Genomic DNA, 144,179 nt, shown 5'->3' with positions numbered 1-144,179 from the left:
GGACATGCCTGAGACTGGGCAATTTATAAAGAAAAAGGGGTTCAGTGGACTCACATTTCCACATGGCTGGGGATCCCTCACAACTATGGCAGAAGGCAAAAGAGGAGTAAAGTCACATCTTACAAAGTGACAGGCAAAGGATAAGAGCCAAATGAAAGGGGTTTCCCATTGTAAAACCATCAGATCTCATGAGAGTTATTCACTACCATGAGAACAGAATGGAAGAAAGCACCCCATGATTCAGTTATCTCCCGCTGGGTTCCTCCCACAACATGTGGGAATTATGGGAGCTACAATTCAAGATGAGATTTGGATGAGGACATAGCCAAACCATTTCATGGGGACCCAACCGTTCTCCAGTCAGTGGGTTTTAGATCTGAGAACTGACTTAGGTCTAGACACTGGGCAAGGGATCTTGTTTTCTGCCGGGATGGCTGACCTCAGCCGCCTTCTGTTCACCTATTCTTAATCTCACTTGATTTCACACTTTAAGTGAATATTATTAGCTACAATCTATCTTGCCCCTAGGAATAATATGACCCATTAGACATTATCATTGATACCTGTAGGTCAGACCTTCTTGGGTGTCATTTCAATATTGCTGCCTGTTACAGTAATTACATCCACCCTGCTTCTGATGGTTAAAAGTTACCACCTGGTTCTGCTATGCCAAGGCCCAGTCATTCTCATTGACTCCAGGGAGTCTGGTTCTGGAATAGCACCTTGTACTGTCACAGCCAGCCTAAAGATAAAACCTCTGTAGGCCAGGCGCAATGGCTCATGTCTGTAATCCCAGCACTTTGGAAGGCCAAGGCCAGTGGATCGTGAGGTCAAGAGATCAAGACCATCCTGGCCAACATGGTGAAACACTGTGTGTACTAAAAATACAACAACAACAAAAAATAGCTGGGTGTGGTGGTGCACACCTGAGGTTCCAGCTACTCAGGAGACCTGAGGCAGGAGAATTGCTTGAACCTGGGAAGTACAGATTGCAGTGAGCTGAGATTGTGTCACTGCACTCCAGCCTGGTGATAGTAGGAGACTCTGGGAGGAAAAAGCCTCTGTAGAGCTTCTCAGTAGTCCTTGTATTCACCCTCAGCTGCTCCCAGGGCATTCCTTTTCACCTTGGTTAATGGTGGAACATAGCTGGTGAGTTTTCTAGGATTATATAATTGACCCATTCTAGCATGCTTCATTCTCTGAGATTTTTAATCCCTTCCTTCTTAGTCTTCCAGGCAATCTGGCATCTTTGTCTCATTTATTGCAACCAGTCACTTTTTCTAAGCTGCTAACACGCACCCCATCAGTATATTAGGCATGTTTTCTGAGGTCCTTAGCCCTACCTTGACAAATGTTCCCTTATCTTCCCACCTTCATCCAGCATCCTCATGATCCACTTCTAGGCATACTCATCCAGTTCCTGCTGGTATATATTAACCCATTCCTGCACCTCCTTTGGCATATAATTTCTCTCCTCCCCTTGCAGGCCTGGTACTACTCTAGTATTTGGTGAGATTTGACCTTAATCAAAAGTTGTGTGTCCGGAAGAGAATGTGATGGCTGATCCTAAGAAGATAAGACATTATAAAGCTCCTGCCTTATTTGAGGTCTTCGTATTATCTAGAAACTGGAGAAGGGCTTTATCTTCATTTTTCCATGCCAAGAAGGTTGAGGGGAATTTGAAATCTGGGGGTTCCAAGGTTCTCAAGTGCACCACTCCCAATATCTGTATCCTAGTCTTTGGGCTCCACTTTTTTCCTATCAAAGGTTTCTAACATTCACATAGGGTATTTGCCTAAGCTGATAATTCAACCTGTTTTGAAGTTCTACTTTTCTTACCATTAGAAAAGCAATCTGCTTGCCCTTCAGCTCTGTCCATTGTCTGGCTGCAGGAGATGAGTGTCTCTAAGTGCCGTCAAAGAAGCGCTCTGTTTGAAATTGCTGAATAATACAACTGAGCCTTGCATTTTCTCCTTTCAATGAATCAATGGCACTTAACAGCAGTCTCCCAGTTCTTCATCCTAGGTTTTCTATTTGCTCCATAACTCTCAAATGCCAGAGGCATTGTACTAAGCAGTGCATTCTCTTCTGCCTGCATCGTGTCCCAGATTGCCACAGTGAGATTCTCAGCCAAGGTACAGTATGCCAGGGAGTATCAATACTCCACCTACTGCCAGGAGGAGTCCTCATTGCCATCCAGCCAGTGAGTGATCCACCCCCAGGTTCCCATACCTTAGAGTCTGTTTCCTTTGACCACTATTGGCACCAACTGTCTTAGGTAGATTTCCCTAAAAGCAGAGCCTGAGTTGGAGATTCTTGTCAGATTTGTGGAAAAGGTGTTCTCAGCAGATGCAAAGTAAGGGAAGCAGAACAGAGCAAGGGGAAAAAAAGCTCAGTCAGGATGCAGACTCAGCTGAAGACCTGCACCAGTCTGGTCCCATAGAAAGCTCTAGAGTACAAATTGCAGCACATAGTTGAGCCCCCTTGAGGCAAGGGTGTCAGCCTTTCGTATCCCTGTGTCAGTCACTGGCTACTGGCTGCTCTTGGGTGGTACATAACCTAGTGGGCAGGCACCCTTGTCCAGTAGAGAAGTCTATGAAGAAGAACAACTGTAGGTCATTAGTGGACTTTACTAATAGCTGCTGGGGGATGAGTGAACCAGCTAGGTGCAGGGCAGCCATAATGTCCACTACAGATAACTTCTGTAATGATAACTCCTAGCCCCTTAAGAGTAGTCCTGATACTAGCAGAAACCAAAAAGTTATTTGGATCCAACCTGGCAAATAAGATTAATGAACAATATAGTATTGTGTGTTTTTCTTAAATACAAATCACATTATTTAAAGATGATAACAATGCTTTATACAAAGACTATTTTTTTTTTTTTGGTTCTTATGTAGTTTTAAACTACTTTGTATGTAAGTCCCATAAAGGAGTTCCACATACTTTTATCAGATGATATTATCATTATAATAAGTGTCAGAATGATCACTCTGATGTTTCATAACTCACTTTTAGGCATAAGCTCGTGAATGTGTACAGCACAAATCAGATCAATCTCATTAAAGAAAGTCATAAAAAGGAGCAAACAATTTACACCAAGAGAAATATAAATGGTTTAGAAATATTTGTAAATGGTATTTGACTTCCCCAGAGATTTTCAAAATGCCTAGAAGACATTTTTCTATTTTCTTCATGTTTGCAAAAATACCTCTGAGGATTAAGTGACACATGCATCAAGCATTTGGGGTGGAAGTATGCATGGGAATAGACATTTAGGAAGAAAATTTGGCAATGTGTATCAAAATTCGGAAAAGACTTAATATGTTCTCAACCCAATAAATCCATTTCCAAGAACTGATTACAAAGAAATAATCCATGAGTCCAACAAAGCTGTATATTTAAGGACATTCAGATAGTGTTATTTTATATTGGTGAAAAATTAAAAACTTAAATGTCCAAAAAGTATAGAATGAGTACATAAATTCTGGAACATTCAGATGTTGAAATACTATGCCTTGAAGTTGCCTTGGCTTAAATTCCAATTCCGTCTTTCCCTAATTGTGTAACCCTGAACAAGGCAATTAACATTGATTAATTTTTAAAAATGGAAATTACAATAATTTCTATCTCAAGGAGTTGCTATGAGAAAGTACTTGAAGCAGTGCCTGGCTCATAGAAATGCTATCACATTTGTTTAGACAAAGTATACCTATAATCTGATCTCAAAATTTCAGGATTAAGCATAGTATTATGCCAAAGACTGGAAAAAAATTTACTGTACACTAAATGTCTTAGTCTGTTTTGTGTTGCTATAAAGGAATGCCTGAGGCAGAGTAATTTATAAAGAAAAAGGGTTTATTTGGCTCATGATTTGGATGGCTGAAAAATTCAAGAGTGGGCATCTGTATCTGGCAGAGGTATCAGGACGCTTCCATTCATAGCGGAACGTGAAGGGGAGCCAGCCTGTTCAGAGATCACCTGGGGAGAGAAGAAGCAAGACAGAGAAAAGCAGGAGGTTCCAGGCTGTTTATAACAACCTGCTCTCCCGGGAACTGACAGAGTGAGAAGTCACTTACCCACAAGGGAGGACATCAATCTATTCATGAGGGGTTGAGTGGACTCCTATAACCCAAACATCTCCCACTAGGCTCCATTTTCCAATATTGCCACAGAGATTTGGTGAAAACAAACCATAACCAAACCACAGCATTAAACCAAAGCTTCTCAGATATTTTGCTCTTAGGGATCCCTTTATGTTCTTGAAAATTACTGAGGATCTCAAAGAGTTTTTGTTTGTGTGAGTTGTATCTACCAATATTTGCTGTCAAAATTAAAAGAAGGAAATATAAAACATAGGAATGCAGAAGTACACACGCTGTTAGAGCAATGATGTCATCATATATCACGTAGTTTCTAGAAGACTTCGCTGTTTTCTCATGACATAATAAGAGTAAACAAAACAGATAATGGCTTGCTGTTATGAAAAGACTTCTGACCATGTAGACCCCTTGAAAGAGTTTTAGGGACCTCCAGAGAATCTTTTGGCCACACTTGGAGAATGGTGCATTAAACCACTAATGATTAGTAGACATCATTTATATATTTTTTCCTTACTGTCTTTTATATTTTTCAACATTTCTGCAATGAACATGTATGACTTTATAATCACAAAATGTGAGGACAATTTTTAAATGTTTTTATTTTTCATAGTCATACCATAGGTACATCCATTCAGTTGGATCAGAGTTTCTTCTACTTAAATGATGGTCCTGCATTTTTCCTGAGCTCCAAGAACTGTGTTCTTGTAATGATTTTGTGAGACCTCCACGAATGTAGGAATGAGTGGTTCTCTATCATTGAATTTATTTTGGATGCTTTTTCATAGGCCAACCAATTAAAGAAAATCCTCAGAAACTGTCTGGAAGAAGTCATGTAATAGATTGGGAGGGCAATCTATAGACAAGCCAATGGGTAGCCTTTTCTAATGTGTTTGTTCACATGGCAAGAGTGTTGACCCTTTTAAGTAACTTAGCCATAAATGCAAAGAAACCCTCTCTTGAGGTCTTCACTCATTGTGAAGCAATAGCATAATCACAGCCCATGACCACCTTTGTTTCATTCGTGCCTGTGTTCCCAGGGGCTGTACAGCATCTGACACACAGTAGCTAGTCAATATTTGTCTAATGGGCTCAGCTCTTGAGGGTGTCTCCCAGGGACTCCGCCCTGCATAGCCACTGCTCCAACCTAGGCTTTGACCCGAGCCAGTCAGTCTGGAGCATCCCCATTGCCTGAATTTGAAGGCTAACAGCAGGACTTTGTGGTGCTCACTGCAGAGATCACCAGAAAGATTGAGAGGGTCCCCTGACTCCTGCCTGGGATATTTGCTTGAAGCCACTATCTCTGAACTTATGCCCCACTTATCTCCTGAAGTCCCAGTTACTTTTAGAGGAGGCAGATGATGTCTTAAAGAGGTTTAGGAGTCCACCTAAAGGAACAATAGAACAGAACCAAGGGAGCATATATATGCCACTGAGCTCTCCTGCCTCAGAGATGTTTGTGGAGAGTGGCTTATGATGGCCTCATCACTTTATGGTACATCAGTTCTGCTTCATTCCGTTACCCAAGGTGGTCTTGATTTTTATTGTCATTGTTGGAGAATACTTCCTTTGAATTATCTCAGAGCCTCAGAGCATCAGGACTTACAGTTTTACTGGATTTTTGCTCATTTGTCATTTTAACCATTTTAGCAGTAGAAACATTTCATTGTTTGGGCTAATTGCTTTTGTACTGAAAAACTGTTTCATAAAGTAACAAAGTCATCACTTTGCAAAGTTGTAAAAACTGTTTCCAAGAAAACAGATTTTGTTACAATTGAGGGTACTTTTTCCCTTTATATTTTAATGTAACAATTCCTACCACATAGAAGAAAACATTGAACTAGGTGCCCTAACAATAAAGCCAGAGGTCTACTTAGCTGAAGTATAATGAGAGGGGGAACACAGCAGCTACAGTACAATCAGCAACTACATTACAATAGAGAGGAGGTTGCGTTGCTGGCACTGGAAAAATGCTACTGACTAGAAAAATTGAATAATTGTAATTCTTAAAAATGCAGTGGTTTCCCTCTTAATAATAACTTGTGCTTGCCCCCTTTGTAATCGATTTCTAGTTGATAAATAGAAAAAGATGGAAAAAAATCCATGGAGTTATGAATTTCAGGTGTGAGTCTGGGGACTACCGGAAGTTAGTATGTACAACCGTGGCAAAAACAATATGATTTGAAGTAATTACAATAGCTCTCTCTGGGAATCATTAGCGGTTGTAGCTCTCAACTAAAATTGACCCAGAGGAGAGGAACTATGTTTGTTTGAGGAAAGCAGGTTACAAATTGAATGAAACTTTCCAGCCAAAGCAATTAGTCCCGCAACATATTAACTAATTGAAGTGGAGTGGGCAGATAAAATAGAATAAATCTACTGCCCTCTGGGGCTACATGCTAGCATTGTGGGCCTCCCTAACATCATGTGCTCTACCCAGAAGGAGCCCTTCCTGGTCCATGAAGGGGAAGAGGGGAATCTGTCCTAGGACACAACCCACTACTACCTCCTTCTGGGGCTGGCACACAGCCAGCCAGCCTAGAGAAGTAGTTTTGGTAAAAAAAAAAAAAAAAAAAAAAAAAAGAACCTCAAAGTGGCAAAGACACTGAGATGGCCTTGAATAACAGGAGTGGCTATAGGAAGCGACCCCCTATGCAGTGAACACGTCTGTCTGTTCCCTCCTCTCCTGAAACACAGCCATCTAAGGCCTCTCCATCTTAAGCCAGGAAAAATGACCAAAACACCGAAAATGGGATGAAAAGTCATGGTTGAAGTCAGCTTAAAGGCTAAGGCCGGGCGCGGTGGCTCAAGCCTGTAATCCCAGCACTTTGGGAGGCCGAGGCGGGTGGATCACGAGGTCCAGAGATCGAGACCATCCTGGTCAACAAGGTGAAACCCCGTCTCTACTAAAAATACAAAAAGTTAGCTGGGCATGGTGGTGTGTGCCTGTAATCCCAGCTACTCAGGAGGCTGAGGCAGGAGAATTGCCTGAGCCCAGGAGGCGGAGGTTGCGGTGAGCCGAGATCGCACCATTGCACTCCAGCCTGGGTAACAAGAGCGAAACTCCGTCTCAAAAAAAAAAAAAAAAAAAAAAAAAAAAAAAAAAAAAGGCTAAGAAAAGGAAATGGTCAGGTGAGGGTGAATAAGTAGAAGAACTTAGGAGACTCAGAGGCCTATAGGGGTTGTGTGATTAGAGAGCTCCCACAGAGGAAAGAGGGTCCCTGAGGGAACAAGTGAGGAGAAGGCCTTCAACTGGTGGTTTAGTTAGAATCTGTTCCAGGTGCCATGCCAAAGGTGAGCTCCAAGGGATCACAGTGTTCAGCTCCAGACAAAAGGAGAGAACAGTCCTAGATGTTCTGGATTCAATGTTAGTTATCAGTGAAGCATTTTTGGTAATGGGCCGTGCCTTCCTGTCCTTCTGATGTTAAGAGCAAAGTCATGACGTTTGGCAGACTGCTAACTGTTCTCTGGTACCTCCTCTGTCCTTCTTTCTGAGGTATAGGCTGCTCTCAAATTTTAGCTAAACATGTGACTGCCTGGAGCAAAGACTCCATTTTCCAGACTCAGTTACAGCTAGGCTTGGCCATAAGATTAAGTTCTTGTCCATAAGATAAATGCAGAAACAGTTGTGCAACTTCCGGGAAATGTTCTTAAAGGTATGGGGCATGCCCTCCTTCTTCCAGCTGCCTTGGAATGCAGATGTGATGTCGGAGGCTGGAACAGCTGTAATGGACCGTGAGGTAGGATCTTTATAAGTTAGCAGGATTCTTGGTATTTCAAGACTATGGGGTTGTCATCTCAGCTGGCAACACCTACCCTGAAAGGGAAATAAACTTCTACCTCTTGCTTTGACTTTTCTGTCACTCATAGTCAAGCCTACTCTTAACGGATACAGGTGGCTCCATAATAGTTTCAAAAGCCCCAAACTTCCATTTCTCTGGGAAAAAATCATGTTGCCTAATGATGCTGAGTAACATCTATCGAGTGCTTACTATGCCTCAGTCATTGTCCTGAGCACTTTAAATGTATGAGTTCATTTAATCCTCATTATAATCCCATGAAATCAGGGCATTGTTATCCTTGTTTTATAGATGAAGAAACAGACATGAGGCATATTAACTAGTTTGCTCAAGTTCACATAATACGTAGTAGAACTGGTACCTAAACCCAGATCACCAGGCTTTAAACCCAGACACCTAACCACTGTGCTAACAAAAATACAATCCAATCAGAATTCCAAATCAAATTAGTTTTGGTTGTTCTCTCTCTTGTTTTCTATCACCTGCTGTTGTTTTGTCTTTTATTATTTTCAAAATGGGGGAATAAATGCATTGTTTATTACAGCAGTTTGTGAGGATCTTTTTTGAAATGATGCCCATAATGATAATAGGATAGTGGGGGCAGACTGATAAAAAGAAGTCCTTTTATCAATTGGGTACCCCTACTCTAAATTGGTGGTCATCAAATTATCTATATGCAATGCCCCTACCAGCATAACATTTTGGGGCATACACACACAATTTTTGAAGTGTATATGCATGTGTGTGCATGCACGTGTGAAATTCACATGTATTGCTGTGGAAATAGACTCTTGTGGTGGACACTGTGGTGCTCTGTCCAGACCCTCTCTTTAGAGTTAATGCCACCATCTCCCAGCAACTGGAAATAGTTGTTGCCAAAGCCTCACAGCTGCATTTCTGATTGGAAACTGTCCTTGGCTATAACAAACAGCTCACCCATGGCCATGTACTCCCAGAGGGTGGCTTGTAGCCAGTGACTGACTGATGGGGATATAAAGAGCCCACTCCACTGCCTCAATGTAAGACCACTCTCAAGGGCTATCACAGCCCCAGAGCTCCCTGTGGGTTGGTTGAGACCGCTGTTGCATGTGCATTTTAGGTCAGCTTTCTCCTACACCCAGTCCTGTCCTCCTTGCTTCCATGTAGTGGAAAGTTGATACAGTCCCCGTGTACCAACTGGGATTACTTCCCCACAAACCTGCCTGTAACTCTATGTTTCAGAGTCTGCTTCTCTGGTCCCAATTTGGAAATTATAAAACATACTCCCAAATAAAAATTCAAACAAGGATGACATAAAAATAAATATAAAAAGATCTAATATTTTCTATTTATATCCCAGTGGTTGCCTTGTACATCCTTGGGTTGTGCATATCTGCTTTGGAGACGGTTCCCAAAGATAATTTAGAACATAGGTCATATTAATCCCAGCCCTGAGATGGGAGGTAGAGGCCAAAGGCGAGGACCACCAAAAAGAGGAAGAAGGAAAGAGAGCCCTTCTTTCATTCTTCCCACCTAGGCAAGTTTAGATTTTCTCAGCATGGTTGTCCACAGCCCCATTTCCTTTCCCTTTGAAACATTCATCACTCATTTGATGACTGCCTTCCCAAAAGACTGAAGATTGATGAGCTCAAGATCGTGTCCATCTTGTGCATTTTTATGCAATTAATATCCAACAGTTCCTGGCATATAATGGGTGTCTCAATAAATATTTGCTAACAGAGGGATGAGGAAGTTTATCCAGATGTGTTTAACCCTCACTCTCAGCTCCCAGTGGTAGACACAGGCTCACCCTTTCCCAATTTCAATCCAGCAGGTCAAAGAAACTGCCCGGAATCTGGTGGGCCCTTCAAAGAGGACATAGGAGAATTCATTGATTGCTTCAATTGTTTGTTGAGAACCTACTGTGCATCAAGCAAGCTGCTCTGCCCGGGGGATCCAGCGGTGATCACAGACACAGACACTTGATCATAGACACAGATGCAGGATCAGCACGAAGTTCCCAATGTTGGGCAGCTTTCAGTATGGGGTAGATACACATCACACAGAGCACAGAAATGCAACAGGGGACAAACTAAGTTAAGTACCCTAAAGGAAAAAAAGGAGTATGCCCTGAAAATGGCATAGTTTGCTGTGCATTTGGGTAGTGTTGGGATGAGGATGGCATGAGAGTACTCTCAGAGCCAGCTTCCCCAGGAGAGAAAGAGATCCTTGAGTTTCAGCTGATGGATTTGCTTAGCTGGAGGAGGGTTTCTCAATCTTGCCCCTAATTGATGCTTTGGACTGGGTCATTCTTTGGGGACAGGGGAGGCTGTCATGTGCATTGTAGAATCTTGAGCAGTAGACTTGACCTCTACCAACTAGATGCCAGTAGCATCACCCCCAGCATCAGTTGCGACAGTCAAAATGTCTGCAGACATTGTCAAATGTTCCCTGCAGGGCAACATCACCCCCAGTGGAGACTCACCGACCTGGGGGAAGAGGCTGGAGAATGGAGAAGGGTGGGAAAGGGAGAGGTATACAAGAAGAAAGGAGAAGCATTGCAAAGGTTATGGGGTCAGCTGAGCTTCTGGAGACTGGAGAAGGCCAGGGGAGGGGCTGGCAGTGCACTCTGAGAGGCAGACAGGGCCAGACCCTGCAGGCTGAGAAAGAAGGAAATGAGTTGTCTGCTCCTTGGTAAAGAAAACAGAAACATTTGGAGAGAGGGTGGGAGCCTACAGGACTATGACAGGATCTCATAACTCTAATCATCGGAATCCAAAAATTAAGAAATAAGCCTCCATAAATCCAGAGCCCTGAGACAATATTAATGGAACTCGGTTAGCACATGTAGCCCATCTAGCCCACTCCCAGGGCTGACAGGGGATGACAGATGAACCCGAGTAGGGTGCAAGGACATGCCAAAGATGCTGTTTAATAAATCAGCTGACACTCCCCTGAATTTGCATTGTTAATGGCAGTACCTAAACCCGGGTGTTGCTGCAGAGACTTGTCTCGCTGCTGCCTCCCATCTGAAACGTCCCAAGTGAGTTGGCTAAGGGCAGCAGGGTGTTGAGTGATTAGGTCTGAAACACATTTTATTTTGAGACAGGGTTTCATTCTGTCACCCCAGCTGAAGTGCAGTGGTGTGACCACAGCTCACTACAGCCTTGACCTTTCAGGCTCAAGCAACCCTTCCATCTCAGCCTCCATAGCAGCTGGGACTACAAGTGCATACCACCTGCCTTGGTAAATTTGTAATTTTCTTTAGAGATCAGGTCTTGTTATGTTGCTAGGGCTGGTCTCAATCTCCTGGGCTCAAGCAATCCTCCTATTTCAGCCTCCCAAAGTGCTGGGATTGCAAGTGTGAGCCACTGTGCCTGCCCTGAAATACATTTCAGAATCAGCCTGGAGCTGGAAGGTGGGTAAAATGTGCAAAAGATCTGATAGGTGTTATGCATGTTTGCTGTCCTAATGACCACCTCACAGCCTGGGTCACAGGGCCCCTAAGGCAGAACTGCCCTGAAATGAAACACCAGGGTCTCCCCACCCCACCATTGAGCTCCCAGCCATTCCACCGTGAATTCTTTGCTAAGTGCTGGTGACCTCCTGTAAGTTAGTTACCCTCTTTGGATCTCAGTTTGCTCCAAAACATGTTAAAGTAAGTCTTTTCTTTGGCAGAAGGTGGGAAATACTGAATAACAGAATCATCAAGGGAGTTTTTTATTGTACCCCTTAAGTCCCATCCACTGCTAAATTTCCCGTATGCTCTTGAAGCACATGGGAATGGCTGTGTTCTTCAGGATCGATATTGAAGAACACAGGCTCCAATGTAGTTTGAAAGTGCACCATCCCTAAGCTTGTCTTTATTTAAAAATTTGATATTTTTGTCCTCGTGATTTGTTTTGCTGTTGTTGTTTGAGATGGGAGCTCACTCTGTTGCCTAGGCTTCAGCACAGTGGTGCAATCAAAGCTTACCACAGACTCAAACTCCTGGGCTCAAGTGATCCCCCTGCCTCAGCCTCCCCAGTAGCTGGGACTCCAGGTGCATGCCACTGCACTCAGCTAATTTTTTCCCCATTTTTTGTAGGAATGGGGTCTCACTTTATTGCCCAGGCTGGTGCATTAGTTTTGATCTCATAAAATATTGCGCTAAAATATTATTTATCTTGATGACTGTCTTTAGTGCAGCCTATTTTACTTTATTTTAAATTGTGATAAAATATTCCTAATATAAAACTTGCCATCTTAATCACTTTTAAATGTACAGCTCTTGGCAGTAAGTACACTCACATCGTTGTGCAAACATCACCACCATCTATTTCTAGAACTCTTTATCTTCCCAAACTGAAACTCTGTGCTCATTAAACAATAACTCCCCACTTCCTCCTCCCCTAAGTCCCTGGAAACCACCATTCTACTTTCTGTCTCTATGACAGTGATAACTCTAGGTGCCTCATTTAAGTGGAATCATACAGTGTTTGTCTTTTTGTGATGGACTTGTCTCACTTAGCATAATATCTTCAAGCTTCATCCACGTTGTAGCATGCGCCAGAATTTCCTTTTAAAGGCTGAATAAATGAAAAAGTAAAATGTATATACATATATGCAATGTATGTATGTATATCCATGTAAATATACAGAATAATATTCCATTTATGTATTTACATTTTATTCATCCATTTATGTGCTAAAGGACACTTGAGTTGCTTACATCTTCTGACTCCTATGAATGATGCTACCATGAACATCGGTGTAAAAATATCTGAGATCCTACTTTCAGTTCTTTTTGGTATATATACAGATATGAAATTGCTAAATTATACGGTTATTCTATTTTTAATTTTTGAGGAACAGCCATATTGTGTTTCGCAGTGGCAGAAACATTTTACATTCCCAGTTTCTTTGCATCTCAAATGCTGTTATTTTCTATTTCCTTTTTTAAAAAATAGCCATCAGCCTGAATGCCCATCAGTGATAAACTGGATAAAGAAAATCTGGTACATATACACCATGGAATACTATGCAGCCACAAAAAGGAATGAGATCATGCCCTTTGCAGGGACCTGGATGGAGCTGGAAGTCATTGTCCTCCACAAACTTAGCACGGGAACAGAAAACAAAACACTGCATGCTCTCACTTGTAAGTGGGAGCTGAACAATGAGAACACATGGACACAAGGAGGGGAACAAGACACACTGGGTCCTGTCTAAGGGGCAGAGGGGAAGGAGAGCATTAGGATAAATAGCTAATGCATGCAGGGCTTAATACCTAGGTGATGGGTTGGTAGGTGCAGCAAACCACCATGGCACATGTTTCCCTGTGTAACAAACCTGCACGTCCTGCATTTGTATTGCTAACCAGTGGTGATCTCTGATTAAGAAAAAGTTAACCTCTTTGGATCTCAGTTTGCCCCAAAACATGTTAAAGCAAGTATTTTCTTTGGCAGGGGTTGGGGAATGCAAAAAGAAATCTTAAAGTAATATTCAATTAAAAAAATAGTAGCCATCTTAATAAGTGTGAGATGGTAGTGCCTCCTTACATTTTATAGCCAAGGAGGGGGACCTTACTTGACTCCCTGCAGTTCTGGCCCTGCCCCTTAGGTATAAGTCATCACCCAGTTGAGCCTCTGATCCTGACAGACATGTTTTTACATCCCTCACTTGAGCTGATGTAGGAAAAAATACTGTGCATTTGGATTACAAGCTTGGCTCCACCACTCACTAGCTGTGTGAGTCTGGCCAAATATTTTACCTGCCTGTGTTTGCTTACCCATAAATGGGGAATAATTTTATTTTTCTGATAAAATTATTGCGAGGAGCAAATGGAATCTATATAAAGCCCTTAGACATAGCAAGCACCGTATCTGTTTAAGTGATAGCTACTATTATCATAGATCTCTCCAGCTAGGTAGTTGTTTTTATTTTTTTAAACAACAACACAGTCGGAGAGATATTATTAAATAATAAACATATTATAATAAAAAATATTTTTGCAAATTTTTAATAAATCCACATTATTTCAAAAACATTATTTTGAGATAATGTGGATTTATTAATAAATTTGTAAAAATAGTACAATAAGTTTCCATAGACCCTTAACTCAACTTCATCTAAAGTGGTGTCTTACACAAGTGTGGTGCATTTTTCAACACTGGAACTTCACTATTATCTAGACTACAGGCTTTATTCACATTTCATTGGTTGTTTCACTAATGTTATTTTTCTGTCCCAGGATCCAAACCACACTGCATATAGGGTATAGCTGTTTTTGCTCATTTTTCTTTCTGTCTGTGTTGTTTTTTCCTGAAGAATGGTTTGAGAAGCTGGTCCCTAAAGGCCCTCAGATGCGGCATGGTTTTCTATTCTGCTGCAATCTTCCACCAGGCCCTATTGCCATGAGCCTGTGAATCTGTAATCCCTGGATTAGCTGATGGCTCAGTGCTTTCCCTCCGAGAGGCTGTAATTTGATGATTAATTCTGGGTCTCCAAAAATCCTTTATTAAAATTCAAACACTCTCTCGTAGCTAGTCCATGTAAGCCAATCCACAGCTACACGTCTGAGTAGCAAATAGTTGATGGTGGTGAAGGTCTAACCGGAATAGCTGATGAAGAAGTGCCTGGAGGTGAGGAGTTAACAGGGGGATGGAGAGGTACCTGCAAAGGAAGGCTGCTGGGCCTTGATGCTAGACTTACCTATCTCACGTTTTGGAGTGGGCCCTCCTTGAGATAGGCCCTGACTCATACCCCTCCGCTCTGTGACCCCATACCCAAAAGTGCTGCCTGGCTCCATGGGTCTGTGAGCCCAGTGGAACCCACCATGCTGCTGCTCGTGGGTCATTCCCAGCCTCTGCCTCCCCTCTTCCTGGAACATGGGAAACTCAAATTTTTGGTGGTAGATGGAAAAGAAAGGCTAGAAAACAAACAAACAAACAAAAACCCAGCCACTCTAAACCATTTATTAAGGACCTTCTCTCTGCCCAGGCCAATGCAAAGTGCTAAGCGGGGTGAAGACCTGACCTCTAAATGACAGCAGCAGCGGGTCTTTTCAATCTTGTGTTTGACTTAGATCAATTGGCTGCGAGCCATCAAAGTTTATTTTCTTCTCTTTATCTTTACATATCTGGGTTTGTACATCTAGAACTACATGTCAGAGTGGCTTCTCTTATATCTGAATCTTAATAGTGGAGAAGCCCACTATTAACCAATAGTATGAATGATGAGACAAAGATGAGAGGGATGATTTTTAAAAAGTAAGTGTGAATGTTCCGCTAACTTAGATTCTTGCTATTGCTTGTGGGTGAAGCTTACAAGCTGCCTCCAAACTTAGCCACATAATTTCTCCCTGCCCTCACCCTAGTTCCTTTCTTGGTGCGATAGCAGTTAGGTAACAGAATGGGTCACAGAGACCTCACTTTGAGTACCGACTCCACCGCTAACTGGCAGCGTGATCTGGGGCAAGTTACCCAGCCTCTGGGTGCCTCACCCTCACCTGCAAAATGGGGATAATTGTTGCACCTGCCTCCTAGGGTCTTGAGAGGTTAAACAAAAGGCAGACAAGGCAAAGCAAGCCAAGAGCTAAGTGCAATACCTGGTATGTAATGAGTTTCCCCAAGTTTAGCTCTCGTTATTTAGAATATTCAGGGAAAGGCAGCACAATCATCTCCTAAATGGCAGCCAACATAAAAGCAAAGGAAGAGAACAAGTGAGAATTAAAAGAAGAGTTTTTGTGGAGGGGGGACATCTATGTGGACTCAGTGGCTTTCACACAGAGCACCTTGCTACTTCTGACATGAACCGTGTGACTGCCTCCATCTGCCCAATGAGGAAAGTTAAACTGCCTCCCCTCTTCCTGGAACATGGGAAACTCAAATTTTTGGTGGTAGATGGAAAGCCCAAATGATGTGCCAGCAACCACACAGCAAAGATGTGAGCTGGCCTTGAAATACTGGAGTGGAGTAGTTAGAAGCATGAGCACCGGCATCAGGAAGCCTGGAATCTAACCCTGCCTGCCACCTTGGACTAGCTACGTGACGTGAGAGACATCTGTTAAGTTCTGTGCCTCAGTTGCCTCACGGGTGACCGTATGCAGTTTGTGGTACTTCGTTATGGCAGCCCTAGGGAAGGAATATCACACGTGAGAATAATAATCATACCCACAGCATTATTGTGAAAATGAAATGAGTATGGGTGAGTGTGAGCGTGTGTGTAATGCACGGTAGTTACCAGTAGTCTTTATAAGTGTGTGAGAAAAAAAAAACTTAGAAATTCAGACTGTCTGAGTCTAAACTACTGTTTGAATATAGAACTAAAAGAAACATCCGTCTTTTATCCCCATGGTACAGAGCAGAAAACTAAGCCTGAGAATATAGAAGGGTTTTTGTTTCCATTTAGGAAACAAATTAGGGGGTGGAGTTGTGTGTGCGTGTATTTTTTTAAGTACCTGAAATAAAAACACAAAGAGACAGAAGAGCAAGGCCTGATGGAATAGAAGCTAGACGGAGCATCCACAGACATGCAGAGGCTGAGAAGGTTAACAAAACAGTGATGTCATTTCTGACAGATAACCGGAAAGGATGGAGGTGGTGCTGTCAAGCGTCTCAGAGGCCTCCTGGCAGCCCGCCCGGTGCCAACAGCAGCCTGGCCTAGCGTGCGGCCATGTGGCTTCACATGCCTTCAAACCCAACTCGGCAACATCTAGGGACATTCTGATCCAGCCCCTTGAAGGAATTAAGCTGTGTGCCCCTTTCTTTCCAACTGACTCGCCATTCAGTTCCCAGTCTCAGCCGCCCCACTCTCGTGCAGACTGACCAAGAAGGGGCTGTCTACTAATAGAATACCTTTCCTGGAAGTGGAGGGCCGGCTTTAAGGTGCTGTCACAAACCTTGGATCTGCTTCCACTGCTGGTCAGGTGGTTCTGTTTGGCCTGAGCAGGTACATAGTAAGTAACCTGAGGAATGGCTCCATGTCAGGTGGTGGCAGGAAAAGACAGAGGGAAATGCACAGGCCGGGGAAGCTGCCAGGGATGGGGAGAAGTGGGGACTCCAAGGGTTATCTTTGACCCCTTCCAATGCTTTTCCTGCCTTGTGACAATGTCTATATCTAACAGCCATGTAGTACACCCCCAGCTTCTGCTTCACATTCCCTTCCCATGAAGATATGAGGTCCCCTGCTGGGCTCTTTCCTGTGTATCTGAGTAGAGCTGGCAGGTCATTTGATATCCTGACTCCCTCTGCTGCAGGTGACCTCTGAATGGCCTCAGGTGGGAGCTGAGACTACAGGGGCTTGTGGGCAATGTGCAGCTTCTACCTGCAGTGGGTGGAGAGCAGCTCCAGCTCACCTTTGCAGGCCCCGAACCGGATTTTCCCAGCTGGTCCTCACTTTGTGTTACTTCATGCCTCTCAAGAAAAGCAATTCATGAAATCTTTGTGCTTTGGTGGAATGTTGCTTACAGAGGCATTCACAGAGCAACAAAACAGCCTTTTTTTTTTTTTTTGATGAAACCACGACCTACTTCAGGGTTCTGGGAAACAATCCCTTACCTTCGTGAATGCTGAGAACCTACAGTGTAGACAGGACAGTGCAATAGATCAGAATGAGTAATAATCTTTTGAGAAAAAATTTGGGAGACGTGCTCTATTTTTTATTTTAAAAAATCAAGTTACATTACAAGTGGCAAAGTTCACCCTTTTTTATGTACAGTTTTATGACTTTTCACAAATACATACATACATACATGGGGCCATCATCACAATTAAGATAGAATAGTAAAGTTCTGGCTCCAAAATGTTCTCTTGTGCTCCTGTCATGGGTTGAATTATGTCCCCCAAAATTCCTATGTTAGAGTCCTAGCCCCTAGTACCTCAGAATGTCTTTTTATTTGGAAATAGAGTCTTTGCAGAGGTAATCAAGTTAAAATGAGTTCATTAAGGTGAGCCCTAACCCAAAACGACAGATGGACATCTGGACACATACAGGGAGAACACAATGTGAACATGGAGGCAACCATCCTCATGGCTGGAGAGGAGAGACGCCAAGGAGAGGAGCCTGGACAGATCCTTCCCTCGCAGCTCTCAGAAGGAGCCAGCTCTGCCAACATCTGGACTTCAGACTTCCAGCCTCCAGGACTCTGAGACAGTACATTTCTGTTGTTGAAGTCACATAGCTTGGGGTACTTTGTGAAGGTGGTCCTAGGAAATGAATACAACACCTTCATAGTCGATCACTTCCTCCAGACTCTCTCCCTGGCAGCCACTGATCAGATTTTTGCCTCCATAGTTTTGCTTTTCCCAGAAGTTATATAAATGGAATCACACACAAAATGTATGCAGCCTTTTGAATCTAGCTTCCTTCATTCAGCACAAAGCTTTTGAGACTGACACATTTTTCTTCTCTGTTTCATTCTTTTTTAAAATTGCTGAGTAGTATTCCATTGTATGGATGCACAGTTTATCTACTCACCAGTTGAAGGACATTTGTATTATTTCCAGGGTTTGGTTGCTGTGACTAAAGCATCTCTAAATGCTCACATTTCAACTTTTTTGTGTGAATGCAAGTTTTCATTTCTCTTGCATAAATATTTAAGGGTTGGGTTTCCTGGGTCATATGATAAACAGGCTTAAATTTGTAAGAAACTACCAAATCATTTCCAGAGTGGTTGTTCCATTTTTGCATTCTCTTCAACAGTGTGTGAAAATTTAAGTGCTTCGCACCCTCGTTGTACTTCATATTATCTGCTTTTTGTTTTTGCCAACCTGCTAAGTATATACAGGCATTTCATTTTGGCTTTAATTTTCACTTTCTTAATAACTAAAGATATTGAACCTCTTTTTATGTGGTTATTTGCCCCCCCATATAACTTCTCTTGTAAGGTATTGATTTAAATTTTTTCCTTATTTCTAACTGGGTTGTTTGTTTTCTGATTCTTCAATTTAGACAGGACAAACATCCTTTATCAAATATGTATTTGGTAAACATTTTCTACCAATCTGTACCTTAACTTGTTATTTTCCCAATAGCATCTTTTAAAAAGCAGATGTTTTAAAGTTTGATGTAGTCATTTATTGATTTTTTTTCTTTTATGGATAATGCTTTTGTTGCCATATTTTAAAAACTCTTTGCCTAACCCAAGGCCACAAAGATTTTCAGAATATCTTTTCATCCTGACTCAGCGGCTGATTCTGCTGCTGGACAAGTCATTTATTCTTTCTCAGCCTTAGTTTACCCCTTTGCGAAATGTGAAGACTGAAGTAGATCAGTGTTTTTCAAACTTTTTGAAAGCAAGGATTGCACTTTTAACTGAGATCATGCATGGTTCCCCAGGATACAAAACAAACATAAGTGTACCTAGGGCCCTGACCTCCTGCAGCCTCTTGAAGGTGGTTCCCTGCTATTCATATTACATAAATCACCTGAAGACCTTGTGAAGGTAGATTTGGAATAAGGCTGAAGTTCTTCAGTTTAACAAACTACCAAGTTCTAGGTGATGCCTATCGCTGGTCCAGGGACCTCACTTTGAGTGGCAAAGCCCCAGAGTACTTTCAAAGCCACAGGCGGAAGTCTGCTTTTGTTGACCTAACACTTGGGAGTTTTACAACGTGTTTCTTCCAAGAAGGGCAAAATTCTTCCATATCAGTAATTCTGTTTTCCTCCCTACTATCTATCCTACTATCATCCAAGTCACTGAGGGGTACACTGAGCTCAGGTTTGAGCCAAGTTCACTGGAACTGGCAGAATCAGGCAGAAAAGAATACTACCAGCAGCTGGGGACCCGCACCACTGTGAATGGTATGATAAAGTCATTGCAACACCAAGAACTTCTGTTGTATCAGAAACAGGGAAAGGGCAAAGAAAGTTTTTGGCTGTAACTAGAAAGTTCATGTTAATGGCAGGTATAGTCAGCTCTAGGTGTTTGGATGATATCATCAGGAATATGGCTCTCTGAAAGTTTTAGTTTATGCTTCTCTGAATTGGTTTCACTTCCAAGAAGGCTCTTCAAATGCCATGGTAAAGAGTCCATTAGCAGATCTAACCCTGCATTCCATCAGTTTAGCACCACCAACAGAAAGCTCTTTTTTTTCTCCCCAATAGTTTCTACAAAATCCCTACATTTGAGTTGCATTGACTTAGTTCAGGCCACATGGCTATTCATGTAACAATGACTTCAGCCGGTGGGACTATGGGATGCAGTGATTTGATGGACTAGGCCTAGATGATGCCTGAAGCCTGGGGATGAGGTCAGCTTCACCGGAACTGCATTCAAGTATGGAAGAAAATGTTCCTGAAAGAAAGGGGAATGATGTTTGCTTAGTGGGCAAACAACAGTGTCCACTATAGCCATTATAATTTTATGTGTATGAAAGGCTATGACTTTGTTGTTATCGTTTTCCTGATTTTATTTATTTATTCACTTTTTATTTTTTAAGAGGAAAGGGAAAACAAGATGTAACTCAGGCCACTGGGAAACACTCTCATTGCGCCTTTGATGCCACAATTCTTTCTTAGCACTCTGCTGATTTCCCTTCTCCCGTTCTCAGTGCAGCTCTCTTACCTCCAACACCCGAGGTTTTCGTGCCACCTTTCCCAGTCAGATGAATGCATTTGCATTTCAATGCTGGAGATGTATATTACTACCCATCCCAGAGTTCTCTGGGCTTTGAGTGAGAATTGCAACAGAGAACAATGCTTGACACAAAGCAATGGTGAAACTAAGGATGGAATTTCCAGTATTAGGTTTGTTTTTTTTTTTTTTGAGAAGAGGGTCTCTGTGGTTCTCCCAAATCATGCAGCTGGTTTCAGTGACCCAGGAATATGACCAAGGTCATAGCCTTCTAGCCCTAGAGCAATCCCCTCTGGCTGAAGATGGCAATAAAAACAGGTGGAGTCAAGGCTGGGCTGATTAAAGGCGATGTCAAGACTGTCTCAGGAGGAACCTCTAAATAGAAGTGCAGGTGGCAAACCTTGCTTAATTATCAATGTCAAATGCCTGTAAATTGAGACCTCAGGAGGGGAACATTCTTGCTTTGTTTCTGGCAGACAGAAAGGGCTGGCTCAGGCCTGATAGCCATCAGCTTCAGTCATTCAGGTGATTAGAAACACCCGCAACTGTCAGCCTGTAGGCAGGCGTACACAATGTCCCAGCACCCCAGCGGGAGTAGAATGTTTCTGGCTACAAAAGAACTGGTTCTGGCCTGAGATAGGCAAGTTTCTTGTGGGATCTAGTCGATGCTCTGTAATGTCAGGTTAGGCTGATAGGGTATTTTATTGAATGACACAAATTCCAGCTTCAGTAACAGTACCTCCGTGTCAACAGTCAATGTAAATAGATTGTCTTATAAAATGAGAAAATATGTGCACAGTGTCCCCCCTCTGGTGAACCTCTGCCCTTCTGAACCTATGAGCTATGAGACCACACTTGGCACCTGTAGGCACCTCTCACTCCTTTACCCAGCACACACAATGACCCCCTTTATATGCTGCCTGCCAGGCTGCATGGGAAGGGCCCTTGGTGCGTGCAGTTTGACTACAGTAATACTGTACGTGGTAATCATTAACCTGAAATGGCATTTACGATGATGAGATGGTGCTCTGTGCTGCTCTCCTTCATCCCTCCAGCAAACACAATGTACTGACTCTAAAACAGGTATGACCTGTTGCTGCCAGGCCCTCAAAGACACAGTGTTCTACTGCAGAATTAGCCATGCATAATAGGCCCATTGAATCAGGCAGCAGGCACTTTCCTCTCTGGGCTGCACAAATATAGGAGTTGGGCCTAGACCCCAGGGACTGGTGGGCAGGTTTGGGTTTCTAAATGGGCTTTGTTCACTCACTGGAAGAGAAAACTCCAAGGGTGAGCACAAAACTCATGGAACGGAGCTTAAAGCTTCCAACGGATTCTCTCAGTGGGAGTCAGGGGCTGAGTAATACCTTTGGTGACTTTGTAACCAAAACAAGGTTTTCTCACCTGAAGGCCTTTCTGCATAATGGCTTGGTTAGGTAGGGACAAGTCAGGCTTTAAGAATAGCTGGGGTTGAGGTGAGAGAAAAGGCACAGAGTAATTAGGCAGTTTACTCAAAAGCATACAGCCAGAGTGGCCTGGGACACAAAGCAAGACAGTTTTCCTGATTCTTGTATTTTGGCCTCTTTGGAGGCCCAAGAAGGAATTACCTTTGCTTGGGAAGTTCGATTCCAAGCAAGGCTCCTTCCTTATACTAGGAGTCCAAGCATTGCTGTTCCTTCCTTGTGCCCCTGGTTGTCACTTGGATGGAGGAGGATAAGCAGTGGCTATGGCAAACTTGAAATAGAAGGTGGGTTCTAGTCTGGGCCCAACGACCTCTAACTGTGTGAGAACCTCGGTTTCCTTATCTTCTGGAAGAGAAAGCCAGGACAGACGACCTCCAGAGTCAGCCCCAGCACTCACATTCTGTAGATAGCATTCCACCAAGAGCAGGAGAACTCATACCGGAAGCTGCTGAGAAAGCATCGTGGGAAGGGTAGGGTAGGGGTGAAGATACGAAAAAGGAAAAGGAAGCACTTGAAAGGTACCCCACTAATTTGGGGCTTTTACCTTCTTCCCAGTGACTCATGAGAGCACTCCTGAAAAATGATTACGTGCTAATCAGGATCTTGGAATTTGTTTTACTTCTTTTCTTTTTCAGACCCTGGATTTTCAGGTCAAGTGACTTGCCCATGGCCACAGAAAGAACTGGTGGCAGGTCTGCTTCCTATCTGTAGCTCTTTCCATTATTCACGTAGCCACTTGTGCTCAGTAGCTGGTGGCTAGACCAACTGTCAAATGGCTGCAGCACAGGAAATACAGATTCCTGTGGACATCTAGTAATGCTGTGATAAGGATGATTGAGCTCACTCTGTACTATGCGCATTACCTACATCAGCTCAGTAATTTTTTAATTCAAAGCCTATGACAGGTGTGTTTTCCTAGATTCAATATAAATATGTGGAAAGAATGGAGAGGATGATTTGCTTGAAGTTACAGTTTTAAAATTTGACAAGACATCTGGGACTAGCATCAAAGACCCTTAGGTTCAAGTCATTCATCAAGGGGGATTACCTTTAGTTTCTGCTCTTTGCTCAAACTATGTGAGATATTAGTTCCTCTACAGTCTCCCCATCTATCTGCCTCCAGATATAGCTGAACCTCCAGATATAGCTAGCAAGGCAGTATTAGGCAATCTATTTACCTAAGCATTCCAACATACTGCCTTGCTAGCCGGGGAGGATGTGGGGCCATGGACTCTGACTCAGAATTATGGAAACATTCCATAAAGATAGTGTTTTTTAAATGATCTCAGCATTCCTGATTATAAAACCAATTGGCCAACAGGGTACCCTTTTAGGGAGCCGTTGCTGTTTTTAGTACACTGGGACAGGGCCCGGAGAAAGCGCAGTTTTCCTCTATGATGCCCTCCAGCTTCTGAGAAAGGGGTTTCTTCTCCTTCTGCAGTGTTTCTTTTTTTTTTTTTTTTTTTTTGAGACGGAGTTTCACTCTTGTTACCCAGGAGTGCAATGGCGCGATCCTGGCTCATTGCAACCTCTGCCTCTTGGGTTCAGGCAGTTCTCCTGTCTCAGCCTCCTGAGTAGCTGGGATTATAGGCACGTGCCACCATGCCCAGCTAATGTTTTGTATTTTTAGTAGAGACGGGGTTTCACCATGTTGACCAGGATGGTCTCAATCTCTTGACCTCGTGATCCACCCACCTCGGCCTCCCAAAGTGCTGGGATTACAGGCTTGAGCCACCGCGGTGTTTCTAAGGAGGCTATACCCTTGGTCTGGCCAGTGGGTGACCTCTCTCACAGTGAGAGTTTGTCTAGAAGCTTCCAAAGAGGAAAAAACATTGTAATTACCCTCGGGCTCCAGCTGCTAAAGCAGACAAGACAGCCCCAAGATCCTGGAAACTCTTGCCCAAAGGAGATCCTGTTTCAGTGTGTTTGTGTGACAGTTGGTGTTGAAGGTTGTAGGGGACAGGGAAGATGGAAATGCTGAAGTGATTAGTGCTAGGCAATTCTTATGTAGGTGCAAGTGTCACCTACAAAATGGCCAGAGCAACTTCAAGTACCTTTTGCGATCTTGTATGGAAGAGATTAATTCCTGAGATAATCCTCAGAATTGATAATTGGGGAGTGTGCCTATTTTCCATATGAATAGGCCAAATCTGGCCCTAGGAGACTTAGCAACTGGCATTCTGTCCCAGAACCCTGGGGTGGAGGCAGAGAAAGAGGCCAAGTTGCCTGACGTGTTGCCAAGTGCCTCCCTCACTCTGGGTATCATGACATTGGGTCATCTAATGTGCCTCCTGTGACATGCCATTCTAGGAAAAATGCCTGGCTTTGTCAAAGGGAACTAGCTGATCTCAGGAGAGAATGTACCCAGAACCACATGGCCCCTTGTGGCAGGCCTGAGGTAGAGTCTCTTCAGTTTCACAAGCAACTGACTCTAACTTAAAGTCACTGGTGCTTGTGGACCCAAAGCTCATCAAAGAAACATGGTCTATGAGGTTTTTGATTTGTCTTAAACAGATTCTGCCCTCACCAAATACCACTGCTAAAATGCCTCTTCTTCAGGGAAGCCTTCCCATGATCCCCTGTCAAGACAAGAGCCCCTGTGATTTTTTTTCCTGGGGTTCTCCCTAGCAGTCCTAGTCCCAATAGTAATTTAAATAATTATTTGCACAATTATTTGTTTAATGTCAGTCACCTCTTCCAAGCTGATGATTGCACAGAGAAGGTTTAGTGTCTGGCTGATTCATCAGGACCTAATATAGTCCTTAGTAGCCACTTAAGAAACATTTGTGGAATAAAGAAAGAAGAGCTGTAGAGACTATCATGTTTACCAATAGATGAGAAAATGTTGGAACTAGAAATTTCCAGGAGTGATAAACTGTCTTGTCCAAGGTTACATAGCTGGGCAAGAAGACATCTAGGAATAGCATCTAAGGTTCAAGTCATTCATCAAGGGAATTATCTTTAATTTTTGCTCTTGGCTCAAACTCTGTAAGATATTAGTTCCTCTACATAGCCTCCCCATCTCTCTGCCTCTAGATTTAGCTGGATTTGATTCACTTTTCTGCATTTCCATTTCCATAAACCACTATTATCTCTTGGCTGGAATTCAAGAGTTTCCTAAGTTTTTCAAATGCTCCCCTGCCCCATCTTTACCTTCTTCTAGAGACAAAGATTGGAGTGAGTTTTAAAAACACGCAGCATATTGTGCCATTCTCCAGCTTAAAGTCTATCAGCGGTGTCCCTAATGTAACCACAGTCACTCCTTACCAAGGCCACAACCTTTATGTCATCTGAACCTTGTCTCCTTCTCCAAATTTCTTTACACTCTTGCATTCACTAGCTATATACTCCACCCATGCTGACCTTTCTTTCTTCTGTTGCTCAAACATTTTAAGTGTGCAGTTTCTTCTGCCTGGAACACTTTCTGGCAGATCTGCACACCCTTTTCACACAGTGTCATCTCCTCTGACCATCCTGTATAAACTAGCTCTCCTATGCCCCCATACTGCTCTCTGTCACATTTTTTCCTTTTCAGTTACTTGAAAGCATATATCACTCTTCGAAGTCATCTTCTTTACTTGTTTTCTTGTATATGATCTGCCAAATCATACATTAATGTGACTGCCAAGAATGTGGGGGCTTTGTCTTGTACACTGTTGTGTGGCCAGCACCTAAACCATCACTCCATATGCATTTATGAAATTGATTGAGTAAATTAGAGTTTGTAATCACATCTATATAATTGGAGATACTGCAATTGATTTTTTTTCTGAAGGGGATGACAAACGCTAATGCATATAAAATCTTAGAATATATGCTTGGACAGGGAGGGCACTTGGGTAGGTCACCTGTTCCCCAAATGGGTCAGCACCAGTATCACCAGGAGAGCTGGTAAAACATAAAGCTTCCTGGGAAGCCCTCAGCACCTACTGGATCAGAATATACAGGGCTGGGTCACAAAGTTGCTGCCTATTGACAGAGAGTGGGCCAGTTTGGAAAGTCACTGAGTGGTAGGATCCAATGCCAAGGACATGTTCCTGCCTTTGACTCTGTATCTGCACTTCTGGGAAATAATCTTAACCACAGAGAAGACTTTGTGTACAAAGATATTTATCTCACTTTGTTTATAGAAGTAGAAATTAAAAAATAAATGCCCCAAAAGAGGAGAAGTGATTAAGGAAATAATGCATGATATACTGGCTTGATGGATATTAAAATGAATGCTTACGAATATGTTTCTGCATGGAAAAGTAGAGTTTCTGATCATGCTAGAATGTAGAATGGTTTGTTGGCTATGACAGTGATGAAATGTACAACACGTACTGGAAGTTGACTAAATGGATTGAAATTCTAGCTCTGACCAAGAATGTGACCATGGGCAGGTCACTAAACCTCTCTGTGCTTCTGTTTTCTTGCCTTTAAAATTGGGATAATTAAAACATCTGGCTGAAAGTGGTATTGTAAGGATTAAATGAGTTAATATAAGTCACATATAAGGCCCTCTAGAAACATTAGGTGTTCTTATTACATATGTGGGGGAGGAGACTAGAAGGAGTTATATTAAAAGGCGTAGCAATAATACTGAGCTTGTCGAATAGAGTAATTTTTCTTTTCTTTTCTCCAGTGTCCGAGAGGTGGTTCTATTATCTCTATAATACATTAGGTATAATGACAGTCAAGTCTCCAGCATTGGCATGGGGAGTGTGGACAGAAGACGACAAATGCACCAAAGACTCTTGGCAAATACAAAATTTTATATTAAAATATAACATATGAAGTTAATAAATATTATAGCAACTACTTAAAAAAAAAGACCAAGGGAAAGCACAAACACAGTCCCCCACTACCACAAATTATGCAGTCGAGTTTCCCACATTTGGGGAAATCACAGGGGTCAGCACATCCGGAGTGCAATGGATAAGCCTCGCCCTGGGAAAACCACCTTCGTGATCATGGTATCTCCCCTGCCAGGTAAGTATAGCAACTACTTTTACAGCACCTATTTGCCTAAGTTGATCCAGCCACTAAGTAGCCAAGCTGCATTTACAAACTGGTGCAATCTGATTCTAGACCATATGCTCCTTGCTCTGAACTACATTGTTTCTGCACAAAAGTGAATTTATATCTCCTCTTCTCTTTCTCCGTAGGTCAATCTAACTGGGGGACTTTTAGCTATGCATGTATTCATTTACTCATTGCATGCCTACTTGCAGGGTCAGCTCTGCCCTGGCACCCTGAAACTTCATGCATATCCACATATGCCACACAGGCAAAGACTTAAACTGCAGCTTTCCTGAGTCTCGGGAAAACATCTTAGGGTCCTCTTGGTACTCCAGAGTACCAAGGCTTATGAAGAGACTTATGAAGAGCTGCTCTGAGGTCATCAGCTATTCACCTTTCTATCTTCATAGGGAGGCTATCCCAAAGCCATCTCTCATCACTTCCTATAAATTTCCCAGTCTTGAAATGTCTTTATCAGCGGCATGAAAACAGACTAATATACTCCTCAACTACAAGGTATTCCACAACTCATGTAGCCATCAGGCCCTTTTGGTTCCAATGTCATCCTCTTTGGCATGTGGGAAAAGGATCATAGCGGGTTGGTGCCTTTGGTTCATTCTTCTCTTCCCTGTCTACGTAGGTAATACACTGTTTAAATCCAAAAGTGGCTCATTGTACCTTTACCTGTCAAATCACTCAGGCTTTGGCCTTGGTTTTACCTTTTCCTGTAGGATGCATCAGTGAGTAAAACATAAAGTCTCTGTTCTCATGAAGCTCCCATTCTAGTGGGATCAAAAACCACACACACAAAAAAATGCAAAATAGGTAAGTGAAGTCTACATGATAGAAGGTTATAAGGGAAACAGAAGTAGAGACAGGTAAGGGGGTCTGCAACTTAAGGTAGGAGGCAGTGGCTATATGAAATAGTCAACAATGTCCACCTCATTGAGGGTATGAAATCTCAGAGAAGATTTGGAAGAGTTGAGGGGTTTAGCCAAGGGGATGTTTGGGCAAAGTAAAGAGACAGAGCAAATGTGCTGGAATATGCAAGAAAAAGCAGACAGTCCACTGTGGCTGAAACAGTGAGGAAAGGCAGGCATAGTAGGAGCAAATGAGCAAGGAAAGGACCCATCCAAAAGGTCACAGTGGACCAGATCCCTCCAGGCCTTGGGAAGGGTTTTAAGGACTTTGGTTTTTAATTGAAGAGATATGGGGAGCAGTTGCAGAGATTGTTTTTAACCTATTTATTGAAAAATAAAAGATACAAATACAGAAGACCACACAAAACAAATGTAGAACTTAGTGATTTATGATGGGGCTGTGCTCTTCGAGCCACTTCCCAGATCAAGAATCAGATTTGACATTCCCCCCAGAGGCCTTTCCATGGGCTGTGTCCCAATCAGAGTTCATTGCCTCTGTCCAAATGTGACCACTATTCTGACTTCCATACTAACCATTTCCCTGGTTTCTTTATGTTTTATCACCCAAGTTTGCATCTCTTCTCTAGTAACTATAGTTCAAGCTTGTCTTTTAAGTCTCTTTTAACTCACAGGTATTTCTCCATCCCTTTCTTTTCCCTACCATTTGTCTGTTGAATTACTCAGTCAATTTGACCTATAGTTTTTCCCATGCTTGCTTTTCTTAATCATTGTATGGTTTGAAGCAGAGGAGTGATATGATCTGAGTTAGAGTTGAAAAGAATCATGGTGCCTATTGTGTTGAGATCGAAGGGCAATAAGGGTGCAAAGAGATCACTTAATGGGTACTGCGGAAATTCAGAGACAGATGACGATGTGGCTTAGACCAGGGTGGTAGAGATGGAAGACACAAGAGGTAGTTAGATTTAGATTATATATATAGAGAACCAGCCTGCACATGTACCCTGGAAACTAAAATAAAAGTATATATTAGTTTGGTGCAAATGTAATTGCAGTTTTTGCATTGTTGAAATTTGCCGTTTGACATTGGAATACATATCTTGAGGTATGTTCCTCCTCTACCCAGTTTGTTGAAGGTTTGCATCATAACAGGTGGTTGAATTTTATCAAATGCTTTTTTAGCATTTGTTGAAATAAGTATATGGTTTTTATACTTAGATCTGTTAATGCGATATATCATGTTTGTTGATTTGTATATGTTGAACCATTCTTGTATCCCTGGGATGAATTTCACTTGAATGATCCTTTTAATGTGTTGTTGGATTTGATTCTTTAGTATTTTGTTGAAGGTTTTTGCATCAACGTTCATCAGTGCTATTGGCCTGTAGTTGTCTTTTTTTGTTCTGTCCTCTGGTTTTGGTATCAGGGTAATGCTGGTCTTGTAGAATGAGTTTGGAAGTATTCCCTACTCTACAATTTCTTTTGGAAGAGTTTGAATGAATTGGTATTAGGTCTTTAAATGTTTGGTAGAATTCAGCAGTGTAGACATCAGGTCTTGGGAATTTTAATACTTCTTTGATCTTATTCTCACTGTAAGTTTGCTGAGGTTTTGTATTTCTTCATGGTTCAATCTTGGCAGATTGTATGTGTCCAAGAATTCATCTATTTCTAGGTTTTACAGCTGTTGGCCTGCAGTTTTCAGAATAGTCTAACAAGTCCATTTCTCTGGTTTCAGTTGTTATGTCTCCTTTTTTATTTCTGATTTTATCTGAGCCTTCTCTTTTTCTTAATCTTGCAAAAGGTTTGTCAGTTTTATCTTTTTCAAAAAAAAACAACTTTTCATTTCATTGATATTCTGTAATTATTTAGTCTTAGGCTATTTCTTTCTTTCTACTAATTTTGGGTTCGTTTTGATTTTGTTATTCTTTTTTGAGGAGTATTATTAGATTGTTTATTGGAAGTCTTTCTACTTTTTTGATATGAGCATTTATTGCTATAAACTTCACTCTCAAAACTGCTTTTGTTGTATCTCATAGATTTTTAGTATGTTTTATTTCCATTTTCATTTGTTTCAAGAAATTTTAAAATTTCCTTCTTAATTTTTCATTAATCTGTTGATCATTCAGTAACACGTTCTTGAATTTCCATGTGTTTGTGTATTTTCTGAGGTTCTTCTTGTTATTGACTTTTAGTTTTATTACATTGTGGTTAGAAAAGATACTTGGTATGATTTCTACATTTTTGAATTTGTTGAGACTTGTTTTGTGTCCTAAGATATGGGCTATTTTGGAGAATGTTCCATTTGGGTATGAAAATAATGTGTGTGTTTTTTTGTTTTTGTTTTTGTTTTTGTTTTTGTTTTGGCAACAGTTGAGTCAAATGTTCTGTAAATGTCAGCTAAACCTATTGGTGTAATATGTAGTTAACTTTGATGTTTCTCTGTTGATTTTCTGCCTGGACGACCCATCCGTTACTGAGAGTGGGGTGTTAAAGTCCCTGCTATTATTGTATTGCAGCCTATCTCTCCCTTTATATCTGTTAGTCTTTGTTTTATATATTAGGGGCTTAGTTTTGGGTGCACAGATATTTATAATTGTTATATCATTTTGCTGAATTGATCCCTTTTTTATTATATAGTGACCTTCTTTGTCCTTTTTTATAGCCTTTGATTTGTAGTCTCTTTTATATGATATCAGTGTAGCTAGTCCTGTTTTTGTTTGTTTCTAATAGGACAAAATATCTTTTCCAACACCTTGACTTTCAGTCTCTGTGTGTCTTTATAAGTGAAGTGGATTTCTTGAAGGCAGAATATAGTTGGACCTTGGTCCTCTGTCCTTGTAGCTAAGTTATGCCTTTTAACTGAAGAATTGAGTCAAATTTACATTTAGTGTTATTGATAAGTAGGACTTATTATTGCCGTTTGTTGTTTGCTTTCTGATTATTTTGTGACTTCTCTTGCTGACTTCTCTTTCTTCCCTTGCTGACTTCCTTTATGATTAAGTGATTTTTTTCTGGTGATATATTTTGATTTACTGCTTTTTTACTTTTAGCTAATGTACAGTAGATTCTTGCATTGTGGTTACCATGAGGCTTACAAAAAATATCTTATATCAAGTAACTTAGTAAGAAGACACTTATATTATATAACAAAGAAAACAATAGAAATAACCAAACAAGAAAAAAAAAAGAGAAAAAACACTATACTTTAACTTCATCCCCCTCACATTTTGATTATTTGTTGTTTCAGTTTACATATTTTTATATAGCCTATCTCTTACCAGGTTGCTTTAGCTATTACTGTTTTTGGTAGATTTGTCTTTGGGGCTATATACTAGACTTATAAGTGGACTGCAAAACACAATTACAGCATTAGAGCATTCTGGGTTTGTCCATGTACTTAATTTCATCACTGGGTTTTATACTTTCAAATGTTTTATTTTTGCATGTTATTTTTTTTTTCTTTTAGACTAAAGAACTGTCTTTAGCATTTCTTATAAGAAAGGGCTACTGGTGGTGAATTCTCTCAGCTTTTGTTTGTCTGGGAAAGACCCTGTCTGTTCTTCATATTTGAAAGATACCTTTGCTGAATACAGTGTTCTTGGATGATAGGTTGTTTTCTTTTTTTAATCACTTTGAAAATGGCATTGTCCTCACTTCTGGGATGTATGGTTTTCATTGAGAAGTTTGTGGCCAGGTGAATTCAAACTTCCTTATATGGTCTTGGCTTATTTTCTCTTGCTGCTTTTAGGATCTTCTCTTTGTTTTTGACCTTTGAGAATTTGATTATTATGTGGCTTAGGGTAGTCCTTTTTGGGTCAAATCTGTTTGATGTTCTTTGATGTTCCTCTAACTGAACATTTATCTCTTTCTCCAGTTTTGGAAAGTTTTCAATATCCTTTCTTTGAATAAGCTTTCTACTCCTTCCTCTTGCTCAACTCTCTCTTGAGTAATGAAAATTCTTAAATTGGGTCTTTTAACTTAATTTTCTAAATCTTGTAGGTGATCTTTGTCCATTGTTATTTTTTATTTATTTTTTATTTCGTATGCTCTATATATTTTCATACAGCCTATCTTTGAGCTCCCTGATTCTTTCCTCTGCTTGATTAATTCTGCTGTTGAGATCCTCTAACAAATTTTTCTGTTCAGTAAATGTATTTCTCAGTTTCAAGATTACTGTTTTATTTCTTTTTATTATTTCAATCTCTTTGTTAAATTTCTCTGATACATTTCTGAATTGCCCTTCTGTGTTGTCTTGGAGATCACTGAGTTTCCTTAAAACTGCTATTTTGAGTTCTTAGAGAGTTCATATGTCATCAGCTAGTTAGAGTCAGTCACTGGTTCTTTGCTTTTTGTATTTGGGAGATCATGATTCCCTGTTTGTTGTTGTTTCTTGTTGATGTATGTCTGTGTCTTTGCACTGAAGGATTATTTATTTATTCTAGTCTTATTTGTCTTGCTTGTTTTGGTTTTTATTGGATACACTTGCTTAGAAATTCTTCATAATTTACCTGTTAATTTATTTTCCCCTTCTTGGTTCTGTCTCCTTTTAGATACTAGACAGTATCTTAAGCCCTGCTTTGTCTTGGTTGTAGTAAACAATTAGAATGCTGCCCATCCTGAATGAAGAAGGTCCCAAAGGTTATATTCTAGTAGTATGGAAAGGTAGGCTAGGAGCTCATGCCCAGGGGTCCTGTGGAACAAACCTCCTACAATGTGGTGCTGCCGAACAACCATTCTGATTTGGTGTTTCATTTGGCTGAGTTACAGAGCAGGCTTTCTAAGCCTGGGAATCGTAGTCCCTCTCCGTTTCCGTTGGCAATTCCAAGGCTAGTTTTTCCTTTAGGAACTTGCAGTGCTTCCTATGGATTGAGGCAGGGGGAGGTCCACTACCAAGAAACCCAAGATAATGAAGAAGCTGGTTGGTTTTCTGCATGCTTGATGCTGAGCAGATTGAGGAAAATGGACATCATGGACATGGAAGTATGATTTTCTTACCATCTGCTTAGATTTTTTTTTTTCACTCTCCTATGGCTGCAGAAACTGTCTCATTCTGATATTTAAGTTCTGGTATATTGCTGGTGATAATCTTTGCACTCTATATTTGTTTTTGGTTTTCTTTGGGGAGTTGGGGAGGAGGAGGAGTGAAGATGGCTTGCTTCTATTCCATCATTTTGGAACCCGAATCCAAGGGAACTTTTTGAAGTGATACGTATGTTATATATTTTGATTATAGTGATGGCTACATGACCAATATATTTTTTAAAACTTATGAAAATGTATTCTTTAAAAAGGTGAACTTTATTTCATGTTAATTATACTGCAGTATAGCTGAGCAAAGGAAAAATTTAAAAAGTGGTAGGAAAGGAATTGCAGTCATCAAAAAGAGGCAACTGCAACTCTCTCAAGTAGTTTCCTGAAATGAGTGCCATGAAATGGGACATTTGCTGGTAGGAGAAGCCAAGTCAGAATGAAGTAAAGGTTGTAAAATTTGTTTTGTAGTTATTATTATTTTCTTGATGATGGAAGCATGAGCAGTGAATTCGCTGGTTGATGGAAATTATATGAAAAAAGAGAGAAGAGAATTGCAGGAGAGATGTCCCTGAATTGATGAGAAAGGATGGGATCTAGAGTGAAGGTATTGGCTTCATAATTACGCATGAACAATTTTCCAGTTGTAACAGGAGGGAGGGTACAACATGAGGGTCTAGGTGCTAGCAATTGATAGATGTTGTGGGAATCTAGATGTTCTCTTCTTAGTGCTTTTATTTTCTCCATGAAGTAGAAAGCAAGGTCAACAGCTAAGATAGGCTTTTCTCTTTTAAATGACTAGTAGCTGACCTGAACTTGACACTTCTCTCCCACTCTTTAGACTATGAGCAAGAATGGAAAATTTATTGTCTGATTGTATCACCAATGGATACTTCAAGTGCAACAAATAGACTAGGTATTTGGGTCACACACTGTTAAACAATTCTATTTTCTTGTTGTCAATTCTTTTTCTTTCTTTCTTTCTTCTTCTTCTTCCTTTTCTTTTCTTTTCTTTTTTTTTTTTTTTTTTTTTTTGAGACAGAGTCTTGTTCTGTTGCCAAGGCTGGAGTATAGTGGTGCAATCTTGGCATGGTGCAATCTTGGCAGGTTGCAATCTCGGCTCACTGCAACCTCTGCTTCCCGGGTTCAAGCAATTCTCTAGCATCAGCTTCCTGAGTAGCTGGGACTACAGGCACACATCGCCATGCCTGGCTAATTTTAGAAAGTACATATATTTTAGTAGAGACAGGGTTTCACCGTGTTGCCCAGGGTGGTCTCAAACTCTTGAGCTTAAACAATCTGCCTGCCTTAGCTTCCCAAAGCACTGGGATTTTAGGTGTGAGCCACTGTTTTCAATTTTTTAAAAGCTGAACTGACCAGTAACTTTGGGGCCAAGTGTTCCTAGCTAAATATCTCTAGTTTTTTTTTTTTTTTTTTTTTTCCTGCAGCTTTTGTCGCTCTTGCTTGTTCCTTATTTGATTGTCTATTTTCTCATCTAAAAGGGTGTGAACTGTCAATGTAGGCTAAGGTCAAGAGGTCTCTGACTTTTGAATCTATCCTGCCTCTTATCTTCAGATGACTGTTTTATACTAATGGCCTTCACAATACCTAAGATAAACTTGGTTTTTCACCCCCATACCTTATTTTTCTCTGTGTCTTGTATCCCCATCTCAGTAAATGCTATAATCATTTACACAGTTGCTCAAGCCAATAAGTTTGGAGTTATTTAATTTCCTTCCTTTTGCTGCCATTCCCCATTTCCTCCATAGTCAGGCTACTGGATGGTGCTCTTTGTTCTTTCTTCAAGATGTCTCAAGGAATGGGTGCACTGTTCCCTTCATCTCTACTTCCCATAATCTTAAGCCAGACCATTACCATCATCTTTCTGCCTGAACTGCTAAAAGCATCTGTAATAGGCTCTCTACTTAAGCTCCCTGCTCTCACGAAATCTATTCTCCACTTTGACACACAGAGTTCTGTCTTACCTGAATCTTAATTACTTCTCAAACCTCATATCATGCTGTTCCTCCTTGCTTATTCCTAACTGCACTAATCTGTCATTTATTTAAACCCACCACACTTTTTCTAGCTTAAAATATTTTCTCTGCCCCTTGACCTGAAATGTTCTTCCCTATGCTCCTAAAATGGCTGGCCTCTTCTCATTTTCAAGGTCTCTGCATAATTGTCACCTCCTCAGAAAGGTCTTTTCTGACTATTTCATCCAAAGTAGGTTTTCCCAGCCCAACTTCGTTGTCCCTATAATACTCTTAACATATTTGTTTTGCTCCTGTCCTCCACAACCTTTTTTAGTCTTTTTCTCCACTAGACTGAGAAACTGAATATGCAAACAGAAAACGACCAGACCACATATAAAAGTAGAACTCTGACTCAGAACTTGCAGCAACCTGCCCAGGAAACCAGCCTCTTTATCTGCAATAAACAATTCAGGAAGCCAGCCTGCTCTAAGTCAGACTAACAGGAAATCAGATTGCTATCTTTAATGACAATTCAGAAGCTACAAATAAAAAAAAAACTCATTAAATAATTGGCCCAAAATGGCCAGGACTTCATTAAAAACTGAAAGCTTCCCCAAGTTTTGTTCCTACTTCCAATTTACCTGACCAGAGAAAACCAAATATGCCGCCCCCAACCAATAACACAGGAAGCCCATTTCTAGTTATCCTGCCTACAGCTTCCCATCTCAGTAATCTCCAGTTAGGGCACACTGGAAGCCTTCTGTTTTTCCCACTACAAGACTTTCCCACTTCCACTCCTCAACTTCCCTTTGCATTTCTGCCAAAATACAAGTGACAGTGTCTGATTCTCTTGTTCAGAATAAATTATTTCTCAAGCTCAGGATAAATATCCTTTGCTTTTCTCATTTGGTTGGTATTAGTTTATTTCCATAGGAATAGACCATGCCTTTCTAATGCATGAGACCATAATATTCACTCAATAAATGCTCGTTGAATAAATGAATGAATGAAAGTCAAAAATCATTAGTTGAATAGTCAATCCCTTTTCAGCCTGGCTTCAAATGTATTCCTCACTGCATCCACTCTTAAGTTCTCCAAGCACACTTTTCTTGACCAAACGTTCATGGTGTATCGTTCTCATGGTGTATTCTTTTCTAATAATACAACTGAAGCCCCTCCTTCTCTATAAAACCTTATTGATCACCCTAACCTTCACTGACTTTTCCCTCTGAATTTATATAGCACATATTTCTTTCAATTCATAGGGTGCCTATTCTCCTGGAATTAATGGTTGTACTTTTGTATCATTTGTTGTGTCTAGCACATGTTACAATGATAAGAATAATGATAGTAACAATAGTTTACTCTTGTAACAACCCTGTAGGATATACACTATTACTATTCTCATTTTATAGATGAAGAAATTATAAAACTGAGGTACAGAGAAACCAATTACCTTGCTTAAAGTAATGCATAAGACGTACAATTGAGATTTGAATTCAGTTCTGCCTGACTTCTATAGTATATATGCTCAAGACTATATATTATATAAACTACCTTCTATGTGCTGTGCCCATATTAGTTCTTCAATAAATTTTTCTGAAATTAATGAAATAACCCAGTTCGAAAGTTGCATAAACAAAAGAGAGAGGGAAGTAGAATACCTTAGGTTAGTTTCAAAGGGTTAAAAGGAGCAAGGGACATGGGGACTACATGACTTAAAATACTGACCCCCACATTCTAAGTTCTAACCTTTGTCTCCTATTGTGACCCTAAGACAATTGATTTTGTCTCCAAGGCTTTATCTACCTCATGTCATATTGTTACTTTGACCTGCCTTGAGTCTGGTTCTCTAGATGGACCCCAAACATGGCTGAGGGATATTTAGTGACAAAACTCAGCCATTCTTTTCATGGTGATATACATCACCAATATACATCAATTCAGCCATGCGTTTTGAGCTGTGATGCTCAGTGCTAATGAGGATGCCAACATCAACAACAACAACAAAAACACGACCTCTAGCAGTTTGAAATAAAGAACCATGAAATTCAATGAAAACATAGACCTTCCCTACCTCTTCTGTATCACAGCTAAGATTGCTATTTTATGTGGCATAGATTTCCATATAATTTTGAATATACACTAGGTCGAAAGGCTGCAAAAATCCTTTGGACCAGCTAAACATGAGATGTTCTAATGCCCCATGTAACTACAAAATTCTCATGAACCTATCTCAGAAAACACTTGAAACTACTTGGAAAAGAGGTTGTTGGATTAAACAAATATGAATGTAGTCTGTGTTTGGGAAATTCCTTGAAGAGATCTAGGTAACATATCTGCCCTGGAAGCATGGAAAATTATTATGTATGGTGATTATAATCCCATTAACTGCTTCAGTGAAATCCATGAGATTACCAACAGCACATCCAATTCATTAAGTTTTGTCTCTGCAAATTGATAAATAACCCATTTGAAATTCAAATTTACAAACTGTTAATTTCATCATCATCAGAAACAGGTTTGATACAAGTTTAGAGTTTGGGGGAACAGAGTTGCTCTTTTATTTGGCATGAAATTAAGAGAGTTGGAGAGATTTGTTGTTGTCTTTGGCAGAAATTAAGAGACAGTATCTTTTTCCATAATGATGACAACATACTGAATTATCTCCCATGCCTTAGGGTCTCATCTGAATAAAATTTTAAAGCTTCTCAGTGTTTTTAGTTTGACCTTGCTGAGATTAATACTCATATAACTACTCATTGGCCAAACTGGGAAAAGTGGTGAAGGCAGCAGTGTTTGTTTGTGGGGTGGGCAGTGGTGGGGTGGGTTGGATGAGGACAGTGACTTCAGGTTTATTGACTTCTCCTTTCAATCATGTCCCTTCTGTTTGGCAGCACTGTGGTCACATGCCAAGTCAGGTTTGGCAGTTTTTCTTTCATTCTTTTGATAGGCTGGGAATAGAAAAAGTCATTTCCTGTTGGTTTGGCTCTGAAAACCTAAACGGTCCTGGTGAAAGCTTGGTACACTTCTTGGAATCTTGGGCATCAAAAACTTACTAAATGCCTTTGCCCTTCCCTTGTGGTTACTGATTAGATTTGGAAGAGTGGAAGGAAGTGAGAAAGTCGAATCTGTTAGTAAAAGCCTTTGTTGCCTGGCTGGTCTCACACCTCTCAATCACATAGTGTGTTGGGTAGCCTATGTTTAAAAAAAAGTCTCCACCTTTCTACTTGTCTGAACTCAAAGGTAATCCTAGAATGTATTAATATGAGGAAAATAAATATAGCCTTTATTATAACCCAGTGTAGATCAAAAAATGTGCTTGCTTACCAGACAACAAGTATATACATAGTTTTCCTGGCTGTGTACTCTCCCTATTTCTCTTTCTTTTAATATTTAATATCTGTGAGGGTACAGCAGTCTAGTCCATCAGTAACATACAAAGTCAAGCCCCACGGGTGGGAGTTTCCAGGCAACTGGTACATTTTTAGAAATCAAATGCAAGAATCACAGAATATTAGTCTTAATAGGAAACTGATGGCTAATAGACTCTAATGGAAAAAAAGCCAGACTGAAGCAAGTGCTGATGAATGGTGCTATCAAGGTCACATGACGTTTCAAGACAAACTGAGAATTCAGCGAGACTCCTGGAGCTTCTTGGTTGATGCTTGAATGACACGTAGATTTGGAGAAAAGACACACACCTTTTGTGTAAAATCTAATGTTTTTTCAATATTTCCAGGTTGTCTGGAACCCTGCCCTGCTCTCCTGACTTGTATGTGAATGTATGTATATGAATCAGGGCACTCAGTGAACCAGTTTAACTTGGAAGTGTTAAAATCTTTCTGCAGAAGTAGAAAAATATTAAACGATCCAAGCCTCCATTGCAAATTTCAACATGTCATCCTTTTCTGTGTTTCCCTGTTGAAAATGTCCTATCTCCAAAGACAGCCTTCTCTTGGTTGGAGACCTAGTCAGGGCCACTTGGGTCAATTAGCTGTAAAGGAAGAGCTCATGTGAGATATGAGATATGATGCCAGGGAAATCTCTCTTTTAGCCTCTTAATGTACTATTGCAACTCTAGGACAGGGAGTAGTTCTTCAATCACCGAGTCCTCAGCGGCTGGCAGAGTAGGTTCTCAGTAAACACTAGTTGTGGGAATGAACAAACCACTGACTTTACTACATTCTTTACATATAGTAGCCAAGCAAACGGCAACAGAGTTAAGGAGAAAGAACGAATTTAAAGAAAGGTAATCTCCTTTGACCCAGAACAGAGATAAGCTGAAAAGTGTTCTATAAGAATGTCACTAGTTCAAGTGAGCTGCTCTTCAAACTAATTCTTCAGACTTAATGATGAGCCTTGTTGTCTTCATTTGAAAATATAATTGATATCATATTTCCCTCATGGGTTTGCCATAAGGATTAAATGAGGGAACGTGGGTAAAGCACCAAGATTGTCTCAGGTTTTTACTAGTATTTTGTTAAGAATTTTTGCATCTATGTTCATTAGGGATATTGGTTTGCATTTTTCCTTTTGCTGTTGTACTCTCCCCTAATTTTGGTATAAGGTGATACTGGTTTCATAGAATGAGTTAGAAAGGAATCCTTATCTTTGATTTTTGGCAACAATAACAAAATAATCAGTAAACACTAACTAAACATTATTATATAAACTTTCTGTCCTGACACAGTATTCTGTAAAATGTAAGTAAAGCGCTTAGCATTGTGTCTGGAATATATTACATGCTGATTTATTGTAATCAATTATAAGCAATGCATATTACCCAATAAATGATCATGGATATGGCTTTTTATTTGTGTTTACATGGTTGGATAGATTCTTTGTTTATTTATGTTTTTAATTGTGACTGTAATGGCATACAGCAAACGCAGTACTTAGAGGAAAGTTTATAGTGTTAAATGCCTACATCAAAAGATAGAAAGATCTCAAATTAACAACTTAATGTTGTGCCTCAAGGAATCAGAAGAACAAAAACAAATCAAACCCAAAGCTAGCAGAAGACAAGAAATGACAACAATCAGAGCAGAACTCAATGAGTTAAGACAAAGACAAAAAGTATCAATGAAATGAAAAGTTGTTTTTTTTTTTTTTTTGAGACGGAGTTTCGCTCTTTTTACCCAGGCTGGAGTGCAATGACACGATCTCGCTCACCGCAATATCCGCCTCCTGGTCTCAGGCAATTCTCCTGCCTCAGCCTCCTAAGTAGCTGGGATTACAGGCATGCGCCACCACGCCCAGCTAGTTTTATTGTATTTTTAGTAGAGACGAGGTTTCACCATGTTGACCAGGATGGTCTCGATCTTTCGACCTCGTGATCCACCCGCCTCGGCCTCCCAAAGTGCTGGGATTACAGGCTTGAGCCACCGCACCTGGCGAAAAGTTGCTTTTTTGAAAGGATAAACAAAATTGATAGACCACTAGCAAGATTAACCAAAAAAAAAAAAAAGCTATAAACAAGCACAACCAGAAATGTTTAAGGTAACATTACAACTGATACCACAGAAACAGAAATACAAAAGATCATCAGAGACTACTCTGAGCATTTCTATGCACACAAACTAGAAAATCCTACAGGAAGTGATAAATTCCATGAAACATACAACTATCCAAGATTGAGCCAGGAGGAAACAGAAACCCTGAACAGATCAATAATGAGTGATCAAATTGAATCAATAATTAAAAATTTCACAACAACAAGACCAGGACCAGACAAATTCATAGCCAAGTTTTACTAGACATATAAAATTATAAGAGCTGGTTAGCAATTTTACTAAAATTGTTGCCAAAAGTCAATGGTAAGGATTGCTTTCTAACTCATTCTATCAAACCAGTATCACCCTATACCAAAATTAGGGAAGAGTACAACAACAAAAGGAAAAATACAAACCAATATCCCTAGTGAACATAGATTCAAAAATTCTTAACAAAATACCAGCAAACTGAATCTAGCAGCACCTTAACCATCATTTTCAGCAAACTGACACAAGAACAGAAAATAAAACACTGCATGTTCTCACTGATATGAGGATGTTGAACAATGAGAACATGTGGACACAGAGACAGGAGCATCACACACCAGGGTCCGTTGTAGGGGGATAGGGGAGGGATAGTGGCAGGAAGGGTAGAGAGGGATAATGTGGGGAGAAATGTCAGGTATAGGTAATGGAGGGATGGAGGCAGCAAACCACCTTGCCATGAATGTGCCTATGCAACCATCTTGCATGATTTGCACATGTATCCTAGAACCTAAAGTACAATAAAAAAAAATAAAATAAAATAAAAATTTTAAAAAGCTAATCCTCCATGATCAAGTAGGTTTTATCTCTGGAAGCAAGGTGTATAAACAGAACTAAAAACAAAAACCACATGATCATTTCAATTGATGCAGAAGAGGCATTCAATAAAGTTTAATATCCCTTCATGTTCAAAACCCTCAATAAACTAGGCACTGAAGGAACACACTTCAAAATAATAAGAGCCATCTATGACTAATGCACAGCCAATGACACACTGAATGGAGAAAAGTTGACAGCATTCCCCCCCAGAACCACAATGGACAAGGATGCCTACTTTCATCACTTCTATTCAATATAGTACTGGAAGTCTTAGCCAGAGCTATCAGGCAAGAGAAAGAAATAAAAGTAATTCAAATTCAGATTATTCCTGTTCACTAATGATATGCTCTTTATTCTAGAAAACCCTAAAGATGCTGCCAAAGAATCCTAGACTTGATAAATAACTTCAGTAAATTCGCAGGATATGAAAAGAATGTGCAAAAATTAGTAGCTTTTCTATGAATCAGTAACATTCAAGCTGAGAAACAAAAAGAAGTCAATTCCATTTTGGTAGCCATAAAAAATACCTAGGAATATATTTAAGCAAAGAGGTAAAAGATCTGTACAAGGAGAACTACAAAACACTGATGAAAGAAATCAGACATGATACAAACAAGTGGAAAAACGTCTCAGAAGCATGGATTGGAAGAATTAATGTTAAAATGACCTTACTTCCCAAGGAAATCTACAGATTCAATGCAATACCTAGCAAATTATCATTGCTATTTTCACACAGTTAGGAAAAACAATTCTAAAGTTCATATGGAACCAAAACAGAGCCCAAACAGCCAAAGCAATTCAAAGCAAAAAGAACAAAACTGGAGACATCATATTACCTAACTTTAAATTTTAGTACAAGGATAGAGAGTAAATGAAATAGCATGATACTTATACAAAAGTAGACACATAGATCTATGGAACAGAATAGACAACCCCAAAATAAAGCCACACACCTACAATTAACTGATCTTTGACAAAGTCAACAAAAATAAATAATGGGGAAAGGACACCCTATTCAATAAATATTCTGGGATAACTGGCTAGCCACACGCAGAAGAATGAAACCAGATCCCTATCTCATACCATCTACAAAAGTTAACTCAAGATAGATTAAAGACTTAAGTGTAAGATCGAAGCTATAAAAATCCTAGAAGAAACCTTAGGAAAAAATTTTCAGGACATTGGCCTAAGCAAATAAATTATAAGTATGAGCAATTGCAACCAAAACAAAAATGGACAAATGGGACTTAACTAAAAAGCTTCTGCACGGCAAAAGAAATAGTCAGTAAACCACCTACAGAATGAGAGAAAATATTTGCAAACTATACATCTGACAAATGACTAATATTCAGAATCTATAAGGAACTCAACTGAACAAGAAAAACTAAATAGCCTCATTAAAAGATAGGCAAAGGGCACAAACAGACATTTCTCAAAAGAAGACACACAGGTGGCCAAGAAACATATGAAAAAGTGCTCAATATTACTAATCATCAAATAAATGCAAATTAAAACCACAATGAGATGCCAGCTCACTCCAGTCAGAATGGCCATTATTAAAAAATCAAACACACACACATACACACACACGCATCACACACACACACACACACACACACACACACACAGCCCTCCACATTTGTTCTTTTTGCTTAGTCTTGCTTTTGGCTATGCAGGCATTTTTTGGGTTCCATAGGAATTTAAGGATTTTTTTTTCTAGTTTGTGAAGAATGATGGTGGTATTTTGATGGGAATTGCATTGAATTTGTAGATTGAATTTGGCAGTATGGTCATTTTCACAATACTGATCCTACACATCCATGAACGTGGGATGTGTTTCCATTTGTTTGTGTCACTTATGATTTCTTTCAGCAGTGTTTTGTAGTTTTCCTTGTAGACATCTTTTACCTCCTTGGTTAAATATATTCCTAAGTATTTCATTTTTGCAGCTATTGCAAAAGGAGTGGATTTCTTGATTTGATTCTGTTTAGTCACTATTGGTGTATAGAAGGGCTACTGATTTATGCACATTAATTTTGTATCCTGAAACTTTGCTAAATTTATTTACTAGTTCTAGGAGCTGTTTGGAAAGAACAAATCTGGAGGCCTTACATTACTCAACTTCAAGCTGTACTGTAAGGCCATAGTCATCAAAACAGCATGGTACTGCTATAAAAATAGGCATATAGACCAATGGAACAGAATAGAGAACACAGAGATGAAGCCAAATACTTAAAGTCGACTGATCTTTGACAAAGCAAACAAAAACCCGAAGTGGGGAAAGGACACCCTATTCAACAAATAGTGCTGGGATAATTGGCAAGCCACGTGTAGGAGAATAAAACTGGATCCTCATCTCTTACCTTATACAAAAATCAACTCAGTATGGATCAAACACTTAAATCTAAGACCTGAAACAATAACAGTTCTAGAAGATAACACTGGAGAAAACCCGTCTAGACATTGGCTTAGGCAAAGACTTCATGACCAAGAACCCAAAAGCAAATGCAACAAAAACAAAGATAAATCGATTGGACTTAATTAAACTAAAAAGCTTCTGCACAGGAAAAGAAATAGGAGAGTAAACAGACAACCCATATAGTAGGAGAAAATCTTTACAATTCATACATCTGACAAAGGACCAATATCCAGAATTTACAAGGAACTCAAACAAATTAGCAATAAATAAATATATAATGCCGTCATTATATATTGGATTATATAATGGATATATGTGGACATAAAAATGAAATAATAGGCACTGGGGATTACTAGACAAAGAAAGAAAGGACAGCTGTGGGAGTTGAAAAAGTACCTATTGGGGTGCAGTGTTCACTCTTTGGGTGATGGGTACACTAGAAGTCCAAACCTTACCACTATGCAATATATTCATGTAAGAAACCTGCACATGTACCTCCTGAATAAATAAATAAAATAAATAAAAAGAAAAAAGAAATACTATGCATATTGTCCCTTTAATGTTACTACAGCTGTTGTCTCTTTAGCTACAGAAAAGCACTGAATTTGCAAGGAAACTTTGACCTTGACAATCACAATAGAATCACATCACACATGCATTTAATCCATGTAAATTCAGCCATGTATGTGGCAAAAATATTAAAATACTACAAGATATTGTAAAAGCAAGTTTTATCTGTATAATTTTATCTGCATTTACATAGTTATAAGCACAGAACCACGTACACAGTATTTTGGGGGGATTGGAAGATATTTTCCAGGGAAATTTTGAATACCTGTAATTTTCACTATATACACTATCTTAGGAACCCAATCTATAAAGTGAGAGTCCCCTTGATACACACATTCATAATATTAGTCATGAGTGGATGGGAATGGGAGAGTGGAAAGAGCCCATGACAACATTTTCCCACTATTAATAACAGCAAATATTCAAAATATTTATTGAGTTCTTTCTTCGTGCCAGGAACCACAGTAAACACCAAGCATGGATAATCTCATTCAATACCCTCAAAAGTCCTATAAGGTAGATATCATGGAAATCTTCCTTCTTTTACGAGTGAGAATAGTGATACATGGAGGAGTGTGGTAAATGATTCCAGATCCCACTACCAAGTGACAGAGCTGATATTCAGACACAGGTGGTATGTATGTCCTCTAAATTGAGCTTCCATCCACTCTATAAGAATTCTGCTTATTTGGGAAGCAATCTGGGGAAGGTCTCCCTAAAAGTGGATCCGAAGAAACACATTGATTTGCCTTTTCCCTCTACAGTGAATTTAAAAAGCTTAAATATCATACTGAGAACAATATAAGTTAAGATAATGTGAGGAAGCATGATTGAAAGCCTATCATGCAACAAGCACACATCTTCTCTCCAGTTTTCATCAAGACTCTTCAGGGCAGGTAATTATTACTCTCATCTTACAGGTTAGGAAATTAAGGCTCTCAGGATTAGGTAACTTGCCCAAGATCACACAAGAGTTAAGTGGCTGGGGCAGGACTGGAACACAAAGTTCGTGCTCCTTGAAGCACACAGCCCTTTCTCTACAAGAAAGCAGCTCTTTGCAAGCTACGTTCTAACCTGCTTCTAGTTATCCAGTAAGGCATTGACTCTACTAGCAATACTGATGATCATCTGGGTTCCCTTTGTCCATCTCCTCATCTATCTCTTAGCTGGTGCCACATGGGGATTTTATGAACAGCATCATAAAATTCATAAATTGCTTTGATCCCTTGCAAACAAGACACAGGATTTTCCTGGCTGACCATGGCTTTGGCCCTAGTGTGACATTAATTATTTGCTTGAAGTCCTGGAATTGATAACATAGTGGGAAGCTGTCTTCTTTCACGCTCTTCTTCTGTGTTGATTTATTTTCTGCTCAAAAAGCCCTGAGGCAGAGAAATGAGAAATCATCCATCTCAATAGAAAGACCTACTAACTGGTTGCAAAAGCCAGAAGCCAAGAGCTCTCCTTTTTTCTGCCCCTTTTGTCCAGTCCATCAGTAAGTCATCAACCTCTAGACCATCCACATTCTTCCATTTGGTGTCATCCAAAAATTCAGGACATCATGATGTCATGCCTGGAAGATGACTAACATCCCAATATGCCTGGGACTTTCCAGATTTTAGTACTGCAAGTTCTACCTTCAGGGAACCCCTCAATTGAAGGCAATCCAAGATGGTTGGTGACTTCACTGGCCTGGTCTTTCACAGTAATCTCCAAATAGGTCTTTGAGTTCCCAGGTTTGCTTGCCTTTAATTCTATCTCCACCCACTAGTCCATAGTGCAATCTTTTAACTGCATAGATTATTGTAATATTCCCTTTTCTTAAAATCCTGCCCTCTAAAAAAAACTAACTCTTTACCATGGGTTACAAGGTACTGCATGATTTAGTCCTTTGCTACTTCTCCCAATTCAATTCATTCAATTTCTTCCTTTACTATGCTGTCTGTGTCAGTTGCTCAACTGTGCCAGGCTCTTCTCCTTCCTAGGACCTTTGTCCTTACTCTTCCTTTTTCCCAGCTCTTTGTATATGCACATTTGTAACCACGTAGATGTATGATTATTTGATTAATGTCTACCTCTGAGAATTAAAGCTCCTTGACTCCCTAGCTCGTCACTTAATCTCGGTGCAGCCTCCGAGAACACCACCTTCTACAGAGATGCCAGGGAGAGCCGCGGTGGCGGCGGTGGCAGAGGAGGAAATGCTGCCTGTGCCCAAAGCTCCCTTCCGTGGACTTCTCAGATTAGGAGCACTAGCACTGGGGTTGACACCTAATAAATTTCCATGAAATACTTATGGAATGAATTAGTGAAAGAGTGAAAGAATAGATGAATGGATATGGGTTTGTTAGTGAAACTGCTAATGGAATTTGCTACTAAGATTTGGTGATCTGAAAGGCTGTGGTCACCAGGACACAATGAGCAAGTCCCCATGAGGCTGGATAGGAGACAGAGGCCAGTACATGAAAAGCCTCAAAGGGAATGAAGGAGTTGGGACACTGTCCAGAAGATAATGGGGAGCCTGAGAGATTCTGAGCCAGGGAGTGACATAATCACATTTATATTTCAGAAAACTGAAGTCATGTAGGTTGGTAGGGTCCCACCTGTGAAGACATTTCTTTAACCCTGGGAAGATGCATAAATTAGGGTATGTGTTTGCAATGGGTCTTGCAGAGTCAACTAGGTAGAATTCCTTCCTTGTTTAATTTTCTAGAAACAATCAGCCAATTATGAATCAAAGGCCTCTGTAGCTCCAGCCCATAACTAATTGTATTTTAAAAATGTGTTTAATCACAAATCAGAGATTACGTAAAGGGCTTAACTGACGTCAAAATTGGCTTTTGATGGGAACTAATCAGTGGTGCCATTTGTCCAAGATTGAATTTTATAGCATATTGTACTAAGCTCATACTCAGGGAAGCAATCACTTCTATCTACTCTGAGTATTTTGTAACCAGTGTTCATTATATCAAAGAGGAGTAGAAAAGCAGGTGCAGTGGGTGAGTGAGTATTAACTACAGTAAATACATAAGAGTTAGAATGCTGCCACAGAAATAGAGATGAAGCCCAGGTCAGGAAGCCAGAGTTGGGATCAAATAGCTCAGTATTCTCAGAAATCAACCAAAATTATTGAATAGAAATGCAATCTTGAACAGGTGACATTAATTCTCTGAAATTTACTTTCCTTATCTGTAAAATGAATGGGCTGTCCTATGATCTTTTAGTTGTACATTATCTCTCCCTTCTTTGTTACATTTTTTTATGTGTACAGTAAGTAACTGCTTTTTTCATGTATTGACTTCTGTGATATAGAGTTATATAGCTGACTCTGTCTCCACTACTAGGTAGAAGCTTCTTAAAGGCAGGGAATGTACTTTTTTTCTCACTTTTGAAACACTCCACAGTACCTACCTGTATTAGTCCATTCTCACACTGCTAGTAAAGACATACCCATAACTAGGTAATTTATCAAGGAAAGAGGTTTAATTCACTCACAGTTCAGCATGGCTGGGGAGGCCTCAGGAAACTTACAATCATAGTGGAAGGGGAAGGAAACACATCCTTCTTCACATGGCAGCAGGAAAGATAAGTGCCAAGCAAAGGGGGGAAAGCCCCTTATAAAACCATCAGATCTCATGAGAACTCACTGTCTATCATGAGAACACCATAAGGGTAACCACCCTCATGATTAAATTACCTCCCACTGGGTTTCTTCCACAACACATGGGGATTATGAGAACTACAATTTGAGATGAGATTTGAGTGGGGAAATAGCCAAACCTATCATTTTACCCTTGGCACCTCCAAAATCTCATGTTCTCACATTTCAAAACACAATTATGCCCTTCCAACAGTTCCCCCAAAGTCTTAACTCATTCCAGCATTAACTCAAAAGTCCAAGTCCAAAGTCTTATCTGAGACAAGGCAAGTCCCTTTCACCTATGAACCTGTAAAATCAAAAGCAAATTAGTTACTTCCTAGATACAATGGTGGCATAGGAATTGGGTAAATACACTCATTCCAAATGGGAGAAATTGGCCAAAACAAAGGGATTACAGGCCTCCCATGCAAATCCAATAGGGCAGTCATTAAACCTTAAAGTTCCAAAATGATCTCCTTTGATTCCATGTCTCAAATCCAGGGCTTACCAATGCAAGAGGTGGATTCCCATAGCCTTGGGTAGCCCTGCCTCTGTAGCCTTGCAGAGTACAGCTCCCCATCCAGCTGTTTTCATGGGCTGGCATTGAGTGTCTGCAGCTTTTCCAGGAACACAGTGCAAACTGTTGGTGGAGCTACCATTCCAGGGTCTGGAGGATGGTGGCCCTCTTCTCACAGCTCCACTAGGCTGTGTCCCAGTGGAGAGTCTGTGTAAGGGCTCCAACCTCATATTTTCCTTCTGCACTGCCCTAGCAGATATTGTCCATGAGGGCTCTGACTCTGCAACAAACCTCTGCCTGGACATCCAGGCATTTCCATACATCATCTGAAATCTAGATGGAGGTTCCCAAACCTCAATTATTGTCTTCTGTGCACCTGCAGAACCAATACCACATGGAAGCTGTCAAGGCTTGGGGCTTGCCCCTTCTGAAGCCATGGCCTGAGCTGTACCTTAGCCCCTTTTAGCCATGGCTGGAGCAGCCAGGATACAGGGTACCAAGTCCCTAGACAGCGCACAGCAGGTGGGCCCAGGACCTAGCCCAGGAAACCATTTTTTCCTACTAGGCCTCTGAGCCTGTGATGGGAGGGGCTACCATGAAGACTTCTGATATGCCCTGGAGATACTTTCCCCATTGCCATGGTGATTAACATTTGGCTCCTCATTATTTATGCAAGTTTATGCAGTCAGCTTGAATTTCTCCGCAGAAAATGGGGTTTTTCTTTTCTACTGCATCATCAGGCTGCAAATTTTCCAAACTTTTATGCTCTATCACCTCTCGAATGCATTGCTGCTTAGAATTTCTAATTTTACTATCTGCCAGATACTCTCAAGTCCAAAGTTCCACAGACCTCTAGGACAAAGGCAAATTGCTGCCAGTCTCTTTGCTAAAGCATAACAAGAGTCACCTTTGCTCCAGTTCCCAACATGTTCCTCATTTCCATCTGATACCATCTCAGCCTGGACTTTATTGTCCATATCAGTATCGGCATTTTGGACAAAGCCGTTCAACAAGTCTCTAGAAAGTTTCAGACTTCCCCCATGGCAGCAGCAAGGAGAAGTGCTGAGCAAAGAGAGAAAAGCCCTTTATAAAACCATCAGATCTTTTGAGAACTTACTCACTATCATGAAAATCGCATGAGAGTAACCACTCCCATGATTAAATTGCCTCCCTCCAGGTACCTCTCATAACATGTGGGGATTATGGGAACCACAATTCAAAATGAGATTTGGATGGGGACATAGCCAAACCATATCACTAGCACAATGTCTTTGACATAGTAGGTCCCCAATAAATGTCCTGTGAATCTAATTCATGGTTTATTTCATCTCCTGAAGTGTGTAATTATTAGAATTCTAGCTCAAGTGGTAAATATAAGGATCACAGTATGGGGTTTTCCCAGGCATCCAGGAGGTCCCTTAACTTCAGAAGCACCCATTGGCCATGGTTTCCATCTAAGCTCAGGGGTCTTCTTCAAGGATAGCTTGGTTTGGGTTTCTCCTTTCTCTCTCAGCTAGGGTGGGCCAAGAGCTTTCTTTCTGGGCCTTGGCAGCATGATTTACATACATTTATTTTCACACTAACCACATTATGTTGCGTTTATATTGGTTTTCCTGTCTCTCCCATTCAGTTGTAGCCCCCGTGGGACACAAGGCTTAGCACGTTGTAAGCATCCAATGTAGATAACTATGGGGACTTGTGGTTAGCTTAGTGATGTACAAACTTGTGCAATAATTTATTGTCATAAGTGAAGTTTCCCCTTTGATGCTGCACTCAGGATGACAGGAAGGACCTCCTTCCTTTTCATCTGTCTGCTGAGAATTTCCTTCTATTCATTCCACTAGCATTTCAGAAACTGTACATCCTCACACTCAACCTTTCACATGGCTTCTAAAACCTCTTTTTTTCTTTGTTAAAGCCTTCACCACTGAAACTCTATGTCATTTTTAACATTTGCCTTTGAAAACTGCTCCCTACCTCCAAGTACTAGTCAAGACACTTCAAGTACATGCCTACAATGTCTTTCACCTGTCCTGGTTTCTCCCTCCCCACTGTCCTGGTTCAGGCCTATTAATTATTTTAATACTTCATTATGAAAAATGTTAAACTTATACAAAATAAACAGATTAGTATAATGAACCTCCATGTGCCTATCACTCAGTTTTTATAACTGTCAATATTATGCCATTCTGTACTCCTGCCTGGCTCAATTATTTTTATTATTCTACAGTTATTTTCTAGGTGAGGTAAAATTTACACAGAATTTACACAGCACAAATCTTTGTGTACAAATTTGACAAATGTAGGCATCTATTTAATCATGCTTCTATCGTGATCTAGAATATTTTTATCTTCCAGTTTCTTTGTGTCCCTGCCCAGCCAATTGCTCTCATTTCCCAGGGTAACTGCTGTTCTGATTTTTCATCTTAGATTAGATTGGCTGTTCCAGAAGTTCATATAAATGGAATAATACAGCATGCCCTCTTTTCTGTTCAGCATCTTTCACTTAGCATAATGTCTGTGAGATTCGTCCAGTAGTTTCCTGCATCTGTAGTTCTTTTCTTAATACTGCTGAGTAGTATTCTATTGTAGAAATAAATCATAATTGTTTATCTATTCTCCAGTTGATTGACATTTATTCAAGTTGTTTCTGTTTTGACGATCATGAGTAAAGCTATAATGAACATTTATGTACAGCCTTTTCGTGAACCTAGATTTTCATTTCTATTTGATAAATCATACATGCAAAATTGCTGAGTCACCACATTAGTTTTTGTCTGGATGGTTACCGTAATCTAGCTTCCATTTCTGCCATCTGATATCAGCCTACAAGTCTGGGCATCACATCATCTTCCTTTGCCCAAAGCAGAACTCTATCCATTTCAGATTGACTTAAGAAGTTCTGGTGTTCCCTGCTTGTCTTCAGAGTAAAGTTAAGACTGTCTGGCCTGGCATTCATAACCCCTGCACCCAACCTCAATTTAATTTCCCCATATTAATTTCCTACTTCTCTCTGATATTCTCCAGGAGCTGGCATGCTCTCTGATCCTAGGCTCTTGTAGGACCATTGTCTAAAGGGCAATGGTCTTTTACTTGACCCCGTAACACACAGCACTGCCTGGCTCACAAGGGGGCCCACAATGTCTGCTGACTGGGCTAATCAATGCTGTCTCAGCCCCAGGCATGTGGAGCTCACTCCTCTTAAAACAGACACAGAGAAATGTCTCTAATGTTCCTAGGGCTCTCACTGCACCTTCTGAGAAGGTAGGCCATAAAACCAGGTAAGATCTCTCTGGATGGTAAAATTCTGTGATTCTGTCAGTTTTACTAAATCCGTTATGCACAGAAATTCCACCTGGCTCATACTGCTGATGTACCAACGGGAGGGTCTGAATAAAATAATAAAAAGAACACAGGAACAAAAGTCAGTGTCCCAAGTTCTAGTCTCACTCCTATCATTTACTGTGTATCTTTGGATAGGTTCATCCTGTTAGCCTCCACTGCCTCCTTTGGGAAACTGGAAATGCAAGTAAGGGGTGACCTTGATGATCAGTAAAGTCAAACCTAAAATCACCCAATGGGACTGGATTTCCCAACATATTGAACTAGATCTGCCATTTTGTTGTTGTTGTTGTTGTTAGGTCCCTTTTCCCTTTTCTATTCTCTCTGTGAGTTCAGTGCTGCCTAAGTACAACCCAAGCATTACTCCTTGTCCCAAACCATCAGTGGTAGCAGCCAAGGCACAGGTGAAACACTAACTGCCAGCAGAACCTCACTCAATGGTGGTAAGAGTTGGTCTCTTGCTACGTGTTTGCCTAAAGGAGAGACATTTGCTTGAGAGTACACCACTGCTACAGGACCCTCTACAAGTTGTAGAATAGCCACCCAGCACACTATAATTACACCATTGGCAAGAATCAGGCTGCATTGCTACATAAAGGAACTAAAATAACTCCATCTCAGACACTTAATTTTTCTTTGCCCCTATTTGCTCAACTATAAAATGGAAATAATAAAATACCAATCTTGCAGGCCATTCTAAAAAGAATAAATAAAAGAAGAGATGTAGAATGCTTAGAAGTATATCAGACACACAGAAAAGCTCGGGAAACAGTAGATAATTATCATGATCATTGTTGCTAATATCCACATCTTAGGGGATGCAGAGGGCTTGGAGGATGTGGACCCCACACGATATTTTGCAAAGTTTCAAGGTGCTTGGCATGTTCACCAAATGATTTCATTTCCTTATTTTTAGAAACATGTTCAAAATGAAGCAGTGTCTCTAAGTGTGAGTAGGCATTGTTCTCTGTTTTCTTAGAAATTGAATTTTTAAACTAGAAAGCTCATCTCTTTGAGTCTGCCATCCTTTAGTTCTCATCCCTGGATGTCCTCTGTGGGTGACAGCAGAATTGACGTGGGCTCCTTGTGCCTTCTTGGGAATAAGTCATACTCTTGGGCGGACAGAAGCCGAATGCTCCTGTGAGTGCCCTTCATGATAAGTGAAGAAAGGAGCAAAGGAAAGAAGAGAATGGCAGCAAACAAAAGCAAGAATTGTTCAAGAAGTGAACCCTCTTCAGGAGCCTTCAAAGCCACTCTTTCACAAAGCCTGGCAGAGAGACAGTAACGAGCCTGGGTGAAAGCCAAGCATGGCCTTAATTTATTATTGCCAAACTGTTTGTTGCCTTTATTTGCCAAGACTTACTAATTGAACTTTTGTTGATCTGGCTGCCCCTCCGGAGAATTGGAGCTATTGTTACTCACTCTGTGAGTCCCGTGGAATGTGCCAAAAGATTGATCCCAGTTGTAGCTGATTTCCCTTCCTGGTTCAGGTTGCTCATTTTCTTTCAAGAATGTTTTTGTTGTTGTTGTTGTTTTTCAGTTCCCACCCAGAGTAGGTGTTTAGACTGAATTAGTGTGAAATTCACTGATCCAAAGGAAAGATTCCTGTTGAGAAGTCAGAGAGGCCTCCCAAAAGGCCTATATGGAAACCCACTTTCTAGACCTTCTCTTCATGCCTCAGCGAGTGGTACCCACTCTCAGCTTCCACCACTTAGGGAAAAGGAGCTCTAGACAACTGATTCCCAAAGGTTGGTCCCAGGAGCAGCATCAGAATCACCTGGGAATTTGAAGCATACAGCCTCAGCCTTGGGGTAGCTCATTATGATATAAAGGTAGAAGCTATTTCAAACAGAACGTAGAGCCTTTGATACAACAGGGAAACACAGACCATCATAGAAATATGCAAATTCCTGGCTCACGTCTGTAATCCCAGCACTTTGGGAGGTTGAGGCAGGTGGATCACAAGGTCAGGAGATTGAGACCATCCTGGTCAACATGGTGAAACCCCGTATCTACTAAAAATCCAAAAATTAGCTGGGTGTGGTGGTGCACACCTTTAGTCCCAGCTACCTGGGAGGCTGAGGCAGGAGAATCACTTGAACCTAGGAGGTGGAGGTTGCAGTGAGCCGAGATCACACCACTACACTCCAGCCTGGTGACAGAGCAAGGCTCCATCTCAAAAAAAAAAAAAAACAGCAAATTCCTGTGCCCTACTCCATGGCTTCCAAACCAGCAACCTGTGTCTTAACAAGCCTTCTGAGTGATTCTGATGTACACTAATGCTTGAAACCAGTGCCCTAAGCTGGGATTTCTCAATCTTGGCACTACTGACACGTTGGGCTGGGTGATTCTTTGTAATGGGATCAGTACTGTGCATTGTAGGATGTTTAGCAGTATCCCCGACTTTTATCCACTGGAAGCAGTAGTCCACCCCCACTCCAACATGATACCTCAAAATGTCTCTGGTCATTGTCAGAGGTACTGGAGCGAAGGAGGTAAATCCAGTCCTGGTTGAGATAATAGACAAACTGCTTGTTGTTTCTCTGGGCTCTGGGCTTTTGCTGTTTCTGTGTCATAACGACAAACAGCTACCAGACTGTCTGCATCGCTCCTTATCATGAGATGATAATAGGCACAAGAAGCGGGAACCACAAGGCAGCTTCCTAAAAACAGATGGAGTTTGTCAATATTGATAAATCTTTATTTTGTATCCAGCCCTAAGCAAGCACACATTACTTTGATTTTAAGAAAAAGTTCTCTTTCTTGGATTGCTTGGTATATTCAAAACAAAACAAAAAGCCTTTGGAGTTTCGCCTCCTCCCATCTGTCTCTTTGTTTGCTACCCTCAGGGCAGAAGAGACAGAGGGCCTAAGTTCAGAGGTTCATATACTTATGTAGTACAGACCGATGTGAATGCTGCCTCTTCCCTCTCACTATCAAAGTAGAAACTGTTCCTATTTCAGAACAAATGTGTCCTAGTGCTCATTCTATAGCATTTCCAACTTTGGGATCTTAGTGTTGGTGCATTTGCATTTGAAGGGTACCCAAACCAGGAAGTTTGCTGTTAGACTTCAATCCCATCACTATTATTTCAGGGTTTTGACAATGCTTCCATTTCAGGAAGCTTGGACTTGGCAGAAATCAGCCAAACCTAAACTCAAGTGCTCATATAAACACCAACTGAAGATCACAATTCATTTGTTCATTTGGTTGGAATCTATTGTGTACCTACTATATACTAGCACTGTGCCAGATGCCCAGGATATACATAGAGAAGCATACAGCCTTAGCCTTGGGGTAGCTCATTATGAGATAAAGGTAGAAGCTATTTCAAACAGAACGCAGAGCCTTTGACACAACAGGGGAACACAGACCATCATAGAAATATGCTTCACTGTTGAAACTTCAGTGTCTGGCACATAGTAGAAGCTTAACATATATTTGTCAAAAGAATTTTAAAGGGGACCTGTCCTATACAAACTAGAAAGGTTAAAAGAAAGTCTTGCCAAATAAAGTACTTTTTAAGTTTCCAAAGAAAAAGTGAGTTAAGCCATGCAGAGAATGGAAATGTTACTTCAGACAGACACAGTAGCAGGTGCTAGGACAGTGACATGGGAATATGCCTGATAGCTTAGGGTGGACTTCAAGGTCTGAATGAATAGTCTGAAGAATTAACTTCTTGGCTGTCTATTTCTGTATAACAAACTACCCCAAAACGATCATTTGGTTTTGTTGTAATTTTGTGCGTAAGTAATGCAGAAAGGCTCAGCTGGATGGATCATCTCTCATTTACTTGCCATTAGCTAGGCCACTGGGGCTGAAGATTCACTTTCAAGATTTTTTTTCACTGACATTTCCAGTGGCCTGGTGTTCCTTCACTTCTCTTTCTACATTTCCTCATCATCCAGGGCTCCTCCATGTGGCTTCTGATGACATGGCAGTCTCAGGGTAGCTAGTTTCCTCCAGAGTAAATAATCCTAGAGGGAGTATTTCAAGAAGCCCAGGTAAAAGATACAAAGCTTCTTGTGACCTAGCTTTGGAAGTTCCATAACATACTTCTGCATCTTACGATCAAGCAAGTCACTGCAGCCAAGCCAGATCCAAGAGAGAGGGGATAGTAAGAGCCCTTTGCCTTAGTAGGGGAATGGCTTGTCTACAGAAGGAGGGAAGGAATTGGATGGCAACCATATTGGAAAAAAGCTTCCTCATGTGGTTTGCAGGCATTGAGAAACTTGAAACTAAAGAGTCAAGCCTGAAGAACTTGGAGTAGCAAGCTAAGGAGTGATCAAGGTACCCTGAATTCTGTGAGAAGCCATGGAAGAGTTTAATATGTGAGTGGTCTGCTGGGATCCATTTTATGATTATCCTTCTCTGCCAGCTGTGAGAATGGGGGAAGTGGGAGAAGACTACAGTCAGGGAGGTAGCCATGAAATCTCTATAGGCTGAAAGAGCAAAAGTGACTTCAGGGACTGTAGACTGGGGATGGGAGAAGGGGTGTCATAAGTGAGACTCTGAGGGGCATTCAAGTTATCTGAGGCCTCTGACACCTCTCCCAATGCAAGCAAACCAAACATTTTCCCTTCAAAATGAGAGAAGAAAGGCCTCGTTTTCCATTCCGGGAACTGGATGGGGGTAAATGGCAGCTGGCAACGAAGCTTGCCCTCTGAGGCTTAATGGCAACACTTCTTCAGGTTTGTTCGGAGCTGCCACTGAGGAAAACAAACAGGATTGGTGTGAAGACCATTAAAAAAAAAGCCTCAGAACAAAGAATCCACTTGGCAGCTGTTGCTCAGAGCTGAGTGAAAGAAACAAAAGAGTTTGTTGAGCAAACATGAAAGGAGCCTAATTGATGCAATTAAGGTGAAATTAAATAAAGGGAGGTTTTAGATCGAAGTTCATGGAAAATTTTTCAAAGGAGTATCACTGGAATAGTCATTTGGGGCTTTTAAATAGAGGGAAGCACAGGATGTGGGAAATTAGCCTATTTGACCCTTGGGAGTGGAGCAAATCAAATGTGGTGATGTGGACTACACATGTGTGACTCTGTCCCTGGCTGCCCCATCTTGGGCAGGTTGTAGGCTGGGTTGGGTGCGACTGGGGAGGGATGAGACAGAGGCAGCCGCAAGGGGAACACCTTTAAGGAGACCACAGAGTCTTGCTATCACATCACCCTATTTTATTTATTTCATAATATCTGAGAGTATCTTGTTCATTACAGTTTTAGTTGTTTACTGTCTGTCCTTTTCACTTCAAAACACGCACACCACACACACACACACACACACACACACACACACACAGTGGATCTCTAGGTCTTCTTGGAACATAGTTTCCACATCGAGCTGTGTTGCGACCCCCAAAGGCTGACACCCAAAAGCAAACATCTATACCTCACACATGTTCCCAAGCACTGCTCAGATGCCTCAGAACTGTACCACAGGCAATTGAAACCTGAAATCAACCCAAACAGGTCCATTTATTTAACAAACAGTTACACAGTCCCTTCTATATGCCAGGTACTCTTTCAAGCACTTAAACCATCTGGTCCTTGTAAGGACCTGTGAGTCAGGAATTCTCTTATCTGGATTTTACAGGTGAGGAATAGGAAATAGGAATAGAGAAGTCAGACTGTGTCTGAGCCACTAGGTGGGAGAGCCAGAATTTGAACACAGATGTTGGCCAGAGGCCACACTCTAGACCCCTACACTAGGCCCCTTTGAATTGTAGTTAAGGCAGGAGTCGTGGAGCCAGATGATGAAATCCACTGGGAGCAGTGCAGCAGTGGGATCTGAATCCTTGATCTGGTTCCTCAGCATCTCACTCTCACCAGCATTGACTGGCCAAGCACAAAGCTCACCCTCCTGCATTGATAGTGGATGAAAGGAGACACCTAGAAAGGCTGAAAGCACATCTGGATGAACTGATGCATTGTCAATAATTAGAATGCGGGCCTTTCACTGGGAGGGAGGAATGTATTGAAAGGAGGTCCTATCCTTTTATTAGATAATGCACAAAATTTTAAAAATCTGATTGGGACAAATTAGGGGCTTTGAAAGAGATAGGGAAAAATATAGGATGAAAAAGGCATAAAATTAGAGTTAAAAACATTACAATAATTCCAGTTTGATTTTCTCATACCACTGTGGCTAAAGTAAGACCTACATCAGTAGTTGTTGCATGTAATGTTTATTTAAAATGCCAATGGATTTATTTGAAATGTAGATTCTGGTATTGCTCTTAAGCCTCCACCAGAGATTATGAATCAATGAAATATCTGATTCATGAATTCTGGAGTGAGGCTTAGGAATCTGTTTTTTATTGACAAATTTAAAGACAGGAACTTGTACCTTATCAACAGATTTTTGAGTCAAGCTTTTTCTACAGAAATGCAATGAATATCTTTTTTAAAAATCCCATACTAGTCAGTATATAGTGGTATCTCACTGTGCTGCGAAATTACATTTCTGTAATAACTAATGATGTTCAGCATCTTTTCTTGTGCTTTTTGTATTCGATGTATCTTTGGTGAGGTTTTTGTTTCAAATTCATTGGAAGTTCTCAACCAGGTTTTCTTCTTACAGAGTGAAAAAGTTGTTTACATATTTCAAATACATGTTCATTATAAGATACATGATTAACTACATTTTCTCCCAGTCTGTGGCTTGTCTTTTCACATTCTTAATGGTATTTTCAGAACGCAAACACTTTAAAATTCTGAAGTCCAAATTATAAATGATTTTCCTTTTATAGATTGTGGTTTCTATGCTGTATCTAAGAACTCTTTGCCTAACTCAAAGTCACAAAGATTTTTTTCCCTATGTTTTCTTCTAGAAATGTTATATTTTTACCTCTTACATTTAGGTCTGTGATTTACTTTTAATTACTATTTTATGTGCAGAGTAAGATAGCATCTAAGTTCATTTTGCTACGTATGGATATCCAATTATTCCAGCTTCATTTTTAGAAAAAGACTATTTCCTCCTCCATTGAATTACCTTGGCATCTTTGTTGATAATCAATGGTTCATAAATATGCAGGTTTGTTTCTGGATACTCTACTTTGTTCTACTGATCTGTATGTTTGTACTTCTGCCAGTACTACATTGTTTTGATTCTTGAAGGCTCACAGTAAAATTTGAAGTTAAGTAGTATAAATTCCCCAACTTAGTCTTTCTCTCTCAAAATTGTTTCTTCTATGTCCTTTGCATTTTCACATTAATTTTGAATTAGCTTGTTAATTTACACAAATAGAGCTGCTAGAATTTTTTTAAATTTGTGTTGAGTTTACGAATCAATTTGAAGGGAATTACTATTTCAAAAATACTGAGTCCTTCAAGCTATGAAGGACTTTTTGATACCATTATGAATTAAATTATTTACTTAATCTTAATTTTGGATTGTTCATTGCTAATATATAAAAACACAACTGGTTGTGTATATTGATTTTGTATCCTGTGATCTTGCTCAGTTTGTTCACTTGTTTTAATAGCTTTTTTTCTAATAAAAAGTCACCTGTCTTCAAACAAAGGCCATCTTACTTCTTCCAGTCTGATCTATATGACTTTAATTTCTTTTCCTGGACTTGCTGCACTGGATAGAAACTTCAGTACAATGCTGAAAAGAAGTGGTAAGGGTGAACATCCTTTCCTTGATCCCAATTTTAGGAGAATTCAGTCTTTCACAATGAAACATGATGTTAGCTATAGGATTTTGTAAATTGTTTCTAGTTGGCTGAGATTTTTATTATGAATAAGTGTTAGATTTTTGTCAATGCTTTTCTGAGTCTGTTGAAATGATTATGTAATTTTAAACCTTTATTCTATTAATATGGTGTACTATATTCATTTATTTATTTATTTATTTATTTATTTATTTATTTATTTATTTTTGAGACGGAGTTTCACTCTTATTACCCAGGCTGGAGTGCAATGGCGCGATCTCGGCTCACCGCAACCTCACTGAACCTGGGTTCAGGCAATTCTCCTGTCTCAGCCTCCTGAGTAGCTGGGATTACAGGCACGCGCCACCATGCCCAGCTAATTTTTTGTATTTTTCGTAGAGACGGGGTTTCACCATGTCGACCAGGATGGTCTCGATCTCTTGACCTCGTGATCCACCCGCCTCGGCCTCCCAAAGTGCTGGGATTACAGGCTTGAGCCATCACGCCCTGCCCATTGATTTATTTTAAATAGACTTTACATTCTGGGATAAAATCCACTTTGACATGTATAATTCTTTCAATATGTTGTAGATATAATTTGCCAATATTTTGTTTACATAATAATTATATTCGTGAAAGATGTTAGTTTGCAGATTTTTTTCCTCCTAATTTATTTGTCTGACTTTGGTATCAGGGTAATAATGGCCCCATAAAGTAAGTTGTTTAAATGCTTTTTATTCCTCTACTTTCTGATAGTTTGAATAAGATTGGTATTATCTTGACCTTAAATGTTTGATCAAATTTGTCAGTAAAGTCATCACTCTGGTCCCAAGTGTTTTTATGTCTGGGAGAAAGATTTTAAATTTCATTATGTGATATTATCTACTTAGATTTAGTATTTCTCCTTGAATCAGTTTTGATAATTTATGTCTTTCTAAAAACGGACCGTGTTCATTTCTTCTATGTTGCCCAATTTAATGCCATGAAGCTCTTCATAATATTTCTCATAATGTTTTAATTTCTGTAGATTCTATAGTGATTGTGGTATAATGATTTTATACTAGATCATAATAATTTGTGTCTTCTCTCTTTTTTCTTAGTAAATCTAGTTAATGTTTATTAATTTTGCTAATTTTTTACAAAAAAGTCAGCTTTTGGTATGACCTTTTTTCTCATTTTTTTCTAGTTCATTGATTTTTACTATAATCTTTGTTTTTTTTCTTTCTTCAACATACTTGGTTTTATTTCCTCTCTTTTGTGTCTGGGGATGAAATCTTAGATTATTGATATTTGAACTTCCTTATTTAGACTATATGCATTTAAAGCTAAAAACATACCTTTTTTAAAACAATTGTATTTGGCCTCTGGGGTACATGTGCATATCCTGCATCCTGCAGGATTGTTGCATAGTTACATACATACCATGTGGTTTGCTGTCTCCATCCCCTCTGCCTTCACCTGCATAAGGCATTTCTCCTGGTGTTATCCCTCCCTATCTTCCCCATCCCCCACCCTGATGTCCCTTCCCTCCCCTCCCCTCCACCCCCCACCTAGCCCTATGAGTGTTGTTCCCTTCCCTGTGCCCAGGTGTTCTCATTGTTTACCACCTGCCTGTGAGTGAAAACATACAGGGTTTGTTTTTCTGTTCTTGTGTCAATTTGCTGAGAATGATGGTTTCTAGATTTATCCATGTCTCTACAAAGGACATGAACTTGTTGTTCTTTATGGCTGCATAGTATTCCATGGTGTATATGTGCCACATATTTTTGTCCAGTCTATCATCAATGGGCATTTGGGTTAGTTAGAGGTCTTTGCTATCATAAACAGTGCTGCGATGAACATACATGTGCATGTGTCTTTACAATAGAATGATTTATAATCCTCTGGCTATATACCCAGTAATGGGATTGCTGGGTCAAATGGAATTTCTATTTCTAGATCCTTGAGGAATTTCCACACTGTCTTTCACAATGGTTGAACTAATTTACACTCCCACCAACAGTGTAAAAGTGTTCCTTTTTCTCCACATCCTCTCCAGCATCTGTTGTCTCCAGATTTTTTGATGATCGCCATTCTAACTGGCGTGAGATGGAATCTCAAAGTGGTTTTGATTTGCATTTCTCTAATGACCAATCATGATGAGCATTTTTTCATATGTTTGTTGGCTGCATATTTGTCTTCTTTTGAAAAGTGTCTGTTCATGTCCTTTGCCCACTTTTGAATGGGTTTGTTTGTTTTTATTCTTGTAAATCTGCTTTAGTTCTTTGTAGATTCTGGATATTAGCCCCTGGTCAGATGGGTAGATTGCAAAAATTTTTTCCCATTCTGTTGGTTGCCAGTTTACTCTAATGATTGTTTCTTTTGCTGTGCAGAAACTCTTAAGTAAAAACACAGCTTAATCATTGTTTTAGCTGCAAGCCATAAATTTTGTTACTCTGTGTTTTCATTTCCTTTTAGCTCAAGATACTTTTAAATTTCAATTGTGACTTCTCCTTATATCCATAGGGTATTTTGAAATGTGTTAACTTTGAAATAGTTGGAGGTTTCTAATATTTCTTTTGGTTGTTGATTTTTAGTTTTGTTTCATTATGTTCAGAAAACATACATCTAATAATTTCAATTCTTTTGTGTTTGCTGAGACTTTAAAATGGTGTAGAATATGGCCTATCCTGAAGAATGTTCTATAGGTGTTCATAAAGAATGTGCACTTTGCTGCTGTTGGGTGAAGTGTTCTATAGATATTTGTATGTTGGGGTACAAGGTGAAGGGATGAAATGACAAGATACAATTCTTGCCTTTTAAAGATGTTTAATTCTTGTAAAGTGGTGGTTTTCAACTCAGGGCAGTTTTGGCCCCCAGTTGACATTTGGCAATGTCTGGAGACATTTTGGGTTATCACTAACTACTGGCATCCCGTGATACTTGCATCTAATAAGTAGATTCTGCTAAACGTTCCACAATGCACAGGCTAGCCTTCCACAACAAACAATTATCTGGCCTAAAATGTAAATAGTGCCAAGGTTTAAAAACCATGCTTTAGAGGATATAAAAGGGACTTAATTATAATTCAAAGCTTCAGAGGATAATTTTCATACTATGCCAATTACTGTACTGTGGCTAAAACTGATCAACCCTTTAGCAATTACCACACCTCTCACATGTTTGTATGTTTTTCCCACTAGACTGTGAACCTCTTGAGTGTTGAAACTCACCCAAATATTTATGATAGTTAAAAGCACAAAGTTGGATTTCAATTCTATTTCTGTGTTCACCAGGTGTGTGACTTTGGGCTGGTTACTTGACCTCTCCAAACCTCAAATTTCTCAGTTGTATGATGTGAATAATGCACTTACCTTATAGGATTGTTGTGAAATTTAAATAAGCTCATCAAAGAAGGCACTTGACAGAGTCCTGACACATATAGTCATTATTTTATTATTGTTATTGTTATATCTAGTACCTAGCCCAGTGCTCTGCAAATGTGTACACATAAGTGAATGAGTAATTGAGTCATTTTCTCTCACTTTTCTTACCCCCACAGCACATGGACTATACAAAGTAATCCTGGCTGAGATAAAACTGGTCCCTTTCTACTCCCGGTCCATACTTTTCACAGAAGAGGCCATCTATGGCTGTAGGAGATGGACAGGAGCCCAAACAGGACAAACAAGTGCAAGGCAAACATGGTTTGACTTCAGTTTCACCCTTGGGACTACCATTAACCTGATATGAGATAGTCACACAGGAGACAGCGAGGTCATGCCCCAAGGAGTCCCATGATGCTGTGCACCTGGCATCACTCTGAGCCAAGTCCCTTCATTTTGCTTCAGAGAAGCAGTTCTTCCTCCTTAATGGCCACAAAGCCAGTCACGACATTCTCCACCCCATTCCTGAGTCTTGGGAAGTTCACACTGGGAGTCTCTGCCTGTTGTGCAACCCTTTTGATCAATATTAAAAGCCTTTGAGTCCCTCCCTAAGTACCTCATTTCTGTTCCCATCTATTTCTGAGTGACTTGGCAAAGATCATATCTGTGAAGCGATTTGCTAATTTTTAAAGTGGTGGGTGAAGGTGAAGCTTTGCCAGCTTGATATCTTACCATGTTTGCTTTTGAAGGAGGAGTTCATAGTGAAAGAAAGGACACCTACAGCCCTAAGAGAGCCCCTTGATGTATAAAGCAGGAGTCACATGATGCCAGAGAACCTAAGCAACCAGGAAAACACAGAGCAAAAGCTGAAGTTGAGAAGAGAAAAGGGTTGATTCAATTCATTTAACACATGGTATATGACTCTATTTTACTATCTGGTTCCTACTGTGCACTGAGATTGGCAAACAAAATATGGAGACTTTCTTTTTATCAGCTTTTATGTATAGGTCATTGATTGATGTTCTCAAGCCTCATAACCAAAAGAAGCCATTTTTGCTATACACTTAGTTTCTGTATATGTTTACTTAGAAGCTTGCCTTCCCTAGTGACAGGATACAGCACAGATCAAGACTAAGTAAGGATAAAGTGATCTGGATATAGAGAAATAAAGGTATGTGCAGCAGAAAGCACTGGGGATAGAGTGCTTTATTTTAAAACTCATGAAAAGGATGTTCCATTTTCTGCTAACATTAGAGATGCAGAACAAACATTTCTACTTTGTTGAATTCCAATCTAAAAATAATTATACCTATTGAATGCTGAGTTTATGCTAGACACTTTTATAAATAGTTTGCATGTATAATTTAGTTTGATTAATGATTAATCTTATGTTTTGTTCATAGTAATTTTATTTCATAATAATGAAAATGATAATAACTAATTTGAATTCTGGGTATGCACTGGACACTTTTCTAAATACTTAACATGTATAAACTAATTTTATTCATTCATTTAACAACTATTTTTTGACCACGTATTAGGGGCTAGGCACTGCTATGTTCTGGGGATATGGCAGTGAACAAACTCCTCAGAGATCCTTCATGGACTTTATATTCCCTATATACCCATGGGGAAGTCCAGGCACACATGTGAGTAATCTTACCACTTTGAGAGGTTGAGGTGGGCAGATCCTTTGAGGTCAAGAGTTCGAGATCAGCCTTGCCAATATGGTGAAACCTCATCTTTACTAAAAGTACAAAAATCACCAGGCGTGGTGGTGCACACCTGTAATCCCAACAACTTGAGAAGATGAGGTGGGATAATCAATTGAATCCAGGAGGTGAAGGCTGCAGTGAGCCGAGATTGCATCACTGCACTCCAACCTGGGTGACAGAGCAAGACTCTGTCTTAAAAACAAGCAAACAAACAAACAATAAATAAACAAATTAGATGGTATGTTCAGGGATAGAAGTCATTGCTATCGAGAAAAATAAAGCTGGGCAGAGGGGGAGAGAGAGTTGGGTGTGTGGGAGGTGGGGGTAATTTTTAATCAAGTATTCACTGAACACTTAACTGAGAAACTGCCAATCGAAGGAATTCTCACAAGGAATAAGACTAAACCCAGAAAAACAATGCTGCTGTTGGTTTTTATACTGACCCTTGAGCTGATACCCTAAACCCTTAGTAAATCTGTATGAACCTCCACATTTTACAAAACGATTGAGCCAGGACCAGGTACCAAGTGAACCCAGCCTGAAGTCTCCCACAGTGTAGTTGCTGGCCCTGCTCAGTGGTAAATGAAAGAGCTGTTGATGTCCATGCTAGTCAGAAGAAGCAGAGATGTGCCTCTGGTGGGAGACATTGGTATCATGAGCATTTGGAAGGGTTTTCTGTAGACGCTTCTTCCCCAGATGGACTGCTGGGGTATGTTTCTCCCCTTCTTGTAACTGCCCTATTCCTTAGAATTGGAATTTCTTTCTTTTTTTTTTTTTTTTTTTTTTTTTTTTTTTTTTTTTTTTGAGACGGAGTTTCGCTCTTGTTGCCCAGGCTGGAGTGCAATGGCGCGATCTCGGCTCACCACAACCTCCGCCTCCTGGAATCAGGCAATTCTCCTGCCTCAGCCTCCTGAATAGCTGGGATTACAGGCACGCGCCACCACGCCCAGCTAGTTTTTTGTATTTTTAGTAGAGACGGGGTTTCACCATGTTGACCAGGATGTTCTCGATCTCTAGACCTCGTGATCCACCCACCTCGGCCTCCCAAAGCACTGGGATTACAGGCTTGAGGCACCGCGCCCGGCAGAATTGAAATTTCTTACCAATAGAACTGATTGGGGTGTATACTCAGAACTTCTTTCTGTGAGAGAAGAATGAAGGGACTGTATCTTCTAGGGATGTTGGGATGGAGGGCATCCCAGTTTTGGAAACTGTGAACTGTTCATGACTTTGCTTCTGCCCCTTTGCCCAGCTTCTGCTGACATTGTTGTATTCCAAGTTCTTCCAGACCCCTTCCTCAGATCTTTCAGCTGTCTCTCCTCCAGTGTTACCTCACTGCCCTGCCCCAAGTCAAACCAACTATGAAACGTGATAACATCAGTTACGCATACTTTAGTTTGATTTTTAATCTAAGGGTCCCCTCTCCCTTAGAACTCATTGCATTTAAAGATTTATATCTGACTTTGTGGGAGAAATTTCAAGCATCAAGAAGTCAGGGAGAAAGTAGGAAAAGCATTTGGGGCAGATGGCCCTAGGGTAGCTTTGAAAGTCTTTCCATGTGGTAGATACCATGGGCAGCTTGCCTTCTCCTATGTGTATGATGGGATTGTTTCCCTGTCATAGTACCTCAAGTGCCTTGATTTTTCACGTGTGAGTTGGACAGAAGAGAATTATGGTGTTAGGTTCTGCGGACAAATTCAAAAAGAAGAGAAGATGTTTGCATAACCCCTGAGTGTACAAAGTTCATCCGAGCCTTAAATAAGAGGAATCAGTGCAGTGCCATGAAAAGAGATTGGGCATTGAAGGCAAATTCCCCATCAAATGATCACCTTGAACAAGCTAGTTAGCTCCCCTGTGCATCAATTTTTTTCTTTAAAGAAATGTAATCATACCTACCTTGCAAGATTATTATAAGGACCATAGATCCATCATTTAAAACTCCTAGAATGATGACTAGGACTAACTGCTGTTAGTATTGAGTCGTAGGGGAACAAATTTAAAAGACACTACTTTATAGAGCAAATGTTCCAAAGATAGAATTTATGATGCAAAAAATCATTATTAATTTTGCAAATACTTATTAGACATCTGCTGTACTCCAAGCACTGCTAAGTGTGGGGATCACATTAAGAAACAAAAGAAAGATACCATCTCTTCCCATGAGAAGCTGAGAGTCTGATAGCAAATGCATAGTGTTGAGCAATGAACATAAAGTGTGCATAGTGTGATGAAGGGTCCTGGGGTGAGAAGGGAGAGAACTCTGAGATATGTCAGACTTAGCCAGTGAGATTAAAGTGGCATGGACTGGCAGAACATTAGTGTGGATGGAGAAAAGCAAATATGGTTTAAAAAGGAAGAGTTCAGCAAATATTGAGGAGAAGTAGTCAGCCAAAGCTTCCCTGAGAAGTCTCTTCTAGAGGCTACTGTCATTTATTTCTTATTAATGCAACTCCAAACCACACATCTGGTGTAATGGATGCTGTCAAGCCTCTCCCATACCCTCAAACTTTTCGCTTTGCTGGTATCTGCATCTGGACCTATTCAACAAGTTTTTATTGAGCAGAGTCACTTACGGGCATAGCTTAATATGGACTTTATATTCCCTTTGTAGTCCCTATATTCCTTCAAGGGTCAGGCATGGAGGGGTTACTCAGGAAGAAGCTAGGCAGGACCTTGTCCTCTTCCACGAATCTGTAAGTCTCACCGGCCCCTTCCTCCTATCGCCTCTGTCTATCTGCTCCCCAGAGCTACTCTGGCACTCTCCTTAGAGGAGGGCTATCTATCTTCAAGGCTCTTTTCCATCTATTTCTGTAGATAAATTGACAGCTGTCTTTTCCAGATTTTTTCTTTCAAAAAGACTGTATCTTGGTATAGAAGGAAATGATTTGCAGCAGATTAACTCTTCTGCTGAGAACTAAAGAGTTGGATAAAATGCAAAATAATATCTGGTTAATTCCATAAGAAAGCTACTGAGGCAATGAATATTCAAAGACTAAGATAAAAGTAAGTGGAGAAAAGGGGAAGAATAATTGCTTTTTCCACAGTTGCTTTTTCCTTGGGGCCATATACTGATTTTAGGCAGATTCAGAGGCTGAGAATCCAGTCTTTTCCCAAACAGAAGTTTTCTCCTGAGGAACAGAGAAACCAGCGGAATTTTTTTAAACTAAATTGTAAGTTCATGGGCACATATGCAGGTTTGTTACATAGGTGAACATGTGTCATGAGGGTTTGTTGTACAGATTATTTCGTCACCCGGGTATTAAGCCTAGTATCCATTAGTCATTTTTGCTGATTCTCTCCCTCCTCCTACACTCTACTCACAAAAGGCCCCAATGTGTGTTGTTCCTGTCTATGTGTCCATGTGTTCTCATCATTTAGCTCCCACTTATAAGTGAGAACATGTAATATTTGTTTTTCTGCTCCTGTGTTAGTTTGTTAGAAATAATGATCTCCAGCTCCATCTATGTCCTTGCAAAGGACGTGATCTCATTTTTTATGGCTGCATAGTATTCCATGGTGTATATGTATCACCTTTTCTTTATCTAGTCTATCATTGATGGGCACTGGAATTGATTCCATGTCTTTGCTGTTGTGGATAGTGCTGCAGTAAACATACATGTGCATATGTCTTTATAATAGAATGATTTATATTCCTTTGGATATACACCCAGTAATGGGATTGCTAGGTTGAATTGTATTTCTGATAGTCAGCACTTTAAAGGGTTGGAGTGACAAATTTGAGAATGAGAATCCTCAAATACATGTCCAGTTTTTCCTAAAGACATCTGTTGAATTCTTAAGCTATGTATGTAGAAAATTTAAAATGCAAAGAAATAACTCTAAAAAGCAGAGTAGAGTTTTCTGTAGTGTCTCATTGCTTAGAAAACAAGATTCAAATTCAAAGCAGACCATCCAAAAGGAGGAGGCCCAGTAAACAAAAGTGTCTCTTAGTTGACGCTCCTTGAGAGCTGCTTTCTAGAAAGAGAAGGGAACTAGAAACATACTGAGTCTCTCCAAGGCTGCAACCAGGATGACTCATCTCAGACCCTGACTAGATTCAGGTAAACAGTTCTACTCTGTCTTCCCAAAGAAGAAAAGAAAACTCATTTCTGGAGCATCTATCATATATATGTATAATGCAGCATGTCAAGGAGTAGGACCATAAGACCAAAAGTCAAAACCAAACATGGACAAAGCAATAGAAATAAAACTGCAAATGATCCAGATATTGAAGTTAGCATATAAGCATAAAATAACTATGCTTTATGTGTTCAAGAAAGTGGCATGGTGGCTCATGACTGTAATTCCAGCACTTTGGTAGGTTGAGGCAGGCTGATCACCTTAGCTCAGGAGTTTGAGACCAGCCTGGGAAAACATGGTGAAGCCCTGTCTCTACCAAAAATTCAAAAAAAACAAAAACAAAAACAAAAACAATCAGACAGGTGTTGTGGTATGTGCCCATGGTCCCACCTACTTGGGATCTGGCTGAGGTAGGAGGATTATTTGAATCTGAGATGCAGACGTTGCAGTGAGCCAAGATCCACTATACTCCAGTGTGGGTGGCAAAGTGAGACCCCATCTCAAAAAAAAAAAAAAAAGCTGAGAAATGGAACATTTCATTATAGATTTCAAATCTATTTAGCAATAATCAAATTATAGAAGTAAAAATTTAAAAATCTGAAAAAAGCACTCAATTGATAGGTTAATTATAGTTTGAGACCAAGCAACACAGAATTAGAGAATTGAAAACAGTTCAATAAGAAATAGTCACAAATTGAAGCACAGACATAAAGGTGAAAAATACAAAACAGTATAAAAGGCATGCTAAACACAGTGAAAAACTTTAATACATATGCAATAGAAGTCAAAGAGAGAAATAAGGGAAAGAATTTCCCAAATCAATTTCCTAAAAAGATGATGACTGTGAATTTTGCAAATGTATGGAAGGCATTAACTGACAGATGTAAGGAGCTCTGTGAATACTAGGTAGGATAAATGCAAAGCAGATGACATCCAGGCATATCAAACTACTAAATACCAAAGACAAGGAGAAAAATCTTTAAAAGTAGCAAGAGAAATGACACACTATCTCCAAAGGAACAATGGTAAGACTGGCAATTAACTTCTCAATAGAAATGAGGGAGGCTAGAAAACATGGAATGACTTCTTCAAAGTACTGATAGACTATAACTGCTAACCTAGGATTTTATAACCAGTAAAGTGTCTCTCAAAAATGAAGATAGAGCAAAGACATTTTAACATGAGAGAATTTTTGACCACCAGACCTGAACTGAAAAAATTCTGAAGGGAGTTCTTTAAGCAGAAGTAAAATAATTCTAGACAGAATGCCAAATATGCCAATAATTACATTAAATATAAATAGATTTTATATTCAAATTAAAATATTGTTAGATAACACGAAAAAAAACCAATTATCTGATGCTTGTAAGAAAAATATGGCCAGCATCTCTAATCTTGCACTTTGTGGCCATTATGAAGTAAAATAAGGATGACTTGACCACAAGCACTGTGATACTATGAGAGTCAATCTGATAACCAAGATGGCTACTAAATGACTAACAGGTGAGTAGTTTATGCAACATGGATACACTGGACAAAGGGATGATTCATGTAGCAGGTGTGATTTCATCATTCTACTCAAAACAACCCATTACTCACTCAGTAGCTGTTTTGATTATCAGATCAATTGTCATAGTATTGCAGCCCTTCTCTTCAAGTCACCCTTATTTTACTTCATAATGTCCCCAAATCAAAATATAGTGATGCTGGCAACTCAATATGCCAAAAAGAATCCATAAAGTACTTTTTTTTTAAATTTTAATTTAATTTAATTTAATTTTTTTATTGCATTTTAGGTTTTTGGGTACATGTGAAGAACATGCAAGATTGTTGCATAGGTACACACATGGCAGTGTGGTTTTCTGCCTTCCGTCCCCTTGCCTGTATCTATCATTTCTCCCCATGCACACCAGTTAGAATGGCGATCATTAAAAAATCTGGAAACAACAGATGCTGGAGAGGATGTGGAGAAATAGGAACACTTTTACACTGTTGGTGGGAATGTAAATTAATTCAACCATTGTGGAAGACAGTGTGGCGATTCCTCAAGGACCTAAAAATAGAAATCCCATTTGACCCAGCAATCCCATTACTGGGTATATATCCAAAGGATTATAAATCATTCTACTATAAGGACACATGCACACGAATGTTCATTGCAGCACTGTTTACAATAGCAAAGACCTGGAACCAACCCAAATGCCTAACGATGATAGACTGGATAGGGAAAATGTGGTACATATACACCATGGAATATTACGCAGCCATCAAAAACGATGAGTTCACGTCCTTTGTAGGGACATGGATGAACCTGGAAACCATCATTCTCAGCAAACTGACACAAGAGCAGAAAATCAAACACCGCATATTCTCACTCATAGGCAGGTGTTGAACAATGAGAACACATGGACACAGGGAGGGGAGCACTACATAAAGTATTTTTTTAAGTAATAAGAGAAAAAAAATTACACGCTGAGGTTGCCAAGAGTTATAGTAAGAATGAACCTTCTATCCATGAAATTGTGAGGAAGGAAACAGAAATTTCTGCTAGCTTTGCTGTCACACGTCAAATTGAAAAACTGATGACTACCACACATAAGTGCTTAGTTAAGATGGAAAAGGCATTAAATTTGTGGGTGGAAGACATGAACAGAAATGTGTTCCTATTAATGACAATCAGGTTTCACACTATCTATAGTTTCAGGCCATTAGTGGTCTTGGAATCTATCTTTGGCAAATAGAAGAAAGAGCTACAGTCTAGTCCCCTAAGCATTCAACAAATAATTTGTAAGAAGTTCTTCAGAAAATAAAAAAAGAAGAAACAGTTACCACCTCTTTTTAGGAGTTCAGAACAATCTCAAAGCCAAAGTCTGAAAAGAAATTTATAAGAATGGAAAAATTACAAGCCCCTTTCTCTGTTGAACATGACTGAAAACTTTTTGAACAAAATATTGTCTATTTGAATCCAATATTATATAAGAAGGATAATATATCATCACAAAATAAGGTTTATCCCAAGAACAAATGTATAGTTTAAACATTTGAATATCAATCCCTGTAATTTACTACATTAATTACAAAAAGGAAAAAATTAAATTATCATTTTAAAGATAAAGAAGAGGCTTTTATAAAATATAATACAAATTCATGAAAAAAAAATCTTCAGCAAAGTAGGAATAAAAAGGAACTTCCTTAATTTGTGAAGAACACCAGAAAGCTAACAGTAAACAACGTAATTAATGGTAAAACATTGAAAGCTTTCCCCTATGAGATCAGAAATGAGACAGGATACTCAACACACAATTTCTATTCAACATTGTACAGAAGGTGGTAGCCAGTGCAGCTGAATTTCCATATGCTGGCAACAAACAAATACAAAATAAAACTTAGAAATTGTGACTTATTGTAGGCCAAGAATGGTTTGTTTGTGAACCTGGGGGCTCACGTGTTAGGTGCATAAATATTTAAGATAGTTAAGTCTTCTTGTTGAACCCTTTATCATTACTTAAGGCATTGCATTCTTTCTTCTTCCTGCTTCTTGTTGGTTTGAAGTTTGTTTTTCTAATATGAGAACAGCAACTTTTGTTCTTTTCGTTTTCCATTTGCATGGTAGATCTTTCTCTATCCCTTCACTCTGAGCCTGTGGGGGGTCATTATATGTGAGTTGCATCTCTTGAAGACACCAGACAGTTTGGTCATATCTCTTAATCCATCTTGCCATTCTATGCCTTTTAACTGGAGTGTTTAGATAATTTACATTCAAAGTTAGTACGATATGTGAGATTTTGATCTTGTTATCATGTTGTTAGCTATTTGTTTTGTAGAGCTGATTGTGTAATTGCTTTGTATTTTCCGTGGGCTATGTGCTTGAGTGTGTGTTTGTGGTAGCAGGTTTTAGCAGAGAACTTAAACACTCCATGTGACAGCATTAGACAGATCATCAAACAGAAATTTAAATTAAATTGTCGCGTTTAATTCCAAGAAATTCTAGAATTAAACTCAAATTATATATATATGTAAATAAATATATAAAAATAAATAAAGAAATAAAAATAAAATAGACTAGAAAAAAAGATCAACAAAACCTAATAATTGGTTTTCTGAAAAGATAAATAAAATTAACAAACCTTTAGTTAAACTAAGAAAAAAAAGAGAAGACTCAAGTAAATAAAGCAATGGAAGAGGAGACATTATACCTGATACTTCAGAAATACAAGGAATCCTGAGACTACTGTGAACAATTATTTGCCAAAAACTGGAATAACCTAGAAGAAACATAAATTCCTAGACACAAACAACCTACCAAGACTGAAGCATGAAGAAACAGAAAATCTGAAAGAAAAAAAAAATCACTAGCAAGCAAGGAGATTGAATCAATAATAAAAAGTTCCCTTCAGAGAAAAGCCCAGGACCTGAGGAATTCACTGCCAAACTCTACCACACATTTAAAGAACCAATATTAATTCTCAAACTTTTTTAAAAAAACTGAAGTAAAGGAAATACTTCCAAACTCATCTTATGAGGCAAGTATTACCCTGTTACCAAAGCCAGACAAGGACACTACAAGAAAACAATTGCAGGTCAATATCCCTGATGAACACAGATGCAACAACACTCAACAAAATGCTAGCACACTGAATTCAGCAGTACATTAAAAGGAAAGGTCACCATCATCAAGTGGGACTCAATTCCTGGGAATCAAAGATGGTTCAACACATGCAAATCAATAAATGTAGTACACTGCGTCAACAGAATGAAAAACAAAATCCACGTGGTAGTCTCAATAGATGCAGAAAAAAAAATTGATAAAATTCAGCATCCTTTCTTGATAAAAATTCTCAAAATTTTTATTTGTTCAATTAATAAAAATGTTTGTCAATTAAATAAAAATTTTAAAATGTTTATGTCTAAATGTGAAAAAGGTAAAACAACAAAGCCTTTGGAAGAAATCAGATGATAATATCTTCATGACTTTGGGATAAACAAAGATTTCTTAAATTTGATACAAAATCAACTAATTACAAAATAAATAATTTATAAATTAACATGTTAAAATTAATAAAGTACTTAAACTACTTCAGAAAACTGTTGAGCAATATCTATTAAGTGATCATAAGTACAACATATGACCCATCACTTCCATTCCTAGGTGTATATCTAACAAATATGTTTTTATGTGCATCAAAAGATATATACAAGAATAGTTTTAGTTATATTAATTCATTATAGCCCCAAACCAGAAACAACCCAATTGTCAATCAATAGTAAATAGATAAATGTATTTTGTTATATGCACAAAGAACTCCATATAAAACTGAAAAGAAAGCACAGTATGAATGCATCTTACTACATAAATTTGAGTGAAAGAAGAATGAAAGTTGTCAGATTCAAAATGGAGTCACTCAAGTCAAATCTGGCAAAATGGAGCCAGGGAATTTCATGAAAGGACGATTCTTATGCACAGTTTGCCTTTTAACAACAACTATCACAGGAAATTTTTTCCACACTGCAGCTTGCTACATGAGTTGCACAAGGACAGCTAGCAGCACGAGGACAGCTAGCCACGTACACAGAAACACTTGCCTCTTAAGCTCAATCCAAAATTGCAAAGTCAACTGTAACTTGAAGATTACACACCTAGCAACTATTGGCATTCACCAATCAGAACTCAACTCTTACAGGGGACTGCCAGTGCAACGAAGTGTCTTTTAAAACAACAGGTACTTTGAGAGACTGAGGCGGGCAGATCAACTGAGGTCAGGAGTTGGAGACCAGCCTGGCCAACATGGTGAAACCCCATCTCTACTAAAAAAAAATACAAAAATTAGCCGGGCATGGTGGCAGACACCTGTAATCACAGCTACTCGGGAGGCTGAGGCAAGAGAATTGCTTAAACCCAGGAGGCAGAGGTTTCAGTGAGCCAAGATCATGCCATTTCCCTCCAGCCTGGGCAACAAGAGCAAGGCTTTGTCTAAATAAATAAATAAAACAACACATAAATCTCCTCCTTTCCCAACAAAACCCTAACCTTTTTTTTTTTTTAATCTGTGGTTCTCTGGACATACCAGAGGCCACCCTGCCCGATATAAACATCCCAGATTGCAATGCTACTTCTAGTGGCTTATCTCCAAACAAAACCTTTCTAGAGATTCATCTCTCTATATTTCTTATGTTGACTGAAGCCAGACACACAAATAGTACATAGTATATAATTTCAATAATAAAAGTTTCAAAAAGGTACAAAAATAAATTGTTTTAGAAGTCAAGGTATTGGTGAGAGAGATCTTATTTGGAAGGGGAACTTAAGAAGTTCTGAGTGCTGGTAATATTGTTTCTTGATCTGGGTTACATGAGCCTGTTCACTTCGTGGGACTTCATTGATCTATGCAGCTGATTTGCATACTTTTTGGTAGGTGTGAATGTTAAAATCCAACAGATGGATTTTTTTAGAAAGCCGAGAACTTTCAAGTCAAAAGCTTCTGTTTTCATAACCATCTTCTCTGAAATAAGTGTAGTTTAGAAGGTTAAAGCTGAACACTGAATCTCAGGACCTCATCTTTCCCAGATTTTGATCTTAGATAAGTCACCTAAACTTTCTAGAACTCAGTTTTTTCATCAGTAAAATGGAGATAATAATAGCACTCCTCTCATAAGATTGCTGGGAATATTGAATAATACATATAATGTGGTCAGAGCAATGCCGGGCACTTAGGAAAGACTCAATAAAAATAAGTCGATGTTGTTTCTGCTATTTTTGTCCAATCCTCTTCAGGCAATGGATGATTCTTGCTTGAGGAAGTAGAAATAAGAAATTACAATATGTAGAGCCGGGCATGGTGGCTCATGCCTGTAATCCCAGCACTTTGTGAAGTCAAGGTGGGAGGATCACGAGGTCAGGAGATCAAGACCATCTTGGCTAACATGCCGAAACCCGTCTCTACTAAAAATACAAAAATTAGCTGGGCATGGTAGCAAGCACCTGTAGTCCCAGTTACTCAAGAGGTTGAGGCAGGAGAATCGCTTGGACCTGGGAGGTGGAAGTTGCAGTGAGCAGAGATCTCGCCACTGCACTCCAGCCTGACATCAGAGTGAGACTCTGTCTCAAAGAGAAAAGAAAAGAAAAGAAATCACAATAAGTATATTTTAAAATAGCATCTTGCTACATCTTTAGAATCTGAGACTTGGTTTTTACAAAGTCCTCTTGCCACATGTGCCTTGAACATACTAATATGCAAATGGAAAAGAAAATAGAAGACAGAAAGTTTATGCCCTGAGGGAAACTCCCCTAATCAATAAGAGCACAATCATTGAACTCCAAATTAGAATGAAATATACTTTCCAATGATCTCTTCTACAGAAACATGACACTAAGTAGGTCACTCAAAATGAAAAAACTTTCTTGGCCTTAGTGAAAATGCTTCAGTGAAGCAGTATTTTTACTAGAGTATTTCAGAGCCCCTGATTTCTAACCCTTTCTCTGCTCTGTTTTTGGAATTCTAATCCTTAAAAGGTAGCCCTGTTCTTGTGTTTTCTTGGATACTCACCAAGCTAATCTTCCAACATTGAAGAGTATTATGAATGTTAAGCTGCATGAAAAGGAATAATTTTGTTCTATCTGTAAGGCTTAGGGTCACTGCTGGCTTTATATATTTGTGTGGTTTTCCTTGGCAGCTGCCTAATAGTTTTTCTAGCCACCATGACTTTAACCTCACATTACAGCATCATTGAGCTATTTATTCAGTTTAGTTCAGTTGGCTGAGGAACTGTGCCAGAAACTGCTATTAGGAAGCTAATCTTCTTTACCCCAAAGCAACTAAAGGGTTCTTAAAGTGGTTTTCACTGAATTTTTTTATTCTTAAAAAAAACTCACTTTTGCTTCTCTTGTTGAAGTGAGATAAGGAAACAAATTTCCAGAGGTTGAGTCACTCCATAATAGTGAGTGATGAGGACAGAACTGGAATCCACCATAATCCTCATCATCCCTAAGACGTTAAGATTTGAATTTAAGTTTAAAAAAATAGTGAGGTAAATGAAGAGCTGAGAGTCTATTTCAGTTGAGCTCAGAGTAAAAGTGATTTCGTGATTCTGCAATCAGTCATGCACAGGTGAGGGAATGCGAATTTCCTTTGGATTGGCCTAGAATAGATGCAGCATGGATAAGGCTGGGGGCCACCACTGCCAGGCAATGGGGAAAAGTTATCCCTAAGGTACTTTAAACACAAACACCAAGTCCTTTAATTTGTATCCACCTTTAAAAGCTAAAGCAAGTTAATAAGGATTGGTAAGCTCCAGGGATCAGATTGGAGTTGAGATTCCATGGATTTGGCAATAAGAACTTGTTCTTAATTTCAGTAATTTGAGGAACAAGCCCAAGAGACTCTGGCCTGCCAGCGTCAATAGGCACAAAGATTGGGGATAGAAAGAGACTTCTCACCAGCATTAGGCATTGATGTTATGCCAGTTATGGTGACTCAATTCCCTACATTCAAGCACCTTATTTTCTTCCTCCTGAATACTTATCTTTCCTGTAATTTTATTCATTCCCAATTCTTCCACCATTAAAAAGTGTGCAGAAGGTTCTCTTGATATTTGTTTCACTCCAATCAACACACATTTCTTTCAGGCATCAGAGTGAATAGATTCCCCCAAACACGAGGAGAAATGAAACTGGTCTTTGAAGTCCTTAGGAACTACCACTACTCCTTGTCCACAGATGGGTCAGAGTGAGGTATGTTGACTCCATTTTGCCTACTAGGCATTATTCTGTGCAATGGTAGAAAATTGCTAACCTAAATTCACATGGGAGGCCAATATGTACCGCATCTTTTCCCTTGGAATGGAGCCAAAACCTAAGTAGGAGGTTTATTCTGCGGCGAATGATAGCTCCAACCCAACTTCCCCAGGGCCCGACTCAACTGCTTTTCATCTCTGAAACCAGATCACGTTCCCCATCTTCATTTTCTAATTACCCAGTGGGCCATTTTCTACTGTTATTTCTCCAGGGGGTTTGGCAAAATCTGGTTTTAAACAGTTATTCTGGGCATGCAGGAACACCACAGCCCTGCTCCCGCCAGTACCCCACCCTAGCTGACGCATATGCACCCCGCCATGCTGCCAAGGCTGCTGGCACACACGAGGAAGCACGGACCCCAATGAAGCACTGTGGCCAGCACCACTCATCAGAGTGTGGTGGCCAGCAGACCGGGAACACTTTGGGCTCTCCAGCACAGCAGGTTTTTAACCAGAGACCAAATCTGGGAGCCCAGTACTAGTCCCAGCGTTAGAACGTACAGCCCAAGAGTGATGAGCTGAATCACTAAATGATTGGTCCCCTAAAATCTTCCAGAAATGAAGCCAGTTAACTGAAGCCATCTTATACTACAGTTAAACCCCCAAGAGCATCAAAAAGATAAAAGCAAAAAACTCTTGCAAAGGAACGTCAGCCCACAAAGATGAGAAATAACCAGCACAAGAAGTCTGGCAACTCAAAAAGCTAGAGCGTCTTTTTTTTTTTTTTTTTTTTTTTTTTTTTTTTTTTTTTTTTTTTTTTGAGACAGGGTCTCACCCTGTTGCCCAGACTGGAATGCAGTGGTGCCATCTCAACTCACTGCAACCTCCACCTCCCAGGTTGAAGCAATTCTTCTTCCTCAGTCTCCCAAGTAGCTGGGACTGCAGGTGCATGCCACCACACCTGGCTAATTTTTGTATTTTTAGTAGAGATGGGATTGCACAATGTTAGCCAGGATGGTCTCCATCTCCTGACCTCGTGATCCACCCACCTCAGCCTTCCAAAGTGCTGAGATTACAGGCATGAGCCACCGTGCCTGGCCACCAGAGTGTCTTCTTATTGCTAAACAGCCACACTAATTTCCTGGCAATAATTCTAAACCAGGCTTAAATTGCCGAAATGACAGAAATAGAAGTCACAATGTGGGTAGGCATGAAGATCATTGAAATTCAGGAGACAGTCAAAACTCCACCCAAGGAATCTAAGAAATACAATAAAAGAATACAATGGAAGATAAAATGGCCATTTTAAGAAAAAACCACACTGATCTGATAGAGCTGAAAAACTCACTTTATGTATTTCATAATGTAATTGCAAGTATTTACAGCAGAATTAATCAAGCTGAGGAAAGAATCTTGGGGGTCAAAGACTGGTTCTCCAAAATAACTCAGACAAAAAAATGAAAAAAAAAAGAATAAAGAATGAACAAAATCTCTGAGAAATATAGGATTATGTAAAGAGACCAAATCTATAGCTCATTGGCATCCCTGAAAGTACGGGAAAGAAAGCAAACAATTTGGAGAACACATTTGAGAACATCATCCATGAAAATTTCCCCAACCTCACTAGACAGGCAAACATTCAAATTCAGGAAATGCGGAGAACCCCTGCAAGCTACTATATAAGATAACCATCTTCAAGACACATAGTCATTGATTCTCCAAGATTGAAATGAAAGAAAAAATGTTAAAGGCAGCTACAGAAGGGGCAGGTTACCTACAATGGGAACCCTGTCAGGCTAATGGCAGACCTTTCAGTAGAAACCCTATAAACCTGAAGAGATTAGGGGACTATATTAAGCATTCTTGCAGAAAAGAAATTTGAATCAAGAATGTTATGTCCTGCCAAACTAAGGAACTGCTGGGCCTTCACCACCCTGTCTCTCAACCAAGATCAGCTGGAAACCAGGGGAACTTTTCCCTACAGCAAAGACATAAGTAAGAGGATCCCAGAAGCCTCAGTGAATATCTTGGACACCTACAGACCTCATCACCAAGTCCCCTGCATTCCTCACAAGCACTAAGCCCAGCTGAGGGGGTTGTGTGGAGGCCACATATCTATGTTTCCCCTAGAGAAGGAGCTGATACTGCCCCCCTTCTCTTATGCCCCATGTGGTTACTGTGCTACTCCATCTTGGACCTGGAACTATGGCTGGAATGTGTCTTGCTCTGCAGGTGATTAGTCATGGCTCTCCTTCACCCCCAGGCTAAGCCACCACCAACCCACCCAGCCTGGTGGCTAACATTCTCCAGCTGAGCTGCAAGCAGTTGTTACATCATTCTTCATAGGGCCAAGCAAACATACAGCCACTCCACCTACCTCTCTGCCTGCCCCTTCAGTCTGGAGCTGAAGTGGCACCCTGCCTCCTGAGAAACCAATACCTTGGTCACTTAAAGCAGTCATCCCTTCCTGATGCCTAGGTTGAAGTAGTGCCATGTATCCCAGGAATTGGTGCCTGGGCTGTCCAGACTTAAGCTGAAGAAGTACACTGCCCCTTGGGGAATCAGTTTCCTGGCTGAGCTGAGCATTTGTGCATTCCAGGACTGAGCTGATGTAGTACTCCCACATAACAGGAGAACAGAGCAGTGGCTGAGGTGAGATACCTGCCCTATAGGTCAAACAACTCTAGTATTCAGATTCCCTGGAACTGGACCAACCTTCTAGAGTCTGAGCTGCTGAGACATCCCTCTCTCTGGGAAGTGGAGTCACCTCTGTGCTGTTCCCTGCCCCCTGGACCTGAACAATAGCTGTACTACACCATTCTAGGGTACTTGCTGCTACAGCATCTGGCCTCACAGAGTCTGGGATGTGGCCAAACCCCAATATCCCAGGGTCTAAAGTCACTACTACATGGTGCTACATCCCTTAGGACCCAAGTTGCCATTAAGTTCTTTTGGCTCAGATTCTCAAATCAGTCATACCCTGATACCCAGGTCCAAACCTCCAGAGGACGCCTTCCTTCCCATAGTCAGGCCAGTGTTGTGCCCTGCCCTCTAAAGGTCAAATGGCATTTATAAACCAGCCCTCTAGGCTCAAGCTGCTGGGTGGAAGGGGATGGGGCAGACAAAGGAACAGTCCTCTAAATCACAGATCCTGGCTCAGTGGGCGACCTACATCCAAATCTGCCACAGAGAGTAAGCCTGCACCTCAAGATCCAGGTGCCACAGTGGGTTCATGAGACCCTGAGCCTAGGACCCCGTCCCAGCAGCAACTGCAAGCAACTGCATCTAGATCCCAGTACTATTGCAGCTATTTGTAGACCATGTCAGACCTGACACTAACAGGGATTCCCTTGGCTAAGTCTCTCTATAGTGGGGAAAAAGAGAATAAGAGAACTCCAAAAGCCCTTGACACCAAGGACATTAACAACCTATGCTGCTGCTGCTACTGCTGCTGCTGCTACTGACACAGACTTTTACAACTTAGGTCATTGAATGTCCACAGTTATGGCTGACATTGAACATAGCTGAAGAAATTGCACAAAGACTATCACTGTATTTATCTGGAAACAAAGTTATCACACCCTCCCCAACCAGCACACTACAACACAGCTGCAAATAGAATTGTTTCTCTATGAAAGACTATAAAGTTTAGAAATGCTGATTATTCTACCAGATGCACAGACATCAACATAGAAACACAAGAAACATAAAAATGAGGAAATGTGACACCACCTAAGGAAGATAATAGTTATGTACCAGACCTCAGTAGAAGGAAATCAACAGATTGACAGAAAAGGAATTCGAAGCATGATCTTAAGGAAGATAAATGAGAGGTAGGTGAAAAACAGGCAATTTAATGAAATAAAACAATTCATGACATGAACAAAAAATTCAACAAAGAGATATAAATTATGAACAAGAAATTCAACAAATAGATATACATTATTAAAAAAAAGAAGAACCAAACAGAAATTCTGTGGCTAAAGAATTGAATGAATAAAATAAAATAAATAAAATAGCTTAAGTAGCAGACTTGATCAAGCAGAATAATCTCTGAACTTGAAGATAGGTCATTTAAAATTTACCAGTCAGAGAAGAAATAAAAGAATGAAAAAGAGTGATGAATGCCACCAAGCCATGTGGAACACCACTAGATGAACAAATTTTCATAACATTTGTGGTCCAGGAGAAGAAGGAAATGAAAAAGGCGTAGAAAACTATTAAATAAAATAATATCTGAAAGCTTCCTAAAGTCTGGAAAGATTTATGAATATTCAAACATAAGAAAAATCAAAGGTTCCCAAATAAGAGCAATCCAAAAAGTCCTCTTTGAGACACTGTATAATCAAAAATCAAAGACAAATAGAGAATTCTAAAAATAGCAAAGAAAAGCATCAATTCACATAGAAGAGAATCTCCATTAGACAAAGAGCAGATTTCTCTGCAAAACAACAACAACAACAACAACAACAACAACAACAACAACAACAAACCTACAGACTAGGAGAGAATTACAGAACACATTCAAAGTACTGAAAGAAGTAAATTGTCAGCTAATGAAACTATACCCAGCAAAGCTATCCTTGAGAATTGAAGGAGAATGAGTCTTTCCTAGACATGAAAAACTGAGGGAGTTCATCAACAATAAACCAACCTTAAAAGAAATGCTCTAGAGAATCCTATATCTGGAAGTGAAAAGATAATAATCATTATGATGAAAACATGCAAATGTGTAAAACTCTGACAGATCAAATACACAAAGGATAAGGAGAAAAGAAGCAAATCTTATCACTACAGAAAAAGACTGACCTACAGCAATAAACAATGAAACTAAAAAAGGAGCAAAGGATTACAAATAACCAGCAAACAACTAACAAAATGACAGGAATAAGTCCTCAACTATCAAGTAATCTTGAATGTATTAGTATTAACAAATGGATTAAAGCATCCACTAAAATATACATAGAATATCTGAATGGATAAAATATATAACCCAGCTATATACTGCTTACAAGAAACTCACTTCATCTGTAAAGACACAAAATAGAATGTGGAAGGATAGAAACAGATATTCTATGCAAACAAAACCCAAAAATGAACAGAAGTAGCTATACTTATATCAGATAAAACAGACTTTAAGTGAAAAATTGTAAAAACAAAGACAATCATTGTATAATGATAAAATGATCAATTCAATAAGAGGATATAGCAACAGAAAGTATATATTTATCCTAAAATCAGTGCACAAGATACATAAAGCAAATATTATTAGATCTAAGGAGAGACAGCCCAAAACAATAATAGTTGGAGACTTCAACACCCCATTTGCAGCTTTAGACAGTTTTCTATAGACATAAAATTAATAAAGAAACATTGAATTTAAACTGCAGTTTAGATCAAATAAACCTAACAGAGATTTACAGAATATTTTATCCAAAAGCTATAGAATGCACATTATTTTCATCAGCACCTGGAGCATTCTCTAAGAGAGACCACATGTCAGGCTACAAAAGAAGTCTCAACAAATTTTTAAAAATTGAAATCATATCAAGTATTTTTGTCTGACCACAATGAATTAAACATAGAAATCGTTAACTAGACAAATTTTTGAAATTGTAAAAATACATGGAAACTCAACAGCATGCACCTGAATGACCAATGAGTCAAGGGAGAAATTTAAAAATTTATTGAAATTAAAATAGAAACACAACATATCCAAATCTATGGGATACAGAAATACAGTATTAAGAGAAATTTTATAGCAACAAATACCTACATTTCAAAAATAGAAAGATTTTAAATAAGCAAACTAATGATGCATCTTAAGGACTAGAAAAGTAAGAACAAACCAAATCCAAACTTAGCAAAAGGAAAGAAATAATGTCAGAGCAGAAAGAAATGAGATTGAGACTAAAAAAATACAAAAGCTCAACTAAACAAAACATTAGTGTTTTGAGAAGATAAACAAAATCCGTCAAACATTAGCTGACTAACAGAAGAAAAAAGAGAAAAGAGTCAAATAAATAAAATAAAAAATGAAAAAGGAAACATTACAACTGATATCATAGAAATACAAAGGATCATTGGTGACTATAATGAATAACTACACACTAACAAATTAGAATACTTAGCAAAAATGGATAAATTCCTGGACACATACAACCTACTAAGACTGGGCAAGGAAGAAATATAAAACTGAACAGAACAACTAAAAGTAATAAGATTAAATCTGTAACAAAAAGTATTCCATCAAAGAAATGTGAGATATATATATATATATATATATATATATATATATATATGCAGTTGAATACTGTTTAGTCATGAAAAAGAACAAAATTCTATTTGGTGAGCTTGAAAGATGTTATGCTAAGTGAACACCGATGAGCTTGAGGGATATTACGCTAAGCAACATTCAGGAGCTTGAAGGACATTATGCTAAGTGAAATAAGCCAGGGAACAGAAAGGTAAATACCACATATTATCACTCATATGTGGAAGCTTAAAAAGTTGAGCTCATAGAAGTAGAGAATAGAATAGTAATTACCAGAGTTAGGGAAAAGAAGGAGAAAGGGGAGATTATTCGGCCATAAGGGAATGCACATTCTTAATTTCATTAAATAATCCATATTTTCTTTTTTTCACACACCAAAAATATGTGCATTTATTATGAATAAAATAGTAATGCAACATGGAAGAAATGAGAAGATAGAATATCTATCATGTGGGAAGATTGTCTCAAACATAGATGGATGAGATTAGGAAAAGGATAGTTCAAATAGGATGAGCGGGGATCTTGGAATGTCCTCATTCAGTGAGCACAGTGAAGAAGGAGCAGATAACCTTCTCAACAGATAACCTGTGAGCCAACCTTATGAAAAATGAGCAGATGGAGTCCTGGGTCCTGCATCAATGGGTTTGGGGCATGCCTTGGACTCCAGGACAGCCACTGCCTAAGCATCTGCCAGGACCCCTGGCAACCCCACGGACTGTTTCTCATCAAAACCAGCTAAATTTTTTAAGGTACCTGAAGTATCACTGTTACTGAGGGACTGTGTTAAATAAACTTCTATTCCCGAGGCCATGCTAAAGGAGGGGTTTCCTGGTTCCCCGGCTCAGATGGGGAGGAATTTCCCGGCTCCCTGCCTCAGGAGGCTGAGGCTCCTTGAGCACTTCCTCCATGTGGGCCAGGTAAAATTCTTTATCTAATCTTCCTGCAAGCAGGAAAGCCAAGTGAGGCTCCTTTGTCTCAAATTCCCCCAGAAAGCTCTGGGAGGAGAGGGCTCTGTAACTCAGGGTCATAGAACAAGTAGCCAATCCGGTATCAGAGTCAAAGATCAATCATTCCAGTGGAAGTTTGAAAGAACTCCTCTCACTGGATGAGAACATGAATGGGGAGGGAATAACTCAAGGGTTAAAACTTCGGCTCCTCCTACCTGAACAGATTTCCCTCTCTGGGTTCCCCTCCCACAACCAAGTGGGAGCTATCCTCCCTCCCTCCCCCCTTAATAAATTGCTCTTCTGCAAAACTCTTTGGGTCCACGATTTCATTCAAATGGCAAACTCACAGCGCCTCTGGGGCCCCTTTCCCATTCTTCCAGGTCAGAGAGGCCAAGAACCTACCATCTGAGTACTCCCCTGGTAACATTTCTACAAATCATTGAGTTCTTTCTTCCCCAAGGGGGAAGTGATGTCTTCTCCAAAAATGCTGAGGAAGTTTTTAATGAGAAATTGTACAATAGAAACCTGTAACACAAAGGGGAAAAATAGGGTGCTCTTTTCATTTGGCATAATTATAAATCACATGTCACCTATGAATCTTGGAGTAAAAAATAATCCATATTTTCTTTAGAATGTTGTATCAGTTTGCACTCTCATCAGTGTATATCAGTATCTGTGCATGTGGGTTCCTACCCAATCAACACTTGCATTACACAGCTTTCTAATTTTTCCAGTCTATTCAGTTTAAAGTGATACCTTATTACTTTAATTTTCATCTATCAACTATTAATGATTTTGAGTATTTCTTTACTTCTCTATAAACTTTTATATTTCTTGTGTAGTTGTTCATAAGAAGTTATTTTTCTGTAGGAACTTCTGTTTCCTTATGGTAGAATCATAAGGATATCACATAGGGCTTTTTCATTTTACGTATCAAAAAAATCTTTATCTTGCCTATCAGCTACCTATTAACTTTGTCTATAACGCCCTACGTTAAACAGAAGTTCATACTTTTGTTCACAAACTCTTCCTCGTCCTAGGTTGCAAAGATTCTTTTCCCTAATAACTTGATGTTTCATCTTTCATATTTAGATCTTTAATTCATCTGGAGTCTCCTTAAATTGGAATACTGTTCTAATTTTCTCCACATAGTGAATCACTTTCCCCTACTCCATCTCTAAACAATCTGGCTTTCCTCATAAAATTGCAAAGTCCTCTTATGCCATATATTAGGCTCCATGTTTCTAAGTGTCTGACACTTGCCTCTCTACTCTCTTTCATGAATCTATTTTTCTGCTTCGGTACCAATATCAAACTATTCTTCATTACTACCAGCTTATAATTCTTCTCAATGAGAAGTAAGGCAATTCTCTCTTCTTTTCTAAACTTGACTTACTTATTATAGCTCTCTCTCCCTCCAATATTTTGGAATACATGTTTCAAGTTCTTCAAAAAGCCCAATTGGGATCTGACAGCCTTTAATTTATAGATTAACATGAGAATAGCTATTACTATTAAAATATAAGGTTGCCCATTCAAGAACATGGAATATTTCCATTTATTCAGATCATTTTTGTTTTCCATTAGAATGTTAAAGTTTTCTTCATAGAAGTTATGCATATCCTAAGTTAAAAAATTTGTAGATACCTTATAATCTCTGCTGCTTTGTGTATGTCCCTTAATTTGAATGAGACTTGGATTCTGGATCTTGCTCTGTCACTGATTATGCTGCCTGAGTTTAGGCAAGTCATTCACTGCTTCTTGGTATGAGTTTTCTCACCCATTAAAGGACTGGATTGAAATTGATGCTCTCCATGGTACCAGGAGTAATAATAACAATAGCAAACCCAGATTAAAGTTTCACAATATGCCAGCCACTGTATTGGCCACACTCCCTTCAGGTATATCCCCTGAGAGAAAGGTGACTACATGTACAGCACTTAGCATGCCTGGTATATTGTAAGCACTCAATACATGGTAGTGATCACTGTGATCATGCTTATTTAAAATTGAGAGTTGGAATCTCAGAGAGGTAAGTAATTTCCCCGGACTCACACAGTGAGTAAGTGACTGGACTGAGATGTAAGAAGCACTAACACCTGGAAATGATTCTCTTTCAAAGCAGAGACTCTGTCAGCCCTATAGTCTCCAAGGATTTGACTTATCAGCTCAGAAATGCTGGTTATCTTGACTTCTGGAGCTCATGTCAGACTCCTGAATACCAGAGGCCATGAATATCGTCCAGGGCTTCATTGTGTAGCTAGGGTTACCATCAGCTCTGGCCACATGTGTTTGCTCTTGTAAAACATAATTTTTCCTAGAAGTCCAATGTGTTCCTGGATGCCTCTGGCTGATAGTGGAGTCAGATAACAGACTGGGAAGGCAGCCGACAATTGCAGGACAGGAAGTGGGTACCATCCAGCCAGCTGGGTGAGAACCAGCACCTCTCTCAGAGACTGTGCATGAAGATTGAGGTGGGTACAATGGAAAACTGGTCTCCTTCCTCTCCCCAGCAGCCAGGGAAGGCCCAGCCCATAGCCAGGTAGAAGATGAGAATGCTGTAAGAGCTACTGATTGGTCATCCTGCTGCTAGGTTCTATCCCCTCTGCCAAGACTCTTCCAAATGTGACTATTAGGAAGCCAACTTCAACTAGTGTAACTAAAACCAGAAATGTTACTAGCTTAAGGAGTAAAGATAATTTCAGGTAAGGTGGATCCAGGATGTTAGAATTATTTCACTAGTTATTTTCTCTACTCTCTCTTCCCCAACCCACCTCCCTTTTCTTTCTTTTTTCAGGCAAGCTGTCTCTGAAGGAGGAAAATACAGCCACAGGAAGCTCCAGGTTGATGTCCTTCTTAGGACAGGGTCTCTTTTTCAGTATCCATATCAATTTCTGTACAGGACTCAGTTTAGTTCTGCATGAGTCAGGGGTCCACACACAGAAAATGGAAAGTTGGGCCATGTGATTGTCAGTCTTGTAGAGTGTGAAAGAACAATTCTCCGAAAAAAGAGATGGAGGGCCAAAGGGCAAAAAAAATAGCTGATGTCCACTGCTCTTCCTGTGCTATTCCCCAAAAAGCTAGTGGGCACATAGAGCCCTAGCTGACTTGACATGTTTGGTATCATTTCCTGCCATCCCCATTCTCATACTACCCACCCTGTGCTCTAGACACCGGCTCACATGCTGTTCAACTGTTTGAATAGCACATCTTCACATCTCTGAACCTCTGTGCTAGCTGTTCCTCTGCCAGAATGCAATGTGGTCCGTTCCTTCCTAGAACTCTCTCTCTGATTGCACCCACTCCCAAGCAAATTAAGTACCTTCCCATAACAATATATGTCCGTTTATTCCATCGCATAGTAATTATTTTTCCAAGAAGTTCTTAATTGTCTTCTGGCTAGACTTGGGGCTACTGAGGTAAGGAATTAATAGTGTCTTATTTATCCTTGTGCAAGTAAACATGACTCTATAGCATACACTGTTTATTTTCCCAGTATCCACCTGCTCCTTCCTTACTACTGAACTCTGACTTGGAGCACTTTTTACCCAGCTAAATGTTCACTAGCTCAGCCTTCCTTGAAGCCAAGAATTGACATATAACATAGTTCCTGGCCCATGAGGTATACATTCATGCATCGCTTAACAACAGGGACACATTCTGAGAAATGCCTCACTGTGCAAACATCATAAAGTGAACTTACACAGACATAGATGTTATAGCCCACCACACACCTAGGTTATATGCTACATCTTATTGTTCCTAGGCTACAAATCTGAAAAACATGTTGCTGTACTGAATACTGCAGGCAATTAACACCATGGTAAGTATCATATTTGTGTATCTACGTATAGAGAAAGTACAGAACAAATACAGTATTATAATGTTATGGGACCATTGTTGTATATGTGGTTCATGGCTGACTGAAACATTTTTATGTAGTGCCTGACTGTAACTGGGTATCTGTTTGGATGGAGGGTGGTGTCTGAAAAACTTTTTTCTTTCTCATTAAAAGAGATCACATAAGGCTTGCACTACCTTCCCTGCCCCCCTTCCTGCCTTGTATATGCACTTGATATTTGGGAGTATAACAGTCATCTTGAAAATGAAAGGAAAAAGTCAAGAGAATCATCTTGGCATGATTGACGTGCTGAACCTATGCCTGCAACCACCTGCCTCCCGATGTTCAGGCAGGACAATTTTTTTCCATCCCTGTTGTTTCCATGTATTTGGAGTAGCTCATGTAGTATGATACTCTCAGTTTAGTAAAAGTCATCGTGGAATAGGGCAACCCAATCTGATTCCAAGATTTGAGAAGTTGTATATACACAAAAGGTACACACGTCTGATTTGTAAGTGTAGTTATTTAGGAATTAAATATTTTTTAAATGTGTATGTGATATTTTTAGCATCTACTAATTTGTTAGCACATAAATGTTTATGAAGTTGTACGAAACTGACTACTTAATACCACTGTGAGATATTTCTTTTGGCTTAAGACACTGGAAAGCTTACTAAGACACAGAGTGGACCTTTAACGAAGAGCATTCAGAAACCTCTGGCTTAAATAATAAGTGGACAAAAATAAAAGAGAGGTTTTCTTGTGCAGAGTGGAATGAAGAGGTCATTTGAGGAATAGCAAAGGGACTCTCCTTTGTTCTTCCTCTTAAAAAGGAGAGGCCTCCTTTTTATAAAGAATATAAAGAAATCTTTATCTTTTTTTTTTTTTTTTTTTTTTTTAGAAACAAGGTCTCACTATGTTGCCCAAGCTGGCCTTGAACTCTTGGGTCCAAGAAATCTTCCTGCCTTGGCCTCCCAAGTAACTGGGACTACAGGTGCATGCCACTGTGCCAGGGTACGATTCTTCTTTTATAAATGCCAGATTATAATCACCATATTACTTCCCACTGTGTTTATGTAACCATGAGCTTCTGCTCCACTTTCTGCATGGAAAGAGTTTTCTAGCTTCATTGGCACCCACAGTTTCCACTCCCACTGCCTTCTGAGAAGCACGCCTCCTCCACAAAGCCTCTCCTGACTAAGAGGAAGTCTCATGATTTTTGTACCTTCCCCTTCATTTAAAATGCAGGATCATGAGCTCCCTGCAATGGCAGCAATGATGGGCTGGTGAGCTCAGCCAGTGTGAAGGATATTGTTTCTCACCGGGATTGTGTGTTTTTGCTTCTCTCTAGCATAGACGTCTTTGTTTCCGACTGTAAACTCTTAGGTGAGTGCTTGAATCAGCAAAAGGCCAAGCTCACTTTTAAAAATTTGATAACTAGGTATTGAGGACCAAACATTTGTCAAGCACATCTTTTTTGACGATGTTTGTCACAGACAGCCCCTTGCCTTCATCTTGGCAGCCAGGGCTGCATGAGGTGCCCTGCACCACTCTGAGGGTACCAATCACATAGACAATGGTGAATATGAGACAACCAAAAGCCATTGAATAAAGCAGATTAAAGCTTAGGCTTTGGCTCCAAATTCCAGTTCAGTCATTTACTTGCAAGTTCATTCACTGCTCTGAGCCTCATCTTTTCTCACTTGGAAAAACAAATTCTGGAGGCTCACAGAATAATTTTGAGGACTAAGTAAAGAAACGTATACATAATGAGCTCTCAACACAGTAGTTGGCACCCATTACCCTACAATATAGGACATATATTATGTGTGTATGTGTGTGTGTGTGTATGTATAAAATGATAATAATATATATAATAAGGGTATATATATTTGACAATATTAATATGCTGGGGGCTTTTGGGAACAGGTGAAATTTCAAGATGGCAACATAATCTCCATTAGTCAGGATGTTCACTGTTGTATCTCTAGCGTAGTCCAAGGCATAGGCACATAGTAGGTGGTTAAAAAATATTTGATAAGTAAACTTAATAAGTCTTACATTTTATTTTCTTTTCTTTCCTTTTCTTTCTTTCTTTCTTTCTTTCTTTCTTTCTTTCTTTCTTTCTTTCTTTCTTTATTTATTTTTTGAGATGGAGTCTCACATTGTTACCCAGGCTGGAGTGCAATGGTGCAATCTCAGCTCACCTCAACCTCCACCTGCTGGGTTCACGCAATTCTCCTACATCAGCCTCCCACGTAGCTGGGATTACAGGTGCACACCACCATACCCAGCTAATTTTTCATATTTTTAGGAGAGATGGGGTTTCACTATGTTGGTCAGACTGGTCTCAAACTCCTGACCTTGTGATCCACCTGCCTCAGCCTCCCAAAGTACTGGGCTTACAGGTGTGAGCCTGCTACTGTGTGGCAGCCTGAGCTGAGGATTTAGAAATCCAGAGGTCAGTAGACAGAGACTCTCCTTAGGTAGCAAGTGAACTTTTTTTTTTGCCAAAGTTACTCTGCTATAGCTCTATGTTGGAACATTTTCTGGATCAGCCCTGAAAATGGAAGAAAAAAAAAAAAGCAGTTCATATTCTTTACACAACATATAAGGATTTTAAATTCACATGTAAAATTAGTATTATGATTGCACAGTGTGGAAAACATCCAAACGAAGCATTTAGCCAAGACCCGTCCATTTAGCATGTTATGACAAGGCCCAGCCTTGGGCCAGGAGCCCTGCCGCACGTACAGAGATGTAGGGAGCTGAACAAGGGCATAGGAGCTAGAGTCAGGCTGGCCGGGTTTGAGTTCTGACTCCATTACTGTTAAGCTTGAAAGAGTCACTTAACCAGCCTGGGATTTAATTTTCTCATATGTGAAGTGGGATAGTGAAAGTAAGGAATTCACAACATGGAAGAATCTCAAAAGCATTAGACTAAGTGGAAGAAGCCAGAACAAAAGGCTATGTTACTATACAATTCCATTTATATGACATTCTAGAAACAGACACAAAACAAATCAGTAGTTATTTGGAGGTTTGTGGTGGAGGAATGGGGTGGGGCAGTGACAGGATTGACTATATAAAGGTGCATAAGGGCACTTTGTGGAGTGATGGAAATATTTGATATTTTGGTTGTGGTGTGGCTATATGACTCCACATACGTTTGTAAAAACTCATCATCTTGTATGTCTAAAGGGTGTGAATTTTACTGCATTTAAATTATGTCTTGATAAAACTGACCTAAAAAATACAAATAGTTCATGGATTCTTGCCACCACTAAATTAAATAATGTCTGTAAAGCACTTGGAACAGCACCTAGGAGAGAGTGAGCTCTCGCTGTGCATTTGCTCCTGTTACCAAGTCACCTCTTTTAAGTTTGCATGTCTCTGAAATCCAACAAGAAATCTTCAGAAGGTGGGATGAAAAAAAAACTGAAATATTTTTCATGAATTCCTAACATGATGGGAGACGGTGAAGGAAGTCTTAAGTTCATCAGAATAAATGCACAAGCTTCTAATGTACCATTAAAAAATTCAGCATCTATCACCAATATGAAAAATAGAGATGGGTAATGAATTAAAATGGTAGTTAATCTATACTGTTCTCTGGCTATGTGTAGCTACTTGCTTAAGAATGTCAAAAGAAATGCTTGGGCCAGTCAAAAATGCAGGCTACTCTTTCTCTCACTCTTTCCCCAGAATCAGTCCCCCAAGGTTGCATGATTTCTATAAATTTTCAAGTCTCTGCAATTTTTTGGTCCCAAAACTCTGGAGTGGCATTAGCCACTCCAGCCACCCTGGGCATGATCCAGACATAACAGTGAGATGGCCCTGGAGGATGTTCACCTGTGCATGAACCATGGTCCTGCAATCTTCTCCTCATAAGGTTGAACTTCTGAGGCCTGAGGTTGAATCCTAAGCTCTGCTACCAACTGCTGGATGATGAGGACCAAGACTCCTATGTCTCTATGCTTTAGTTTTCTCATCTGCAAAATCCAGGAGTAAGCCAAAGTGATCTAGAACTGCTTAACAAGCCAACTTCTAGAATTTTGCAACCTCTGGAATCGGGAGGCAAACATAATTTGCTTCTACTCTTAATGTCTACAAGCTGTAAAAATTATCTGGGCCAGAATTTTCTTGTATGTAAGACGGAATAATAATAATACCCACCTCCACAGGCTCTCTATGAAAACCAAATGGATGAAGTTTGTGAAAGCTCTTAACAGTGTTTCTGTCCCCCAAATTTTATCTTCCTTTCCTTTCATCTTTTACTCCTTTCTTCTTTCCTCCCTCCCTTCCTCTTCCCTGTGAGTATAATGGACTCCCACATAGTTTTAAAAATGTATATTTTTGTTCAATTTATTGACAAAGCACATCTAGTCCACATTCATAGTGTCATATGCCAAATGCTATTGCTTGGTGAAGATGCTGGTTATTCATTAACAGAGAGTTTAAATACATTTTTGACTATGACAAAGGTAAAATAGCTCAGAATGCTAAAATTGACCTCTTGTTCTTTTAGCTACTTAAGTTGATTTTCTAAAAGTTTCTTTACCACTATTTTTCACTCCATTTATTTACTTGTTCATTCAACTTGCAATTTTGAACCCCTCTATGTGGCTGACACAATACTAGGGATACATAAATGAATCAGACACTGGCCAGACATGGTGGCTCAGACCTGTAATCTCAGAACTTTGGGAGGCCAGGGTGGTGGATCACCTGAGATCAGGAGTTCAAGACCAGCCTGGCCAACATGGTGAAACCCCGACTCTATGGAACCTGGGAGGGGGAGGTTACAGTGAGCCGAGATCACGCCACTGCAGTCCAGTCCCAGCAGAGCGAGACTCTGTCTCAAAAATAAAGTAAAATACAATAAAATAAAATAAATGAATCAGACATTGTCCTTAAGTTCCAAAAGTTGCCACGTGAATGTAAGGAGGCACAGGGGAGATGATAGAAGTCTGTTCAGGATACAGTAGGGACCAAAGAAGGGCACAGTGGGTTCTTTCAAGGAGGAGTCAGGAAAGGCTGCACAGGAGAGTTGAGGCTACACCTCAGGTCATGGCAGATGAGTAGGTGTTCACTAAATCAAGGTGCTGACAAAGGGAACTGCATGGAGAGAGAGCAGGATGCACAAAGGCCTGAGTGTGTGCCATAGCCTTGTATAATCTGGCAAGAGTGGGGATGTAGGGTACAGAGTGTTGGACCTCATGAAAGAAGAAGCTGGGAGTGTTAGAAGGGTTCTTTTTAAGCAAATACTGTCTTAGGACAAGAAGACATCAGACACTGCAAAATTGTTGGTGGCAACAGAATAAGAACTCACCAAGTCCCAACTCCACTGCCCACCATTCACACTGGCGGGCCACAGCTCTGTTGCATGCAATGGGTCTGGACACAGTACTTCAGGGTTTTCCTGGGACTCTACAACACTTGGATTGATTTCTTTCTACTTCAGGTTATAGTCCTTAGAGGCAGCACTAAATGGAAGGCATTTGTGTAATTCTGATAACTTGACTGAGTTTTTTTTTTTTCATAACAGGACCAGATTTTTCACTGTCTGCACAGTCATTGCTCAGGCACAAGATTAAGAAATAAATTTGTCATTTGTAAGATGAGAACCCACAATATTCAGTAAGGAGTGATGAGTTGTCAACAAGAGAATCCAGAGTTATCAAATGTCTAAAATGTGCCAGTGCTTTTTGACATTCTCACAACCCAGTGTGGAATTCAGATATTTATTCCTCTGATTACAAATTCATACTCCTTCCATTCATACCACCTTGCCTCTAAGTCTCTTCTCAAAGTGCCTTGAGTAGGTCTTAACCTTTTGCTTCTAAGGAGCCAAAAAGAAAGAAAAGTAATGAGAAGAAAGTGGTCTTCCCGTCTCCTCATGTCTCACGGAGGCTGCTGATGAACAAACACCCAGAGTTCCAGTTTAGATTTAGGTGAGGGAAAAGTCTATGCCTTGGAGCTAATATAAGAGCATTGCTAAACTCTCCTGGCAACCTACGAGGTTGGGAAAAGCACCACAGACACTTTGACTCCGCGTCTTAAGTGGAAACATGGAGAGAAAAGAGTTCCCTTACAGGTATAGTGAAGTTTTGGAACAAAGATAGATGGAAAAGAACATAGCAAAAGGAACAAAGAAATTTATTCTCTTTCAGAACCTATTCCCTTTCCCTATGTTGTGAAGAGAATTTTCCCCCATTAAATGGTATCATTCTCTTTACTTTGTCTTCCTTTTTTATTCTTTCCTAGATTCCTTTCTTCTATCTTTCTTTATTCCTGCTTTGCATTCTCCTTTTTCTCACCTCTCTCTTTTTCCTTGTTGGTCCTTCAATCTCTTTCTTAAAGTTCAAATAGAAATACCAGGCTTAATCCCTGGGAAGCAGCTCTGTTTTCCCTGCCATGGCGTTGCACAACTTGTGGTGTGGCTCTCTGCCACCATTAGCTATGCAGTGAGGTTTTATGTCACCAGGGAACATCTTGTACAATGCCGTTTTTTTAAAATCAAAACCAAATAGCATAACAATGCATACAGGCCCTTGTTCACATCAACTTCATAAGATTTCACTGTGATAAAAACAATGAAATTGACATCGAAAATCCATCTCTATTTGAAAACAGCCCCAGTGCCTCTCCCTTCCCTCTCCACCCTCCCCAGGTCCCCTTCCTATGCCCCCACTTGTTCACCTCCCCCCTCTTCTTGTCATCAAGTGCTTCCTTTGGCTTCCAACTGTTCAGGTTTCACCAGTCTGGTGACCCATTAGGACAGGGTTGCACCACACTGGGGTGAGGCTGGAAGAGAGGAGAGGAAAAGGCCTGCATGGAAAGTCCCACCAAAGCTGAGTTTGACTCCCCTACAATCATAGTCTCCATAATCCTGGCAAAGTAGGAAGAACTTAGAGATGAGTACAGTCATGTCTCACTTAATAACAAGGATTTGTTCTAAAAAGTGTGTAGTTAGGTGCTTTTGTCATTGTACACACATCATAGCGTGTACTTGCGCAAACGTAGATGATATTGCCTACTGCACACCTAGGCCATATGGTATAGCCCATTACTCCTAGGCTACAAACCTGGACAGCATGTTACTGTATGGGATACTGTAACACAGTGGTAGGTATTTGTGTATCTAGGCATATCTAAATATAGAAGCAGTACAGTAAAAATGCAGTATTGTAATCTCATCAGACCACCATCATATATTCAGTGCCTTGTTGACTGAAATATTGTGACTGTATTCTCATTGCAGGGATCAGGACAAGAGTCACAGGCCGGAACATTTACAGAGCTGAGCCAGTTTCAGCCCCTGGTTCAAGAGAGGCTTGGTCTGCTCATCAGCATAGAGGTACCCTTAGCCAGGAACCTCCAAAGAGAGGAACAGGATGTGCTTAGTCAAGATCGGGATGCAGAGAGTTGAGCATGCACTGATTTGAGAGCCCAGGATTCATGACTCAGGCCAGCTTGTCATGGTATTAGACCTCCAGAAGGCAATGATAAAGGACAGGCTTTTCTCCCCATCAACTCCTTCCAAGTGATCCCCAACAATGTGGCTAAATGGGACTCAGACCTTTCTCTACCTCGAGATAATCTTTGCTTTCAACTCCCAGAAAAGCCACAGAGCTCCCAACAGGAAGGTTTCACACTGTGTCCTTGAGCATGGAAACAAGTTCTTCAATGCTAGATAGGTAGGAGGGAGGACTGGAAAAGGAGACAGCTTGCTAAAGGCCAAGAAGAATAATTCCCCAGTGAGAAAGTCCTTGTTCTCTTTCCTATAACACAGGCTAAAGATTGAACCCTCCTACCTACCTAACTTGTGGATACCATCCAACCATTCACTCACGTATTCGTTTGTTCAAAAAATATTCAGTGGAGTTCAACCACACATTAACATGATTTCGTTGCTCTGGGAGTAATGAAATTTATGCAAAACGAAGTGCCTGCTTTCATAGAAAGGTGACAGGTACACAGCAAATAAATATTTAAAATAAATAAATACATAAAGTCCACTAACAATAAACCCGATGATGGGTTTTGAGGGTTTTTCTTGTTTGTTTAAGAAAAAACAGGATATAAAAAAGAAATGAGCATAGGGAGCATGTGGCTACTTTAAATTGTGGTGATCAGGATGGCTTCTCTGAAGAGGCAGCCTCCAGGTGAGACGCATGTGAGTAGGAAGCAGGGAAGGGCATTTCAGACAGAGGGAATGGCAAGTCCCGAGTGTCGGGGACAGGAGCCAGCCTTGCGTGTTAGAGAAATGCAAATAAATTTTGTTGAGGCTGGAGTGGGGTACAGAGGAAGGGAGGGCATGCAAGGAGGCTGTGGAGGCAGGAACCACCTCTGTCCTCCCTCCTGCCCTCCTGGCTGCCAGGCCCATCCACGGTTCCGTGTCCCTTTACTCAGTGGCTGGGTTGATCCTGTTAAAGTTCTATCTGGGGTTGGTTTGGAGAGCCTCTGACTTCTACTGTGTGGAGAGCCCTCTTGGTTCTATACACCCTCCCAGGAAATCTCCAACTCTTCACCTCCCTGCCCAAGCATCAGGCACAGAGATTAGTGAGAGATTTCTCTGGGTGTCAGCCCTTGGGTGTGAGATTTAAACTCTTAATTCCAAATCATTACAACATGGGTATCCAATTGCCTCTGATGACTTCAAATCATGATTTGCTTGTGTGTGCCAGACGTTTTGTCAACGAAGGATTTCTCTGCCGGCGTCAATTTTAAGTGAGTCTGTTGATTACTGAAACTCCAGCCTAATTAAAAACAAACCAGACAAATGAGACAATGAAAGGGCGTAGAATACCTCAATGAAAGTCTCCGTGAAAGGGTTTCTGGGCACATCTAAGGAAAGGAATATGAAAGCATGTGTAGTAGGGTACATAAAAGGGACGCTGTTAAGAGCTTGAGCTCTGGACTCCATCTGGGTTCGAGTCTTGCTCTGCAACTTACTAGCCACATGACTCTGGGTAGATAACTACCATCTCTGTGCCTCAGTTTCCTTATCTGTAAAATGCAGACAGCAACAGTGCCTTTAGTGTTGTGATGATTGAAGAAGTAAATACATAGGAAGCACTTAGAGTAGTGCCTGGCAAATCGTAAGGACTCGAAGGTTGCTCACTTTTATTGCTGTGGGTGTGCTGTAAAGTTGATGTTGTCCTAGCTTTGCGTGCATAATGGCTCAGTTCAGCTGGTTGGAGCCGGGGCACTGGAGCTAAAACTATGAGCTCAGGGCCTCAAGTCCCTAGAATCACACCACGTTTCCAAATCATTAAACTCGCAGACACAGACCTTTGGTCCCGGGGGGAAAAATACAAAGACGTAGACAGTGCATCACGCATCCATTCTTCCTTCTGGAGAGAACAGCTCCAGACCATGGTGGTGAGGGAGGGATCCTTCTCCTGCCTGAAAGATAAGCCTGGCACTGTGTAAGGGAGGCTCTGGATGTGACTCACTGGGCTACAAAGAGAAATCTAGTTTCCAGAAAGTTATGTCTAGGTCTGTGCTTTCAAACTTCAACACAAAAAAGTGTTTAAGCAATTGACCCTTTAATTGAAATGAAATTTCACCAGGAACCTCAACATATAAAACCGATAGAAGAGTCAAAGAGCCCCAATCTCTCAGTCACCCCCTTTCTCCTTGTGACTGTCTCTGAAACAACTATGGAGAACATGATTTTTAAAAGAAACTGACTTAGCTATTAAAACCCCAAGTGAAGAAGTGTGCATCAATTCCTCCAGTTAAATACCCTCTAACAATTTTATTTATTTTATTTAAAAATAATATCTGTACATAGTTTTAAAAAGTCAAAATCGTCTCATGAAAAACAGCAATGCCTGCTCTACTCCTTCCTACTTTTAGGCTGCTCTCCCAAAAGGCAGCAGCTCTCAACCTTTTAAGCTGTTTCTTTGGAATTGACCTTTCTATCTTTAAATAATGTGCTTATACTGCTAGTTCTGGATTTTTCAATTGCAGACATTTCTCTTTTGTCACTCGATAGTGGAGGATAAAATTTATTTCTCTTCATAACCTCTATTTTGCTCTTTCTAAGTCTCCCCACCCCATAACACTTTCCCTCCCATATTCACTCACAAATAACTATATCAACTTTTTGTTAATTCAATAGTTGCTATTTGCATGATGATATCTATGAAATTATTGTTCATAGATGAGCCACATAATGTACTGTGATTATTTTTCCTTTTGTGAACATTTTTTTCCTATATTAAAATGTCTTATTTTTCTTTTGCTTGGTTTTGTGTACTGAAAATTAATTAATCCCAAATTCTCACATAGGGCTATAAAACTCCTACTGAAGTCAAATCTACCATGTACTTAGAGAGTTTCATGGTTTTTGTTGGGGAGGAGGGTATATCCCTCTTGGAGATGCTTGGTCTCCCTCTCATAGTCCAGACTGGTTGCTCTGTAAGTCTGCTGTGCTGCTATTATTCTGGTCTTTCTTTTGTCATCATCCTAAGAATACCTTGAGCCTTTCTCTGGAGTTAAGTACCAGGATCCTGGATTTCATGGTTTGGTTTGTACCCCACCCCCATTTTTAGGGAAGTGTATCCTCTAGTATCTTCCCAAGAAGTGACTCTTTTGGAGACCATGGATGTTGAAAATATTTTTATTACATGTTCACATTTGATTAATGGTGGGCAGGTCAATCTTCTACTTTAGCATTTTGTGGCACTTGTTAGACCCATGCATTTTGGTCTTTGTCCAAAAGTTGAAGACTAGATGTGTATTTAACCCTACACATAAGGCAGGATCCTCCATCTCACTTGGAAAGGACTTCTGGAGACATAAATACCTGACCTTGGGTGCGTGACATGCAATCTACAGCAAGATAAGGCAAGAGATCATTAATACCCTCCTCATCTGCCATCCTGTTTTAACTCAGCAAACACTTGCAGAGTACCTGTGCTCTGTGCCGTGTACTGTGTTCAATGCTGGGACTTGTTTAGTATTGAGATGATTAATTCATATATATTTATTTTGACAGGTTCACATGGCGCCCTCAGGCCATATGGCAGCACTAAGACTTTTCTGTCAAGCTGCTCTCCTCAACTAGGTCAGCTTCCCTCACTGCAGTCAGCAGAAGCCAAACTCAATAGATCAGCCTGCCAGGAAAAGGACATAACAATGAACACCAGCCTCTTGCAGGTGTCACTCAGCACACAGTACAGAAGACGTATTGTCTAGAGGTGAGGGGCTCTGAGGGGTCAGGCAAAGCTCAGCCTCAGCTTCTCAGACAGTGAAAGTGCCAGCACCACTGTGCTCTGCTCCAGGAGAAGTCCCTGGAGCTTCTGGCAAATGGTCCATTCCTCCTAAGTGAGCCCAAGTGGAAGGGATCTTAGAGCAGGAGAATAGCAAAAAGGATAATACAATAGCAACAACATTGACAATAATAATAGTTGTTTTTATTGTTGCTACTGAAGTCAGAAGAGTTATGCCACTTTATTTTATTTATTTGTTAAAATTTTTTGAGACAGACTCTCACGCTGTCACCCAAGATGGAGTGTCGTGGAGATTCTAGCTCACTGAAGCCTCAGCCTCCTGGGCTCAAGAGATCTTTCAACATGTCCAGTAGCTAGGACTACAGGTGTGTGCCACCACACCTGGCTAATTTTTGCATTGTATGTACAGACAGGGTTTCGCCATGTTGCCCAGTCTGGTCTCAAACTCCTGTGCTCAAGCAATCCACGTACCTCAACCTCTCAAAGTGCTAAGATTATACAGGTGTGAGCCTGGTCAGAGAAACATCACTTTACTATGACTAATTGGAACACTAGCACTGTGCTAGGGACTCAGCAACATTAAGACATCACACTCACTTCTGCTTTGGTTTCCACAGATGTTTGTCATTTGCAGTAAGTGAAATTTCAAGAAAGAAATTAAACAAAAAGTAAAGATTACTGCTGTAAAAATGCATTTCTTTTCTGACCCTGCAACACTACTGCTGCAATTTATCCCAAGGAAATATTGAAAGATGTGAGATGTTGCTGCTAGAAATTATGAAGTAATGAAAGGTCTGAGAAAAGATATAGTCTTAAAGATATTTGCTGAAATATTCCTATAAAATTAAAATAGTGTAAATATCTCCCTCATAAAAAATTTGGGTAGTATCCTCTTTCAATAGAATGCTATGCAATCATTAAAAAATATATTCTAAAAATGTATTTATTAATGTGGAAAGGATTACATTTTACTTTTGTACATATGTATGTACAAATACATATATATTCTGTATACGTATATTCAGAAAAATATCTGATAGGAAAAATACCAACATAATATATTATATATTATTTTTATACATGTACCTATACATATTCAGGAAAGATATGAGGCTGGGTGTGGTGGCTCACTTCATGTAATCCCCATACTTTGGGAGACCAAGACAGGCAGATCACTTGAGGTCAGGAATTCAAGACCAGCCTAGCCAACATGGCAAAACTCTGTCTCTAATAAAAGTACAAAAATTAGCTGGGTGTGGTAGTGCACGCCTGTAATCTCAGCTACTAGGAAGGCTGAGTGAGGCAAGAGAATTGCTTGAACCCAAGGGGTGGAGATTCCAGTGAGCCAAGATTGCACCACTGCACTCCAGCCTGGGTGACAGTGTGAGACTCTCTCTCAAAAAAAAAAGAAAAAATACGTATGGTAGGAAAACACAGAAAGAATTCAAAGAGGTTATCTCTGTGTTGGTGGAGTCATAATTAGGGTTTTTTTTCTTGCTTATTTATATTATCCATGATAATCTGACTTTACTTTGTAAGGGAAAAAAAAGAGGCATTTTAATTATCTAGGATAAAGAAGAAAGGAAGGGCTTCAGCAAACCAAGGAAAAACCTTGAAGGGGGCTCTCCAAGGTGTATGGAGAAACATATATATATATATATATATATATATATATATATATATATATATATGTGTATATATATACGTATATATACACATATATATACATATATATGTGTATATATATGTATGTATACACACACACACACACACACATATATGTTGTCTTAGACAACAGAAATTTATAGTTTCATGAGACTAGAGGCTAGAAGTTCAAGATCAAGAGTTCCTTCTGAGATGTGTGAGGAAGAATCTGCCCCATGCCTCTCTCCTACCTCTGGTGCTCTGCTGCCAGTTTTTGGTGTTCTTTGGCTCGTAGGTTTATCTCCTCGACTTCTGCCTTTGTGTTAACACCATATTCTTCTCGTGTGCATGTCCATCTATGGGTCAAAATTTCCCATCTACTGCTTCCACATCAAAGCAAAACCTCTTCTCAGTGGAGTCTATTTTCCACCATGTGCCGTATTTGTGGGTAACTGATTCATCTTCTCCCCCTTTTCCTCCTGACTTTGGGTCAAATGGTACCGTGGTGATTTGTTGGAAATCCCATCGATATATACAGTTGTGCTTCATCCAAGAAGTTCCAAAGTGATGTTTCTCCTGGATGTAGAGGTATCCCTCCATGGTATAGGGACTGATGGTCTTGTGCTCAGGGGATTCTCCTTCATCTTTTTCACTAGTGATTCCTGGCCTATGGCGTTTGACTATTTGGAACATGGGCTTGAGCAAACCTGGCTTCAGGTGGCTAAGAGATTAAGTTTTGGCTGCAGCCACAAGGTCCAGGCTGCCCACATAAGGTTGGTGAGTCAGGGCTTGCCTTGTATTGTTGTAAGAAGTAAGAAGCATCCAAGCATCAAACTTGGAGGTAACGGAGAGGTCATCTCCCATCAGCAACCTTTACAAAGATGCTGATCTGCTAGATGAAACTCTTACTTAGTGCAGATTATTAAAACCCTGCCAATGGTCCTGAACTGTATTTCATCTGCCTTCCAGTTAGCTTATAAAGTTAGATGAAACCATGCTATGCAATGTGGTGCTATCAGAGAGCTAGCCTTCCACGTGTAGTATAGTTTGAAGTCAGGTAGTGTGATGCCTCCAGCTTTGTTCTTCTTGCTTAAGACTGTCTTTGCTATATGGGCTTTTTTGGTTCCATATGAAATTTAAAGTAATTTTTTTCTAATTCTGTGAAGAAAGTCAATGGTAGCTTGAAGAGAATAGCATTGAATCTTCAAATTCAATGGGCAATATGGCCATTTTTATGATATTGATTCTTCCTATCCATGATCATGGAATGTTTTTCCATTTGTTTGTGTCCTCTCATAGTTCCTTGAGTAGTGGTTTGTAGTTCTCCTTAAAGGGGTCCTTCACATCCCTCGTAAGTTGTATTCCTGGGTATTTTATTCTCTTGGTACCAACCATGAATGGGAGTTCACTCATGATTTGGTTCTGTTTGTCTATTATTGGCATATAGGAATGCTTGTGATTTTTGCATATTGATTTTGTATCCTGAGATTTGCTCAAGTTGCTTATCATCTTAAGGAGTTTTTAGGCTGAGATGATGGAGTTTTCTAAATATACAATCATGTCATCTGCAAAAGGGGATAATTTGACTTCCTCTCTTCCTATTTGAATATGCTTTATTTCTTTTTGAATATGCTTTATTTCTTTCTCTTGCCTGATTGCCCTTTCTCTGCTCAAAACTTCCAACACTATGTTAAACAGGAGTAGTGAGAGAGGGCATCCTTGTCCAGTTTTCAAAGGGAATGTTTCCAGCTTTTACCCATTCAGTATGATATTGGCTGGGGGTTTGTCATAAATAGCTCTTAATATTTTGAGATACATTCAATCAATACCTAGTTTATTGAGTGTTTTTAGCATGAAGGGGTGTTGAATTTTATTAAATGGCTTTTCTACATATATTGAGATAATCGTGTGGTTTTTGTCATTGGTTCTGTTTATGTGATGGATTACATTTATTGTTTTGCATATGTTGAACCAGTCTTGCATCCCAGGTATGAAGCTGACTTGATCGTGGTGGATAAACTTTAATGTACTGCTGGATTCAGTTTGCCAGTATTTTATTGAGGATTTTCACATTGATGTTCATCCGGGATATTGACCTGAAATTTTCTTTTTTTGTTGTGTCTCTGTCACTTTTGGTATCAGGATGATGCTGGCCTCATAAAATGAGTTATTATTTGGAAAATGTTAGAAGAAATGGTACCAGCTCCTCTTTGTACCTCTGGTAGAATTCAACTATGAATCCGTCTGGTCCTGGATTTTTTTTGGTTGATAGGCTATTAATTACTGCCTCAATTACAGAACTTTTTATTGGTCTATTCAGGGATTCAGCTTCTTCCTGGTTTAGTCTTGGGAGGGTGTATGTGCCCAGGAATTTATCTGTTTCTTCTAGATTTTCTAGTTTATTTGCATAGAGGTGTTTATAATATTCTCTGATAGTAGTTTTTAATTTTATTTTTTGAGACAGAGTCTCACACTGTTGCCCAGGCTGTAGTGCAGTGGTGCAACCTTGGCTCACTGTAATCTCCACCTCCTAGGTTCAAGCAATTCTCCTGCCTCAGCCTCCCAAGTAGCTGGGACTACAGGCACGTGCCACCATGCCCAGCTAATTTTTTTGTATTTTTAGTAGAGATGGGGTTTCACCATGTTGGCCAGGATGGTCTCGATCTCCTGACCTCATGATTCTCCTGCCTCGGCCTCCCAAAGTGCTGGGATTACAGGAGTGAGCCACCATGCCCAGCTGGTAGTTTGTGTTTCTATGGGATCAGTGGGGATATCCCCTTTATCATTTTTATTATGTCTATTTGATTCTTCTCTGTTCTCTTCTTTATTAATCTGGCTAGCTGGTTTTGTTAATCTTTTCAAAAAACCAGTTCCTGGATTCACTGATTCTTTTGAAGTTTTTTTTGTGTCTCTATCCCCTTCAGTTCTGCTCTGACCTTAGTTATTTCCTGTCTTCTGCCAACTTTTGAATTTGTCTGCTCTTGCTTCTCCAGTTATTTTAATTGTGATGTTAGGGTGTTGATTTTAGATCTTTTCTCATATCTCCTGTGGGCATTTAATGCTATAATTTTCCCTCTAAACACTGCTTTAGCTGTGTTCCAGAGAGTCTAGCACATTGTGTCTTTGTTCTCATTGGTTTCAAAGAATTTATTTCTGCCTTCATTTCATTATTTACTCGGTAGTGTTTCTGGAGCAGGTTGCTCAGTTTCCACAAAGTTGTGCAGTTTTGAATGAATTTCTTAATCCTGATTTCTAATTTGATTGCATTGTGGTCTGAGAGACTGTTTTGATTTTCATTCTTTTGCATTTGCTGAGGAGTGTTTTACTTCCAATTATGTGGTACATTGTAGAGTAAGTGCTATGCAGTGCTGAGAAGAATGTATATTCTGTTGATTTGAGGGGGAGAGTTCTGTAGATGTCTATTAGGTCCACTTGGTCCCGAGCTGAGTTCAAGTCCTGAACATCCTTCTTAATTTTCTGTCTTGTTGATCTGTCTAATATTAACAGTGGGGTGTTAAAGTCTCCCATTATTATTGTGAGGGAGTCTAAGTCTCTTTGTAGGTCTCTAAGAAGTTGTTTTATGAATCTGGGTGCTCCTGTATTGGGTGCATATATATTTAGGATAGTTAGCTTTTCTTGTTGCATTGATCCCTTTACCATTATGTAATGCCCTTTTTTGTCTTTTTTATCTTTATTCATTTAAAGTCTGTTTTCTCAGCGACTAGGATTGCAACCCTTGCTTCTTTTTTGCTTTCCATTTGTTTGGTAAATCTTCCTCTATCCCTCTCATACATGGTGCTGCTTTCCACCCCTGCAGTCCTTCTGTCTATAGCTCACATTCTAGCATCAACTAGATATCAACCGTATACTGCCTTATGGACTCTATTGTCTTTGTGTTGGGCTGTGTCCCTCTCCCTCTGAATCTCACTGAGTGCCCAGCAATGCACTGGACCAATGTAGACGCATGAAGCTTAGAGCTAGTGAAATCATTTTTATGGAAAATTATAAATTTTCTCCATCTTCCACCTTGCCCTCCAACTCCACCCTATCATCTTGTATTAGCTTTGTACTGGGAGTTGAGTTCTTAAATTCTCATGGTAATATTAGAAACTCTTCCAAAGTTTGGGGTTATTCTTTAGGCAGTGGTGGTGGAGTGCACCCAAGATCTCCTTTGGTTGTTTTCTTACCTGCCTATCCTGCCCTTTTACCCATTTTTCCCTACCCTAGTCTTTGAGTCCACTCAGCCAGGGCTGCCTCTTATTCTTGAATGTTCTCACCTCCAAGGCTTTGTCCCCATAATGTGCCCTCTCTGGACTGACACTGTGCCTCTTCTGTATCAAGCACTTAATAAATGGCTGTTGTGCAAAATAGACAAACGGGACCTAATCAAACTCCACAGCTTCTGCACAGCAAAAGAAACAGTCATTAGAGTGAATCGGCAACCAACAGAATGGGAAAAGTTTTTTGCAGTCTACCCAACTGACAAGGAGCTGATATCCAGATTTTACAAAGAACTAAAGCAGATTTACAAGAAAAAAAACAAACAAGCCCATTTAAAAGTGGGCGAAGGATATGAACAGACCCTTTACAAAAGAAGACATACAGGAGGCCAACAAACATAGAAAAATGCTCATCATCACTGGTCATTAGAGAAATGCAAATCAAAACTACATTGAGATACCATCTCATGCCAATTTGAATGGCGATCATTAAAAAATCTGGAGACAACAGATGCTGGAGAGGATGAGGAGAAGTAAGAACACTTTTACACTGTTGGTGGGAGTGTAAATTAGTTCAACCATTGTGGAAGACAGTGTGGCGATTCCTTAAGGACCTAGAAATAGAAATTCCATTTGACCCAGCAATCCCATTACTGAGTATATATCCAAAGGATTATAAATTGTTCTACTATAAGGACACATGCACGCGAATGTTCATTGGAGCACTGTTTACAATAGCAAAGACCTGGAACCAACTCAAATGCCCATCAATGATAGACTGTACAGGGAAAATGTGGTACATATACACCATGGAATATTATGCAGCCATCAAAAATGATGAGTTTGTGTCCTTTGTAGGGACATGGATGAACCTGGAAACCATCATTCTCAGCATACTGGCACAAGAGCAGAAAATCAAACACTGCATGTTCTCACTCATAGGCAAGTGTTGAACAATGAGAACACATGGACACAGGGAGGGGAGCACTATACACTGGGGTCAGTTGGGGGGAAATGAGGGAGGGACGGAGGGTGGGGAGGTGGGGAGAGAGAGCATGGGGAGAAATGCCAGATATAGGTGAAGGGGAAGAAGGCAGCAAATCACACTGCCATATGTGTACATATGCAACAATCTTGCATGTTCTTCACATGTACCCCAAAACCTAAAATGCAATTAAAAAAACAATAGAGAAAACAACAACAACAACAACAGAAACAACAACAAAAATGGCTGTTGTGTAAGTTACTAAATGGTGAATGAATGAATGAACACCTTCCTCTTCAACCAGTTAGGTCCTGCTCTGCCTCTGAGGCTGAGCTGTGGTCCCAAGTCTTTGTGAAGTCTTTCTCCCATCACTGCAGCCCATATGTGTTAAGTGTTCTTCATTTGGAACACTTAGCACACATACAATCCACAGTGCTGACTGATCACTCAATGTGCACCGTCTTCTATGTTTAAGGTGTTTTGTGCACATGTCTTGCTCTGTGGAGGAAGGATATATGTTATTTTCTAACTTTGTAGACAGAGAGTTCCAGGTTCAAGTCCCAATGTTATCACTTGCCACCTGAGTGACTTGAAGAGGCTGCTTCATCTCTCTGGGCTCAGTTTCTTTAATGGTTAAAAAGGGAGACTGTCTACCTCATCACTTGCTGTGAAGGCTAAATGGCTTTTTTTTTAGTCAATGAGTCAAATTACAAAATAATGTGTAGAGTATTATCCCGTTTTCATAAAAAGAAGCATTTATTTTTTTCAGACTTACATATACCTACAGATGTGTTTGTGTGTGAGTGTGTGTATATAAAGTCTGAAAGAACACATACTAAACCATCAACACTTAGAGTCAATCTCAGCCTTTCTCTTCTAGATAGTAGTTATTTGTGTATATGCTTAATTTTTCTTCCCCCCAAAGATTATAAGAATATGAAAGGCAGAAACTGACTTTATCAGTCAGAGTGGGTTAATTATGCAGTGGTAACCATCTCAAAATCTGAGATGTCTGTCAAAACAAAAGGACTCTTTCTCACATTCAGTACATGTCCACTGTGAGCCAGCCAACAGATTCTAAACATCACAATCACCAAGGGATGCAAGCTGCCAGACCCCACGCAATCTAAAATGTTGCAAGGTAGCATGCTGCAGAGAAAGGAGAGAAGGATAAAGCATTTGCTCTCAGCTCTTGGCCAAAGCAAGTCACATGGCCACACTGAACTTTGAGTGGGCAGAGACAAACAATCTTCTTCTCATGTGTCTGGAAGGAGTGAAATCCCAGATACCTGTAAAGTACTTAGCAGACTACCCCACTGACTTGATTTTGTTTCTCTGCACCCAAGATGATGCTGTGCATGTAGTGGTCACTCAGGTAAATATAGATGATGTAAGGCAATGCAATAAAATCCAGGTGCTACTTGAGGCTCTGAGAAAATTATAAAAATAGCTAAGACTTAAGTCTGATAAGGAGTGAGAGAAATATATGCGTTTTCAAGCATTCACAGTAGTAGACTGGCACAAATGCCATAGTATTATAAAATAACACCCAATGAAAGTATGTTATTTTTCTATTGCTGCTGTAACAAATCACCATAAACTTAGTGGTTTAAAATAATACAAATGTATTATTTTATAGTGTTGTAGGTCAGAATTATAACACAGATCTCAACAAACTAACACCCAAGTGTTGACATGCTGCATTGCTTTCTGGAGGCTCTAGAATCCTCTCATTAGATTTTTGGCAGAATTCAGTTCCTTGTGGTTATGTGACTGAGGTCCCTTTTTTCCTCATTTGTTTGTTTGGCTGGATTTAGCTTAGAACTGCTGCTAGTTTCTGGAGGCTACCACATTCCTTTACTCATGACCCCCTTCCTCCATCTTCAAAGCCAGCAATGGCAAGTCAAGTCCTTCTCATGTCACATGTCTCTGACCCCCTCTTCTTCTCTTCTTCTTCTTCTTCCTCCTACTCTTCTGCTTCTTCTTCTCCTGCTCCTCGTCCTCCTTCTCTTCTTCTTTTTCTTCCTCTTCTTCTTCTCTTTCACTTTTGAAGACTCGGTGATTAAGTTGGGACCACCTGCATAACCCAGGATAATCTCCCCATCTCTAGGGCCTTAATATTAACAATATCTGCAGAGTTGCTTTCACCATGTAAAGTAACATATTCATAGGTTCCAGGGATTAGGGCATGGATATCTTTGGGGGAAGAACATCATTATACTGGCTGCCACTGTTTTAAAAAATTGTATACATATATATATATATACACACACATACACATATATGTTATATATACATACAAACTATATATACATGTATATATTATATATACATATATTAAATTTACATATTTATTCATAATTCATTGAGATGAGCCAAGGAAGAAAAGACTAATTCCAAATGGGACCAGGGAAGATTTCAGCTGGGCTTGACAGATCAGGAAACTCCAACAGGCAGAGATGGGGGATTAGGCTGTTGAGGGGACTCCAGCCTGACGGCTGAGCATGCAGAAAGGGAATGGGAAGTCCCTGCCAGGTGCGCCCACAGTGGGGGAGTGCAGCCCTGGGACATGACACAGGACAGGAAGCAGAGGCAGGTTTGACTGGGCAAGTTTGGTAAGGCAGCATGGCACTGAAGAGAGGAAGGCGCAGGGGGCTGTCGAGTCAGACCTGGGTCCGAGTCTCAGCTCTGCCACTTGGCTGTGTGACCATGGGCTTACTTTATTAAACCTCTGTAAATCTCAGTTGCCTCCACTGTGAAGTGAAGCTGCTAACAACAGCACCTGTCTCTTAGGGTTGTTGGAAGACTTGACTGAGACAATTTAAAGTGCTTAAAATTTAATAAAGGTTGCCATTACTGGTATTAAAAGCCAAGTCCTTCTTGCACATGGCTGGGTCACCTGCCCTGAGGGGACAGAATCCGAGAGAACCAAACAGGTGGGCTGTGGGAGAATTCTGCCAGTCTCCTCTCCTTACCTCCCATACCAACCTCACGGATTTTGTGAAGTTGCTGCCACAATTATAGACCTTTGTAATACCATGCAGGTAGAACCTAGTCTACAAAAGCTCTCCCTCCATCCATCAGCAACTTCCCCTGGAATAGTGCTTAACCACGGGCAACAAAGGGACAGTACCAAGATCAGTCCTCAAACAAAATTATGTTCCCATGTCCTGAAAGAGGGCTTGGGTGCCTCTCCTTTCCCCAGATGCTTTTGCCAATGCATTCTTCTTTATGACCCAAGGCAGTGAGCTTGCTATGCAGGAAGGGCACAAATGTGTGTATGTGTGTGTCTTTTTGTGTGTGTGTGTGTGTGTGTGTGTGTGTGTGTAAACAAAGCGAAAGCAAATATTCTTTGCAGAATTATTGATTTTGATACAATTTGTAATTCTAAGCTGAAAAGCATATGAAATAGAAAAACACATGTGTCAGATTTAACCAGCAAGTATCCATTTTCTTTGAAGGGCTACAGACCTAGCATAATCCCTGCTAAGTGAACAGAACAGGTCTTGGAACTTTAACTGCTTCAGACAAGGCAGGTGGAAGGCAACCACACCCTCCACCTCCACCGTAGATTTTTTTCATATCACATACAGACTACTAATGAAGGGGTAGGGGGAAGGTTTGTATACAGACCCAACTCCTAAATAAAAGTGCATTTAATACTTTATAATGTCTTTTTCATTTTATGTCTATACAAATACTTTTCAATCTAACCCAAATAGAATTACTTTGCACATACTATCTTGAGAAAATGAATATTTATTGAGCACCTGTTATGTCACCTCCCTGAACCCCAGTTTCTTGCTCTGTATCTCACCTGCTATTTGTAAACCAGTAATAGAAATATAAGCTAGCAGATGGTAAATATTCAATACATGTTAACAATTATCATTATCATAAACAAGAATCACAATTATTTTTACCTTGCTTAATCATCACAGAAACTCTGCCAAATTACAACAGACTGAGGCTCAGAGAACTGTCATGTGTGATCTACATAACTTTTAAGGGGTGAATTCAGGATGTGGAAAGATGAACAAAAAGAGAAATCCCATTTTCCATAGATGTCACCTTGAGAATCTTCAAGTCCTTCAACTCCAGTTACTGAGAAAGTCCAGGATAAGACAGTTTGCTACAGAATTGTCTCAGTGCATCAGCTAAAATGATTTGTAGCCAATTGGTTTTATCCTTAAGATGAAGTGCTTCAAACCTTCCCTTTGGAGAAGGAGCTGCAAGAAAACCATATTTAAGATGGTTTTCCAAGATCCTAGGCTCCCCCAGCCTGCCTCGCCCTCTTGATTTCCAATCCCAATCGATTCCCTTTTAATAATCATAGTTCAAGCACAAATAAGAAGTCATCCAAGGTACTGCTAAACCTTGTAGAGGTTTTGGGATTAGCCATTGCATCCCTGTGCCTCCTTAACCTCTCATGAGAACACATAACTGAGAACTTAACGCTCAACTGTCGTCTCTTACCGGCACTTTATTGGTCTTTATTCATTTGGTTCCTCAGGCCTCCAAGCTAGTGTAGCTTGGGCAGGATTCATCTCTCAGGTGGTCACCTTTGCTGCCCTGCCTCATGTGCATGTGTACACGCACAGGCACATGTGCATGTGTACACGCACACACACAGTACACACACACACATAAACAGACATTCGTTGAACTTTTGTGAGTCATAAGTTTGAGCATCCCAAAATCTGGCACCCTATGCGGGGCTGGCCCAGATCATACCAGGGCAAAGGTTGGCTTGGCACATGGTTTGGTCGTCTAAGAGAATGTGGATTCAGGTGGAATATGTTAAGAGAGAAACAACTTGCAGCTCTTTATTAATGTGTTGCACCTGCATCCAAGTGGCCAGCTCATCTCCAGCCCCTAGAGAGGGAACTAATGACCAAGCCAGAGCATGACGAGCTCTGTTTGGGGACAGAGCCAGCAAGACACTCGAGCTACATGGCCAGGGTGGTGTGAGGAACTTCTCCCCGAAAAGCCCCATTGCTAAAATAGCTTGTCTAGTGATAGGGACAAATGCCTGGAATTCTACCATTAGAAATTCGTCCCCATGGATTAAAGTTTTGGAGCTGCAGAAGACCTTCTGTTAAAATGCATGTACCTCTGGGGAAACGAATGAAGTCATGTTAATTAGTAATGTGTTAATGTAAACTATTGTATTAGATTCCTCTTGTTATTTAACATGGCCCTTAGCGATCCAGGACACATAAGTTTGGATGAGAGGCTTAAGCAGAGGAAGCTGGAATGCCAAGCAAGGCAGGGCAGTATGAGAGCACTGGGTCCTGGGAAGGAAGGGGTAGAGGACATGTCTGACTTTATATGTTGATTACCACTGGCCGATGGAGTGACTGGGCTGCAGCTACTGCTGGGTGACCTTAGGCAGATCTCTGGCCAGTCTCAGTGACTTACCACACCCACAAATTAATCAAGGTGACCTACATCTCCAGGCAGCTGGTGCAGGATTAATTAATGACTGCAAGGGAGTCTGAAAACACCAGGTCCGTTGACATGCAAGGCATGATTATTAAGTCATCAGGAGGACTGGTTAATTATCATTTCTAAAGTTGCTTGAGTTTGTCATAGATGGCTCTTATTATTTTGAGGTATGTTTCTTCAATGCTTAGTCTGTTGGGGGTTTTTATCATGGAGGGATGTTGGATTTTATCAAAAGCTTTTTCTGCCTCTATTGGGATGACAAATGGTTTCTGCTTTTGAGTCTGTTTATGTGGTGAATCACATTTATTGATTTGTGTATGTTGAACCAGTCTTGCATTCCAGGAATAAAGCCTACTTGATTGTGGTATATTAATTTTGATGTGCCACAGATTCAATTTTCTAGTATTTTGTTGAGGATTTTTGCATCTATGTTCATCAGGGATATTGATCTGAAGTTTTCTTTTTTTGTTGTTGTATCTCTGGCAGCTTTTGGTATCAGACTGACACTGGTCTCAGAAAAAGTTAAAGAGGAGCCCCTCCTTGATTTTTGGAAGAGTTTCAGTAGGATCAGTATCAGTTCTTCTTTGCATGTCTGGTAGAATTTGGCTATGAATCCATCTGATCTAGAGCTTTGTTTTGGTTGGTAGGTTCTTTATTACTGGTTCAATTTCAGAACTTGTCTTTGGTCTTTTCAAGGATTCAATCTCTTCCTGATTCAATCTTGGAAGACTGTGGGCTTCCAGAATGTATCCATTTCTTCTAGATACTCTAATTTGTGTGCACAGATTGTTCCTAATAGCTTCTGAGGATCTCCTTCATTTCTGTGTGATCAATTGTAATACCACCTTTTCTGATTGTGCTTACTTGGATTTCTTCTCTTTCTTTTTCTTTGATAGCTAGGAGCCATCTATGATAAACTCACAGCCAACATCATACTGATTGGCAAAAGCTTGAATCATTCCCCTTGAGAACTGGAACAAGACAAGGATACCCGCTCTCACCACTCCTATTCAGCATAGTACTAGAAGTCCTAGCCAGAGCAATCACACAAGAGAAAGAAACAAAAGGCATCCAGATAAGAAACCAAGAAGCCAAACAATCTCCCTTTACTGACAATTATGAGTCCATGTCTAGAAAATCCTAAAGACTCTGCCAAAAGATTCCTAGAATTGATAAACCACTTTAAGACAATTTCAAGATACAAAATCAGTGTACAAAAATCAGTAGCATTTCTATACACCAACAGCATCCAGGGTGCACGTGAAATAAAAAACACAATGTCACTCACAATAGCCACAAAGAAAATAAAATATCTAGGAATACAGCTAACCAAGTAGGTGAAACATCTGTACCAAAAGAACTACAAAACACTGCTGAAAGAAATCAGAAAGGATGCAAATGGATGGAAAAACATTCCATGCTCATGGATAGAAAGAATTAATATCATTTAAAATGTCCATACTGCACAAAGCAATTTAAAGTATGCTGTGTCCAGACTGCACAAAGCAATTTAAAGCTATTCCTATCAAACTACCAATCTCATTCCTCATAGGATTCGAAAAACCATTCTAAAATTAATATGGGACCGAAAACAGCTCAAGTAGCCAAAGCAATGCTAAGCAAAAGGAAAAAAGTCTCACAGTACCCGACTTCAAACTATGCTATAAAGCCACAGTAACCAAAACGGCTTTGTACTGGTACAAAAACACATAGATCAATGGAACAGAATAGAAAACTCGAAATAAAGCTGCACATCTACAACTATCTGATCTTTGACAAGATCAACAAAAACAATGAGGAAAGAATCCACAATTCAATAAATGTGCTGGGATAACTGACTAGCCATATACGGAAGATTAAAGTTGGATTCCCACCTTTCACCATATACAAAAACTAATTCAGAATAGATGAAAACTTTTAACGTAAGACCTCAAGCTATGAAAATCCTGGAAGACAACCTACTAAATACTCTTCTCAACATCAACCTTGGCAAATAAATTTTGGCTAAGTTGCCAAAAGGAATTGTAATGAAAAATAGACAAATGGGGCATAATTAAAGTAAAGAGCTTCTGCCCAGCAAAAGAAGCTATCAACAGAGCAAACAGATAATCCCTCCAGAAGGGGAGAAGATATTCACAAACTGCATCCAATAAAGGCCTAATATCCACAATCTGTAAGGAACTTAAGCAAATCAGCAAGCATAAACCAAATAACCTCATTAAAAAATGGGCAAAAGAAATGAACAGACACTTCTCAAAAGAAGACACACAAATGACAAAAAAAAAAAAAAGAAAGAAAAAGTTTTCATTATCACTAACCATCGGAGAAATGCAATTTAAAACCACAATGAGATGCTACCTCACACCAGTCAGAATAGTGATTATTAAAAAGTCAAAAAATAACAGATGCTGGTGAGGCTGCAAAGAAAGGAAAACACACACTTTTGGTGGGAATGTAAATTAGTTCAGCCACTGAAAAAAGCAGTCTGGAGATTTCTCAAATAACTTAAAACTGAGCTACCAGTCAACCTAGCAATCCCATTATTGGATATATATCAAAAAGAAAGTAAATCATTCTCCCAAACACACATGCATTCATATGTTCATCTCTGCACTATTCACAATAGCAAAGATATGGAATCAACCCAAGTGCCCACCAATATTTGACTAGATAAAGAAAATGTGGTGTATATAAACCATGGCATACTGTGCAGCTATAAAAAATGAAATCATGCTCTTTGCAACAACGTGGATGGAGTTTGAGGCCATAATCTCAAGCAAACTGTTGCAGAAACAGAAAACCAAATACCACATATTCTTACTTATATGTGGGAGCTACATGTTGATTACACATGGACATAAATATGGAAACAATAGACACTGTGATTATGACAGAGTAAAAAAAAAAAAAAAAGACTATCAGGTGCTGTGCTCACTACCTGGATGACAGGATCTGCACTCCAAACTTCAGCATCATGCAATATCCCCATTTAGCACATCTGCATATATACCCTTTGTATCAAAAATACAAGTTGAAAAAATAAAAATACATAGCTACTGATGGAAAGGGATAACTACCTGTTGTTCTAGACAGGGAAAACATGGAGAAGGGTGAAAAAGGATAGGGAAGGTAGAAGGCACACAGGTCTACCCCTCACCATGTACTTTCAGCCTTGTTGGAAGCTGGATTTTTCTGCATCCAGAGTAACCAACCTATGGGGTGCTAGTGTCATGTCCTGGAATGTACAAGGAGCAGCAGTCTGTAATGGTTTTCTTCTAGGCTACTAGCTGGCACTACCTGCCAATTTGACCACCTAAGAAATAGGAACACCAAACACTACAGAGAAGAACTGGTCTGTGACGACTCCACGCCTACCATATTTTCTTGAGTGGTCCATTTGATAGGTGTGACCAAATGCTCTAGAGACTAGATAGGGAGGAGAAAGACAAGAAAGGGGTGGCTAAACTCAGCCACTAGATAGGTGTGTGATCTTGTGTGTGATCGTTTCTTAACCTCCGAAACCTCAATTTCTTCATCTACAAAACTGGGCATCACAAACCCTGTCTCAGGTTTTTCCTTCCAGCATTGATGTAAACATGGACTGAGACAGCAGAGTTCTTTGTGCAGCATAAAATGCTATTTGAATATTATTTCCATTGTTCCAGATGCCTCTGCTGTGTCATTTAGGGAAGCCTTGTTTGACCCAATGGGTCTTACCAACTGTCTGCCACAAACCTATGATTTTGAGCATTTGGCAGCATTTTCATTAAATAATTTTCCCTCTTAGAGGTTCACCTTTAAAATCCCTACATAATAACCAACATAATAACAAGATAAAGATGACCAAGTTTTCATCTTTAAAGTGCCTACATAAGAGCCAACATAACACGATAGACAAGTATGAACTGGTTCATCAGATCAGCTGGTTGTCTAGAAAGTTGCTGAGGATATAGTATTTGGGATGCATAACTTCCAATGCATGGGATGGAGAAACCTCAAGGAAACAGGAGCCTCCAGAACCAGCAATAGAATGTTGGGTGCCAGAAAAGGTCCAGACAGAGGAATCCTGTAAAGAGAAGGGTTAAAAATAGAAAGAAACATATTGTTGCTGTTGATTTTAAGGCTCTTGTACCATTCTTTCCAGAGTGGAGTTTTTGTTCATATTTTCTCTCCTAATTCTCATAGCAGCCTGGTGCACTATTGTTTCCTTTTTACATAGACTAAATGGATATCTGGAGAACTTAAATGACTTACCCAATGGTACATAGCCCTTAGTATTGTGTAGTGAAGGCCAGACTCAAATGCAGATCACGAGTCTCTAAATCCTGTGCCCTCTCCACCACACCCTCATACCCACACTTCACATTTTACTTGAAGGGAAGAGTCTTTTCTGATTTGAATTTACCCAGCCCAAGACTTTATCTTTCCTTCTTTTGGAGGGTAAATGAAATGTTGGAGATGCTCATAGGTAGCTGGCATCTTTCTTGTTCCTTCTTTTCTTAGTGGGTCACTGCAGTATGTTCAATAGAGCAGTAATAACAGCTAGCATTCATGGAGCATTACTATGTGCCAGGAGTTTTGCATATCCTATACCTAATTCTCACAGCAATCTCATATCTTCAGTCTTATATCTTCAGTCTACAGAGGCAAACACTAAGGCTTAGAAAATATAAACAGCTTGCCCAAGGTCATGTAGCTGGTAAACAATCAAGCTGGGATTCAAACCCAGTTCTGCCTATCTTTAAAGCTCATGTTAAGAGGCATTGTCATCAATACACAAAAGTTACCAAGTGGTGTCTTTTTCTCCTTTTTATATAGCTATTTTCAAATTCCCCTTTACATGAGTGTTAAACTGTTATAAGCCACTTTTACTCATAAATGATTTTATTCATGTTTTCTTGGACCTATGAGCAAGAGCTTCTCTATATTATATACCTAGAAGTAGAATTTCTGTTTCCTATACTGAGGAGCATTTTCAACTTTACAAGGTAAAGTCGTACTGATTTACACTCTTACTTGTGCTTAGGAGAGTTTGTATTACCCTACTTGCTAGCCAACACTTGCATTGTGAAAGTTTTATGTTTGTCCCAACTTAGTAGTGTGAAATGGTGTCTCATTGTGGTTTCGATGTACATTCTCCTGACAACTGATAAGGTTAAGTCCCTTTCTGGAAGTTATTAGCTATTTGTGTTACCTCTTTAATGAAATAGCTCTGGCTGCTTTTCTATTGTTTTTTTCTTTCTTTCTTGTTTTGTAGAAGTTCTTTATATATTAGAAACTCTGGATACTAATTCTTTGTAGGTTATACATATAGCATATATTTTGTCCTGCTTTGTGGCTTGTCCTTCACTCTGTAATGCCCTTTGGCAAACATATTTTATTTCAATATATTGAATTAATCAATTTTAAAAGGTTTTGTTTACATTGGATTCACCTGAGTAATCCAGCATAATCTTCTCTTCTCTCGATATTCTTAACTTAATCACTTCTGCAAAGTTCCTTTTGCCGTGTAAGGTAACATATTCACAGGTTCTGGGGAACAGAATGTGGATATTGCAGGGAGGATTATTCTGGCAACCACATGTTGCCCTTGACTAAGGACTTGGGAAAGAGGAAGCCTTTTCTTCTTAGCCAAACCACCCGGAATGATACCAACATCAAACTGAGTTGGGGACAGGGTTCTATAGACTTTCACTGCTTTTAATGAGATTTAGTAAACTCTCTTAAATAAATGTTTCTTTATTTGCTGTATACCTCCAGACAATTTCAGAGACTTTAAATGGATGATTTTAAAAATAATTTTCTCCAGTCGTGGTAGTTTCACCCAAGAGAAGTTCTTCAAATCTCCTCACGTTGCATTTCCAGAAGTAGAATCTCTCAACCGTGTTCCTGAACTTAGTTTTGCTGGATATGTAAATGCAGGTTGATATTTATTTCCTGTTAGTATGCAAAGATATTTCTGTGCTCTGTCTTTCATTATTTCTTTTCAGAAGATGAATTCCAGTCTAATTACTTATACATTACCTGTCTTTATTGATTATCTTCCTCATTGTTTTTAAGACTTTCTCATCTTTCTAGGCACTATGCATTTTACTTTTTTAGCTTTTTATTTTCTTTACATTTACTCTGTTTGCAATTTGTTAAACTTTCAGAGTATGTGTCTTCTCAATATTGCTTCCTCCTAATCTTGTGAAATCTGATGGGTTTATCAGGAGTTTCCACTTTCGCTTCTTCCTGTTTTTTTTTTTTCTTGCTGTCACCATGTAAGAAGTGCCTTTTACCTCCGCCATGATTCTGAGGCCTCCCCAGCCATGCAGAACTATAAGTCCAATTAAGTCTCTTTTTCTTCCCAGTCTAGGGTAGATCTTTATCAGCAGTGTGAAAACAGACTAATACGGCATCTAAGAGATTCCATTCTTGTCTTGTAATGGCAGTTTATGTTACGTAGAAGAGTTTTACTTTATATTTCAAGTTTTTTTCTTTTTTCTTCTTTCTTTTCTCATGTTTTTTTTTCTTTTTTCTTCTCTTTTTTCTTTCCAAAGGATTTTTTTTACACTATCCAGTATTCTATATTGCTGAAAATATAAATCCTAATAATATCCTTTCCCCTGTTTTCCTTCTTTAAATCCCCCACTTATCTTTAAATTCCTTGATAAGATGTTGTCTCTTCTAGGGGACATTCACTGCCCTCCTCTCTACTGAAACAGAATAAATTAGTCTATTGCCTGTGTTCTCCTATATTTGGAAAGTGGCTTTAATAAATGATCTCTCGCATTTTTTATTACAGTTATTTATTTATCTGTTACCTCCTAATGTTCTGCAAGATCCTGGCAGAGTGTTTTGATTATCATTTTATGTTCAGTGTTTAACACAGTGCCTGGAAGAAAATAAACACATACGTGAATATATATGTAAGTTTGTAAAGGAAATGAATAAAACATCATTGTTTGCAAATGAGGTCCAAATTCATTTGAAAGTCATTCAGGTACCTCCACACTCTAACTGCAACCTACTCTTTCAGTCTTATCAATCAATTAACACATTGTTAATTAATGTATATGTTATTTATTAACTCCTTCATTCATTTATTCATTATCCAAAGTTTTTTTAGAGTGCCTATGCCGTGCTGAGTAGTTGGAATATTGCCATGAACAAGGTGAATATAATCTTGCTCTTCATGGAATGTACATATATTAGCAAAGGAGGGTTGAAGGTTAACAAGTAATAACATCATTAATTATTTGATTAAATTGTGATAAGTGTCTTGAAGGAGAGTTCTAAGCCCTATGAGATACTTCGCAAACTTTTGTGGTGCATGAATGGGAAGAGCATCTCAGCAAATAGAATAGCTCATAGGAAGACCCCTTAGGGCAGAGCTAGTACAGGGAACTCACCCACTCCTTCGCCTCTGTGACAGGAGCACTGAGCCAATCATCATCCCCTGAACAGAGCCACAGTGATGCCTGGGCTCAGCTGTTCCCTCTGTCTGATTTGTTTTTATCACTCACCTATCCAACACCTCTATCTGTCAAAGTGTCATGAACTTGTTTCTTTCCCAAAGGTTTTGTCCGTGGAGGCTCCCTTGGTTAGGAATTCACTTTACTGCCCTTTGGATTTTTATTTTAGCATATATCTTATCATTGTCTATGTGTGTGAACTACATGAGGGCAAGTGATATACTATGTTCAGCTTGATAAGATCCTGCCATGTGGAATCCCAGTTTGGCCACAGTTTACTTCTGTGTCAACCTTACAACAATATTGTGCCAGACTGGAAACTATAATGACGTCAGAAAGAACTTCAAATTGGTTTACCAAAAGAAGAGTTTGAGAAAAATCATCCATGCAAAACCACAAATTCATGGGGTTTTTAACAGGTAGCCAAGACCCAGGACCTTTTTGAGCTTCCTTTGTGCTGTCAACCCACCAATTTGGCATGAAATAAAAAGCCCCGAGCTATATAACTTGATTTGTCCATGTGAATAATGCCAACTGTCCACATCTGCAGGCAGAAAGCCAGTATAGTATCATTAACCTTTTTCTTGCTCCTTCTATAAGGAATAAATTCCAAGGAATATCTGCCCCTAAACCATGCTAGGTTGCAAGACAAGGTATCTAGGGTGGGGGGGCACTCAGGTGAGCTCAGAGAAAGAATTAAAGGTCCACATGCCATATTTCTAAATAACTGTATTTAAAATGTATAAATTAATCTCGCATACTATTAAATACAATTGTTCTACTCCCTACCTTGACAAACACACATTAAAAACAACAGAGAATGGCAGGTTATAATTTGGAATTCTCTAACATCTTGCAACATGGAGGCCCAGGAAGAACCAGCCCCTGCTGTGATCCAGTTATGCTCCCTCTTCTCTTCGTACCCCTGGCTTCAACCTGCACAAAGAATGTCTTGCATGCACACACAGGCAAACATCCCAGCCTACACATCCAAGCTGCATCATACCTATCAAAAACTGAGACCCATTGGCTACCTCTCCTAGAGATGCAGGAGATCCATCCTTAGGAGAATAGACCTAGGGAAGGGGTTTTTGCAAGCCCCTGAAGCAGATTCAAGACTATTTGAGTGGGGAATTATTGGGTCTAGAAGCATTGCCTTGAAGGAAGGCTATGGGCTCCTGGTGAGTCTTTTCCTTGGTTTCATGGACTTTTGCCTTATAGGGAAAGTCATAGCCAGAGAAGGGCCAGAGTGGAGTCTTCACAAGGGGTGCAGTCAGCAGCCAGTGGGGATCAGACCTGAGCAGATTGTCTGCTAGAAGTTGCTTCATATTCCAAATGGCCCCTAAAGTTATGTCCCTAATAGCACAAACAGTGCTATTCATTCTACTTAAGGACATTGAGGGCTTCTATTTTCCATTGGATAAAATCCAGCATCTTTACTAATGCTTCAAAATTCCCTAACAATCTTATTCAAACTACTCTTTATAGTCTTAACTGCCATAATCCAGAATATCCCCCACCCTTTACTGGTCAAACTGAATTACTTGTGAAAATTTTATGTAATCATCCATAAAATTTCTAATTACAAAATCCAGAGCTCTTTCTGAGTACATCAAGAGCCAATAAATGAATTTTTGACCCAGAAATTTCATTTTTAGAAATTTATCCTAAGGAAAGAGTTAAGGATGTGAGTAAAGATTTTGCTACCAGGATGTTCAATACAGTGTTACTTAAAATACTCTTATTGAACCTGAAGGGAAAAAAGAGCACTTGCTCATGTCATTTCTCTTTTCTAGAATATTAGTACTGCCTGGAGAATGTTATTTCTACATGAAGATAACATGACATAACTTTCACTTGACCAAACAATAGTATCGCTGTTAATCACTTCCCCCTCAGTGTTTCCACAGTACTTTATTCAAATTTCCATTTTCTTACCCATCATGGCTGTATGTATGTCTTTTTTTCACCCCATAGAGTGAGAGCTTCTCGGGGCAGAGGCCTCTTCTTATGCATCTTTATCTCACCCTCATTCTCAGCTGATGATATTTCTTTTTGTTTCACAAGGAAAATAGAAGCATTTGGAAGAGAACTTCTGCATGTTCCCATTGCCTCTGGCCACGTGCCACTGAACTTATCATCTTTCCTTTCCTCTTGTTCCTCTCCACGTTTTTATACAAGGCCAGTGCTCCATTTATACTTTAGATCTCTGCCCTAACCACTCAAGAATTTCATTCAACAATTTTCCCTTCTCTCTTCTACATTATGAAATTTGACCTCTCACTTGGATATTGCCATAAATATACAAATATATTGTCTTATCTTTTTTTTTAAAAAAAAAACCTCTATCCTGGACATGCATTCATATCTAGTCTTGTCACTGGCACATGCTCTCCTTTACAATATAACCGATTCCAGCTGTCTCTAGTTTCTCTTCCTTTTCTATCTTGAAGGCTTTTGTCCCATTCCAAGGTTACCAATGACCTCCATGTCACTGAATCCAGTGGTCAGCTCTTATCATTTTACTTGCCCTGCGGCTGTGTTTGACATGATCGATCCCTCTGTCCTAGGTGAAACAATTTCTTCTGGAACATCACATTTGCCTGGTCAGTCTCTCTCAGGTTCCTTTCCTTGTTCTCCTTATCAGCCCCATGCTTTCAGCAGTTAAACAGCCAGGGCTTTATCCTCAGATGACTTTATTTACACTCATGTCTTCCTGAAATGATCTCATCCAGTTTTATGACTTTCGTGTCATCTTTCTGCCAAGAACTCCTAAATTTGTATTAGTAGCTCAGACTTCGCCTCTGATCCCAGCCTTGTATACCCACCTGCCTACTTAATATCTGCATTTGAATGTCGTCTAATAGGCACCTATCTCATTCGTGTCCAAACCTGAGCTCCTTCCCTTTTCGCAACCTGCATTCACATCTTCCCCAACTCAGGTACTGGCAACTTCATTCTTTTATTGTCTCAAGACAGAATCTTAATCACGCTAGCCTCCTCTTTTTCTCATGTATCACTCAAATTACATATATCTTCAAAATATATCCAGTCTGATGACATGTCTAATCACTTATCATCACCTCCACTGCTAGCTCTTGTGGTTCAAGCCAGCATTACCTCTCACTCAGATTATTATAACCCCCAGATGATCTTGTTTCTGCTATCGGATCCTGCATTTCCTTACTTCCATCACCACTCATATTTACCAACTGAGCTGCCAAAGTCAACTTCTTAAAACCTTATGTTATATTACAAATAGGGTTTATAAAATAGAGCTCTGTATCTCATTTAGAGTGAAAGCCAGAGCCTTCACAATGGTCTGCAGGCCCTGTGAGATTGGTTCTATCACCTCTCTGTCTTCATCCCTCCTTACCCTGTCTCTCTCCTATTCTGCTCCAACCACACTGGCTGGCTTTTAATTGAATACATCAAGAAAGCTCCCGCCTCAGCGCCTGTGCTCCTGCTATTTCCCTTGCTTTAATCATTCCTCATTAAATCTCATGGCTTGCTTCTTTACTCCTACAGACAGTTGTTCAGATGTCATTCTATCACTGAGGCATTTCCTAATAGTCTACATGAAATAGTAGCCTCCACAGACATGCGCATCACCTTTCTCTGTAACTCTCGTTCTTTTTTCCTTGCTTTATTTTTTCCTCCATAGCATTTATCACCATCAGACATGTTGTATATTTCCTTTTAAAAAATCAGTTTTCTACCTGTCTTTCCCAACATAAATGTTAGCTCCAGAAGGGCAGGGCTTTGTCTGTTTCATTCACTGTTCTATTCCTGTTATCCTGAATGATGTTTGGCATATAGGAAACATTCAATAAATATTCATTGAATGAATAACTGGTGTGTAGGACAACATACACCATCAGGTTAGTTTGAGTGTACAGAAAGTAGAAATAATTTTACAGTGTAAACCCCATATATTCAACACTTATGTTCTATCCTTAACATTTTACCATATTTGTTTTAACATATATTTATCCATCTATCCATACTTATATTCATCCATCAGTCTCTCTTTTTTTGACACATTTCAAAGTAAATTAACAACTGTTCACTTTCATCAAAATAATTAACATGCATATCATTAACTATAGTTCTGTGTTTATATATAGTATTTTCTCTTGAAAGAAAAGTTTACATGGAACAAAATGCCCAAATCTCAAAAGTACATTCATTATGTTTTAATAGATGCATACGCATGGTTGGCTGAAATACCTATCAATACGGAAAGTGCTATCATCACTCCAGAAAGTTCTTCCAATCTCTTCGCATTCACTCCAGCCACTGGAGTGAATCATGTTTCTGGTTTTTTTCACCTTCTCTTAAATTTACCTAATTTACCTAAAGGAACCCTGTAGAAGTACATATAAATAAAATCGTACAGCTCTTTTCACGCAGCTTTCTTTTGGGGTTCAACTAAGTTGTTGCATGTAGCAGTGGTTTGTTACTTTTTATAATAGAGTAATATGAATGCAGTATTTCATAGCATGATTATAGGTCAGTTTCTTTATCTATTTTCCCATTGACAGACACCTGGCTGTCTCTAATATTTAGCTATTAAGTTGCTGTGAACATTGTCATATAAGTATTTTGGGGGGTGTTTCACATAGAAGTTCAGTAATTCCAGTACCATCTATTTAAAATAAAATTCCTTCCCATGGGAAATTGGATTGCTTTGGTATCTTTGCTGAAAAATAAGATGACTGCATAATTGGAAATCTATTTTTGGGATCTCTATTTTGCTCTATTAATCTATTTTTTGGTTCTTGTTATAAACTGAATGGTTATACCCCCAAAACATATATGGAAGTCTTAATGTAAACTCCCTAACACCTCAGAATGTGACCTTATTTGAGAATAGGGTTGTTGCAGATTTTATAAGTTAAGATGAAGTCCTACTGGGGTAGGGTGGGCCCCTCATTTAATATAACTGGCATCTTTATAAAAAAGATGGCATGTGAAAACAGAGACACACAGAAAACAGCCATGTGATGACCGAGACAGATAACAGAGTGATGCATCTACAGGCCAAGGAACACCAAAGACTGTCAAGAACCACCAGAAGCTAAGAAGAGGTAGGAAAGAGCTTCTCCTTTAGAGCTATCAGAAGAAGCAGGTCCTTGCTGACTCCTTGATTTCAACTTCCATCCTCTAGAACTGTGGGACAATAAAGTTCTGTTGTAAAAAAAACACCCAGTTTGTGGCACTTTGTTACATACCCCTAGAAAACTAGTAAAATACATATCCATGTATCATAGTCTTAATTATTGTTGCTTTACAATAAGTCTTCAAATTTTGTGTATGTCCTGCAAGGTCAATCTTTTCTATGATTGTTTTGGACATTCTAGATCACTTGCATTTCTGTGTATATTTTAGAATCACCTTGTTAATTTCTACAGGAAAGCCTGCTGAGATTGAGATGGAACTTGCATTGAATCTGTAGGTTACTTTGGGAGAATCAAATCTTAATAGTTAAATGTTTTAAATCTATGAACATAGTATATTTCTCCACTTACTTAATTCTTCTTTCATTTCTCTCAGCAGTGTATAGTTTTCAATGTAGAAATCCTGTGCATATTCTAATCTATCTATTAATAAAAATGTTGTGCCAGGCGCAGTGGCTCACGCCTGTAATCCCAACATTTTGGGAGGCCGAGGCGGGTGGATCACAAGGTTGAGAGGTCAAGACCATCCCTGTCAACATGGTGAAACCCCGTCTCTACTAAAAATACAAAAAAAATAGCTGGGCATGGTGGAACGTGCCTGTAATCCGAGCTACTCAGGAGGCTGAGGCAGGAGAATAGCCTGAACCCAGGAGGCGGAGGTTGCAGTGAGCCGAGATCACACCATTGCACTCCAGCCTGGGTAACAAGAGCGAAACTCCATCTCAAAAAACAAATAAATAAATAAATAAAAATAAAAATGTTGTGTTTTTGAATGTGATTGTTCATAAAATTGTATTTAAAGTTTTGTTTTCTAATTATTTGCTTCTGATATATAAAATACAATTGATTTTTGTATAGTATTAACCTTTCATCTTGTGACTTTGCTAAGTTTGCATATTAATTACAATGGTCATTTTATAGATTTCTTAGGATTTCCTATGTAAGAAGTGCTTCATCTAAAATGCAGTTTTCATTATCCCTTTTTACTCTTTATGACTTTTATTTATTTTAAATACACATATTATCATTATATGTGGTCTAGGTGGTGGAATTCATTCTCTAGGTGCTATGTGAGATCTTTAAAATGGTGACTCCTTATGTGTTTACCTGCCTTTACTAATGTCTTGAGATTCTGCTCAGGCAGGCAGAAGTTTTTCTCTCCTTGGTATTTCACATAACTTTCCTTGAGCTGCCTTGTTACTGCCTCATTTTGCTTCTATTTAAATTAGAGAATCATAGTGAAAATTCTTAGAAATATGCCTGCTTGCATTCTTTCTCCAGCGTTTATTATTCAGGGAAGGGGTGAGATTAAGGAAGACGATGCCGAGCTGTCTTATGATTTTCTCTTTCTTTTCTTGTTACTATCTTAATTTTTTTGACATGATATTATACTCATCTTTGTATAACTAAGACATTTTTATGCTTCTTTCAAAACTCCTTTTATTTTGTGCAGTATTTGGGGGATGGTGTGCTTATGATATGGTTTAATTTTTCTACGTTTATCAAGAATTTTCATGCTTAATCTTTAGAGCCAAGACCTCAAACACAAATGCTGAAGAGACTAAAAGACAACATAAATGAATGAAATGAGCTGGGTGAAGACTGTGGAAAATGGAGATCACAGAGTTTGTCTGGAAAAAGACCTCGCTACACTGCTCCTGTGAAATATTACCATGTGGGAATGTGGCCAGGACCTGTGATTTTTGAAGAAAAGCTGGGAATCAGATTTTTAAAATGTGATGTTAAATGTCTCTATTTTCAGGTATTGGTGACTAGTTTAAATTTTAAAAATATACTGAAGGCAAAAATAAATATCTACATACTGGATGGAGTGGGCAAGCTATCAGTTTCCTTCAGAAAATCACTTCATAGACAGTTTAGCTAGTCCTTTGGTGCTATTGTAAGATAGAATGGAATTTTAACCTGTATAGATCATTCTGATGCAGTTCAACAACAAAAAGAATGGTAAAGTCAATCAGAGAACGGTGATCTAGGGTTGAATATTGTAATAGGAGACAGGATCTGTACTTTAAAACATCATATACCCCTAATTCTCCAGTATAACCTGCCTTGGATGGCTGTAAAGGAGAGATTTAAAACCCGTTCTGTTCCTCTTTTGTGACTGACACAGTTATAATATCTGTCAGAATTGGCTCAGGAAAATTGCAGATAGAGAAGAGAAATCATTGTTTTCTCCAAGCCTGGATCCAGCGAAATCTATTGGCTTAGTAAGACTAGTATATACTCTGCAAAAGGATCAAGAGAAAATGCATGGTAATAAATAGGTGCTTATACACTTGGCTCTGTTACCTAACCATATAGCCAACCCTTATATATACTTAACTTTTTATCCATTCATTCATTTCATCCACCAATATATCCACCTACCTTAGACCCACTTGATATAAAATTTAAAACTTCTGAGTGGTTCCCAATCCTGACTGTGCATCTCAATAAGCTAGGAAACTTTTAAAAATAAGGCACACAAGATTAACACTTCTGAGCATGGATAATTTACTCTCTCACTGTAGGTAACTAGAAAACTATACAATATATATGAGATCATTGGTTTCAGATCTTTGGCAGCAGCCAGTACATAAATGTAATATCTGAGAGAAGAGAAACAAAAGAGATAATTCCTATGTGTGCCCTGTCTTTCTTGAAAGACATTCTAGACTACAAGGCAGAGAAGAAGATCATGATAAGCATGCAGTAGTCTCGATGAGTTTTTGATACTGGAGTTAAATAAAGCCGAGGTGGTTGGAAGTTCTGTGTTAGAGTTCTGAAGAGAAGAAAGCTTTACAGAAAAAGAACTACAAAAATGTGAATAGATGTCTGTATTAGTCTATTCTCAGACTGACATAAAGACATAACTGAAGCTGGGTAATTTATGAAGAAAAGAAGTTTAATTAACTCATGGTTTCACAGCCTGTACAGAAAGCACAGCTGGGAGGCCTTAGGAAACTTTCAATTATAAGCAGAAGGTGAAGGAGAAGCAAGCACATCTTATATGGTGGGCAGGAGGTGGGGGTAAATGTGAAATGTCACACATTTTGCAAACAATCAATCTCATGCAAAATCAAACATAAGCACAGCAAAGAGTAAGTCTGCTTCCATGATTCAATTACCTCCCACCAGGTCCCTCATCCATTACTGGGAACCACAAATTGACATGACATTTGGGTGGAGATACAGAGTCAAACCATATCATTCTGTCCTAGCTCTTCCCAAATTACATGCCCTTCTCACATTTAAAAACATAATCATGCCTTCCCAACAGTCCCTCAAAATCTTAACTCATTACAGCATTAACTCAAAAGTCCAAATCCAAAGTTTAATCTGAGGCAAGGCAAGTGCCTTCTGCCTATGAGCCTATAAAATAAAAAACAAGCTAGTTACTTTCAAGATACAATGGGATGCAGGCATTGGGTAAATACTGCCTTTCCAAAAGGAAGAAATTGGCCAAAACAAAGGAGCTACAGATCTCATGCAAATCCAAAACCCAGTAAGGCAGTCGTTACATCTTAAAGCTTCCAAATAATCTCCTTTGACTCCATGTCTCACATCCATGTCGCACTGATACAAAGGGTGGGCTCCCAAGGCCTTGGACAGCACTGCCCCTGTGGTCTGCAAGGCTTAGCTCCCACAGCTGCTCTCAAGGGCTGACATTGAGTGCCTGCAGCTTTTCCAGGCTCATGGTGCAAGCTGTCAGTGAAACTACCATTCTGGTGTCTAGAGAATGGTGGTCCTTTTCTCACAGCTCCACTAGGCAGTGCTCCAGTGGGGACTATGTGTGGGGGGCTCCAACCCCACATTTCCCCTCTGAACTGTTCTAGTAAAGGTCCTCCATTAGGGCTCTGCCCCTGCACCAGAATTCTGACTGGACATCTGTGTATTTCCATACATCCTCTGAAATCAAGGCAGAGGTTCCCAAGTCTCCACTGTTACCCTCTGTATGCTCACAGGCCCAACACCATGTAGAAGCTGCTAAAACTTGGAGTTTGCACTCTCTGAAGCAAGGACCTGAGCTATACCTTAGCTCCTTCTAGCTATGACTGGAGCTGGATCAGCTAAGACACAAGGAGCCATGTTCTGAGGTTGCACAGAGCAGCAGGGCCCCAGGACTGGCCTATGAATGATTTTTCCCTCCTACACCTCCAGGCCTGTGATGGGACAGGATACTGTGAAGGTCTCTGAAATGCCCTAGAGGCATTTTCCCCATTCCCTGGCTATTAATATTTGGCTCCTCCTCTTTACTTATGCAAATTTCTGCAGTGGGCTTGAATTTCTCCACAGAAAATGTTTTTTTCTTTTCTGTCACATGTTCAGGCTACACATTTTTCAAACTTTTATGCTCTGCTTCCCTTTTAAAAATAAATTTCAAATTTCAGAGCATCTCTTTGTGAATGCATATAAGCATATATTGTTAGAAGCAGCCAGGCCACATTATTGAACTCTTCGATTCTTAGAAATTTCTTCTGTTAGATACCCTAAATCATCTCTCTCAAGTTTGAAGTTCCACAGCTCCCTAGAGCAGGGTCACAATGTTGCCAGTCTCTTTGCTAAAGCATAGCAAGAATGACCTTTACACTTGTTCTAAGTTTTTCATCATCATCTGAGATCTCCTCAGTCTGGACTTCACTATCCACATCACTATCAGTATTTTGGTCAAAACAATTCAACAAATCTCTAGGAAGTTCCAAACTTTCCTTCAACTTCCTGTCTTCTCAGCCCTCCAAACTGTTCCAACCTCTGTCTATTACCCAGTTCCAAAGTCATTTCCACATTTTTAGTTATCTGTATAGCAATGCCCCATTGCTCAGTACCAATTTTCTATATTAGTCTATTATCACACTGCTATAAAGACATACCAGAGTCTAGGTAATTTAGGAAGAAAATAAGTTTAATTTACCCATGCTTCCACAGGCTGTACAGGAAGCATGGCTGGAGAGGCCTTAGGAAATTTACAATTGTAGCAAAAGGTGAAAGGGAAGCAAGTGTGTCTTACGTGGTGGGCAGGGGAGTGGGGGGGAAAGTCCCACACACTTTTCAAACAAACTGATCTCATGAGAACTTTATCACAAGAACAGCAAGGAGTAAATTCACCCCCATAATTAAATCACCTCCCACTCAGTCCCTCCATCAACACTGGGAACCACAACTTGACATGAGATTTGGGTGGAGACACAGAGACAAACCATATCAATATCCTCATGAATGTTTCTTGAATACTAGAATTCACATGTGTAGAGTTAAACTTCATGAATTGGGTCAAAGAGTAACTAAGAATCTGTGAGAAGAATGGTTCCCAGAGCTTACTTATACATAGGAAGTTTCCACCTTCAAGCAGAATAGAGAATCCTCTGATCACTTTTTGCATACAGTAAAGATCCCTAAAAACTTATTAATGAAGATAAAACTTATTTGAAATTAAATGACTCTTAAAATAAAGGCTATGCTAGAACCACCCCAATAAGCTTAAAAACAAGGATAAAAAAGAGAACATCAAATCACAAGAAACCTAACTCTCTTTCAGAATAAAATCTTACTCTTTAAGGTAAAGAAAAACAACAAAATTCAGATATTGAACAACACATAAATCATATCATCCACTATCAAATAAAAATTTCTTAGACATTGAAAGCAGGAAAATGTGATCCATAACCAAGAGAAAAATCACTTAACAGAAACAGATCAATAAATGACAAAGATGGTATAATTAGCAGAAAAGAACATTAAAACCACTATTTTAACTATGTTCAAATATTTAAAGGAAAACAAAACAGAAGAGGAATGTACAATATTTTTTAAATAAAAAAATTTAGAGATAAAAACAATATCTGAAATAGAACAGTCACTGGATAAGATTCAAAGCAGATTAGACAAGTTAGAAGAAAAGATTGTTGAGCTAGAAGATGGAACAAAAGAAACTATTCACAGTGACTCTTACAGAGAGTAAATATTGAAAAGAAATAAACAAAGTCTCAGTAACATGTGGGACAATATTAAGTGGCCTAATAGTTATGTAATCGGAGTCTTATAAAGAGAAGGAAGGGTAAATTTTTTTCAAGAAATATAGCCAAAATATTTACAAATGCAATAAATCTCAGATCCAAGTACTTCAATGAAACAACAAAAAAAAACAAGCACAAACAATATAAGATAAAGACATGATAATCAAATTGCTGAACACTAGAGATGATTGGAAAAATCTTTCAATTATCTGTACATATTATATGCAAAGAAACAAAGATCAGAGTGATAGTACTATTTTCATTAGAATCTAGGCAAGTGAGAAGAGAAAATACTACTTTTAAACTCTGAAAAACTTTTGCCAACCTAAAATTCTACACCCAGCAGAAACATCTGTCATAAATGGAGATGAAGTAAATATATTTCAAAGCACAGTTGATAAGACTTACTGCCATTACACCTTCATTATAAGAATTGATGGCCGGGCGCGGTGACTCAAACCTGTAATCCCAGCACTTTGCGAGGCCGAGGCAGGTGGATCACGAGGTCAAGAGATCGAGACCATCCCGGTCAACATGGTGAAACGCCGTCTCTACTAAAAATACAAAAAATTAGCTGGGCATGGTGGCACGTGCCTGTAATCCCAGCTACTCAGGAGGCTGAGACAGGAGAATTGCCTGAACCCAGGAGGCGGAGGTTGCGGTGAGCTGAGATTGCGCCATTGCACTCCAGCCTGGGTAACAAGAGCGAAACTCCATCTCAAAAAAAAAAAAAAAAAAAAAAAGAATTGATGTAGAAGTTCTTTAAGAGGAAGGACAGTAACACGAGAAATAAATTTGGATATAAATTAAGAAATAAAGAGAACTGAAAATGGTAAACATGTGAGCAAATAAAATACTTTCATTCTATTTTTTAAATTTTGTTAAAAAACAGCTGTCTATTTAATGCCAAAGTAATATCAATGTGTTGTGGGGTTTATAACAAAAATAAATTCTATGACAATAATACAAAGTACAGTAGGAAAGAATTTAAAGAATATTATTGCACTCTTTACAGCAAGCACTGAATATATAAATAAAAATAAAGACAAGGAGGAATAAATAGTAAGATAAAACTAAAGATATTTAATTTTAAAAATTTTAAAAAAGGACAGAAAAAAAGAAAAGAAGAGCAATGAACACATGGCATAAATGTAAAACAAATAATAACAAAATAGATGTAACCATGATCAAATTGATAATTGCATTAAATGTATGTGGTGTAAACAACCCATTTAAAAGGCAGAGATTTTCAGAATGGATAAGAAAGTAAGAAAAGACTATGTATGTACATATACATGTATATGTTTTTTCTATGGCACTAAGTTTTATTAAAGATTTCACTAAAGTCAAATTTCTAGGAATGAAGGAGACCTACTTAGAAGGCACAAAAGCTCATGAAGGCCCTATATCTCATAGTGAACCACTAGCTCAGGTTCTTTGGTGGGGTCAGTGTCTTGTCCCAGGTACCGATTATTAAAAGGATACTGCTTTAGCCCCACAGACTGGTAGGTAGAATGATTCTCTCCCACATAGAACATAAGGTTCATGAAAGCTGGGAAGCTGAAGAGATTATTGTACATGATATTCCAAGAAATAGGTGTGGAGGGCCAAATCCACATGGTTCCATATATACATGTCCAGATGCCAGTATATCAGTTCACTCCAGTTCAACCTCAAGTCTTGGTGGTCTAGATCAAACCATAGATCCCTCTTTTACTGTGAGTGGTCAAGGAACTTTGAGTAGTCACCATACCCAAGCCATCATCCAAGAAAGGCTGATAGTCTTCCACACACATATACTTCTTGGCAGCAGTGGCCCATTCTTCTGGGGTCTTGGAATAAAACCTGAGGGGAATGTCCTTGATCATGGACAAGGCTGTCCATGCACCCAATGACACCACATTCTGGGTTGTCCTTTGTAGCTACCAGATTCCCAGGACCCCTGTCTTGGCTACTTTCATCTTCACCCAAAACTATATTATGTCTAAAAGTAACCTAGTTCAAATAAAAAGACACCGGGCTGGGTGTGGTGGCTCACGTTTGTAATCCCTGCACTTTGGGAGGCCAAGGCAGGCAGATTACCTGATGTCAGGAGTTTGAGACCAACTTGGCCAAGATGGTGAAATCCCATCTCTTCTAAAAATACAAAAATTAGCCAGGCGTGGTGGTGTGCACCTGTAATCCCAGCTACTTGGGAGCTGAGGCAGGAGAATCACTTGAATCCGGGAGGCAGATGTTGCAGTGAGCCAAGATTGCACCATTGTACTCCAGCCTGGGCAGTAAGAGCAAGACTCTGCCAAAAAAAAAAAAAAAAGACACAAGTAAATTAAAAGTAATACATCATGAAACACTAATCAAAGATGCCTAGAGTGACTATATTCTTATCAAGAAAAGTAGACTTTAATATAAGGAATATTACCAGAAATAAGAAGAGACATTTCATAGTGATAAAAGGGTCAATTTGTCAAGAATAAAAATCTTAATTTTAGTGCATGCACCTAATAAAAGTTTTAAATACATGATACAAAACCTGTATTTGAAACTAAAAATAAAGGAAACTGACAAATCAATAAATATAGCTGGAAACACTATCATTACTCTCACTGTTATCACAGTAATTGATAACCGAAATAGATAAATTTGTGAAGATATAGATGACTTTTAAAAGACTATTAACCAAACCTGACCTAATTGACATTTACAGAACTACACACAACAGCAGAATACATATTCTTTTACATTGTTCATAAAACATTCATCAGGACAAACCATATTTTGAGATAGAAAACTGTTTCAATGAATTTATAAGCATTGAAATCTTACAGAGTTGTTCTTTCAACAAGACAGGATGAAATTAGAAATCTATAACAAAGGTATTTGCATAATGCCAACTCTAAAAAACATATGGAAACTAAACAGCATATGGAAATTAAACATTATATTTCTAAGCAATTAATGGGTCAAATAAAAAATTATAAAGGAAATTGGAAAATATTTTAACTGAAGAAAAATGAAAACAAAATATGAAAACTTTTAAGCTGCAGCTAAAGTAGTAATTACAAGAAAATTTATATTATTAAGTGTATACCTTAAAAGAAGAAAAGTGCAAGATAATTTATCTAAGCTTCATCTTAGTAATCTAGAGAAATAAGAGCAAATTAAACCCAAAATAATAAGAAAATAATGAAAATAAGACACAACTCAATGAGAGAAAATAAACTATAGAGAAATTGATTAAAACAATGATATTCTTTGAAAAGATTATTGAAGTTGACATATCTAGACTTATCAAGAACAAAGACAAAAGGTACAGATTATCAAGAAAATGAGGGGCCAGAGCAACATGGCCAAACAGAAATCTGCACCAATTATCCCCCGACCAAGGGAACACCAAAGTTTAACAACTAACTACACACAAAAAAGCACTATCAGATGAACCAAAAATGAGGTGAGCAATCACAGTACCTGATTTTAATATTGTATTGCTGAAAGAGACATTGAAGAGGGTGGGAAAGACAGTCTTGAATTGCCTATGCCACTCTTCCTCCACTCCCTGGCAGTGGCCGGATGGCACAGAGAAAGAATTTGTGCACTTGAGGTAGGGCAAGCACAGTGATTAGGGGTCTTGGCATTGAACTCTGTCCTGCCCTGTCAGAGCAGGGAGCAAAGCCTTGCTTGGCTCAGTGGGCACCCGCCCTTAGAAGGAGCATTTGGACCAGTCCCAGCCAAAGAGGAATTGCCCATCCCAGTGATTGGAACTTGAGTTTCAGCAAACTGCCACTGCAAGCTAAAGTGCTCTGGGGTTCTAGGTTAACCCAAATGCAATCTAGGACACAAGTACTACAATTTCTAGGTGAGTTCTAGTGCTAAGGCTGGACTTACAGCCAGTGGACTAGGGCAGCATATGACCCAGGAAGACACCAGCTGGGGCAGCTAAGGAAGTGCTTGTGCCACCACTCCCTGACACCCAAGCAGTGCAGCTTGTGGCAATGATAGTAACTCCTTACTTCTGGTTGAGGAGAGGAGAATAAAGATTAAAGAGGTATTTGTCTTGTGTCTTGGATACTAGCTCATCCACAGTAGGATAGTGCACCCGGCAGAGTAGTCAGGCCCCTATTCCAGGCCCTAGTTCACAGGCAACATTTTGAGACATACCCTGGGCCAGCAGGAAACTCACTGCCTTGAAAGGAGGACTAATCCTGACAGAAATAATTACCTGCTGACTAAACAGGCTTTGGGCCCTGAATAACCAATAGCAATACCCGAGTAGTACATCGTGGACCTTGGATGAGACTCTGAGACACGGTGGCTGCAGGTGGGACCCAGTACATCCCTGGCTGTGGTGGCTATGGTGAAGGATCTTCTGCTTGAGAAAAGCAGACTGAAAAGTAAAGGAGACTTTGTCTTGAACTTTAGATAACAGCATAGTCGCAATGGGATAGAGCACCAAGCAGGCTCTTGGGGTTCCTGGGTCCACACCTAGACTCTTAGACAGCATTTCCGGATTTTCTCTGGGACAGAAGGGAAGGACACAAACCTGGCTGGCTTCCAAACCTTTTTATTTTAGAGCCCAAGGGCCTTGAGTGAACATAGGCCATAGCCAGGTAGTGATTACAGCAGGCACTGGGCAAGACTCAGTGCTATGCTGGCTTTAGGTCTGACTCAGCACAGCCCCAGTGGTGGTGGTCACAGGGCTTCTTGTGTCACCCCAGCCCCATCTGGCTCAGCACACACAGAGAGAGAGACTCCATTTGTTAGGGAGAAAGTAAGAAAAGAGAACAAGAGTCTCTGCCTGATAATCTAGAGAATTCTTCCAGCTCTTATCCAAAACCACCAAAGCAGTACTTCTACAAGTCTACAAGAACCACAGCAATTTGGGGCTTGGGGACTAAGTCTCTCTGAATACCTGGAAAGCTTTCCCAAGAAAGATGGGCACTAACAAGCCCAGACTGTAAAGACAATAATGAATACCTAACTTTTCAATGCCCAGAAACTGATGAACATCCACAAGCCTTAAGATTATACAGAAAAATAAGACATCACCAAATGAACTAAATAAGGCACCAAGGAGCAATTCTGGAGAAAAAGAGCTATGTGACCTTTCAGAAAGAGTATTCAAAGTAGCTGTTTTGAGGAAACTCAAAGAAATTCAAGATAACACAGAAAAGAAATTCAAAATCCTAGCAAATAAATTTAACAAAGAGAGCGAGATTGAAATAATTAAAAAGGAATCAAGTAGAAATTCTAGAGTTGAAAAATGCAATTGACATACTGAAGAATGCATCAGAGTCTCTTAATAGAAGACTTGATCAAGCAGAAGAAAGAATGAGTGAGTTTGAAGACAGGCTATTTGAAAATACACAGTCAGAGGAGAAAAAAGAAAATGGAATGAAGTATACTTACAAGATCTAGAAAATGGATTCAAGAAGGAAAATCTGAGAGTTATGCACCTTAAAGAGGAAGTACAAAAGCATATCAGGGTAGAAAGTCTGTTCAAAGGAATACTATCAGAGAACTTCCCAAGCCTAGATAAAGGTAACAACGTTCAAGTACAAGAAGGTTATAGAACACCAAGCACATCAAACCCCAAAAAGACTGCCTCAAGGCATTTAATAATCAAACTCCCACAGGTTGAGGATAAAGAAAGGTTCCTAAAAGCATCAAGAAAAAAAAAATCATACAATGGAGCTTCAATACATCTGGCAACAGATTTCTCAGTGAAAACCTTACAGGCCAGGAAAGAGTCACATGACATATTTAAAGTGCTGAAGAAAAAAACCTTTTACCCTAGAATAGTATATCCAGCAAAAATCCTTCAAGCATGAAGGATAAATAAAGACTTTCCCAGACAAACAAAATAGCTGGAGATTTCAACACCCCATCTTCAGCATTAGACAGACCTCCCAGACAGAAATTCAACAAAGAAACATCACAATCAATTTGCACTATAGAAAAAATGAACCTAATTAATCTTTACATACAATTTTATCCACTGGGCACAAAATACACATGCATCTCCTAAAAAATGTTATCATTGTCAAAGAAAGATCATGTGTTAGGTCACAGGCAAGTTTTAAAACAGTCAAAAAATTAAAATAATACCCAGCATCTTCTCTGTCCACAAGAGAATAAAACTAGAAATCAAAAACAAGGGAAATTTTGGAAACTATACACCCACATAGAAATTAAACACTATGCTCCTGAATGACTGGTTGATCAATTATGAAATTAAGAAAATTGAAAAACTAAAAAATTTCTTAAAACAAATAACAATGGAAACACAACATCCCAAAACCTATGGGATGCAGTACTAAGAAGGAATTTTATAGCTATAAGTGCCTACATTTAAAAAAAAAAAACTTCAAATAAACAATCTAACAATACATCTTAAAGAAATAGAAAAGCAAGAGAAAACTAAACCCCAAATTGGTAGAAAAAAAATAATAATAAACATCAGAGAAGAAATAAATGAAATTGAAATGAAAGAAACAATACAAAAGGTCAATAAAATGAAGTTTGTTTTTTGAAATGAACAAAATTCATAAACTTTAGCCAGACTAACAAAGGAGATAAAAGAGAAGACCTAAATGAAATTAGATGTTTAAAAAAGAGACATTACTGATATTGCAGAAATTCAAAGGGTTATTAATGGCTGCTGTAATCATTTGCCAATAAATTGGAAAACCTAGAGGAAATGGGTACATTCCTAGACACATAAAACCGACCAAGATTGAGCCACGAAGAAATCCAAAACCTAAACAGACCAACAACAAGTGACAAGATCAAAGCCATTAATAAAATGTTTCCCAGTAGAGAAAAGCCTGGGACCTGATGGCTTCACTGCTGAATTCTACCAAACATTCAAAGAAGAACTGATACGAATCCTACTCAAACTGTTTTGAAAAATAGAAGAGGAGAGAATACTTCCAAACTAATTCTAAGAGGCCAGTATTACCCTAATACCAAAACTAGACAAAGACATATTCAAAAAAAGATAATTACAGGCCATTATCTCTGATAAAAATTAACACAAAAATTCTTAACAAAATACTAGCAAACTGAATTCAATAAAAAGATCATTCATTATTACCAAGTGGGATTGATTCTATGGATACAAGGATGGTTCAACATTTGCAAATTCATCAGTGTGATACATCTTACCAACAGGATGAAGGACAAAAGCCATATGATCACTTCATTTGATGCTGAAAAAGCTTTTGATAAAATTCAACATCCTTTCATGATAAAAAAAAATGGAAAAAACTGGGCATAGAAGGAGCATACTTCAACATAATAAAAGCCATATATGACAGACCGTCAGCTAGTATCATACTGAATGGGAAAAAAAAACTTAAAGTCTTTTCTCTAACATCTGGAACAAACAAGGAGGCCCACTTTCACCACTGTTATTCAGTGCAGTACTGCAAATCCTAGCTAGGGGAAGCAGACAGCTGAAAGAAGAAAGGACATCCAAATTAGGAAAAAATAGGTCAAATGACCCTTGTTTGCAAATTATTATCTTATATCTGGAAAAACCTAAACACTCCACCAAAAAACCATTAGAACTTATAAACAAACAGTGAAGTTGCAGGATACAAAATCAACATACAAAAATCAGTAGCATTTTTACATGCTAACAGTGTACAATCTGAAAAATAAATGTAAAAAGTAATCCCCTTTGTAATAGCCACAAATGAAATTAAAAACTATAAAATAACCAAAAAATGAAAGATCTCTGCAAAGAAAACTATAAAACACTAAAGAAAGAAATTGGAGAGGACACCAAAAAATTGACAGCTGGTTCATGTTTGTTGATTGGAAGAATCAACATTACTAAAATGTCCATACTGTCACAGGATCCTTAGGATGTTGCTTTGCCAGCCAGAAACCTCTGTGGCCAGTGGCACCTTTGCCTGAGTTTTACCTGGGCCCACTGGGCTCATTTCACCCACTCAGCCTGGTAGACTGAGCTGGACTTTCACTACCAGCTCCGATCCCATTCCTGTCAAGGGTAAGCCAGGTATGGTGTGGTGAGGGGTGCGTGACAAGTGAATATGGGGCCTGGACACTGCACACAGCCAGGCACACTGGCTGCAGTGGGGCAGGCAACTCTAGACGCTGGCACAAGCACTGTCTCCCTGCTGCAGCTAGACTAGACATACCACAAGTGGTATGGGGGCCTCAGCAGCAGCAGGGGTCTTCTGTGTCAGCACCTGCCTGAGCACGTGCACACCCAACCAAGCAGTGACAGTGCCGGGGATCAGTCATAACTCTACTCCGAAATCGGAGTGGGCACCAGGAGTGCGGAGAGCCCAGGCAGAGGGAACAGGCACTTCTGAGCCTGTGGGGGGTAGGGGCACTTTCTGGGTCCCTAAGACCACAGGGATGCCTATGCAGCTGCACCTGGAAGCATGGGGCGCCAGCCTGTTCCTGGCTCCCGTGGACTCCACAGAGCACACAGCCCTGGCCAGGCTTCCTATGTTGCAGCCAGAATCTCTGTAGCAGCCACTCCACATGGGCCAGTGATGCCATCAATAATATCAAAAGCAATCTACAGATTCAATGCAATCCATATCAAAAGATCAATGGTATTCTTCACAGAAATGGAAAAAATACGCTAACGTTTATATGGAACCACAAAATACTCAGAATAGCCAAAATTATCCTAAGCAAAAATAGCAAAAGTGGAGAAATCACTTGACTTCAGATTATAACCACAGAGCTATGGTAACCATAACAGCATGACACTGTCATAAAAACAGACACATAGACCAATGGAATAGAGCAGCTAACCCAGAAATAAATGTATACACCTACAAAAAACTCATTTTCAACAAAGGTGCCAAGAACATACACTGAGGAAACGACAACCTCTTCAATAAATGGTGCTGGGAAAACTGGATATCCATATGCAGAAGAAGGAGACTCGATCCCTACCTCTTGCCATCTACAAAAATCAAATCAAAACAGATCAAAGACTTAAAACTAAGAAACTATTACAAGAAAACATTGGAAAAACTCTCCAGGACATTGTTCTTCGGGTGTGATTTGTGAGATTTTGGTGCACCCACCACCTAAGCAGTGTATACAGCACCCAATGTGTAGTCTTTTATCCCTCGCCATCCTCCCACCCTTTCCCCCAAATCTGCATAGTCCATTATATCATTCTTAAGCACTCTCATAGCTTAGCTCCCACTTATAAGTGAGAACATACAATGTTTAGTTTTCCATTCCTGAGTAAATTTTTAAAACGTAGATCAAAAAGTACAAGTTTCTTGAAAACAACACAAACTACCAAAAATGCCTCAAAAAGAAATTCAAAAATCTTCACAGCCCTCTATCCATTTAATAAATTGAATTTATAATATAAAATATTTTTACAAAGAAAATGCTGAGCCCACATGGTTTCATTGATAAATTCTAACATTCAAAAAAATTATATCTATTATAAACATGCTTTCAGAAGAGAGATGAGTAGAGAATACCTCCTGATTCATTATATGAAGTCAACATTACCCTCATTCTAAAAACAGAGACATTACAAAAAGAAAAGAAAAGGCAACATATAAATATGCCTCATGAACCTAAACTCAAAAATTCTCAAAAAAAAAATCTAGCAAATTAAATCCAATAGTATATAAAAAAGATAGCACACAATGACTACATGTGACTTATCCCAGGAAAAGAAAATAATGTTGCAGAAAATACATATATTGACTTAGAAATACACTTAAAATAAAACTATGGGAAAATATCAGGCCACAAAAAGTGGATCATGGTATATAATCTCTTTGAAGGGAAAATTCATAAATGTGCACAAATAGAAAAAAAATCGCAGTGACTTCCCCAGGTTTGATGCAACTGATCCAAACCTAGAATAACAATGTTTTACATAAAAACACATAATTAAAAAGATATAGTTGAGGTCAAGAAACAAGATTTACCAAGAACATAAGTGTAAAGTTATGAGGGTGGTTGAAACCAAAGATGCACTGAGCTCTGGATCTGAAGCACGATCTAACAGCTGAGAGTCCACCACTGTGAGCTAAGGAGAGTTGAAAGGTTTCATCCAAGACAGTATTGTCTACATTACTGCTTGAAAAGAGACTTCTCTCTCAGACCCTCTCGTCATGAAAGGAGGCTGACCTGTGTGTCTAGAATAGAACAAACAGAACTTGTGACCTGAAGATAAACTAAGCCACCTTAGGTTTGTCTTGGGTTGACTTCCCCAGAAGCCAAGTCTGAGATGAGGTGATGACTTTATTGGAAGTGTTCTTTCAGGAGAAACCCATAACGGAGTGAGGAAAGCAGAATAGTGTAGAAGCAGCAATTAGGCATATCATTTTAGGAAAAGCATAATCCCACAGGGAGCTCTGAAATTTAAAATGTGTCAAAGATTGCCCTGACCAGAAGAAGGAGGGATAAGCTCTCACACTCTTGCTTCAGTCAGTCATTGGCCACATGCCAGCTCCCAAAGTGAAGTTGTGAATCCTTCAGGAAAAAAAAGAAAAGAAGAAGAAGAAGAAGAGGCTTCTGTCAGTCAAAGATAATCTTTTAGAAAAGAATACGAGAATGATCTATTAGCAATCAACACCCAGGGCAGCTGGGTGGGGCACAAATAGCAATAGCATCTGCTACAGTGGGTGGTTCTATCTGTGATATCCTGAATTGTGGTAGGAGCAGGAGCTCCAAAATGCCATTGCAGAACTTGATTCTAAATGGTAAGGCTTAGGAAAGCCAGGCAGAAACAATCGCAAAACTACAAAAAAACAGTGAACACAGAGACTTGTGTATGAGGTAATAAGAATAAAAATAAAACACTAAATAAATAAATCACACACACAATGATATTTTATACCAAAATCCACTACACATAAAGAAATCAGATGCTAACAAAGATAGTAAACAAAACCAACAATCAGGACACAGATTCACTCTAAACAAAATTAATGTTATGCAGCAATATGACAAAGACTTTCAAATAAGTTTTCTTAAGATCCTGAAATAACAACAACAAAAAAACAACTTCCAAGAAAGAAAAAAATTATACAACAAAAATAAAAATCAAACAAGAAAAACAGGATGAAAAAGAATAAGTTGCTGGGTATGTACCCAAAAAAATAGAAATCATTCTGCCAGAAAGATACATGCACACATATATTCATTGCTGCACTCTTTACAATAACTAAGACATGGAATCAACCTAAATGCCCATCAACAGTAAACTGAATAAATAAAATGTGATATATATATATATATATATATATATATATATATATGCACACACACACACAATGGGATCCTATGCAGCCATACAGAAGAAAATGTGTGTGGAACTAGGAGCCCTTATACCAAGCGAATTAATGCAGGAACAGAAAATCAAATATGGCATGTTCTCACCTGTAAGTGGGAGCTAGACATTGCATACACATGAATGCAAAGAAGGGAACAATAGACACTGGGGCCTACTTGAGGGTAAAAGGTGGGAAGTGGGTGAGGATTAAAAAACTACCTATTGGGTACTATGCTCATTATCTGGGTGACAAAATAATCTACACATCAAACCCTTGTAACATGCAATTTACCATGTAACAAACCTGCACATGTACCCCTTTGAACCTAAGATAAAAGGAAAAATGAAATAGAGTCTAAAAAAGATACAAAAGTTTAATAAAATGAAGTTGTTTTTTAAGATGAACTGCTAGTTAGCGCACCAAGAAAACTAGAAGACCCAAATAAACAAAATCAGAAATGGAAAAGAAGACATTATAACTGATACCACAAATACACAAAAGATCATCATAGACTATTATAAATAACTCTACACTAATAAACTAAACAACCTAGAGGAAATGGATAAATGGTTGTATGAATGGAAACATAGAACCTACAAAGATTGAACCAGGAAGAAGTAGAAAGCCTGAACAGATCAATAATGGGGAACAAGATTGAATCAGTAATAAGTTTCTCAACAAACAAAAGCCCTGGCCTGGATGGCATTACGGCTGAAATCTACCAAACAATTCTTCTCAAACTCTTCTAAAAAATTGAAAAGGAGGAAATTCTTCTACACTCATTCTATGAGGCCAGAATTACCCTAATACCAAAACTAGACAAGGACACAACCAAAAAAGGAAAACTGCAGGCCAATATTCCTAATGAACATAAATGCAAAAATCCTCAGCAAGATACTAGCAAATTGAATCCAGAAACACCTTAAAAAGATAATACACCATGATCAAGTGGGTTTTATCTAGGAATGAAAATATGGTTTGACCTACACAAATCAATAAACTTGATATATCACATCAACAGAATGAAGGACAAAAATAACTTTTTATATCGATCATTTCAATATATGCAGAAAATACATTTGATAAAATCAACATCTTTTATGATAAAAAAAACTCTTAACAAATTAGGGAAAGAAGAAACAGATCTTGACATAATAAATACCATTTTTTAAAAATTGTTTATGGGTATTTGTCTCTGGATTTTTTTTTTAATTATACTTTAAGTTCTGGGGAACATGTGCAGAACGTGTAGGTTTGTTACATAGGTATACACGTGCCATGGTGGTTTGCTGCATCCATCCCTGTCATCTACATTAAGTATTTCTCCTATTCTTATCCCTCCCCAATCCTCCCACCCTCTGCTATTCCTCCCCTCGCCCCAGCCCTCCCCTGACAAGCCCTGGTGTGTGATGTTCCCCTCCCTGTGTCCATGTGTTCTCATTGTTCAACACCCACTTATGAGTGAGAACATGCGGTGTTTGGTTTTTTATTCTTGTGTCAGTTTACTAAGAATGATGGTTTATTGAAAAAAATAAATAAAGTAAAAACATATATGATTTTTAAAAAGACCATATATGATAACCCCACAGTTAACATCATACTGAATAAGGAAAAGCTGAAAGCCTTTTTCTCTAAGAACAAGGATGCCTGTTTTCACCACTCTTATTTGACATTGTGTTAGAAGTCCTAACTAGAGCAATCAGGCAAGAGAAAGAAATAAAGGCATTTTAATTGAGAAAAAGGAAGTTAGGCTGGGCGCGGTGGCTCAAGCCTGTAATCCCAGCACTTTGGGAGGCCGAGGCGGGTGGATCACGAGGTCGAGAGATCAAGACCATCCTGGTCAACATGGTGAAACCCCGTCTCTATTAAAAATACAAAAAACTAGCTGGGCGTGGTGGCGCGTGCCTGTAATCCCAGCTACTTAGGAGGCTGAGGCAGGAGAATTGCCTGAGCCCAGGAGGCGGAGGTTGCGGTGAGCCGAGATCGCGCCATTGCACTCCAGCCTGGGTAACAAGAGCAAAACTCCGTCTCAAAAAAAAAAAAAGAAAAAGAAAAAAAGAAAAAGAGAAAAAGGAAGTTAAATTGTTCTATTTTGCAGATGACATGAAATATAAAAACCTAAAGACTCTACCAAAAACTTCTTAGGACTGATAAATTCAGTAAAGTTGCAGGACAAAATTAACATACAAAAATCAATAATGTTTCTATACACCATTAACAAACTAGGTGCAAAAGAAATAAAGACAGCAATTCCATTTATATTAGCTAAAAAAAATTAAAATACCTAGGAAAATTTTAACCAAGGAGGTAAAAAGCATCCTTTTTGTAGTAAGACTACAAAACACTGTCTAAAAAATTGAAGAGGCCACAAAAAAGACACCATGCTAATGGGTCAGAGGAACCAATATTGTTAAAGTGACCATACTACCCAAAGCAGTTTACAGATTCAACGAAA

General features: G+C 39.4%; 1 non-coding gene across 1 annotated transcript; it reads right to left on the bottom strand.

The window, feature by feature from the left end:
- Nucleotides 1-26,713: 26,713 nt before the first annotated feature.
- LOC120364859 (U1 spliceosomal RNA) lies at nt 26,714-26,877 on the bottom strand. Its single transcript, XR_005579992.1, has one exon. It is a non-coding gene; the product is annotated as a U1 spliceosomal RNA (small nuclear RNA).
- Nucleotides 26,878-144,179: the final 117,302 nt, after the last annotated feature.

Source organism: Saimiri boliviensis, chromosome 6 (genome assembly GCF_048565385.1).
Source record: "Saimiri boliviensis isolate mSaiBol1 chromosome 6, mSaiBol1.pri, whole genome shotgun sequence".
Lineage (NCBI taxonomy): Eukaryota > Metazoa > Chordata > Mammalia > Primates > Cebidae > Saimiri > Saimiri boliviensis.
Note: the sequence above shows the minus strand (reverse complement) of the source record. Positions and strands in the feature narration are given on the sequence as shown.